Below are 118,500 nucleotides of genomic sequence, written 5' to 3'. Positions count from 1 at the left end.
ATCCACTATCATCTTCAACCCAAGTATAGTGCACTTGATCCAGGGACTCATAGGTTTTGGGTAGTGCAGAAAACCGTTAAGAAACGGATTCTAATTTCAGAAAGGATGTAGGGAACTCGAAACTCCATTTTTAAGCCTTTTTTAATAAAATCGAAACAAAAAATCAACAAAGTCTATATAAATGTCATAGCGCTATGAGTAACCTTTCCGATAAAAACCCATAATAGTGATTATCATCTACGAGCTAAAAGTTATGCATGTGTTGAAGGTACAATGCTCAAAATCACCTCATCAACCACCTAACTCTCAGTATCAGGGAAAGTATAGTCAAGCACTTTGGTAATGCCCTCTATGGTGACCTCACTTGCATAGAATCCACAGATTTTAAAATTACCTTTGCAACTTTACAAGTCCCAATCAATCTTTGAAACCCACCATTAATGACTTGTTCTTTGAAAAATCAAAATTACCAATGGCCATCAAGCCTACATTAAATAATATGGAAAGAATTTTGAAAGAAGAAAATCAAATAATCTAATAATTGGAAAATTAAAGAGAAAAACTATAAGCCAAGCTTGGATGGTTCATCGCACACTAAAGCATAAATAAGATATCATAACTCAACTCCATATGAAAAACCCTAATAAAATGTCTACTTACAATAAAAGACACGTTAGAACTCAAGAAATTTTAATTCTAATTAAAATAGAAGTCCTAATTAAAATAACATTTATTATAACATTTTTATATCTGACAAAGTAAATAATTCTATAAGAAATCTAAGTACTCCAAAACCAACTTCTAAAATTTAAAAAACCTTAAAATCCCTAGAATCGCTAAAAACACTTTAAAAGTAAACCCTAAAAATCCAAAATAAAAAATCCTTAAAATTTAAATAGAAGAAATTAAAAAATAATAAGCTTCTTGTCTTGCATCACTCCTTCCACGTCAGCATTGGACAAGAGTTGTCATAATACTCAGTTGAATCGAGTTGCCATTTACTCCACTATGTTATTAAAAAATAGTCGAAGTATTGAGTAGAACATGTCATCGGTACTTGAGGTGTCATCCGCTTCATTTTGAGGTATTGCAATAGAATAAGGGGTTAAAGGAATTTCAACTGAATTTGATATGGAGTGGCTATCATCTTTCAAAGTTTGTCAGACAGTCGAGATTGTTTAATATTATTTGAATTTTAATATTTTTTTATATATATGATTGATCTGAAATTTTTTGAGTGTGCACGCCTTAGTTAGGGACATCTAAATAAAATATTGAAAAACCAAATAATAAAAATGAAAAAATTACCCCCAATGAATATTTTACATGTATTTTTGTTATTTTATTTTTTGAGAATTATCTTTTCAATATTTTATTTAGGTGCGCGTTTGTTAGATATACACACGATCCAAATTTCACATAAACCTTATTTATAGAAAATTAGTAAAATTCACACACACTATCAAACAACCATGATCGTACAATAGGCTTTGGATGGTGATGAGTCATGAGCGAAATACTATAGAAATTCGCTCATGAGTTATAGATGAGATAATTTACCTTTGTTACAAGGAGGTCACATTTACTTGTAGCCATTAGATATCAAATTGGATAGATAGGGGGTTTATATAACAAAGTTTAAAATAAAAAAAAAAAAAAAATTCTTTGAACTTTGAGTCCGGTCAAAGATATGCGACCACCCAATTTGAAATTTGAGAGATAAAGTGTAATTGTGACATCCTCGTACTAAAAGTAACGAGAGAACGACTATCAGAAAACATTATCTTAAATGTTTATTCAAACCGTCCATTCTCAACATCATATTGAGATTAAGGGTTTAAAAAAGCATTGTTCAATTGGAGGACTGGCCTGAGGTTCCCCTCTCTGAATCGGGCTAATCGGACCATGTTTTGTATTTTTACAAATTGAATGTTTAAGAAGCATTGATTTCTCTCGCATTTCTTCATAAAACATATCTCAAATTTGTCCCAACTTGTTGCTGTCTCTTTCATCTACAATAAGTCTAAACAATTATTGCAGTCAAAATCCAAAACAATAAAATCTCATTATGAATTTTTTGGGTTTTATGTTTCTACAATTTTTTGAGATCCAATGCACCTTCCCTTTGATTCACCCTTCAATTTTCTACCAAATTATTGGAAATTTGTTTCAAAAAGATCCTTTTGGATCGCTTTAACACATCCATATCCTCTGTTGTTGAATCGAAGCCCTTGTTCAAAGAGATCTATAATAAATATTTCAAGAATTTTTTAACTGGAAATTGAAAATATTCAATTTGTCACTACCTGTTTCACCAAATTGGTTCAAATTTGTCACGTCACATTTATCTACAATGTCCCAGCAAACTTTTTTTTGTATCAAAAACAAAAGTCCCTAAGATAAAAAACATTGGTTTTTTTTTTTTTGGCCTTTTTGTCTTTTGTCCACCATTTCCTTCCTGAAATGTTTTTTATCCTAACTTTTTGTTTTGATTTGTATTTAAAATTCCTATTAAGTGAAATCAATATTTCGTTTTGATTTTAAAATTGTACTCTTTTCCTTTATATTTTTAATACTTTTCTCTATTTTATTTATTTTAATTTTTTGGTAAAAAGTATTGGTATAATCGGTCTAGCTGTCTTGGCAATTTCGCTTCGACTATGGGCCTGAAAATTTATTTTCATCTTTAACTATAAAATTTGGAGCTTTAAAAATAAAGTAGATTGAGCATATCTATGAATACTTGAAAATCGTAAAAATTGACGATCTAAAAAATGTATTACAAGATGCACTATTTCAAGACTTGAAATCCATGTTTTTCATGTCCTTACACTTGAAGATTTTTCTGCATTAAAACAACCTCTTACATATTTATGATGTGAGTCTTAATTGTTTAGGGCCTCAGCCTTGTATAACCTTTTGCCCTATTTCTATGCTACGAATAGTAGGCTATTCAAAAGAATCCAAGAAACAAACCAATTCTTCTTCTTTAGAAGGCGACACTTCCTAAATCCATTGGAAGATGTAAGTCTCATAAGTGGCTGGCATCATGTTCATGGCAACCAATGTATGTGCTAACATGTAACATGCATGCGTAGTATTTTCAATTACAAAAGGATAAAAACAAAGCGTAAAAACATTTACAAATAGAAAGAGTTTATAAAAGGTTGCAACCTACCTCTACAGCTACGGATACACCTCAAAAATCCATCGGAAAATATAGTTTTAATGTTGAAAAACCCTTTGATTGATCATCTCGACATCGAGATGTATGACCATAAAAAATACAAAGATTTTAAGTCTAAAAAATAGTGCATTTTACAACATATTATCTACACCGTCTATTTTCAAGATTTTCATATGTTTATAGATCTACTTGATTTTAACTATTTTTAAAATTTAAAATTTTATAATTAGATATAAAAATAGATTTTGAGATAATCCTAAGAACATTTTACATCAAAATTATATACCATGATAAATTTTGAAAGTGCACCTTACCTCTACAGCTACGGATGCAACCATATGCCAACTGCACCCTTTAACCACACACACACGCACATACACACACACACACACACACACATATATATATATATATATATATATTAGGTTTGGAACCCAAAGAAAGCTATAGATTTTGGGTTTTATGGCTCGAGTAACTTACGTGGCCAAATTACCAAAAACCCCCATGGACTTAACTTTGTTTACATTATCTTGCCAGCCAATTTTTTGTTTGCAACTTTTACCCAAAGACTAAGTTTTATAGCAAAGGCCAGACTGAACGGCAAATATGCTGGACCGCATGGCACATCTGTCGGACCGAATGGCAATAGAGAGGCATTTTAACTAATGTGAGGGTATTTTGGTCTTTATTGACATTTTGTTTTTACTTGGGGGGTATTTACTATAAAACATGATTTTCAGGTAAAAGTTGCAAAAAAATATGTTATTGGGGGGAGATTGTCTAGAAAGTATCCTTTGAAGGGGGTATATGTAATTTTCCCTAAATTATAGTTCTTTTTTTTGGTCGTGTGTGAGTTTTATATTTGGGGTGAATTAGTATATATTTTTATTTGGGGTGAACAAGTATATATTTAAATAATTAGCTGGGAAAGACGATGAGTTACCCAACAAAATTTTGTACTTCACTATCAAAAGAGTCTCATTTGCTCCAGCTTTTGTTTGTACTCCACTGTCAAAAGAGTCTCATTTGCTCCAGCTTGGATTACAATAGAGTATAAAATGAAAGCCAAAAGCAGGTCCTCTTAATTTGTCTAATGGATCAAATTCCTATCCTTGACCTTATTAGGAACCTCTTCCAATTTGTACAATAACAAATGCTACAATTTAAAAATCAAGTTAGGTCAGCTTGGTTATTATTTCGAAGAAAGGTCAAACCCTTGACTTCTTCATACAAATACAACTATTTGACATTAAATTAAGGCCTCAAGATATTGCCATCATTGCATTAAATAAAAATTAAGTGGAAGTCCCTTCATTTACTTCTAGGAAAATATAAGTGGGAATAAGGCGTTTGGGCTTAGCCGTTGATACTAATTGTGCTACCTCTCAAATACGATTCCTATGCTGAACTATCCCAAAAAAAATTGAATTTATGATTAGAAACAGTGAAAAAAATTGAATTTATGATTAGAAACATTGAAAAGAGATAGGGAAAAATGTCATTTTTATTTTTAATAATAAAAATAAAATAAGGAGATCATTTCTTTTATGTAATCATCTCATAAAAAGAGCCCGGCCTTAATTAATTAGTGTTGATGATTTGCAATGCTACATCCTAAGCTCAACTCCTACCAAGGTAGGTGCCCTCTCCCCACTAACTCACCCAAAAAAAATTTCATAAAAAAGTAAATGATACCCTTCCCTTAAAAATCAGTTGATCTTAATTTTCATATGCATGGCTTCATTTTCTTTTTAATGAATCTAGGTCTGGAGGATGACAGAATGTTGTAAGAAATTTTCCGGTCTCTCTTACACCCGAAATGTGAATTTTCAAGTCGCCCTAATGCGGCCGAGACACACTGTCTCTTCCCTTTAAAAAGAACCACATGCACAGATATATTGAACCAAAATTGCTCATATTCCTTGTGTTTTCATCAACAACTAATATTGAAATTGAAAATGAGATGTATGAAAACCTCATAAGATTCAACCATGAAACAACTCTCTCTCACACATTTCCCCCATTTTTCTGTATTCTTTTTCTTCTTCATTCTTCTACCTAACTCCCAATTATATCCATTACTTTGGAGTTTTCTTCAGTAAGAAAGCAAGGAGCTCACCTATATGACTTCTTTTTTAACATTGTCACCCTCATATGACTTAGTTATTAAAATATATATTAGTAACACTTTTAATCTTTATGATGAAAATGGTCAAAGTAAATGTTAAAAACCTAACCCTAGAAGTCCAAAAGAACTTTGCAGAGTAGGGAGTCAATAGAACTATAAATCTAAAGGCCATTTATTCAAACAAAATGCATAATTTCAAACACCCAAGGTTTCCAAGAATATTTATGGAAGTTGTGGAGGAATCCAATAAGGTAATTGCTCAGAGAGAGAGAGAGAGAGGAAGTTACGGAGGAAGCCAATAAGGTAATTGCTGACAGAAAGAGAGAGAGAGATTTGCACTTCCATGTATGGTTAAGCGAATTTGAAAAGAGGCTCAAGTTGTGGTGGTAGCATTTATATACTTTAATTATCACGTTGTGGTTTTTATTCTCATTGACACTGTTTTTTTTTTTATTATTATTAATACTTTAAAAAAATTAGCTCTAATACCTTAAAAAAACTAACTCTTAAACTCTTTGAAAAAATGGGTATGGACATTATCTTTCCTCTTGAATTATCCAAAAAAAAAAAACCAAAAATAATATGCACCAATGGGTATGCTCTATTGTCATCTGAAAAATAACACCCTAAACATGAAAAGAGACATATAACTTTTGCGCAACAAAGTTTTTAAACTTATTTGTTTTTTCAAAATACTCATTGGTGATCTCAAAGTGGATCTCAAAATTTTAGGTAAAAAAGTGCTTCTAAACAAGTCCTTTCTCTGAGTGAGTAAGTGTACACTAAACTCCCATGAGAACACTGTTAAAATTAAGATCGGGGTTGAAGCCCAAGTTTAAAATTGAATTGGATAAGTAATTTTTAGGAAAATTTACGCCCTTACATATTTAAATATGGTTAATACGTCGCAGGTCCAAAAATTTTAAATATTTACAAGGTGGTACATTAGTCCAATGTTTCAACGGGCAGACTGATATTTTTTTACCGTTATGCATTTTCTTTATTTTTGCCCCTCTGTCTAATGTTCCAAACAACATTTTGCTTTTTTATTTTTATTTTTCTAATTTTTTTAAGTCTAGATACCAGTTTGATTTTATTGAACCATGGACCGTTTGGCTTGCATAAATATTGTGGAAGCCAACTGTTCAAAGATCTCCAACTAATCCTTGGATTGTGAAGTTCATAGTCTAGGTACTAGCCTGAGGTTTAGATTTTCGGATTGCTTGACTTGCACAATGTTCATGCAATTAAAGCAGTCTGAGGATCCAGAACTTGGATTGATCTCTACACTTTAAAAAATTTATAATAAAAATTAAGAAAATTATATAATGAGACTATTTACTTTTGATACAAGGTGGTAACAATTAATCTTGATCTTTTTTTTTTTTTTTTTGAACAATAAATTAATCTTGACCATTGAGTGTGAAATGTGATAACTATATTTATTTCATCGACCAAGTTCAAACTTCAAAAAACGTTTTCTTGAACGTTGTGACACACCCTATCTTCCAGATTTTATATCGGATGGTGATAAGTAATTGTGACCTCTTTGTATCAAATATAAATAGTATCATTGCATACATTCTTTAAAAACATTATATGATATTTTGGAATTTAGTCCTGACAAATATAATTGAAAAAAAAAAAACCAAATTTTTTATAATTTTTTTATTTTTTTTAAAAAATATATTTTTATATCTCTTATTTTTAAGTTTCATTTCACAATAGACTCAAAGCTTTAAAAGATATCTTAAAGCATAATAATTGTAGATTTTATTTCTTTTGACGCTTTAAACTAATCTAAACATATTTTTTTAGGCTAAATAAATATAAAAAGATGCATCTTTCTTAAAAAGTCATCATTCCAAACTTTAAAAAAGAGAGGGCAGCATTATGGAGGTAAAAAGTTATTGGGGGGAGAGAGATGTTTGAAAATTTACAAGAGGAGAGAAAGTCGGAAGAGAGATAAAAAGAGAAATATGAGATATATAAATGAATAGAGAGTATTGAGTTTAAAAATAAAGTATTTTTTTAACATTTGTTTAAGTTAAAAAAAAAATTTAAAATGATTAGGGATAAAAAAAAAAAATCTTAAATGAAACTTAAAACTAGAAAATATTAAAATATTTTACTTTTTACATAATTTATCCAAACTTAGTTTACCACGTCATCGTAACGTACGGTTTGACAGTCTCCCGCTATATGCGAAACGTACGTTAAGCGATAAGGGAGGGCAATCTGGCCTTTTGTTCACATGAGAAGACCTTTTATTATCTGACTATTTAGGCGGCGCCGACCTTTTCGCTTGTATATTTTTATCATCAACGATAAATCAGATATTTACCAAAAAACACCCTCACATCTAACGTTATACCAAATCCATATATATTGTCATCAAGGCCCCCGGACTTTTTTGAGTTTTTTTATGGGAAAATTATATACAGGGTGTGGGTTGCAACCTTAACCCATCCAATTAAGACGTACTTTTAAATTTTTTTTTGGTAATTTTAGTGTAAAATTTTTTAGGATTATTTAAAAATTTATTTTCATATCTAATTATAAAATTTTAAATTTTAAAAATAATTAAAATTTAATAAATCTTGAAAATAGACAGTCTAGATAATGTGTTGCGAAATGCACTATTTATAAGACTCAAAATCTTTTTTTTATCATATTTCTACATCTCGATGTTGAGTTGATCAATTCGAGGGTTTTTCAATTTTAAAACAACCTTTTCCGATAGATTTTTTAGGTGAATATGTAATTCTACATTTTTAGGTTACAACCTTATATACACTTTTTTTTTATATAAATATCCGTTATATTTCTTGTTATTACAAAAAAAATCTAAAACTTTTCATTATTACACATATATCTGTTTTTTTAACTTTATAACACTTTGTTTTTTACAAGACCAAACTGCCCATTTTTTGTTTTTGAAAAATAGATTTTGTTTTTGTTTTTTGGTTTTTGAAACACTCTCTTTACCCTTCTTCTTCCTCTTCGCCAACTTTCTCGGCAAATTATCCTTCTTCTTTTTTAGGTTAAGGTCTTTTTTGTTGACCCGATCAAAAGCACACCTTTGAATTTCATTTTATTTGGGTTTATGAATGTAGATAGAAAAAATTCAGATTTGGTGAATGGAGTTTTCTTGAGAGGTTTGGAAGACAGAAACAGGAGATTTGAAAACTTCAATTATTTCCTCTCTTTCTCTGCAACACCACAATTATGCTCAATTATTTCCTCTCTTTCTCTGCAACACCACAATTATGCCCCTGTTAGATGAAAGCAAACAATCTTACAACTTGTATGCCCGTTTTCCCTCGCCCCCCCATTCTTTCTATCTCTATTACGCGCGCACACAATGTTAGCACAACCATTAAAGAGAATTTTGTGAAACCAACCCATTAAAAATCATCTAGCAACATATAATTTGCTTTTATACGAGAGCTTAAGTAAATTTTCGGCTGGGCAGGATAGATAGAGTTAAAAAAAATAAAAAAAAATAAAAAAAAGAAGAAGAAGAAAGAAGCAGCAGTTTTCAAAATTACAATGGGTTTTGAAAATTAAAAAATTTTGATTTTTCAAAAATCGAAAATAAACAGTTCTGTCTTTTAAAAAAAGTGTTACGAAGTTGAAAAAATGGATATATATGTAATAACAAAAATTTTCATGTATTTTCGTAATAACGAATATTTATGTAATTTTTCCTAAATTTTTTTAAATGGGTGTGATTTATATTAGGTTGCAACTTTAAACAATCAAATTAAGACGCGCCTTTAAATTTTATCATTAATATAATTTTGATTTAAAAAATTCTTAGGATGGTTTGAGAATCTATTTTTATCTCTAATTATAAATTTTTAAACTCCAGAAGTAGTTCAAATCAACTACATCTATAATTACTTGAAAATGGACGGTTCAAATAATGTGTTGCAAGGGATAATATTTTTAAGACTCGAAATCTTCTTGTTCTTTTTTTTTTTCCATATTCATTCATCTCGATGTGGAGATGTCAATTAGAGGGGTTTCCAACATCAAAACAACCTTTTATGGATTTTCGAGGTACATCTTAATTATACATTTTAAGGTTGCAACCTTAAATAAATTTTTTCTTTTTTACATATACGGTAACATTTTAATCATGCCTAGTGTTAACCATGGTTAGCATGCCTCAATTTAAAAAGAAAGTTTTCTAAATTTTCGAATTTTTTAAAATCCATTGAAAACACTTTAACTGTTTCAAGAAATCTTCAAAAAATCATGTTTTTCATTTGGAGGTGTATTTTATCTTTCTTTTTTTAAGAAGTTTTTTTTATGAAAAGTTATTTGTTTTTATCTCAACTGAATATTTTCACATCTTAGAATTCTAGGTTTTTACTAATGGACCTGGTTTCTATTCGGCCAACCAAGTCTGCATATGTAGAAATGTAGGCCTCTTAATAAATATATTTTTGAGATGGATTTTAAGACTTAATTTTTAAGGACATGTAATCTCTAACATGGAGATTATGAACATTAATAAAATTTAAAAACTAAAAATAATAATTCTAGTAAGAAAACATTTGGACTGTTAGTTTCTATTATTTTTAGATGGATCACTACTTGCATCCATCTTTGAGATGGATGCTTCACATTTTCTAGACCGCATATGTAGAAACGCGGTCCAGCCTGCATGAAACAATTTTTCTTTGTAAAATGCAATCCTATATTAAGGTTCTTTTTTTTTTTTCCTAACAAATATCCTGTATCTAGTGTTGTTGTTTTTGTTATTTGATATAATTCTTTTGTTTAGTTATGTTGCTTCATTATACGCTCTGAACAATATATGGAGCATATAATGCTTGTTCAATGAAAATTTTGACAAAAAATTATTGCATTATGTCAATTTGATGTGTCACTGGGTAGATCTAAACCCACCACACACATATCCGAGTCTAATAAATCTGGACCAATCTGAAGCTCACCCTCATTGACCATAACAAAGTTCTAGGACTTCTCAGGCATTCTAGATTAAATCTAGGGATCTAGGGCTCTACTCTACAGTTATTTTCCTCTAACAAATATCTCACAAATTTGCAAATTTGGGGGCAACCTCAATTTCAAAAAAATGTAAAGGAAAATGTTTATACAAAGCCGAGGTCTTAAACAATCAAATTAGAGCCTACCTAAAATATTTCACTAGAAGAGGTTGTTTTGATGCTCAAATTCTTCAAATTGATCATCTTGACATCAAAATGCATGGGCGTGAGAAAAAAAATAGATTTCAAGTTTTAAAAATAATGCATCTTGTAACGCATTTTTGGACCATCGATTGTTAAGAATTTCAAGTTTTCATAGATCCGCTCAATCTACACTAATTTTTAAGTTTTAAATTTTATAATTAAAAATAAAAATATATTTTAAAAGCCATCACAAAGATTTTCAATATTAAAACCATATTTCTGGATACTATTTGAATGTGCACTCAACTTTGATTGTTTAGAGCCTCGGCTCGATACAAACCGCACCCGTATGTATGTAAGGGACATTTGGTTTATGGGTGTAGTTGTCATTTTTATTGTTTATAAAAGGGCAATTTAGCTCCCTAAAGTGAAGCGCAAAAAGAGGCGCAGTAAATCTTGAACTTTTTTTTAGAAGACTCCTTGTCAAGTAGTTGAAAAAGGAATCAATGAGGGAAATGAGGGTTTGAAAGAAGAAAATTTAGGGTTTCTTTCCACGAAGTTTCAGACACTCTTTCAGATATTTTGGACCAAGGAATTAGGGTTTCGAGATCTTTGTCTCTGCATAGGCTGCTGAAGAGAGTCTGTTTGGTTTGACAGGTTCTCTTTTCATTTCCCTCTTACTTTCAGGATTTCAGCTCCCATTTCGCTCGATTTTGTTCATCTATGAAAATTTTGGTGATGGTTTTGAAAATTTTAATTTATCTTGATTTTTTATTACTTCTGTTGAATTGGAGAATGTTTGAGACATTTTAGAGTTTGAAATTTAAAATAAATTTGAGCTCTGTACTTTTCTGTGTTATTTAGTCAGATTTCTTTGTTTAGTATGATTCATCGGATCAATAAGAAGTTGGTTAAGGCTTCAAAGGAGTGATATTTAAGTGTTTTGCTTTGAATTTGGTAGATTTAGCGGTGTATTGTATTTTTAAGTTAAATTTGGCCTTTTGTGTTTAATTGGGTGCATTTTAGCTTGATAGTACCTTTTTTTATTTGTTTTAGGGTCTTGTGTGTAATTTTCATGTCGATATTATTGTGTTTCTGAAATTCCTCTTATATTATGTGAAGATTTTCTTTATCTTTTATTCTAAATGAAATATTGTGTGCTTCATCCTTTATCTTTTTCTAAAACTATTTGGTGAAAGATAGGTTTTAATTTGGGGATCTTTCAAAGGTTAAGCCAATTTTTTTGTTCTAATTTTGTTTCTTTTTGTTCTATCATCCACTTAATAGATTTTGTGTTTTAAATGTTAAGGTTTTTGCTTGATTTTTAACTCTGGTATGAAGTCTGAACCATCTATGAGAAATAACTCTTTCAATCCATTATGTATTGAGCTTTGAGGGCAAACACAAGCTCTTGAAAGGAAGAAAGTGAGCCATTTGAAAGAGTGGAAAGTCCTAGATTGGTTTCTGAATTTGTTTCAATTGCATCCCGGCTTTGGGGAATTACCTTGTTAAACCAGTTGGCTGTTTATCCTGTTCTTTCTGACCTGAATTCTAACCCTTTCATACCAATCCTCTTAGAGGATAATTTGGGCTTTGAAAATAGGCAATTGGAGCTATCGGTGATCTGGATATTGGGTTGGTTTGAAGTTTCAGTCATAATTGTTGGGCCCTTTACCCATTGGCTGTGCTCTATTTTAATTCTGAATTCCTTGGCATCCCTGTCTGCCTCTCTCTCTCTCCCCCCCCCCACACCCGCGTGTGTGTGTTTGCGCGCCCCTGCACATACACATCTGTGTGTGTAAAGTGAAAAACAATGGCTGCAAGCACAGGAGACAAACAGGTGATATCCACTCCAAAATCTGTGGTCAAGACTATGGATGCATATCAGAGGATGGCAAATGGCATGAAGATGTTGTCTAGTTTCGATGGTCATTTATCCACCATGACCCAAAGGCTAGATAGCAAGAGAGAGATCGATGAATTGGAAGAGACACTTGAAGTCATAGAAGAAAAAATAATGGGTTTTGAAAGTGGTCCTTCTGAGAGTGTTGGATCATCCATGATATGGGATCGAGACCCTGAAGAAGCTTTCCAGTATTTGCAAGCAGTAGATCAAGTTCGAGAATTGGTAGATCAGTTAGAGAAATCATCCTTGATTACAGATGAGAGAGTGAAAGAGATTCTGGATCGAGCTCATAGTCTTCTCCAGATAGCTATGGCTAAGCTTGAGGAAGAATTCATTTATGTATTGGTTCAATGTAGGCAACCATTGGAGCCTGATTTCACCTCGTTTCGCTCTAGCGAAGATGACTTGGCAGACAGGGATTCAATAAGCTCTTCTGATTTTCAAGTTGATGAATGTAAATCGAAGTTGGGTGATAATTCCAATGCCATCGAACAATTTCAGATGGATTTAATTGTCCCTGAGATGATTCCCGAACTAAAAAGGATAGCCAAGCTCATGTACTCGTCAAATTATGATAGGGAGTGTTTCCAAGCCTACACTAGTATAAGAAGAGATGCTTTGGATGAGTTCCTCTTTATCCTCAAAGTGGAGAAGCTGAGTATTGAGGAAGTTCAAAGGATGGATTGGAAATACTTGGAGTCCATGATAAGGAGGTGGATTCGAGCCATCAAATTGTTTGTTCGGTTTATTCTTGTGAGTGAAAAATATCTATGTGATCAAATATTTGGGGATCTTGGGTCAACTAGTGAGGCTTGTTTTGTTGAGATAACGAAGGGCCCAATTATGCAGCTTCTAAATTTTGGGGAAGCGGTGGCCATAACCCATCGTTCTACAGATAGACTGTATTGTGTAATCGACATGTATGAACGTTTGGCTGATCTTCTCCCTGATATTAACTCGTTGTTCCCTGAAGATATGGGTTTTAGTGTTCGAGGAGAAGCTCGTGAAGTTTTAGCAAGATTGGGTGAATATGTAAAGAGAACTCTTGTTGATTTTGAGGAAGCCATTCGAAAAGAAACATCTGCTAATCCTTTTGCGGGAGGTGGGGTTCACCATCTCACAAGGTATGTCATGAACTACATAAGGACCCTTGCTACTTATAGCGATATTCTCAATCCTCTTCTCGATAGCAGGGGGCCATTACACAGTTCATTGACCCAACATGAAGAGGAAGAAAATGATGGGTATTTAACAGATTCGGTCCGAGCTTCTCCTATGGCTCAGTGCTTACTCTCTCTAACCCATGATTTAGAATCCAATCTTGACGCCAAGTCCCAATTGTACAGGGATGAGTCTCTCAGGCACTTCTTCCTGATGAACAATATCCATTACATGTTTCAGAAGGTTAGGGAGTCAGAGGGGCTCAGTGCTCTTCTTGGTGATGATTGGGTAAGAGCCCATAGCCGTGTTTTTCGAAAGCACGAGATGAGCTATGAGAGAGCTTCATGGAATGAGGTTCTCCACTGTTTGAGAGATGAAGGTTTAGGGGGTTCAAGCTCCTCTTCCAATGCTCTTCTCAAGGAGAGGTTCAAGAGTTTCAACCTTGCTTTTGAGGAGCTTTATAGGAACCAAACAGGTTGGCATGTTCGAGACCCACAACTTCGAGAAGACCTGCAAATCTCCATTTCGATGAAGATTTTGCAAGCTTATCGTATGTTCATAGGGAGGTATAGGAACCAATTGGAGGGAGTGAGGCATTCAGAGAGATACATGAAATATTCAGCAGAGGATTTGGAAACATACCTTCTGGATTTGTTTGAGGGTTCGCCGAGACTATTACATAATCCTCGGCGAAGATGAAATTCGCATCATCCTATGGTACACAAGAGGGTTGCCCTTCTCGTCCTCCTTCCTATTTATCAATTGAATCATGAGCCATACCATGCCTCTAAGTTAGCTAGTCTTTTCTTTGCTTTTTGACCTATTAAATTCATGAACTATTGTACCTGTCAGCTGCCAAAGTTATTTAAAGCAGGTTTTTGTGTTCTTTCTTCATTAAATTCATGAAAAGTTCATACATAAGAATTATATAGAGATTTCTCTTCTCATTTCATTCCATTAAAACATCAACAGTATTAGTCCCCTAAGTTCCAAGGAGATTTTCTTTACTCTTTTTGTTCTTTCAAATCCAAGAACAATGGTACCTCCTTTGAGTTATGTAGAGAGGTTTTGTGTTCTTTTATAATGTTGTTTGTAGATTTACATATTCTCTTGCCTCATTTGATGAGCAAGAGATAATTTGTCTGTTTGATGATATTCTATATCCAAATTTAAGAAATCTAAACAAAATACCCAACTTGGTAAACACAGTCATTTTCCATGGAAATTTAGTGTAGTCAGGCTATTTGGATGCTAGTCTTTAAACCCCATTTCTGGAATTTCTTGTGGGGACCAAACTAGAAATTATAAAGTTTTACCTTTCATTCTTATATTACATAATGTCTTTTTGAGTTAAACTAGCGTTTAAAGAAATGCATTGGTGGGTAGATCATTAACCTCTGATCCCGATCTAGATCAGCTGCATCAATGATCCGGATTGTTTTTAGATAAGTAGGATTAGTGATCTAGGCAGAATAGCGGATCACAATTGGTGTAGTCGATTTCAATTAATTGGAAAAAAGCTTTGATGATGACAATGATGATGTGGATCAGCGATCTCATATGAGTTGGGGATTTAAAGGGGGAACAAAAACAACATTAGATAAGGTTAAAGAAAAAAAGGGAAAAAAAAAAATTGAAACGAGGGGTTTTAAGGAGAAATCGAGCCGGGGCCTATATTATCCTGGAACCAGTTCGCTTGCGACATATCCTACGTCCATATCGGTGATCTGAATAAAAAATCAGCAGGTTTTAAAATACTGTAAAGTTGTTAGTTGCTAAAGTTCGTAGTAGATGACAAGGCAAAGAAACAACCATGAAAGTTTTTTGAGCATTCCTTAATACGAAAGTTCATATAGAGCAGAGGCTCTAAACAATCAAATTGGAGTCTACCATAAAAATTTCATTAAAAGAGGTTGTTTTGATGTTCAAATATCATTAAATTGATCATCTTGACATCAAATATGTATGATCATGACAAAAAAAATAGATTTTAAATTTTAAAAATAATGTATGTTGTAACATATTTTTTGGACCGCCAATTTTTAAGATTTTTGTAGATCTATATATATATATTATTTTTTAAGCTTCAAACTTTATAAATAAAAATAAAAATACATTTTAAAGCTGACAAAGATTTTCAGTATTGGAATTTGAAACCACGTTTCCCAATACCATGTGAAGATGGACTCTAATTTAATTATTTAAAACCTAAGATCTATGCAAAACCGCACCATTCATTAAATATACTGCAAACTCTCATTAATTGTGTCTCTCTCTCTCCACGTGAAACATTTATTATTCCTCTCTCTCTCTGTACCTTGTGGATGATAATTCCATATCTCACTCCTACCCACACAGTTGAGATCATGTAAAGTAACTAGCATCTCTTTTTCTCTGTGTATTGCATTTATTTCTCCACAGCCTTGGGGTGAATTCAAGCATTTAGACAAGGCGCGAGCTTATTCTTCATCCCTACCCACATATATTTTATCAATATCTCTCACCTCAAAGCCGATTTTAATTGAGATAGCTTCATCAATCATTATATTATGCGTGAGTCATTAACTGTTTGATCGCCTCATGGTATCTTAATTTTAAATTTTTTCACAAACTACATAAATATGAAATTTGGTGTGTCATCATCTCTATAGAATACACCTAAAAATAATATTTTAAAAAATATTCATGATCAAAATACTTTTAAAATTTTTTAAAATATTTTAATCATTTTATTTTATCAAGAACATTTTTTTTTATATATTTTTAGTTGTACAAGTTTAAGAGAGAATTAGATGCCCCAAATTTCGGTCAATATCAGTTATAGAAAAAATCATTTATAAAAAAAATTAGCAAGTAAAACAGTATTTTGACATGACATTGTGATTGGGGTCATCTCAACCATCTATACAAATTGGACAACTAGGAAACGAAAAATATAAGTAAAATATATACAAGTGGAGAGTGTAAATGTATAGTTATCTTTTCCAATATTTCTCTAAAATTCAAGAGGATATAACTTAATAATTGACGTGTATTAATCAAATTATTGGTGATACCTGAATGGAAAATTTAAATTAATTCAAATTTTCCACATGCTTCAAGAAGCAATTGCTTAATAACTGACTTTTTCCATTTGAAATTATTGGTGACATAATGCTCCACCAAATTTAGAGGACAACCAAATTTAGAGGATTTCTATCTTTGTGGATGCAAAACTCTCACATGAGAGAGATGTAAATCTACTGGTTCAACTTTGCTCATAATGGGATCATCGAAGCTCGCAGATTTCTCTCTCTACAACCCCACTTCCTCTCAAAATGAAAGTGTCCCATATTTTTCTCTCTAAAGTCTAAACTTCCACTCTTTAGAGAGAGAGATGATATACTTTTTGATGAGTTCAAAATCGTCAAATTCAAAGCTCCTGACTTTTCTTCAAATCAAATGGCTGAGATTTATTTAGGAGTTACTTCTTTGAAGCGTCTCTTTTGCTTTGTTACGTTAGAGAGAGAGAGAGAGATTTCTTACCATGAAAGGTTTCTAATTTTCCATGAATTTAACGTAACTTCTGAATTTTTACTGTGCAGTGAAGTCAAGACTTTCATCAAATTCTGACCCACATAATTACTGAAGCTTAAAACAGAAACAAGAGAGAGAATGGTTATGAATCGGATGAGGGAAGGTTCTGAGAACTTTCATGGCGGCAGAAAAGCATGGCCAACGCCTCCTTGCATCGAAAGGGACCACTGTCTCTCTCTCTGTCTCTCTCCTATATATATATATATCTATATATTCCATCTCTTTCTCTCTGTCCCCTATTTGTTGTACCAATTATTTGAGGTAAGTGGTCGATATTCTCTCTCTATCCATTTACTGCTTCTATCTGTTGGGTGACAAGCTTATGTAATCTTCACTTCTTCAGTGATAATTACTGTATTTTAGAATTCAGATTTCAATTGAAAATTTGTGGAAAGGTGTTTATAAGAATAGACAATTCATGGGGAGATTCCTCACTTGGGTTTCAGAGTGTTCTGAAGAATTGTTGTTTGTGAATGTTGGATGCATTTTAGCTTTTGAAGAAATAAGTTTTCTGAATGGGGTTTTGAGTATTTGGGGCCTTCTCTCTCTCTTGTCTTTTGATTTTTCTGGAATATCAAGAAATTGTTCACGAAAGGCTTTACTATGTGGTTCAACTTGGTTGTCAAATAAGAAACAACTTATTGGGTTCTTATGCATCGAAGAAAGAGGGGATTAAATTAATTAGCGTCGTGAACCGTTTCTTTCTGTTTGGTTTTGCCTATTCCACTGAGATTTTCAAAAAGTTCAAGTAAGTTGTTTACTGGTTGTGTATTCTTTCGTTGTATGATACTTTGGGTAGAATTTCTAACAGTGGAAGTAGGACGCGATTTTGTTTCATTTTCTGGTAATTGATGGGAGATAGTTCGTTTCTCTCTCTTGGGTTTTACAGATTAGAGATTCCATTAACAAAGGATCAAAGTTGCTATAACGTTGGGATGATGGATTGGAGAAGGAAAACTCTTGCTTCTTGATTTTCTCGGACCGCAGTATTGTTCTGCTCGGGTTAAGCAGCTTGTTCGTAACGTTCAGACTTTGCCCACCGAATAACAAGAACTACAATAATTAGAAGTGGAAGTGGAAGGAGAGAGAGGAATCATTGCTTCTGGATTAGTGCTTCTCATCTTGGTTTGAGCTTTTATATATTTGAATGGACTTTTAGAGTTGCAGTTTACATGTGACTGTTCATTAAGGCCCCAAGACATTTGTTTGCTATATGAGTGCTCCTCTAGGAATGGAGGTATGGGGATGGTAATCTTTCTCTGATGTTTGTTTCTATATCTTGGCTGCTCGAATTTAGAACAATCACATGAATTTTGAAATGTGCAAGATAAGATACTTTTTGAAATTCTCTAGAGGAAACTATGGCTGGGCTTAGAGATCCTTTTATTCCTCCCAGTTATTCGGTTCGTTCTAAGTCAGTAAACCAATTATTTGGTGGCGGGAGGCCAGTGCTTTCGGGATTGGACTTCTCGGTAGTGAAGAAGAGAGGCCAAGGGAGCCGGTCATGGATACGTATAGATGTAGATGGACAGTCTGAAGTTTTAGAGTTGGACAAGGCTTCATTGATGAGAAGATGTAATCTACCAGCTAGAGATCTCCGTCTCTTGGATCCATTGTTTGTGTATCCCACCACTATATTAGGGCGAGAAAAGGCGATCATTGTCAATTTAGAACAAATACGATGCATAATAACAGCCGATGAGGTTCTCTTGATGAATTCCCTGGACAGTTGTGTTCGTCAATATGAATTAGAACTGCTCAGGCGTCTTGACATGAATAAAAATTTGAGTGGTAAGGCATTTAACTTTTGATAATTTGGGGAAACAACCTTTGGAATGCGGGTAGGCATTGCCTGCTTCGTATTTGTTTTCCATTCATTTTCTCTCTCTCTCTCTCTCTCTCTCTCTCTCTCTCTCTCTCACACACTAATTTTGTGCCTTATGAAACTGAAGTTTGTTATAAAATTGCAGCAGATGACTTACCCTTTGAATTTCGAGCATTGGAGGTAGCTTTGGAGCTAGCATGCGCCCTTCTGGATGCTCAGGTATGTTGCCTTTCTACAAAATCACTAATTTATGGCTAACCTTTTTGTTGCTTGGTTTGGTAACAGATCTCATGATTAAAATATTGTGTTTAAGCATCCATTGCCGAGGGCTGTGGCTCTAGTAAAAGTGTAAAACTACCACAATCTATGGGAATACTCGAGTTTTCAACACAAGTATTGCTTCTAGTCAACCAAATAGGTCTATTTCTGATTGTTGTGGATTAGAATATAATGGATTTGACACCCTTTTCGTAATGCTTTTTGCAATAATGGTGGCAAGAGAGGTGCTGAAAAGAAGAGATTTGATTTTGAACACATTTTAGTCACCCAAGTGAGACTATAGTCTTTTTTCTTAACATCTCGTTCTTGTTCCCTAATGAATGTCACACTTTTCTTTTTATTGGATTTGGTATCTTAGTGTGGTCTTCCTCAGGACTTTCCTTTATGGTAGGAAATAACATCTTACAATGCTCAAAATCACCTTTTTGGGCCACTCAACCTTCAAATGTTGGGCCAACTACCTTACGATTGTATTCATCAACGTAGAAATCCCATTTGCTTCTTATTTTCATTTTCCATCATTTGTAGCTTTGGTCTCTGCCTTCAAGGATGATGGCCTTCTGTTGCCTGGTGATGTTCGGAAAGATAATGATATAGGATGATCTTTTGGTGTTGTGGTTTCCAAACCAATGCTAATTGACCATGTATAATCTTATACACTGTAAGTTTACAATAATGATTGACTTTTGACTTTTCCAATGTTGGGCCTTTGTCATATAATGTGATGCTTTGGATGTTTTGTGTGTCTAACTAAGCATTACACTCAAACCAGTACATAATGGAAGTGCCTGAGTACATTTATCTGTTTTAGCTGGTATGAAATAATTTTCAACGAGAACCATTTCAGTGTGGAGATTTTCAGGCCAGTCTCTGACAGTCCCAGCCAAATTTAGAGTTCTTTTGGAACATGCTTCTCTCATCATTATTATCCATTAATCTGTTATGGAATTATCATTTAAGCTAATGTAGTATGATCACTGTCCCGTAACGCAACAAGCAGTGTCTTTACTTACTAAACAAAATGCAAAATGGAAAAAACTGGGATTGATAGTGTTTTTGTTGTGCTGACAGAGATAGCAGGGTTTGGAACCCACCTGGCCACAAAATCCTCGCCCTCTCCCCCCATGCTATCCAAAATAAATAAAATTGGAAAAATACAACTCCCTGCAATCTTCTATTGTAGCACAGGAATATAACTTTAGAGCATTGTTTTCCTCAAAATGGTTCTGTTGTGATTCTAAACCAACTACCTGCACTTCCTCCAGGTGACGGAATTAGAAATCGAAATTTACCCAGTGCTTGATGAGCTTGCCTCATCAATCAGCACTCTGAATCTAGAACGAGTCCGAAGAATGAAAAGCCATATTTTAGCCTTGACTCGGAGGGTACAGAAGGTACTTAATAAACCAATCCTTTGTTTACTGTACATTCCAATGAACTATGGGAAAGCATATTTATGAGCCATGACCTCTAATGAAGTAATGGGTGGTGATGGAGAGAGATGGGAACCTCACAGAGCAGTACCTAGGCCCAGTTGTGGGTCCCACTCTCTGGTGATGACCCCATTTCCATGGTCCACAGGACTACACTACATTATCATTTTTGACAATTGCATATAAATCCATCATCCTAACTCCCAACATAAATATTTGCATTCCCTTTTTCTCTTTTTATTTTCCTTGAGCCCTAAATGAATGAGCTGTTCATTCCCCAGGTTCGCGATGAAATAGAGCATCTTATGGATGATGATGGTGACATGGCTGAGATGTATCTTACTGAGAAGAAAGAAAGAAACAAGGCTTATGCTTCTAGTGAACTCTATATCTCAAACTTCGCTGGTTTTCCAAGAGCATCAATGTCTGCACCAGTATCACCACTTTCTCATAGTGGTTCAGGCAAGATAGAGAAAGCTTTGAGTAGTGCTATGAGTCGAAGTAGGATTGATGGGGAGCACGTGGAGGAGCTCGAAATGTTACTCGAAGCATATTTCGTTGTGATAGATGGCACTCTCAACAAACTATTGTCGGTAAGAATATGTATGTTTAAAATTAGAGGGAGAATGTATCATAGTCCGCTGGACTGTTGTATATAAGGTACTCCAAGCAACATTTTTGCTTATTCCTACTCATGAAGTGTTGACATTAATTGTACCTGGGTGACTGTTTCTGTGTGCCCTGCTCCAGTTAATCTCCAACTTTTTGTAAGTGGATGGAGACTTCGAGCACCATAGAGCATATTCCTTTGGACTATGCATACATTCTGAAGTTTTAAATGGCATATGATTTGAGTTCGGTTGTTTCTTGGGGAAAGATTTGTTTTTCTTTCAACTTTGTTGTTTACCTACCTTTCGGAAATGAAAATCTTTGGCTTTGCCTTCTGATATACCCAATCCGTAACGCATTGATGAATCTGTAATGCATTGATCAAAATACCCTCAACCTCTTATTTCTCATACTTGCATGTGAAAATAGGGACTTCTTTTACTGTTCAATTATTATAGTAATTTGGTTGATTTGGTAAATGTACCAAAATACCCCCTCTTATTTCCTTTTTAATAGGTAAGATCCATTTGGGAATACAACCTCATGGCTGAAACATTCTCATCTTCCCATTGAGCTATGACTTCTAATCATTGGAACATTAACATTTTTTTGTGATTGGTTATTCTCATGCATTACTTTCTCAGAGCTGAGATTCAAAAGCAACCAAGTGTGTATTACTATTGTTTTATATGTGAAAATTACCAACATTTCTTTGACAAGAGGTAATACCTTCTTGGAATTTCCTAGAGACTAAGATTCAAGAGCCCAACTCATATTTCATATATGCTTGGACATGTAGATTTTATGATATTTGTTTCACCTTGTTTCATTCACACAGGAGACTTGCACCATACTAGAACAAGTCATGCATAAGCACACAACTTTCAGGCTTGTGGTACTTACTGTTTCAAATTTAAAACAGTGTTTAAGAATAGGAATACAACTTCCATGTTGTTCTTTATACACATCTTTTCAATCGAATACTTCACACCCTTCTATGATATATTGTATGCGTAAATATTTTAGGGTACATTTGATGCATGTAAAAGTATTTTCACATGAAAGAACTCCCTAACGTGATTAGATGTGAGAGTTTTTTTGCACCAATTGGTTCCAACGCCTTTTTTTACACTAATTGGCAGTCAATTGTTGTGAAAAAACTCCCACATCTAATTACATGGAGTTGTTCTTTCATGTGAAAATACTTTGATGAAGTTATTTCACGCGTACCAAACATGCCCTTAGTATTTAAATATCTTTAGAAAATCATCTTTTGAAAGATAAAATAAACAGTAATGTTTTTATGTCCCGACAAATAAATACCATATTATTTCTCTTAATTTTTATCTTAGTTTTCATAAAAAAAAAAATTGGGTCTTAGTTACAAAATTGAAATTTTGTCACGTATTGTTTAGAGTTTTTTTTTTTAATAACATTTTGATCATAGTAACCAAAAATGTCCCCATTTCTTTTGTGAAATAGTTGTTATTTCAAGAGGAGTATCCCCCTTTCTCACCCAAACTTAGAAATCAAAATCATTTTGGTGCACTTTGAACTATGCATTGTCAATAGGCTGTCCACAGGGAAGAACAGAAACATGAATTTGTATCAGTAGTTTTGGAATATGCCACAGGTTTACATGGGGCTCATGTAGTGATGTATGCAGTTTACAAATAGTGAACTACATGTGACCTTAGCCAATCATTTCCCAAAGCTGGCTAATACCAAGCAAAGAGTTTCTACTATTTGTAAAGAACAATGCACACAATCTTTCTTGCATTTAGTTTTTCATTCATGAAGTGTTTTGCTCAGAAAAGTCTAATATTTTTTTCTTGAATTTGCAGCTCAAAGAGTATATCGATGATACTGAGATTTTCATTAACATTAAACTGGTGAGCATACCTTCTAATATAACTGTCTGAGAGAGAGAGAGAGAGAGAGAGAGAGAGATGTCTTTTGCTGTTTCTGCTGTCCCTTGAGCCACAGCTTACTTGTAGACAACCCGGTTTGGTTAGCCGGATATCAAGAGTTGGAACGTTGAAGTCTGTCCCATAAAACCCTACAAGTTAAAGCTATTCTTTTAGTCTAGCCAAAAAAATTAAAAGAAAAAAAGAAATTTTTTTTTCGTTTTTCTAAATCTATCTTACTTTATCTTTTATAGGATAACATTCGCAACCAGTTGATCCAGTTTGAACTGTTGCTAACAACGGGCACATTCGTCGTTACTATTTTCGCAGCGGTGGCAGGGGTGTTCGGAATGAATATTGTGATTAGTTTTTTCCATTATGCACCTGCCTTTGTTTGGGTTATGATTATAACCGCTATCTTCGGTGGGTTGATATTCATTTCTTTTTTGTGGTATTACAAGCACAAGAAATTGATTCCCTAGTGAAATGTGTTTATGATTATAACCGGTATCTTCGGTGGGTTGATATTCATTTCTCTTTTGTGGTATTACAAGCACAAGAAATTGATTCCCTTGTGAATTGTGTTTATGCTGATCCCAATTTATGACTTCTATCATTATAATAAAGAATCATGTATATTATATTCATTTCGCCAATTGGATTCTGTTTCAAACCACCTATTACTGCAAGAAAACCAATTTTGTGGCAATTTCGATAGCATCTGTATGGTTTTGGAATGCTTGAGTGCTTTCCGGTACTTGAATTGAATTGCCTTGAACTTTTTGAGTTATTTCTTAATAAGATAGTGAAATGCATGAACCTCCGCCATATGTGGTCTCTCTCCCTCTCTCTCTCTTTCTTTCTCTCTCTCGGCAAAAAATGAACTCTTTTTGGCACGTTCTTACTTTTTCATTTATGGAAGTGTATGACCATTTATTTTTTAATATAAAAAGATCACAATTATTATTGAAAGTTGCATGTGAAATGGGGTTGTTGGATCGTGTTATAGAGCACAATGTCCAAAATAAAATTTTTCGAATGTTAGATTTCACATACTAAGCAAAGAATGAGCCAGGTACTTAAAACAATGAGATTCTGAGCAAGACCGGTCATTTATGTGATTCATTGCTGACCAATGCCTTATTTTCGATGCACATCTTGGAAATCTTGTTATCCAAACAGAGTAGTATTATCCCTGATAATTGGTATATCATCTGAAGTCATTTTACATTATGCTCTTTCAAACCGACACCTTTATAATGTGTAGTAACAAAACAATTTCAACATATTTTTGAAGACCAATTCACATAAAGAAAAAAGAACAAAACAGAGAGAGAGAGAGAGTGGAAGTGCAATGCTTAGTAGTATACACCCTGAATAAGATGCTCAACCCCACACAGTTAGGGCCATTGGTGCCCTAGTGATAAGATGACTGCAAAATCGAAGATTTGAAATGTACTTAACATCGAAGATTTGAAAATTACTTAGCATATAATGAAAGTTAAATATTATACAATTGAAAATTACTTAGCATCTAATGAAAATTAAATATTATACAATTTGGATCCCCCAATACAAAATACCAAACCTTCACCACAAAAGAGAATCAAGGTGAAGCCTACAGATGCAGGTCCTTATATAGTAGACTTAATGGTATATGAACTATAACTGAGAAGGATCAAAGCTGACAAAAGAAATGGAAGAAGTATGAAATTTTCTCAAGAAAAAAGAAAAAAGAAAAAAGAAAAAAGAAAAAAGAAATCAACCAAAGTTGATGACCAAAATCAAAGTACTGCAAACCTTTCTTGAGCATATATAGATACTCATACTAACGCTTAATTGGTTTATGAGGTTTAAATCATGAATTAGAATTATGATTTGGTAATAGAATGCGTAATCATGACATAATTAAAAGTAGTGAGAAAAAATATAGAGAGGTATGGCCTCGCTGAGAACATGGTCATTGATAAGAGCAGAATGACAGACCAGAATTTGTGTAGCCGACCTTGAATGGTAGGAAAAAGGCTTTTGGTGATGAATGCGTGTAATCATAGAGAGATTTGTATAGCCGACCCTGAATAGTTGGGAAAAAGCTTTTGATGATGATGAATGTGTGTAATCATAAAGCGAGATTCGTATATCATGAGACATCTGCAAGAGCCCATGCAAGCACATTGCACATTCTCCAAGTTTAATGTATATCTTTTCTTATTCTTTGGACCAGATATCCAAGTTTAATGTATTGCGTACAGGAGTAAAGCCTTGATGCAATTTTAAGATTCAATGTTCTCCAAATCATTAATGGAACAAAAGAAGCCCTTGAATATAATCTTCAACATATAGTTTTTTCCTGCTTAGCTAAACAGAGAAGTACAAAAATAGAACCTTTAGCATATCAGCCCACAACATTCAGCAAAATCTCTTAGTAGCAGTGACTGAAAATTCAAAGGCTGAAGACTTAGAATCAATCTAGTTGAGAGAAATGACAAGTACATCAAAGATCAGTGAAGCCAAACATTGATCGAAGCTTTACGAGGGACCTTCAGAAAATGGAATGAGATATAGCTAAATTTGTTATGACAAAAGCAAAACGTCCTTTGATTGATTAAACTGACCTCCTGATTTATTGAATTCACAACTAGTTCCCCAAGTATAAAGCACAATTCTAGAAACCATTGAAGCAATGGAACTCAGAGAGATCAACCATGTAGAAAACTGGGTTATGCCTCATGAGTACCCTATGGCAGCAATGGTAAAGTAGGAAACCTAGGGGTAGATTTAGATATTGACCTAGTTTGTAGAAGTCGTCAATCAAAATGAAAAGAAAAAGAAGACAGGAAATACTCATCATGGAAAGTCATAAGATTCGTGGAATTTATGTGAGAAACATCCACTCAACAAAGTTTTCCTTGAAATCACAAGATCAAACATACCTCAAACTATAGAAAAAATAATAATCTTCAGAAACCTTTAAGAGGTCATCAAAAGTGTTGAAGATAATAGAGGAGCTCATTAAGGGTCATCAAATGAGACCTGTACGAAAAATTGCAAACTCTTGAAGAGAGAAAGCAATATGTTGACAGAGGGTGCATGGATTGAGGCTGGAATTGGAATACACAAATTCTTTCATGTATTGACTACCCATCTGGGGTGAGGACAAGACACATGATTTTTGCAAAGATGGACATTGGGTCAAGGAGACAGGAAGAAGCAATCAAACTATTGTTAAAGCACTTTAACTCCTTGAATCATAATAGTACTGATGTACTGCACCCTGTGAATTTCATTTTCATTCTATCCCTATCAATCAAGTATGAATGCATCTGAGGAGGTAATTATCACTATTTTAACTCTTCGGAACCCAATAGTGCTAATGTGTGCATCCCATGAATTTCAAGCGCATACTATCAATCAAGCATGGACTGCATCCAAGAAGGTAATCATCAGTTATTTCTGTTAAGGATTTAGGGCTGATCTCCCTCATGCTTTTCAGACTTTTAACCCATTACTCTTTTGTAATCTTTCCCCATTAGTGACACGATGACATGACATCATTCCCCTTTACAATATTATATCGAACACATTGCAGCTCCGTTTGGCAGAGAGTGTAAGTTGGTCACAGCAAGCAAAAGAATATGATGAAAGAATTTGAAACTAATGCAAAAGAAAGATCAATTGCTGAAACAAGCAAAGTCTTCCATCACAATGAATGACACATAAGGAACCATTCTCTTTCCATATCTAAAAAATTATCAGATTCAGTGAACATTGAACGACAAAGCCTTCCAAAAGGAGGCGAGTCAAGAAATAGAACACAATACCGAGCAATATAGACACTGGGAGAGCTGGCAATGCTTTTTGGTAGAAAGCCAAGAGCATGAGAGTTACACCAAGCCCAGCAATAATTGCAAGGTAGCAAGCATACATAGCCATGAAATCATACATGGCTGCCCTCCCAACAAGCACACTATAGAAAATGAAGTCACCCAGACCAAGCTTGATACCCCTCGAAGAACCAATCTCCATTGCCTCATTTTGCTGAACTTCTGTTAAATTTGGCCTCCTCTCTACATGAATTTCCATTGTTTCTGATCCTCTATTAGAAGAGAATCCAATTCTTCGATCAATTAAAGGGCGAGATTCCTCAGACCCAATTTCAGTAACTGAATTACCAGTAAACTCTACATGAGTTTCCATTGTTTCTAGATATCTAGAGGAAGAATCCTGGATTGTTGGAGACCCAGTTTCTGTAACCGAATCACCAGTAGATCGACCATCTTCGACGGAAATCAAGCTCAAATCCATCTCTGGTTCAGAACCCAAATTCAGTTCCGAAACATTAGCCCTTCTGTTTTCTAAAGCTAGAAGTTTTCCTAGAGTTGATTTTATACTAGAACCAGAACCACCAATAAGTTGAGTCTCTTCGGCCACAACCAACTTTGTCTCTCTCTGTGATTCAATACCCATATGCGATTGCAAATTCAAAATATTAACCCCATGGTCACTCGAAGCCACCAAGTTCCCTAGAGCTGAACCCAAACCATTACTGGTAGAACCAGAGTCAGAACCGGAACCAAGAATTTCTCTCTCCCTCCACAATCGTCTACGGCCATTGACCTGATCAGGACCAGGAAACTCAACAGGCCTAGCCTCATAAAGAAGAGCAGGGATTTCCTCATCTCTTGACACAGAAAGCTCAACTAAAAGCCTTAAAGGACCTCCGGGTACCAAAACAGCAAAAAGATCGTAGACAGCCATGGCAATTAACAAGACCCAAGTGGTCCATTCAGGTAAAAGACAGAACCAGTAAGCCACAATAATCCCAATAAAAACAAGGTAACTTTGTGTAATAAAAATTGGGTTTTTCTCCATTGAGAAACTTAACACCCCCACTATGGAGAAATTGAACCAGAGAACCCCAAATGTGATGCAATCTATGGGAAAAGATAGGGTTTGAATAAGAAACAACGAAATCCCACCACCCATAAAGAACAAAACAACAAAAGCGGAGAAAACCATATAATATTTGAGGAATTTTATGCATCTGCAATAGAAAAGGAGGACTAATAGAAATGTAACGACTGTTACAAATGCTACAAAAACCAGAGCATTTAAGAGAGCACCAGTGAGTTTGGTCCAATCTGAATCAGAGGTTTTCTCATCATAGATTATTGTGGCTATGGTTGTGATTGAAGAGGAATCATCAGAAGAAGAAGATGGGTTAATGATACAGACCAGTAAGACTACAAGGAACATGCAGATAGAAACAGGGGTCACTATTCTGATTATTTCTTCCCCCAAGCCATCAATGATGCTGGCTCTGGTTCTTTGAGATGGGTTCTCCATGTTGGGGTTTTGGGTTCTCTCTCTCTCGGATTATACCCTTTGCCCAGTTCCCTTAAGCTTGTGTCTCCCAATCGAATGCAGGTGTTTTGCGACTTTGGACGAGCATTTTCTGGTCCATGCTTCATGCCCTATAAGGACCTTTTCTCACTTCCATAACCATGGCTCCTCACTCTCTCTCTCTACATGGTCAAGTGACTTTTGTTCATGGCCTCTGTTTCTCTCTCCTCACGGTTGCGTGTCCATGCCTCTCCTCTCATGTAATTGCCCTGACATCAATAAATTTTGGGTGGGGTTTGCATAAGGTTTCGACCTTAAACAATCACATCAAGGCGTATTTCCAAATTTTATCATATATATAAACGATTGTATACCGTGTACCGTTTATCTTACGAGGTCACAATTATGCATAGCCATCGGATGTAAAATTTGATAGCATAGATGTGTTATAAACTTATAATAGAATAAATGCAGCCATCTAATTTTATTTATAATGGACAAAATTAATTGTGACCATCTTATACCAAAAAAATTGTCTCATTTTATACTTTTCCTAAATATAATTAAATTTATTTTTCTAAATTATGGATAATTGGGTGACATTTGTATAGAGCTGAGGCTCTAAACAATCAAAATAAAGTCCACCTTCAAATAGTATCGAAAAATGTAGTTTCAATAATGGAAATCTTTGTGATAGCCTTAAAATATATTTTCATCTATAATTATAAAATTTAAAACTTTAAAAATAGTTTAAAATGAGTAGATCTATAAAACCTTGAAATTTTTTTAAAATTAACAGTTCAAAAATGCGTTACAAGGTGCATTTTTTTCAAAACTTGAAATCCATTTTTTTTCATGTTCATGCATCTTAATATCGAGAAGATCAATTTGACGATATTTGGACATCAAATGAACATCTTCTAGTGAAAATTTTGAAGTGGGCACTAATTTGATTGTCTAGAGCTATATAAACATTTTCCAATATAACTTTGGTATAAAAAATTATAAAGATGGCTTGAGAATCTATTTTCATTTTTAATTATGAATTGAAATTTTAAACTCCAAAAATGGTTCAAATCAAGTACATCTATAGACACTTGAAAATCTTCAAAATGGACGATCCAAATACTGTGTTATACAATACACTATTTTTAGGACTCAAAATCTATTTTTCTTTTCATATTTATATATTTTTTATGTCGAGATGATCAATTAAAGGATTTTCGAACATCAAAACAACCTTTATAATGGATTTTAGATGCGCACCTTAATCCAACATTTTAAGGTTGCAACTTTATATAGATTTTTTCAATAAATTTTTTAACAAAAAAAAAAAAGAGTGTGTATACAATGATCACTTAGGAGCATAGTTCAATTCTACTTCTTCGGTCACATAACCTATTTGGGAGGATTTTTTCAATATGAAATTTTGCGAACCACTTAAGAGTTACTAAATGATTATTTAAAAAAAAAAAATTGAAATTTAAGTTTTCAACCATTTAGATCCGACCTTCTTAAAATTGGACACAATCTTGTGACATAAATTTGTCCAGTGCCTAGAAGGTGCATTTAAAAGAAAAAAAAAAATATTGACATTAACCCATGTGTTAAAGAGGTTATGTCTCCAAAATTTAAGGGCCTAAAATTAATCTAAGTGGAGCATTATGTGACGGAGTAAATGGACAGTATATATTCCCAAGGGAGTAGAATAACTTTTGGGGGAAAAGAAAAAAGGAAACCATACTATACCTATAGAAGAACATTTTCCCTTCGTTTATTTTAGTGAAATGTGATCAAAGAACTGAAGGTGCTTATTCCAATAACTTTCGCATCCCTTATTTGTGGACGACAGCCAAGTCATTAACAAGTCCTTGTAATCTCAAAGGTCCATCCACCAGCAAAATTCAGGTTTTTATTAAAAATTTTAAATGTTAAATTGGAAAAAGTTTATATAAGAGCGAGACCCTAAACAAATAAATTAAAGTGCACTTCAAAAATCCTCAAATGGATCCATCTCAACCTCAAGACGAACGGATATGAAAAGAAAATGGATTTTAAGTCTCTAAAATAATGTATTTTATAATGCATTTTTGGACTGCTAATTTTTAAAATTTTTCAAGTATTTATAGATCTGCTCAATCTACACTATTTTTTGAGATTTAAATTTTATAATTAGATATAAAACTAAATTTTCAGACCATCACAAAGATTTTCAGTATTGAAACATCTTTCGATACTATTTAAAAGCGTGCCTCACTTTGATGGTTCAGGGCCTCCACTTATACAAACCACATCCAAATCCAAATATCACCAATCTAATTGACCAGAGATTATGAGTTGAGTAGCTCACACTTCTAATTTCCCATGTCTAAATATCACTAATGCTTGGAGTTTTGCTAGATTTCAGTCAAATTTTTGCTTTTCTTCACATAAATATTGGTTATTTTTCACACAAGGAAAATCACATCTTTATTATTTGTGCGCGTGAGCGTGTATTAATTGAATTATTCCCCACGGGATCGCACTAAACTCTACAAGAGTTGCTTTTAAATTTTCTTTTTCCTTTTTTAGTAAAATTTGTGAAGCCCACTTTATAGTCACAAGATAATTATTATTTATTTAAAAAGTGGATTTTGAGTTTTTAAAATTCTGGTCCAGTATTTCAAATCTATTGGTTGGGATCAGGAATAGCTGATTCGAATTGAGAATCAATAGTTACCAAGCTAATTTTATGAGAATTGGTCCGACACCACTATAAAATCACCCTTTATTATGTTTTTTTTTTTGTGCATTGTCATCATCATTATTAGAGTTTTTTTTCTAACTATTTAGGGTCGACTACACGAAACTCAATCCGCCATTCTGCTATATCAAGAGTTATACCTTCAATGAGTATAAGTACCCATGTATTTTCTCTCTACTTCCAACCATGTCCTTTTGAGCATAACCTTTACAATTTTTTAGCCATCCACTTAGACCAACTCGTACCTCTTAACAAATGTTGTATTACACATGGCCAACCTACCTAAGTCTACTTTCTCTCATCCTATTGCCTATGAAGCAATCAACATCGTTATTATTGTTATTAATATTTTTTAAGCATTTTCAACCCTAAAAAGCCTTTTCCTCAATTAGTTTCAATCTTGTTGGATTGGTAATTCGTCCAATCTAGATAGAGATCGGTGGTTGGACGATCCATTCCATCGATCCATGTTTTAAAAGACTACTTTGATGTGACCATTCAAATATTAGATTGTCTATTCAATCTTGGGACATTATTTTTTTTGGCACATAGTATGCATACAATTTTTGTTATTATTATTATTAGTTTTTGAGATCGACTATATTGATAATTTGTACAGGACAAATACTACGGGTTATTGTCATGACATAACTTTCAAAATCATAGTTCTGTAAACCTAGTTTTTTGTCTCATTGCTGAGAGACCAAATGTGGGTTTAGGCTCAAATTGAAGAACTAAACTGAGAATCAAGTACATGTAGATAAACACCATCTACTCTTCTGTAGGACTGGCAACCAGCTGGACTTGGCCAGGCCAGGGCTACCTATCCCTAGCCATGGCACGGGTTCGCAACTTGGACCCCAAAGGGCCGGAGGGCATTGCACCAAGCATACCTTCCACTTAGGGGTGGCAATGGATCCAAACCCGAGTCTTGAGGGGTAGACCCGATTTGTGTCTGAATATGGGTCCAAAAATTGGACCGGTCTGGTCGGGTCTAGGTCCATATCTTGGACCTAAACACTATTCAGGTCTAGATCCGATAATATTTTTAAGGTCTCAATTTATGAAGTATATTTAAATATAGTTAAATACATAGATATTTTAATTTTGGATCGGGTCTAGGTCCAGGTTCGATGAATTCGGGTTAGGTCGGGTAAGATTCCCATATCATTGTTTTTGGGTCCAGGCCTGGACCCAAACCCAACCCCACCCGTTGCCACCCCACCCCTACCGAGCCCTACTCACAACCACGTGGCCCAATGGCTTACCTGTTGGAGCGCATTGGCCCGCGCTTAGTCCTACTCGTATTTAGGTGGTCTGGTCCGGCCCCCAGTTACAATCTTCTTCTTAAAATCCAATCCCTCTTCTAACCCAATCTTATTAGAATCCAAGGACACTGCGCGTGGTGGAAAATATGCTCTATAAAACTAAAATTTGGAATCCAAGTGTTAGGAATTAGGAACGCAGACCAATCACAGGAAGACTAGAGAAAGGTGCTTATAGATTTGGGGTGAAATTAGGTGTCTTTTTTTTTAAATTTGAAAAGAGTTTATACAATTTTGGATATTTAGAAAATTATCACAAATATACTTTAATTTTTATCAATTTAGAAAAAAAATATTTAACTTTCAGAAACATCGCCCACAACCAAAATAGTCTTCAATAACCTTTACGATAGTCGTATTACCGTGAAACACAATTACAGTACTTGATGTACTGTAAAAACTAAAATGTTATATGACATTTTTAGTTCCGTAAAAACTAACTCATGTTTTACGACATTTGAAGTACCGTGAAAACTAACCCATGTAATAGGTACTATAAAAACTAACCGATGTTATATGGCACTTTCATATCCTGTTTATATTTATCTCTTTCATCGGAATCAGATTTGTATCACGTTGGAATCGTGTTTGTTGAGTTGATGAAATAGAGAGAGAAAGATCGTTAATAAGAGAAGATTTAGAGAGAGAAAGAATAGATAAATATTAAAAAAAATTTAGAGAGGAAAAGAAGATAAAAATATATAATAATAATAATAATAATAATAATAATAATAATAGAGAGATGACAAAAATAAATATGAACAGGAGAAAAAGGTTTACCACCTTTTGAGAATCATATAACATAGGTTAATTTTTACGCTATTTAAAATGCCGGATAACATAGGTTAATTTTTATAATACTTAAAATACCGTATAACATGAATTAATTTTTATGGTACTTACAATACCATATAACATGGATTGGTTTTTACGGTGCCTTCATGGTAATACAACTACTATGAAGGTTATTTTAGTAAAAAAACACTGAAAATTGAAAAAAAATGATGCAAATGAGGTTTACGAAAGTTAAAAGTTATTTTTTCTAAAGAGACAAAAATTAAAATATATTTATGATAATTTCCCTAGAATTAAAGATGCACCTAAAAAACCCATCATAAAAAGTTATTTGGATGTTGAAAAACCCTCTAATTGATCATCTAGACATTGAGATGTTTGAATATATAAAAAAAAAAAAATTTGGAGCCCACAAAATAGTGTATCTTACCACACATTATCCAAACCGTCTATTTTCAAGATTTGCATGTGTTTATAGATCTACTTGATTTGAACTATTTTTAGGGTTTAAAATTTTATAATTAGAAATGAAAATAGATTCACAAGCCATCCTAATAATTTTTTATATCAAAAGCACATTTATGATAATGATAAAATTTAGAGTTGCACGTTAATTGGATCGTTTAAGGTTGCAACCTTATGAAAACCACACCATTTGGATTTTGATGGGCAAATTAGTAACATGTTTTGAGCGAAAATATCAAACTCATCTTCTCCGAACTTGGGGTTCAAGTTTTGCCATTAGTTTGCCCTATATTTTGGTAAAATTGAAATGGTTCTGGGTGAAATTTGTTCCATAGATTAAATTGTTAAGGGTTGGAACATGAATGCGGGATGAAAGTACTCTCGATTACTGTAAAATTGTGCAGGCTGGGGAGTACCAATATTTGAGCTGGACATCATTTCCTATTGTTTTCGCATGAACAAAGCAAAACATTAGAGGACGCATCACTGTACAACAGAGAGAGAGCAAATTTTGAGAAAGCCAAATAACCTGGATTAGAGACACAGAGCATGGACTATAGAGGAGCAGAGAGAGTACAAATTTGGTTTTTCCGAGCAGAGTAGAGACATAATAAGTGGAAAAACTGGATTGGCAAAGAGAGAGAACACAAAGACTGGTTTTACAGAGAAGCACAGATAGTAACTGGTATATAAAACTTGCAAGCTAAATAAAAAACATAGTATAAAAAATAATCAAAAGAATGATACAGTCACAAATCCAAAATGATCACAGCATAACACAGAAGAAAACAATTAATCTCTAAACTTAGCAAAATAATAAAAGATATTGCAGAAAATACAGGGTTGGGAAGAGAAGACAGAGTTCATGAAAGGGATCACGCTTTTGTTACAGCAGATGATACCCAGGCTGGACAAAACAAAAAAGAAAAAGAAAAAGTTAGTCAAACTTGAAGTTGCAGAGAGGCATGGCAGAGAGCCAAGTAACACCAGGTATTTATAATTAGAATATGCCCCTCAATCGAAAAATAAACTATTTTATAGGGTTTAATTGTTATTTTCCATGGATTAGGATTTTGAAGCTTCATGGTTCATACCTTGAAGTGAAGAAACTTAGAATTTAGCAGCCGTTTAGAGAGTAGGAAAGAGGGAGCAAGAGAGTGATACGGTTAGGGTTTCAAAGAGAGACGACAGGATTGAGCCAGAGTACCTGGCGAGCTGGCATGTGGAAGGAGGGAGAAGCATGGAGATGGGCTGCGAGGTGCCAGGGCACTGAGGTCTTTCTTTCGGGCGAACTGCAAATAAAAACTTCCCTTTTCAAGTTCCATGGTTTTCCACGGAACTTTTTTTATAAGTAAAGGTGGGAACATGAACAGTAAAACGAAGTTTGTTTTTTTTTCTTACCATTTTTTATCAAATACAAAACATGAATTACTATAGGTAAGTTCCATCTTTTTCTCCCTAACTTCATGTTATCAAAGCGCCCTTAGGGACTGTTTGATAACTTGAAAGTAAATGTTCTCTGGAAATTGGAAGTTCTTCTTTGCTGGGAAGAAAGAAGTTCCTCTAAAAAGTTCCAGGTTTCTGTGTTTGATAACCCGCTGGAATGTTAAAGAAGATCTAAGTACTTGTGTTTGATAATGTGCTGGAAGATTAGGAAATTCAAGAAAAAAAAATTACGCATTATTCATTACTCAAGTATACACATATTTTCATAATTTCCCCAAAAACAATCTGATTTCATCAATTATGCATTTAAAGCATCTAATTGACTATTCGCATATATTTTCATAATTTCCCCAAAAACAATCAGACAAGAGTTGACATGAAATCATGATGGAGACAAAATAGAAGTGATTGTTAGGATGAGAATGAAATTCATAACACCAATTTAAACATAAACAAATAAGAGATAATGATGGGAAACTATACAATGAGTGCACTAAACTTTCCAACATAAACTCACGTCTTAACCATCAGATCGGGAAAGTGATGGCTGAGCTGTGTCATTCTTTCCTCTGCTTGAAGCCGATCAAGAATTTTGAAAACTTTTGTGGGGAGAAAAGACACATCTCATCCATTACTTTCCACAACCAACGGATAGAGAGGGTGTGCGCATTGATTTAAAAATGTTGCGCACATATTGCATACTTTCTCATTAGAGATACAACATTGCATCTTAAGTAATAAATTTCCTTATCCACAGAAACAATAGGAATTTCTTAACAGGTATAAAGCCCAAAACTTGTGGAATATGCATGTGTGTATACAAGTACGCCTCCACACACATTAGACGCATACATGTAACTATATGCATATTTATGCAAATTCGTACACAGGTATTCAGCTGCGAGAACACATTGCCTGGAACTCCTATCGCATTTTGACCCAAATTATGGGACATAACAACATTTTCATGGGCAAGTTAGGCAATACTAATTAATGAAAGTTTTGATAGGGTACTCCCATACAAATCTGAGAATTCTCAAAAGAACCACTGTTGACATGGTTTGAAGGGCTTGTTAGAGGTTGGGAGTTTCATAAGGCAGGGCAACCTACTATCGAAGGATTGTTTTGTGGATGAAGGACAAAAGTAGGATGAGAAGGATCTACAGTAAAAGTAGTCCCAGGATTGAAGGGATTTTTAGGACATTGTGGTATTTGATTAGCAACACAAGCGCTAACATGTAGTTGGTTTTGTAGCCCATTCGGATTAACAAACTGAACTGGGTAACTTATGGCAGTAGATAAAAGCATTAGGCATATGATTAGAAGGTAATGTCAGAGGTCTATTTGGAATCATCATCAAGGGTTATGGGCAAACGGGTTCTGGAATTTAGGGTTTTGATTATTGAGTGGGTCATGAAAATTAAGGTTTGGAGCATTGAAGTTCGCTGGAAATTGATGATTCAGGAAATTATTTTGGATGGGAAGATTCTGTATATTAGGTTTCAAGCTACTGAAAGCTAAATTATTAAGTATTGGAACATTAATGAGGGATGAAATTACTGTCTCGATTACTGTAAAATTGTGCAGCCTGGGGATTACCAATATTTGAGCCGGGCATCATTTCCCATTGTTTTTGCATGAACAAAGCAAAACATTAGGGTATATGCATCATTGTACAGCTGAGGGAAAGAGAGCAAATTTGAGAAAGCCAAACAACCTAGATTACAGCAAGAGGGAGAGAGAGAATGACTACAGAGGAGCAGAGAGAGTACAAATTTGGTTTTTCAGAGTAGAGAAATAACAAGTGGAAAAACTGGATTTGCAAAGAGAGAGAGAATGAGAGAAACTACAAAGAGTGGTTTTACAGAGAAGCAAAGACTGGATTTACAGAGAAGCACAGATAGTAACAAGCAGTGATTTAAATAAGGGTTCGGTGCCCTGGATCGGGCACTTCAAAAACCCATCCGGATCGGTGAATCGACGATCCGGATGGGGAATCGTCCGACTCGATTGGATTAAGCCCTAAAAAATCCAAAAAAATTATTACAATTAATTATAAATATCATATTTTAGGACTCCAATAAGAAATGAGGGTACTCCATTGTTAACTTTCACTTGTTTCATCAATTTGTGAATATTGATATGCTTTTTCTCTGTATAAACTTATGTTAACCATTAAATTTACATCACACTTAAGAAAAATCATATAATCATCATGGATAAAATATATAATCATACATGGACTACTATAAATAGTAGATTTCATCAATAAAAAATTGCCATCAAAATCTCAAATTGACGGAAAAAATTGACGGAAAGCCCTAATCCCCTAAAAAAACCCAAATTATTACAAGCTAACTAACTATAATCCAAATTTATTACAACCTAACTAACTATAATGTTATATGCTGAAATTAAAATTGTTGGTTTAAATTTTCTAATTATTTTATTATACATATAATAACAAATCTAAAATATTTTGTAATACGATCTAATTTAAAATGTATTATTGAGAACTGTAAGAAAGATAATAAATTACATGATTTATAAGGCAAAAATTAATAAATAAAATAAAAATTTGGTTAAAAATTATTAGAATGCATACCAATTTTCGAAAGAATACTTTAATTTTTCAAAATTTTAATTTTTTAGATTTCTAGAAAAAATTTAGTAAAAGAGATTGTTAATAGAAAGAGAGAGATTGCAAATGGAATAAATTTCTTTAAAAAAAATAATTTTTTAGATTTATAGAATAAATTTAGTAAAAACGATTGCTAATAGAAAGAGAAATTTCAAAAAAAATAAATTTTTTTTTTTAAAATTTATTTTCTGCTTATTTTTGTTGTCAACAAAAATAAAATAAAATGTGTCCAAGGCGGAATCGAACTAGAAATGTGAAGGCTCTACCTTGGAAGTGATAACCACTCCGCCACATCAGCGCAAGTGTAATTGTTTTCTACATTAATAGTATTTATCCAAATTCCGTCGTAATTTAACGCACCGTGGGAATTATCCCACAACCAACAACAAGTTTTAGTTTTGCATCTATAAATTGGTTTGTAAGTTTCTAAAGGTTTGTGCGCGTGTGCCCGAGGCTGCCATCCACGCGCGGCCGGTGGGTGATGGTAGTCTTGCGCAAGTGGACTATGGAGAATTGGTGTTTTGGCACGTGTTAACTCGCTATGTGACGTCATACCGGTGATTTTCACCCGTGTATGACATCATACAAGCGGTTCACTGTGCAGAACCGGCCGGTTCGTTCTAGAACCGGGTGGTTTCCAGTTTTACACTGGAATCGGCACGTGGTAACCGATTCCCGTGCCGACTCGGGCGAGTCCGCTGCGACTCAAGCTAAATGAAAATCCTAGTATCAAAAATAGTCAAAGGAATGATAATCATATATCCAAAATGATAATAATAATAATAATAAATAAATAAACACAGCATTACACAAAAGAAAACAATTAATCTCTAAACTTGGCAAAACAATAAAAGATATAGCAGAAAATACCCGGTTGGGAAGAGAAGACTAAGGGTTCATGAAAGGGATCATGCTTTTGTTACAGCAGATGATACCCTAGCTGCACAAAACCAAAAAAAAGTGAAGAAGCTTAGAAACCATGAAGGTTTTAGCAGCCACTTATAGAGTATGAAAGGGGAGCAAGAGAGTGATACGGTTAGGGTTTTAGGGAGAGACGACAGGAGAGAGAGAGAACCTGGTCCAGTTAGCGATAGGGGCAAGCTGGTCTATAGAAGGATGGAGGAGTGTGGTGAGATGAGGGATGGGCAGCGAGGTGCCAAGGCAATAAGGTCTTTCTTTCAGACAAACTACAAATAAAAACTTCCCTTTTCAAGTTCTGTGGTTTTCCACGGAACCTTTTTTTTTGAGTAAAGGTGGAAACATGAACAGTAAAATGAAGTTCTTTTTGTATCACACCATTTCACAAAACATGAATAGTATTCTTCTCCCTAACTTCCTATTATCAAACGCACCCCTAGGGCCTGTTTGATAACTAGAAGGTAAATGTTCCCTGAAAATTGGAAGTTCTTCTTTGCTGGGAAGAAAGAAATTACTGTAAAAAGTTGGGTTTCCGTATTTGATAACTTGCTGAAATGTTAAAGAAGATCCAAGTATTTGTGTTTGATAATGCATTGGAAGATTAGGAAATCCAAAAAAAAAAAAATACACATCATTCATTACTCAAGTATACACATATATTTTCATAATTTCCCCAAGAACAATCTGATTTCATCAATTATACATTCAAAGCATCTAATTGACTATTCACACATATTTTCATAATTTCCCCTAAAACTATAGAACAAGAGTTGACAGGAAATCATGATGGAGGCAGAATGAAAGTGATTGTTAGGATGAGCATGAAATTCATAACACAAATTTTAATATAAACAAATAGGAGTTAATGATGGGAAACTATAAAACGAGTGCACTAAAATTTCCTGCATAAACTCATGTCTTGGCCATCAGATGGGGAAAGTGATGGCTGGGCTGTGTCATTCTTTCCTCTGTTTGAAGTCCATCAAAAATTTTGACAAACTTTGTGTGGAGAAAAGAAACATCTCATCCATTACATCCACAACTAAAGGATTGAGTGGGTGTGAGCATTGATTTAAAAATGTTGTGCACAGATTGCATACTTTCTCATTAGAGATACAAAATTGCATCCTAAGGATTAAATTCCCTCATCCACACTCATAAAACCCAAAACCTGTGGAATGTGCTTGTGTGAATAAATGCACACGTCCACACACTCTAGACGGATACATGTAAATATATGCATATTTATGCAAATTCGTACATAGGTATTCAGGTGCAAGAACACATTGCTTGGAACTCCTATCACATTTTGACCAAGATTATGGGGCATAATGACATTACTTTACATGGGCAAGTTAGGCAATACTAATTGATGGAAGTTTTGATAGGGTATTCCCATACAAAGCTGAGAATTCTCAAAAGAAACTGTTGACATGGTTTGAAGAGCTTGCGAGGGGTTGGAAGTTTCCCAAGGCAGGGCAACCCAGTAACGAAGGATTGTTTTGTGGATGAGGGACAAATGTAGGATCTATAGTAAAAGTTGTCCCAGGATTAATGGGATTTTGAGGATATTGTGGATTTGATTAGCAGCACAAGCGCTAACTTGTGGTTGGTTATGAAACCCATTCGGATTAGCAAACAGAATTGGGTAAATTATGCCATTAGCAAAAGCATATGATTAGAAGGTACTGTCTGAGCTCTATTTAGAATCATCACGACGGGGTCGTTTGGATACCTGGATATATATTGTCTGTAAAATATATTACTGGCATAATACATTACTATGTAATACATTACCTGCATATAGATTGTTACTGTTTGGGTAGTATTTAGATGCAACCTGGGAAATACATTGCTACTGTTTGGCCATGTTTGGAAGAAATATGGGAAATGCATTACCAACATTTTACCAGCACTTGCCTGTAAACTATCATTTCTTTCTTTTTTGTCACAAAATTCCATTGAAATGTGGAATTAAAGTCATCATCACACCATTCCAAAAGGATTTTCTAATAATAACATCATCACCATCCTAGAGAGAGAGAGAGAGAGAGAGAGAGAAATAAAGGTATTAATAATCACCATTCTAAAGATAAAGAGAGTGCAAACTATTGATCTTAATCATCACCATTTTAAAGAGAGAATGAGAACGTGAAATAAAATAGTCATTGTTCCAACAAGATTTACTAATGTTATCATAGATATAGAAATTGATAGAGAAATTCATTATCATCCACCAAAAGATAGAGAGAATGTATTTGTGTGTGTTAGAGAGTAAGTATAGCAATTCGAAAACAAAAATTCCTCAACATAAAGTAAGCTCTTTTACTCATTCTAATCTGGTTTCGACAGTCCACCTCAGTGGAGGTAATTATCGTTTTATAGTACTTTGTACCAATTGAATTATGCTTTGGTGCAGATGATTATGCACATAGGTCGCTAGAATAGCACCTGATATAGCTAAAGTACTACCAGCTGCAACAAGTGATCCGGCTATTTTCATCTTTACTTCACGCTTGAGGTTTTGATTGTTACTCACCATGGGAAAAGATTGATCACTCTATAAGACCTAAAGAAAATCCCAATAGCAATCACAAAACAGATACATATATATAAACTAGTCATTTTTCAACGAAGTGGTTATGAATGAGGGCCACGAAGAGACAATCCGGTTATTTTAAATACTTGAATGCATTGGAGTTAATGTAACGACGATGCTAATGGCTAATAAATTTAACAGCCATGATGGGTGATCAAGAGCAAACATAAGTAAGAATAATTTAACATTTTTATCCTACAACAGGAGCTAACAAAGATTTTTATCTATGAAATCTGGTAAGTGGAGAAGAGACAACAAATACACAAAAAAAAATACCCAAAAAAAATTCTATCTTTGCCACAGATTGCTGATTGTTGACATACATTTAGGGCATCAAACAATAGAAACTTTTATAGAGAAATTCACTGATCCAAACAATACGAATTTGTTGCTCTCGTTACAAGATGTTCAAATCACCAATATTCACTATAGCTAATAACTCTTGACCTTATGAAATAAATATTGGTAAACTACTATGTGATAACCCCATGATCAAAATTTTTGAAACCTTTCATAATTACTGATTTTATATAAACTAAAATTACAAGAACGAGCCAAATCAACTTATAACTTTACTGATTTTATGGCAACTAGAATAACAAAGAACGAACCAGATCAACCTAATCTTACCTGCTCAAATCAACCCCTTTGGCCTGTAAAATGTTTACTGTTGCAAGAATCTTTTACCCACTAAAACCTATTTTTGTAAGGCATCAGAAAAAATTAAAGCCCTAAATTTTTTAGGGCAGATTTATGACAAAAAAAAGAAGGTAAAACCCTAATTTTTTAACAGAGAGAGAGATAGTGAGAGAGAGAAATTGCTCCTACTTGGACACGGTAAAAGAGACAAATGCTGACTTCGAATAGGGTTAGAGAGGTTGCTCCAAGTTAGTTGCTCCAAGAGAGAGAAAGGCAACAATTTTGCTTGAGGTTGCTCCAAGTTTGTTGCTCCGATAGAGAGGTAGCAGATTTGCTCGTAGAGGTTCCCTGCACGGCTTGCTTGTAGAGAGAGAGAGCATAGAGAAGGGAGGCTCGAAGAGGGACAGAGAAGATAGGCAGAGTTAAGAGTGAAGGGATTTGGCGAAATGACGCGTAAACAATTACCCGTCGTGCCCGTAATTGATTTCTTAGCTATCCCACGCGTAATAGTTTTCACGGTATTTGAGGAAATGGCGTGTAATCGATTTTCATTTTGAATACCTGAAAATCCATTACAAAGAAACAGATAACAAGGAAACCTAGCATTTTCAGTGTTTGGGTACACCTAAACAGTAAGGAAATGAAATTAGATTACGCACCATTTTCTCAAATACCATGAAAACTATTACGCGCGAGATAGCTAAAACATCAATTACGGGGCACGACGGGTAATTGGTTAAGTGCCATTTCCCCAAATCCCTTCGCTGCTCGCTCAGCCTCTGTTCTCTGTCCCTCTTCAAGCCTCCCTTCTCTGTGCTCTCTCTCTATAAGAGAGCCATGCGGGTGACCTCTGCGAGCAAATCTTTTACCTCTCTCACATAGCAACAAATTTGGAAAAACCTCAAGCAAAGTAGCTGCCTTTCTCTCTATCTCTTGGAGCAACCTCTCTCACCCTATTCGAAGTCAACATCTCTCTCTTATCGTGTCCAAGTAAGAGCAATTTGTCTCTCTTTCTCTCTGTTAAAAAATTAGGGTTTTACCTATTTTTCTATGACATAAGTCTGCCCTAAAAAATTTAGGGCTTTCATTTTTAATGCCCTATAAAAGTAGGATTTTGTGGTAAAAGATTCTTACAACAGTAAATATTTTACAGGCCAAAGGGGTTAATTTGAGCAGGTAAGATTAGGTTGATTTGGTTCGTTCTTTGTTACTCTAGTTTCCATAAAATAAGTAAAATTATAGGTTGATTTGGCTTGTTCTTGTTGTTTTAGTTTACATAAAATCAATAATTTATGAAAGGTTTAAGAAATCTTGATCATGGGGTTATCACACAGTAGTTACCAATATTTATTTCATAAGGTCAATCGTTTTTTTTTTTCGGTTTTGGTTATATGATAATTGTTTTTTGTGTGGGTATCTCTCTGTGGAATTTCTTTTGAGAGTTTTGTATGATTCATTATTTGGTAATCTCTCTCTTGAGTTTTTCGAGCTTTTTTTTTGAATCCTGATATGGGCTCTCTCTCTCTACAATTTAGGAAATTTCTTTGGAGTTTAGGCTATATTTGATATGAACAACAGTGAATTATTTTGATACTCTCTTATATGAATTTCGGTGCATTCTTTTTATCAAGGTGAGCTACATGCTGCTGAAATTATCAGAGTATGATACATGATACTGCTAAAATTAAACAGAGTATGATAACATTAGTATATCTTGTTGGAACAATGACAATTTTATTTCACGTTCTCATTCTCTCTTTAAAATGACGATGATTAAGATCAATACTTTGCACTCTCTCTATCTTTGGAATGGTGATTATTAATACCTTTATTTCTCTCTCTCTCTCTCTCTCTCTCTCTCTCTCTCTGGAATGGTGATGATGTTATTATTAGAAAATCTTTTTGGAATGGGATGATGACTTTAATTCTGCATTTCAATAGAATTTTGTGACAAAAAAGAAGAAATGATAGTTTATAGTCAATTGCTTGTAAAATGTTGGTAATGCATTTCCCATATTTCTTCTAAACAGCCAAACAGTAGCAATGTATTTCCCAGGTTGCATCTAAATACTACCCAAACAGTAACAATCCATTTGCACGTAATGTATTACGCCAGTAATATATTTCAGAGACTATATTTCCAGGTATCCAAACGACACCTACAGGGTTATGGGCAAGCGGGTTCTGGAAATTAGGGTTTTGATTATTGAGTGGGTTATGAAAATTAAGGTTTGGAGCACTGAAGTTCGCTGGAAATTGATCGTTCAGGACATGATTTTGGATGGGAAGATTCTGTATATTTGGTTGCAAGCTAGTGTAAGCTAAATTATTAGAGGTTGGAACATGAATTAGGGATGAAATTACTCTCTCGATTGTTGTAAAATTGTGCAGGCTGGGTATTACCAATATTTGAGCTGGGCATCATTTCCTATTGTTGTCGCATAAACAAAGCAAAACATTAGAGAAAGAGAGCAAATGTTCAGAAAGTCAAAAAACCTCGATTACAGAGAGAGAGAGAGAGAGAGAGAGAGAGAGAGAGAAACTACAAAGACTGGTTTACAGAGAAGCAAAAACTGGTTTTACAGAGAACCACAGATAGTAATTGGTATATAAAACTTGCAATCGAAATGAAAATCTAAAGTATCGAAAATAATAAAAAGAACAATACAATCATACATCCAAGATGATAAAAATTAAAAAAATCACAGCATAACACAGAAGAAAACAATTAATCTCTAAACTTAGAAAAATAATATAAGATATCGCAGAAAATACCTGGTTGGAAAGAGAAGTCTGAGGCTTCATGAAAGGGATCATGCTTTTGTTACAGCAGATGATACCCTAGCTGCCAAAAAACAAAAAACGGGGTTTTCATACTTGAAGCAGCAGTTGCAGAGAGCCATGGCAGAGAGCTAACTAACACCAGGTATTTATAATTAGAATATGCACCTCATTTGAAAAAGAAACTATTTTATACGGTTTAATTGCTATTCTCCATGTATTAGGGTTTTGAAGCTTCATACCTTGAACTGAAGAAGCTCAGAAACCATGAAGGGTTTAGCAGCCGCTTTGAGAGTAGGAAAGAGGGAGCAAGAGAGTGATATGGTTAGGGTTTAAGAGAGAAAGAGAAAGAGAGAGAGGGAGTACCTGGTCCAGTTAGTGGTAGGGGCGAGCTGGTGTGCAGGAGGAGGGAGGAGCCTGGTGAGACAAGGGATGGGCAGCGAGGTGCCAGTGCAGCGAGGTCTTTCTTTCGCTTGAACTACAAATAAAAATTTTCCTTTTCAAGTTCTGTGGTTTTCCACGGAACTTTTTTTATGAGTAAAGGTGGGAACATGAATAGTAAAATGAAGTTCTTTTTTTATCTTACCATTTTTTATCAAATACAAAACATGAATAGTAACAGTAAGTTCCATCTTCTTCTCCCTAACTTCCTGTTCTCAAATGCACCCCTAGGCCATGTTTGATAACTGAAAGGTAAATGTTCCCTGGAAATTGGAAGTTCTTCTAAATACCTGTGTTTTATAAAATGCTAGAAGATTAGGAAATTCTAAAAAAAAAATTTACGCATTATTCATTACTCAAGTATACACATATATTTTTGTAATTTCCCCAAAAACAATATGATTTCTTCAATTATGCATTCAAAGCATCTAATTGACTATTCACATATATTTTCATAATTCCCCCAAAAACAATCAAACAAGAGTTGGTATGAAAACATGATGGAGGCAGAATGAAAGTGATTGTCAGGATGAGAATGAAATTCATGACACCATTTTCAATATAAACAAATAGGAGTTAATGATGGGAAACTATACAATGAGTGCACTAAACTTTCCTACATAAACTACGTCTTAGCCATCAGATGCGGAAAGTGATGGCTGGGCTGTGTCATTCTTTCCTCTGCTTGAAGTTGATCAAAAATTTTGAAGAACTTTGTGCGGAGAAAAGGCACATCTCATCCATTTTTAAAGGATTGAGAGAGTGTGAGAATTGATTTAAAAATGTTGTGAACATATTGCATACTTTCTCAGTAGAGACACAACATTGCATCTAAAGGAATAAATTTCCTCATCCACACAAACAATAGGAATTTCTTAACAGGTAGAAAACCCAAAACCTGTGGAATGTGCATGTGTATACATGCACACCTCACACACACTAGACACATACATATAACTATATACATATTTATGCAAATTCGTACACAGGTATTCAGCTGCGAGAACACAATGCCAGGAACTCCTATCGCATTTTGACCCAGATTATGGGGCATACATTACTTTGCAAGGGCAAGTTAGGCAATATTAATTGATGGAAGTTTTGATAGGGTATTCTCATTCAAAGCTGAGAATCTCAAAAGAACCACTGTTCACATGGTTTGAAGAGCTTGTTAGAGGTTGGAAGTTTCCTAATGCAGGGCAACCCACTATCAAAGGATTGTTTTGTGGATGAGGACAAAAAGGGCAACCCACTATCAAAGGATTGTTTTGTGGATGAGGACAAAAAAAAGGATGAGAAGGATCTACAGTAAAAGTAGTCCCAGGATTAATGGATTTTGAGGACATTGTGGGATTTGATTAGCAGCATAAGCGCTAACTTGTGGTTGGTTATGAAACCCATTCGGATTAGCAAACTGAACTGGGTAACTTATGCCATTAGCAAATGCATTAGGCATATGATTAGAAGGTAATGTCTGAGCTCTATTTGGAATCATCACTAAATGGTTATGGGCAAGCGGGTTCACGAAATTAGGGTTTTGATTATTGAGTGGGTTATGAAAATTAAGGCTTGGCGCGATGAAGTTCGCTGGAAATTTATGGCTCAGGACATGATTTTGGATGGGAAGATTCTGTATAATTGGTTGCAAGCTAGTGAAAGCTAAATTATTAAGGGTTGGATCATGAATGAGAGATGAAACTACTGTCCTGATTACTGTAAAATTGTGCAGGTTGGGGATTACCAATATTTGAGCCAGGGCATCATTTCCTACTGTTTTCGCTTGAACAAAGCAAAACATTAGAGGATGTATCATTGTACAACAGAGAGAAAGAGAGCAAATTTTGAGAAAGCCAAAAAACCAGGATTACAGCGAGAAAGAGAGAGAGAGAGAGTCAACTACAGAGGAGCAGAGAGTACAAATTTGGTTTTTCAGAGTAGAGAGAAATAATAAGTGGAAATACTGGATTTGCAGTGTAAAGAGCGAGAGAGAGAGAGAGAGAGAGATAAAGAGAGAAACTACAAAGACTGGCTTTACAGAGAAGTAAAGACTAGTTTTACAGAGAAGCACAGATAGTAACTGGTATATAAAACTTGCAAGCTAAATGAAAATCCTAGTATAAAAAATAATCAAAAGAATGATACAGTCATATATCCAAAATGATAAAAATTAAAAAAAAAATCACAGCAGAACACAGAAGAAAACAATTAATCTCTAAACTTGCAAAATAACAAAAGATATCGCAGAAAATACCTTGTTGGGAAGAGAAGACTGAGGGTTCATGAAAGGGACCATGCTTTTGTTACAGCAGATGATACCCTAGCTGCACAAAACCAAAAGAAAAACAGGGTTTCAAACTTGAAGAAGCAGTAGCAGAGAGCCATGGCAGAGAGCTAAGTAACACCAGGTATTTATAATTAGTATATTCACCTCATTTGAAAATAAAACTATTTTATACACATTGCTATTTTCCATGGATTAGGGTTTTGAAGCTTCATATATTGAAGTGAAGAAGCTCAGAAACCATGAAGGTTTTAGCAGCCGCTTAGAGAGTAGGAAAGAGGGAGCGAGAGAGTGATATGGTTAGGGTTTCAGAGAGAGTCAAGAGGATTGAGAGAGAGTACCTGGTCCGGTTAGCGGTAGGGATGAGCTTGTGTGCAGGAGGGAGGAGAGCGGTGAGACGAGGGATGGGCAGCGAGGTCTTTCTTTCGGACGAACTACAAATAAAACTTCCCTTTTCAAGTTCCGTGGTTTTCTACGGAACTTTTTTTATGAGTAAAGGTGGGAACATGAACAATAAAATGCAGTTCTTTTTTTTTATCTTATCATTTGTTAACAAACACAAAACATGAATAGCAACAGGTAAGTTCCATCTTCTTCTCAATAACTTCATGTTATCCAACGGGTCCCTAAACCATTTAAAGATAAAAAAGGTAGGGCCCTATCTTCCATACTGAATTACCCCAAAAAAAAAAAAAACACGAAATGTCTACGTTCTAATGGATAAGGATTCAATTCACATATTTTTCGACAACATATTAATTAGAAAAATGAAAAGCCCTCTGTTAGAACCAAATGAAAACACTGAGAAGAGTAGGCATGTATGCCCTATGTGACAAAATTGAAATTACATAGAGCAAAGTACACAATAGCAAAAGTGAGCCCACCTTCCATTCTTTACTTATGGCCATTGGGATATGAGCTGCCTTTGTATGGGCAAATGGAAAAGAAAAAGGGGAAAAGGAAAAAGGAAAAGACAAAAGACAATTGTGATTATCATCGATTGTTAGGGAAATGAAAAGCATGCAATGAAAGATTACATGGACATTAGCAAAAGTTATCACGTTAACATATAGAGCCCACCATGGGTTCCATTGATGAGATTGCTGACGAATGAAGCAATAGTCAGAAATTTTGGGGATCCAAGAACAAAAAGAATGTAATTCAATATTAGGGCCGTAAATGTCTGGGTCAATCCCGACCCAAACTCAACCGAATGGGGTCCAAGTGAGACTGGATTGGCAGGTCGGATGGTATGGATCGAGACATAAAAGACTATTAAATAATTATAACAGTATATACAAAATATGCTATGTACATTTTCAATAAGTAAGCTACGTACTTGTATATCGAGTTTGGCCAGGTCGACCAGCGCCTCACCCAGGTTGGCAGTGAAGATGGCATCTCATTTTTTTGGTATATATGTAGGGGTCCGAACCCAGACAAGGCTGAGTCAGCCCATTCGGTAGGTGGGTCAACCCACCCATTTCCCACCCCAAGCCATCTCATTTTTTGGGTATATATGTAGGGGTCCGAACCAGACAAGGCTGAGTCGGCCCATTCGGTAGGTGGGTGGACCCACCCATTTCCCACCAAAAGCCAATATTGTCCCTGGTGTGAACTTGCTCTTCTGCAAGGACAATGGCTTTACTACATGACAAATAAAATCCAAATTACTTCCAGTGAACTGAAGAAGATGACGATCCTAATCAATGCTCGATAACTTGGGAGCAACTAATCAATTAATGGATAAGACAGGTTTATTAGGAAGGATCATGGACCAAGCCATGATGAAGAAAAGAACTACATTAAATGTAAGTAATAGTGATACTAAAATCTACTGTTCACAATTTTCTTACTTTCTAAATCCTTACCTGCCAAGTGCTTGTTCTCGAGTAACAGATGCATCATGAGTATGGAATTCTGGAGCAAAAAATAAAAACGAAAATGTTGTTTTCAATTCCAAAATGCACACAATTTTCGCATTTTAGAGGAGCTTCAAAATAGTGAAACTGTTTACAGCTGACTCCTTAGCATCTGGAGCAGATCTCACTAAAATTTAAATAGCAAAAACTCACTCCCCTTTAAGCTGATCCATCATCCTACTACTGTCGTTTCTACTAAACATCAAATAAGCCTTAAATTGTAAACTTTAATCTCACTTAGATTCTGAATTAAATGACAACCTCAAATCGATTTAATCTCTTTTTCAATAAGCCATATCATTTGTTTTCTTTAATTTTTATATTTTAAATTCTCTACAAACTTAAGAAAGGCTTAGACCTTGAGCTTCATTTTTTACGCCTCAGCTTAACACGCCTTTCAACACTAATATACTTTAGAACACCATATATTAGTATCATACTATTTACTTCCATTCTTTACAAACAAATAATCATCGTTATGAATGAAAATCCAACACACAAACTAATACTTACCACTTCTGCCATTTATGAACTAAAATCCCTAGGAACCAAGTAATTTCAAAGAAAAGCATCCCATTAATTTTGAATTCTTTATCAAGCAACTGATAAGAAAACATAATTTAATGCTTTGGGTATTTTTTATGACTTATCCCTGAAGTGTAATAACTGATCAGGAAGAGGACTTCCAATTTTGCCTCTCCACCGGAAACCATTTAGATTTTATGATAAGTAATATTGACAAGACAACGTTATTTAAAATACTGATATTTACAATTTTCATTTTCTACATCCATGAGATAATGGTGTTCCAACACCAGTATTTCCAAAGAGTTCTTTTTATTTATAAAGAATTATGACATCATATTTATATTGCTTTATAGTTTAAACCAATGGTTTAAAAACCGGATCGGTGACCCGGATCGGGCTTTTCAAAAACCGATCCGGATCGGTGAATCGGCGATCCGGATCGGCGAATCGGCGGTCCGGATCGGAATCGGGTGAATCGGTCAGAATAAAGCTTCAAAAAAATCCGAAAAAATTATTAAAATTCATTATAAATATTGTTTTTTAGGAATTCAATAAAAAATGAGGGTACTCCATTAAGAATTTTCATGTTTTTGGATGAATATGCGAATATTGATATGTTCTTTCCCTGCATGAACCGCCATTCAACATTTAATTTACATCACACAAAAGGATAAACATAGAATTATCATGGAATAAGTATATCAACATACATGGACTACAATAAAGCATAAAATTAATAACATACGATCTAAAAATAAAATGATAGACGACGTTGTTGTTCTTCTTGGTCACGCTGGTGCCATTGATTGAATTCGTTTGACAATTCATTGATTCGATCTAAAAACGAATCATCGATATTAGCGGGCGTCTGACTATTCCCAAATCCCTGAGTGTTAGTGTTTTGTTGTGTTCCCAGTCCAAAATCCCCGAAGCTTGTCCATCCTTCATGCTCACCTGCACTGTCGTGCTCATCCCTACACTGTTGCTGTTGGGACTCGATATGTGAATAATATGGCTGGGATAGGGTGGCCTCAGAATCATCATCTCTCTCATTTTCTCTTAGACCCCCTTCCCACTCTCCCTCATTAGGTGCAATATCATCGACATATTGTGGATACATTGGCTGGCTGCTTCCTCTTTCATGCCGCTCATCAGTTTCTTCAATATCTTCATCACCGATAGCCTCAAGGAACGCTCTCTTGTGCAACACTGGCTCCTCCTCTTCGACTACCCATCGGTCTGCTGTGTCTGTGACAAATATTGTGTCTAAGTCTATCGGCCCATAGTCTTCAAGCTTCCTTCTTATTTGTCGCTCTCTGAGGTTTAAATTATAATGAACGTAGACTAGTTTATGAAGCTTCTCAGAAGCGAGTCGATTCCTTCTAGTAGTGTGCAACCATTGGAACGTACTCCAGTTGCGCTCACAGCCAGTAGCAGAACATGTTTGGGAGAGCACCTTAATTGCTATCCTCTTTAGGTGAGGTGCATCAGTACCATATATCTCCCACCATTCAGCTGGATTAAAATGTAAAAAGCATTGTAAGGGCAAGAACAATTCATAAGATTAAATATATGAATAAACAAAATATTAGCGAGGGGATAACCTGGATCCATCATAGTTCGAGAATTTCTGGCAAGTCTAGTTCCGAAGGATCCTATAGCATCCCTATACATAGCAAGCTAAAACAAATATATTACGTTTTAGTGCATTATTCCTCACAAATATAACAACTCAATGAAGTTCTTACCCGAACATTAAATAATACCTCTTGTATTGCTGCTACTTGGTTTCGATGGCTTCTCTCCAACCTTGCAATAATGTATCTGACCCCTTCCATAATCTTGTGGGGTTGTTCAGGTGTCAAATAGAAAAATTTTGGGTTGAAGTAGTAACCTAAAAAATATATAGGTAGAAAAATGTCATTTACAATTTCATAAAAAAATGATTTAAACTGAAACATTGTAATGATATAAATATATATTTACCAGCATAATGAATTGGACGTCCGAATTTGGTGTTCCACCTCTTTTCTATAATCTCGATCACTTTGCTAGCAAAATTACACTTCTCCCCAATAGCTGATTTCGCCCTCTCAATACCTTCATAAAGGATACCCATGGTAGCTTTCTTATCAGCATCCACCATTCTTAACACCGTGACCAAAGGGGCAGTGGCCTCTACAACACTGGAACATCGAGACCAGAACAACCTATTTGAGATTATGTTGTCCACTTTTATACCGGTACTGGACTTCGAGAGGCGGTCATTTAACCACTCTTCACAAGTAAACAATCTCTTTAATGCACCTTCAGATTGTCGAATGGAGTCCACAGCTAAGTAATCGGTCGCAAAGCGGGTTATGGCAGGCCTGATTATCTCTTTTTTCTTAGAGTGTTCTCTAAACAGAAATAATATTTTCGAGTGGTTGTATATAAATCTCGACACCAACCTTGCTTCATCTAGAGTCTCCTTCACAATTTTGATCTCACCGATTTCCTCTAACATAAGATCGATGCTGTGTGCAGCACACGGGGTCCATACTAGATGCTTCCTCTTATCCATCAACTTGCTGCCTGCAGAAACACATGCACGCGCATTGTCCGTAATAAACTGGACTACATGCTTATCCCCCACCTCCTCCACTATCTGATCATATAGTCGTACGTAGAAATTTGCATCCTTCTTCGTCCCTGATACGTCTTTGCTAGACAAAAAAGCTGTACCTTTTGGGGAATAGGCCAAGAAGTTTAAAAACTCCTTTTTGCTAACTTTATTCAACCAACCATCACTCATGAGAGTAATTCCTGTCCTTGGCCAACTCTGTTTATATTCTTCAATCCACTTTTTAACTTCCTCTACCTCTTCGTCTAATATTGGCCCACTGAGCTCATATGCCGTGGGGGGTTTTACCCCGGGCCCGGCTCTCTGGATTGCACTAACCATAGGTGGAAAATATGGGCTATTGGCTGCATCAAAGGGAATCCCTTTATCGTAGAACCATTTACCAACATATCTCCCTAACATGTTTCTTGTACCTTTAACCATGCCTTTTAAGGTCATCTGTTGTGACTTAGGCTTTGAGAGAAATGGGTCTTTACGACCATGACCTGCAATACTGGCACTCCTAGGTAACTTAGAAACAATTTCTTCAACAACTGATTCTTGTTGATACATATTGCCACCAACCTCTCCATACATATTTGAGCTGGGCCCGCCATACATGCTCGAGCTGGACCCGCCATGCATATCTGAACTAGGCCCACCATGCATATCGGAGCTAGGCCCACCATGCATGTCTGAGCTAGACCCACCAGGCATTCTAAACCCACATTCCCTCTGATATTGTTCATATAAACTCAATCTTGTGGCCATGTCCAGCTCATTATTATATTGCTCTTTTAGGTCATAATTATATTGCTCTTCTGTATCATTCCTGCTTGATGGTGTATATAAACTAGCTATCTCCTCATTCATCCTATGTTTGGCAATTTTTTTACCTTTGCTAGCATTAAGAATTGCCACCATCTGTTTTTTTACATTACTAGGGACACTAGTGCATGCAGAAACTTCTCCCTTAACCCCTGCCAAGTGTTGCTTGAACCTATGTACCCCACTACTTATCACTCTTTGACAGTAATTACAAATAATTTTGTCTTTCTTGTTGAGATCAAGTCTGACCCCATGTTGCCATGCAGGGTCTTCTATAGATCTTGACATGATTCAACTGTTTTAAGATGTAAAAAGTTTAAATTAACCTGACAGTTCAAAAAGAAAAATAATCACAATATGTAGTGATAATATGTTGCGGTAGTTCATGTAGTCATATTCGTTGTTATTTGTTATTGCAAAATACCTTTTTTGACAATAATATTTCGTACATATCAATTACAAACATTTAGAATAATACAAAATGCAAGCTCCAAACATGGCTACAACTCAATTATCAAGAACATACATTTTTTGCATTAAAAAATTAATAATAAAAACAATTCTTCAAAGAGCCGGCTAACATCAGTCATTCCAACTTAAAAATCCATGAACAACAAATAAAAAAAATACAGTTTTGTATTGAAAATATAATAACATGCATTTTTTTGCATAAATAATCCATCAACATACAATTTTTTCAACAAAAACTTTAACAATAAAAATTTAAAATATGGTTTAATACCTCATGATAATTAAAACCTTGTCACGATTTTCACATCTTTTCGGAAAATCATCAATTTTCAAAAAATTCGATCATGAAAAAAAAAAAAAAAAAAATTACAGCAAACTCAAACAATAAAAATTAAAAATTAGGTTTAAATGTTTAATACATCATGATAATCAAAACTTTATCACGATTTTCACATCTTTTCGAAAAATCATCATTTTTCAAAAAATTCGATCATGGATAAAAAGAAATAAAAAAAAAAAGTACAGCAAATTTTCAAAAAATTCGATCATGGATTAAAAAAAAAATTAACAAATTTTCAAAAAGTTCGATCATGGATTAAAAAAAAAAATTCATAAATTTTCTAAAAATTCGATCATGGATTACAAAAAATTCGATCATGGATTACATAAAATTCGATCATGGATTACATAAAATTCGATCATGGATTACATAAAATTCGATCATGGATTACAAAAAAAAAAAAAAACATAAAAAAACAAAAAATTCGATCGTGGATTACAAGAACAAAAAAAAACAATTCCATCATGGATTACAAAAAATTCAATCATGGGTTACAAAAAAAAAAAAAACACAAAAAATTCGATCAAGGATTACAAGTAAAAAAAACAAACATTTTGATCATGGATTACAAAAAAGTTGATCATGGATTACAGAAAATTCTATCATGGATTACAAAAAATTCGATCATGGATTACATAAAATTCGATCATGGATTACAAAAAAGTCGATCATGGATTACAGAAAATTCTATCATGGATTACAAGAAATTCGTTCATGGATTACATAAAATTCGATCATGCATTACAAAAAAAAAAAACAAAAAAAAACAAAAAATTCGATCGTGGATTACTAAAAAAGAAAAAAACAAATACATCATGGATAACAAAAAATTCAATCATAGATTACAAAAAACTCTATCATGGGTTACATAAAAAACAAAAAACAAAAAATTCGATCATGGATTACAAAAAAAAACAAACATTTCGATCATGGATTACAAAACATTCGATCATGGATTACAAAAAATTCTATCATGGGTTACAAAAATAAAAAATAAAAAATAAAATTCGATCATGGATTACAAGAAAAAAAAACAAACATTTTGATCATGGATTACAAAAAATTCGATCATAGATTACAAAAAATTCTATCATGGGCTACAAAAAAAAAAAAAAAAAAAAAAAAAAAAAAAAAAAAAAAAAAAAAAAAGAAAAAAAAAAAAATTTGTTCTTCACAGAGTCGTTTTACATAAGCGATTTTAACTCAAAAATTCACCTCCAAGTGAATAAATTACATCCAATTGACTATATTTTCTGATAAACAACAATATAAGGAATCAAAAACCTAAATTTTTAACACATTATTTCTAATATATCATGAAAACAAAATCAAAAGGCGGAAAAAAAAAAAAAAAAACAGCGGAATTTTTTTCCCCTGACATCTCACTGTTCATATCAAATTTCTTGCTGTAATTGACCAGATTACGTAAAATTAAAAATTTTAAATCATACTAGACACAATAAAGATTAAAAACCCTAATTATTGAACTCATTTTGTTCAAAATATGCCATGAAATAAATCAAATGGCGGAAAAACAAAAAAACCCAAAGTTCTTACCTGTTTTTGTGAACCGAAGCCTTCAATCTCCAAAAAAGTCTGTTTTTCTCAACGATTTTCACAAATTAGTAACAAAATCTTTTGATTCACAGCTTTAAGATCAATATGCCTACAAATTTTGAAAGATTCATGCCCTATTTGGCATGAAATTTCAAAAATGGCGGAAACCCTAAACCCCGAATTTTTCTTGATCCAAAAACAACCAATTTTTCCACCATTAAATCGTTAAAAAAGCTGAATAAAGCTGTTTACAGCCTGAAAAACAGATCACATGCCGAAAAAAACAAAAAAAATGGTCAAAAAATGACAAATTTGAAAAAAATCCGTGAAGAACACTGTGCAACCCGTGTTCTTCACGGACTCGCCGATTCCGCACAGTGAATCGGGCGAGTCACTGTGCGGAATCGTCCGGTTCTCTCTAGAACCGGACGATTCCCGGTTTTTGAACCGATCCGGTCCCTTTTTCGTGAATTCCGAGTCGAACCGGGCGAGTCCGGTTCGACTCGGCGATTTTTAAAACGCTGGTTTAAACATAGAGATAGAAAAGGTAAAGTCAAGTTACTACTATTATTATTTAACACAAACCACAGTGAACTAGGCTTAATCAGTGATTAAATTAGTCATGCACTCCTTGTTTCTATTATGCACTACATTCTTCAGATGACTACCCCATTACATATCTAATGCAATGCCCTATGGAGAGATCAGGTACTCCTTTGCACTATCTTACTCACACCTTGCTCTGTTATCTGAATCTGATGCAGACAACTCCATGATAAACCAAGTTCTGCAACTTCCTTTCTCCCTCACAATCAAAAGAAAAAGACGAAAAGAAAGGAAAGATGACTCTTTGATGGAAATCATAAATCACTCATCCTAGTAGCCACCATTCTAAAAATATAATACCCTATCAGTGAACTTGTCTTACATCTTAATGGGTCGTTTGGGATTGGATATAAAAATCCTGTGTTTTTTCTCAATACACTCAATACGTGGTTTTGTTGATTCTAGTATGTATAAGCACAATGCTGTTTGGCTGGCTGCTGAAAGAACCCAGCATATATAAAAACTGGTATTTTACCCTGTTTGGCACCATGAAGATGAAAACCGGGTTTTGGTTGTCTGCTGTTAATGCAGTTTAGCCGTTGATTCTATAAGTTAATGATTCTGTAATAATACATGGCCAATAAAAATATTTTTGGGGAACAAGTTATTCATAATATAAGAAATATATTAGACTGTTCGGATCATATTTTCCGGTATTTTTATAGGTCGAATTATGATTCAATCTCGCTCTCACTCTCTCTACATATACGACCTAGATATAAAACAACTATCATTATAATAATACTCCTATTCGTTTCAACACAAAATCAGCAAGAATATATGATAATGGCACGATTTTCTATCATTATTTTTTACCTAAAATTGACCAATGTCTTGTGCAAAAGTTAGTCCATTGCATACACAAATGTAACGCATGTTTACATGACAAAAATTGAATAATAAACATCAAATTTGTTAGTGGTTCTCTGGTGTAAAAAAATGCATCAGTCAATGTACTCCAATTGTTCAATACAATCAATAAATAATGTTACGATAATTTATGAACATGTAGAGCTCAAGCATGATAAATTTCATGCATAAAATTGGTAAGAACAATGCATTGAAGATCCATTCACATGTTGTCATTCCTAAAATGCAACAGCAGCATAAAAGTCTCATCGAGAAATTTGGCTCAGGAATATGACAATTCCCAGCACGCATTGTTTTTTCAATCACAGAGCAAATATAAGAAGACAAAACAAACAAAAAAATTGGAACACTCAGCAGCTGTGACAATATGACATGTAGCATATAAAAGTAGAAACTTAGCCAAACACATCAATGAAGAATTTCACACACGATTTGAGTATAGAAACAAACCAACACCCTTATGCTTATGTCTCACTGAGGTCATATCCAAAGAGAGGAGTAAGTTCAATTTAACATTCTCATATTCTTTTTATTGGTAAAAAGAATCCCGTATTGAGTTTGTTTTGACCCATTTCTATGTTTTATTTCAACAGAAATTTCTCTTTCTAGTAAGGGAATTGACCAAAATGACAAAACCCATGGAACAAACAAATCACAATGAGAAGAACAGCATCACAAAAATACCCAAAGTTAATTAACAGATCAATAGAAGAGATGGCATAAGGAAAAAAAAAAACACATGATCAACAGAAGATCCAGCCAAACAATAAACCTGTCAAAACAATTGGAAGCCCTATTTTTACTAGTTCTAACCTTGTAAATTTGCCTAATCAGCCTAGAAAGTAACCAAGGTCCAAAATTCAAATCAAGTCAAGCGCTACTTATCTCACACAATTCATAAAATGAACTACACGCATAGAAAAATGGATAGTTTCCAGAACTACAAATTCCATCCAAAATGGATAAATGAAAACAAATACCTCTCAAGTCAAAACAGCATGACTGGAGCAAGGGTTACTCACTGAGAAGTTCGTTAAAGCTCAAATTTGTGTTATCTTTAGCCCTATGTTATTCTGGAAATACAGCGAGTAAGCATAACTCAAATTTAAAGTTTGGATTTCACAGAGCTTGAGAAGGCTACAAGCAATACTGCAAATATTTTTGAAGGATGGAGAACATAAATTTTGTGGGAGATATTAATGGATTCACTAGTTATGGAGTAGAATTTTTAGGGTTTGGAGAGTGGAAAATGAAAGAAAGAGGAAATGGATAGAGTAAGTAGAGAGAAGGTACTAACCCAAAGCGAGGAGTGAGTTCAATTTTTCAAAGTCCTCAGAAATCCTACCTCGAGCTCTGGTTTTAATGGCTGAAGGGAGGTTGGCGAATCTGAACAAAACCCAGCAAAAATGGAGTTCAAACTGTTGATGATGCTACAAGCAAGGGATTCTTGTAGTTCTTGGCTTTTGTTATTGTGAAAAATAGGGAGGACAAGCTCGTTGCAAAGGGCCTGCAATGGCAGAGAGAGAGCCTTGCATACGAGTAATAAAATAGTGACAATAAGGGAGGTTGGCGAATCTGAACAAAACCCAGCAAAAATGGAGTTCAAACTGTTGATGATGCTACAAGCAAGGGATTCTTGTAGTTCTTGGCTTTTGTTATTGTGAAAAATAGGGAGGACAAGCTCGTTGCAAAGGGCCTGCAATGGCAGAGAGAGAGCCTTGCATACGAGTAATAAAATAGTGACAATAAGGGAGGTTGGCGAATCTGAACAAAACCCAGCAAAAATGGAATTCAAACTGTTGATGATGCTACAAGCAAGGGATTCTTGTAGTTCTTGGCTTTTGTTATTGTGAAAAATAGGGAGGACAAGCTCGTTGCAAAGGGCCTGCAATGGCAGAGAGAGAGCCTTGCATACGAGTAATAAAACAGTGACAATAAGGGCAGCGTGATGTTTGCGTAAAACTTGAATGAAAATATGCATACTCCAAGTTTTTTTAGGAATACGTGTATCTTCATTTTAGGCCTTCTTGGGGATGACGCAATACTGGGTTTGAGCCCTTGTATTGAGCCAAACGGCTCACATGCCTGAAAACCTGGTTATGTAAAAACTGATTTTGTATATCCAGGGTCCCCAAACGACCCATGACCCTCTTCAGTCATCAATCTTGCTGGCATCATTCAACTTAATTATAGATTATCATGCATTTACATATTGCAGAGCCTTGGATTCCTAAGCTGTGATCTTCCCTAAAAAGTTACCGGCTGATTCCAGTATTTCATCAAACTCAAAAGGACAGAAAACCATCTCCTTCTCTCCGCCTCAGAAATCAAAACAAATGTTCAATCATAGTCTTATTACCAGATTGACTCCCACATCCAAATGAAGGCTATAGATGAAAACCAGCTTTATTCGGCCGATGACATAATTTTAAAGGATCCAAATGTAGTTAAATACATTTTACATTTCCAGGCAATCCCATTGATCCCTATGTGCATTTGAAGCTCCGATAAGGAGTAACTATTAGAAGAAATATCTTTTGGACAAGGTCATCAAAGACATCTCTATACATAACACTAAACCACTTTGACATGGCCCTATGATCTACTCGATCGTGTTGAAATGTACATTTATTAGTCAAAAAAAATAGAACAAAAATTGATCTGTATTTTTGCTGTTTTGCTTTCCAAAACATGGGTTGAATGACAAACTTCAATAAGTTTAACATTAAAATGTTCTTCTTTTTTATTAATATGCATAAAATAACATTTGAATAAGTTTGACATTAAAATGTTAGCTTCAGAAATTCGAATTACTCAAGCAAGTATGCAAGCATACATGCAAACGCACAACATATACAAACACTTTGGATGAATCATGTATGTGCAGTTCTGCATACACGATAAAAGACAACAATCTTTCTATGAATCTAATGACTAGCATACGATGCATGCACAAATGACATCAAATATGTGAAAATTGGCCCTGAACTCTGCATGACAGTTGCACACAGCACAGACCATAAACCCCATGGCACAAGATGACATCTAGTTCATACCATTTTGCAGTGTGATTAAAGCCAGCCTTGGCTAAGACAAGCCAAAGGGAGAAGTGAAATTACTCAAGCTGACTTGGTGGCTCACCCAATTGACTTAGTTACTTCAAAATCAGGCCCAAGACAGTGCCAATCCAAGTTCCATCATCAAAGCTCCTTTAAGTATCATGAGGCACACCATGTACCAACAATGCTAGATATGGCTTTCTAAGTAAGAACCCAAAGCAATCACTTAGAAATAGGTGTCGGTATTACAAATAAACCAAGTGAAAGAGAAAAATTTTGAGGATTTTAACAAGCCACGTAACAGACTTCCAAATGGATGACAAAACCACAATACTACAGAACATGATTGAACTGAGGAAGCCAATAATGCACTTGAATGATATAGAGAGGTTAGTAAAAGGTTCTTTTTATTTTCAAGTTCAGGAGATTCCAGAAAATTTATGATGGTAAATTGCAAAAGGTCAGTAAAATACCATGAAAAAGAGACTCCGAGTCCAAAGTAATCTAAAAGAGATGACATGGTGATTTACAGCTGCATCTGGCAAGATGATATCTGTTCCAAGTGTAAACCTTTCACCATCATCAATCTCAAATCGATCCAGTTGCTTCACATCATCCACTACCATATTGCCAAACACTGATTGTTGTTATTTGATCTACTTCACTAAAGCAATTGTCAAAATATTACTACAATCAATCTAAGTATCAATACAATCATCTGCACAGCCACAAGAGACATACTTAACAAAGCAACATTGTGATTTCAATCATAGGCTCTCAACTTATCTTCAGCACATTATTGAAAGTTGGTTGAGGACTCTCAACCACATTCAAATGAGAATATAATACTTTGAGACCTTGGTGGATTAGATATTCCATGTATTTAAGCACACTAATGACAAAAAGTTGCACAATATTAGCAGCAAGATAAAGAAACTCACTTCACAATAGAATGAGAAAGAAAAGTAGTTAAAACGGATAGCTTCAAGTAACAATATTTACTCTACTTTAATATTACTCTACCAATTAAAGTATATAATTCCATTTTCGCATGGTAATATTAGGGTTTACGTTTGTAAAAGTAAATCGAATAGAAACACGGTCTCTGCCAACTTAATGCAGCCTAAAAAGTGCAAGTTATTCAAGAATTGAACTCTTAGGGAAAAAATGATCCAGGGCATCCAATGAGATACCCTTCTCCTCTACAAAAACAGCAAGCAAAATTGAGATACAAGATAGAAGAGACAATAAGGCAAGGAAAATGTTGATCATTGTCATCCATTCTCATAATCATATAAAAGAGATTTGGTAGTTCGATCAAGATAGACTCCAAATCATACCCTACACTAGCCATTCTATGCACAATCTCATGAGCATCATTTCTCTTATTCTGAGAACAAAGAATCCTAACTAACCTATTGCACACAAGTGGCATCAATTCAAATTTTTTCTGCCGTGTGGAAAGAAAAACATCAACAGCCATAGCCAGTCTGTCCTCCAAACAAAGGCCATTAATGAGCATCACACAACTAGGAGGTGTGACATCAAAATCAAATTCTCGAAGAATAGAGAAAATCTTAAGAGCTTTATCGAGCTCCCCACCTTTGCAAAACCCTATTAACCAAATGGTATAAGGAGAAGAATCCACAACCTTGAGCTTCAAATCCATCTCTATAAATCCTCTGATAGCTTCTCCCACTTTTCCTCGCTCAAAGTGTTCTCGTATCAATTCAATTGTGATGGCTTCCTTCTTAGAAGTAACGGCCTCTTCGAAAGAAAATTTAACCAAAGACTAAAATCACGAGTGACCCGCCCTTTTCGACACAATGATGTCATAAGGGCCCTGTAAACTACAACATCAGGCATATGCCCGTGGCTTGCCATTTGATCCAAAAGTGAAAATGCTTCCTCTTCTCTGTCAGCTCTTTGAAGGGCATCAATTAGAGTAGTATATGTGACTGCATCAGGAGAATAGCCTTGAAGCAGCAGCTCCTTGAGTAGCTTGAAAGCCCCATTAATATTGCCTGCCTTGCAAAGGCCATTGATCAGTATGTTATATGTTATTACATCAGGTACAACCCCACTTTTAACGAGTTCTTTGAGGAGCTTGTATGCCTTCAGAATGAGCCCAGAGCTGCAGAGCCTTTCGACCATGGATTGAAGGCTCGCGCTATCGAGCACAGGGTCAGAGCCTTGAGAGAGGCGGAGAAAGAGAGATGGGTTACGCCCCATCTCCATTTTATTGAACAGAATGTGGGCTTTCTCCATTGCACCAGCTTTGCAAAATCCATTAATGAGAGAATTGAAGGTCATCACAGTGGGGGAACACCCAAGCCTTTTCATCTCCTCAAAAATCTCTTCGGCCTTATTAACCAGGCCCTCCTTGCATAAACCACATATAAGAATAGTATACGTTGCAGAGTCAGGGAAGCAATCTTTCTTTGAGATCTCTAAACGCAAAGACCGAGCCTCATCTAAGAACCCAACATCACAGAGACCCTTAATCAACGTGTTATAACAGTAAGTATCTGGAACCAACCCTTTATTAGTCATTTCCCTCAAAAACCAAGTGCACCATTAATTTTACCAGCTTCACAGTACCCCTTGATCATCGTGGTATAAAGTACACAATCAGGGACTATGTTTTGTTCTTCCACCATGTTCCTATAATACTAGCAAGCTTCCTCAAACCTCCGAGCTCTAAACAATCCATTGAGCAAAGTAGTATAACCATTTAACCCAAGCATATAGTTCTCTCTCCTAAATGATCTTAAAAGCTCAAAAGCTTCATCTACTTTACCCAATTTGCAAAACCCACTTAGCATACAATTATAAGTGATATCATCAGGAATACACCTGTTATCTCTCATGGTGTGTAGTAATTTATGAGCATCTTTGCACAAACCAGAAATAACAACTGCATAAGTCATGGTGTTAGGAGAAATACCTCTCTCTTCCATTTCATCAAACAATAAAAAGGCATCTTGGGTTTTCCCAGCTCTGCAAAGCCCACTGATCAGAACGTTAAAAGTAGACTGGTTAGGTCGGCAATCCACTTTCAACATCTGGTTATAAACAGCAAGGGCAACCTGGAAAACGTCTTCCTCCATTAAAACATGGAGAATTGTATTATAAGTGAAGGTATTGGGCCAACAATTGAACTCATCCATCTTGCTAAAGCATTCTACTGCATTTTCAGCCATGCCCAACTTCATATAAGCAGAAATCATTACTGTAAACACTTCAGGTGAGATGGGTGTTTGCTTATAGGCACATTACTTTCAGGATTTAATAGAGTTTTTAAAAAAATTCAATGAGTAATGTTTTCTATATAGATATTAAACATAGTGATGGTATAAAATATTTATATATATTTTAGATGGTTATGCAAAAAGAATAAAAAATTAACTTGAACAATTCTCGCCTTGAAATATTTTTTGAGTTTTTCAACTAAAATTCACTTTTCCTTTCATTGAAAAAATCCATTTTGACTCTCACAAGAAATCATATATAACACTAACAGCTAGTAAGGCATGCAATCAAGATTCCCTTGCATGGGTGTTGTTGATAATGCTAACAGCTAGCAAGGCATATGGTCAAGACTAAACATATGTAGCTTATGAACATCTAATAACGTAAAAAACAGCATAAAATTAAATAAAGAAGGTAGACCCTCCTTTTAATTACATAAATCAGCATTAACATTTTTACAATGTTTAAACATCTGCCACAACATTTGGTATTGGTATGAAAAAAAAAATCTATTTCAAGAATTTAGATAGATTTCTAAAAATTAAAAACCAGCATTGCATAACTAAGTTTATGCCCTTCAAATAAGCATTGACAAATGAAGAAATGAAAACAGGGCATCAATATCTAACAAAGATACATAACTGTCACTATCAAACTGCTTATTATGAGATCATAATCAGAAAGCATATCAGCAGAAAAGAAACGGAAAATAATCCATATTCTAATAAAGAGAAAAGCATTCAAAACCTAGCTTCAAAATTCATGAACAAGCCCCACTATAAAAATCACATAATGCCTTATGCCAACTGCACCCTATAATTCCCACACAATCATGTCTCACTATATCTAACTTCCAACTAGATTATGACATTCTGTAATTCTGTAATTTTTGAACAAGCCTCACTATATTTAAACTTCCAACTAGAGTATGGCATTCTGTAATTTTGATTTCAATAGTTGGGTTGCGCATACAAACACCATGATATTTATCTTTTCAAGAGATTGAGGAGGCCAAAAAAATACTCAGGAAGCATCTGAGTAGAATCTACTTCATCACTGTAATAATAATTTCTAAATAATTGAGACGGAATGTGAAAATAATTTCACTACATGAAATGGTGTAGAACAAATTTACACACGAGGTAAGTCAGTCCACCAGCCTGCTTTTTTATTATATTAATAACCATATTAGATTGTGAGAAGAGAATACAGATCAAGTTAGAAGAGTCATTCCATCAGCCACTACATGATCACCATTGTTATATATAAATGTTTCATACTGAAAGAAATGCCCCCTGAAGCAAGTGAACAAACAGTACATTGCCCACTGTATAACCATTAGTCAGGGTTACCCTCACATTGCATCAAGACCCTATAAATCTTAGGAATAACCATACCCATTGAATATAGAGCAAACCTTATAACTCACAAAAAATTGCCCGAATGCATGCAGGAATGCAAATTAACGCTTAAAAATCCAAAGAGTTCTGATCACATCAAGACTGACCTTGTGGATGCAATTAACAACATATTTATCTGAAAGTCAAATTCCATCTAAAAAGCTCATGTATGCAACATGACAACCCAAGCAAAGCATGGTCAAAAGGCATTTCAAGAGAAAATGGAAATATTCAAACAGAAATGCAGACAATATACTGCAGCCATTGGGTTCAAAGGATGGGCAGGCCGCAGCCACCAAGTCCCTATTATCTTTTCCTTTTGTTTTTCCATAGGGGATTGCATAAGGGACAAACAATTTTCTTGAAAGAATTTTTTCTTCCTCTTTGCCGTTCAAGGGTGTACAATGTGCAAAGGGACTGGGGAAGGTGCAATATCAAGTGAAAAATTACACCTAAAAAGGTAGCATTCTTTTGACTAATGAATGTGTATATTGCTATCATGTTCATCATGCGTGTGCATTTGTATGTTGAGGAAGACAGATTTGTATCGTGTGTGAATGGTTTTCATGCCCATTGCCAGAGATGCAAAAAATGAATCTGTAAATTGAACAATATCAAATCACAGATTCACAGGTGATAAATAACAAAACAATCAAGCCCAACCTCAACAAAATCAGTCATTGATCAACATCTAATAACAACTAATCAACAAGAAGTACTTTATGGGAAAGTGTACTATAATCAAATTCACTATAGAAAACCATAGTCCATTCAATCATCAACATCCATTAAAAAAAAAAATCAATAGTTTTAATGGAGACAGATCCCCCATTTTAGCTCAGAGGACTAATACTTGCTGAGGTTGCAGTGACCATTGTTTCAACATGCTAATTTTCATTCATTTCTTCTTGAAAAGAATGAAAAATACATTTTTTACAATAAGTTAGAAAACAAATATAAGCAGCAATTGCCCTAGTTGAAGAAAAATATTCATGGAGACCCTATTATTCGCTATCACCATAGCAAAACAAACCACAGTTCAGAGCACGAATTGAAAAACTTAGAAACCAAGAAGATAAAGTACCCATTCTCTCTCATAGCATAAAGCAATAGAAATTTCAAATAATTCTAGTGAGAGAAGGAAGTGGCTTTACCATTGTTACAACTCCCCATTTACCACGAGAACGAGAAGAGGACAAGAAAGAGGGACCAGCAAAAAAATAAAAGAACACCAGCTAAAAAAAAAAAAACTTACATTGTTGAAGAAGATGAAAGCTTGCAAATGGATCCGCACCTATGGGTCGGGTTGCAGAGGGTTGAGAGAGAGTGGCAAGGGCTTTGAGAGGGGCAGGCCTTTGTGAGAGAGGGGCAAGGATTTGACACAGAGGAGTGAGAGAGGGGCAAGGGTTTCGTGAGAAGGGGGACTTTGAGCGGGGCAAGTGAGGGAGAGGGTTTGACGCAGAGGTTTTTTTCCTTCCGTCATTTTTTGTGCAGTAAACTCAAATGAAACATTACTTCGGGTCCGCGCAAGTAATGGATCCCCAATGACCTACTCCCCACCTTGTAGGCTGGGATTCCTTTTCACATGATTTGCTCCTTGTGGTGGTAAAACCTTTTCCTATGGGACAAGTTTTCATCAACCTTAAGCACAAACGAAATGTGCATACCTATATGTGCCATATGAAAACTGTTCCATACTGCAAGTTTTCATACGAACCAAACGAGCCCTTAAGAAGTGGGAGCCTTGAGAAAAGGTCGTGATGTTGAGCTCTAAGAAAGAGGTGTGTGGGAATGCTAGAGAAAGAAAGTGGAAGATTGAGAGCGAGTGGGAGAATAGGAGATGAGTGTGTGGGGTTGCTAGAGAGAGAAAATGGGAAGATTGCTAGTGTAGAAGCAGAGGAAATGAGTGAGTGGGGTAGGTTGCAAGAGAGAGAAAATGGGAGGTTCTGTATCCACTATCCCCTGATAGAAACTATAAACTTGAAACTAGCTTCATAAAACACTCAACAACCATAAGTACAAATTTGCAACCACAAACTTGAAAGTTACAAAATGCAAACTAAAAGTCAAAGAAGTTTAAAGAGTTCAAAAAGCAAAGCTCTAGAGTCAGTACAATCATCATCATTTCTTAAGTCTTGAGAGTGAGATTCTAAATTTCAAATCCTAATCAGAGACGTTATCTTGAGAGGTTCCATATGCATCATCATCACCATCATCACCGGCAGCCTCCACATATTCTTCTTCCTTGGTCTCATCTGAGTCAGTCTCCTCCTCCTCCTCGACCTTTGGAGCTGACTAGACCCAGCTCTACTCCTTTGTGCTCTAGTGTTAGGCCGTTCTTCTTCATTAATCCCTGTGGGTAGCTCGACATCAAGCCAAGAAAAATCATCACCCTCAAACAAATGCTCTAGTCATGAATCCATAGTCCACTCACTTATGCAATCAACCATAAGGTTCATACAATTGAATACGGTTGAGATCCATGCACTTTTGATACCTCTCCCTAAGCTCCTAAGCTGCTCACTATATAGCACATAAACCAAATCATTCAACTTCTTCTGCTCCAACCTACTTCTTTTTTTGGTACGGGGCTATGGTAGAAAATTGGGAAACAAGCAAAAGCAACAGATGTTTTTTTTAATGAACAACATTTGTTACTTTTGCTTGTTTCCATGTTTTCTACCATAGCAAAAGTAACAGATGTTATTCTTTTACACTTTTTAGATAAGTTGATTTTAGAAAATTGAAATTTGAAATTGAAATGTAAGAAATAAGGATTAAGGACTTACATGCTCAAATGCACTCCAATTGCGTTCGCAACTAGAGTAGCTACATGTGAGACTCAACACTTGAATAACGAGACGTCGTAGATATGGTATCGTGCTTCCATAAAATGTCCACCATGCAGCTGTATAACATAATTAACATTTTATAATTTAGATTTTAGATAAATATTTAATTATGTGTATAAATGGAACTATACATAAACAAGTAAAAAATTGTAAAGCAAACAAAATAGAAATTAGAAAGGGTGCTTTTGGTCTTTACTTGGATCTATAGTGTTCCTATTTCGAGTAGCAATCTCTCTCTCAAAGTTTCCCAAGGCTAACTTGAACTTAATCAATTCTTGGCTCTGGATCTCATCTTGGATATCTTTGTTAGGGACCAACCTCTCAAGCACATCTAAGTACCCACCACTTATTACACGATCAGACACAATAGATGGTTGCTTGTAGTGAAAAGATGGATTTAAAAAAGTAACCGGCTGAATCGAGGTGCCTGTGGAGCTGGTTATCACATCTCCTAACAATAATTCCAAGTATAGCCTTGCATTTATTTTCATCATCCTTTAAAGCCTTTTTTATCTCTCCTCTTGTCCTAGCCATTGCCTCATGTACGCAGGCCATCGCGGGCTTCACATCACCATCGACCAATCAAAGCACACTCATTAAAGGGCCAGCCACCTTCAATGCATGATATATCAGATTCCAAAAAGATGTATTCATAATAATTTGTTCAGCCTTACTCCCATCCCAATGCTTTGACCACATGCTTTGACTCTATTGTTCTGAAGCAAACATGGTCCTCAAGGCATTTTTTTTGCTTGCATTAGCTTTGAAGAGTGAGAAATGATGTGGAAAATCTAGTGACACCCGGTCTCACTAATTCCCTTTTCTTTGTATAACTCCTCATCATACAAAGGACTATGATGTGATTATAAATAAATCCAACAACATAGCTTTTGAAATCACCCCACTAAATATAGATGTAGTACCCATTTCCTTAAGCATGAAATTTACACAATGAGCTGCGCAACTAGTCCAAAACATATGTGTCCTCTTCAAAGTCAATAAATGCCTAGCTGCTGCGTAATTGGCACCATTGTCAGTGACAACATGGACCACATGTTTCTCTCCCAAAAAACTCTATTATCTCATCCATCAAGCCACATAAGTATGTAGCATCATGTGACTTGTCTGATGCATCCACAGACTTAATAAAATAGTACATGTTGGACAGTTAACCAAAAAATTAATGAATGACCTCGACTTCCCATCAGACTATCCATCACACATAATAATTGCTCCATACTTCTCCCACCTTCCCTTTGAGAAATCAAAATTTTGTTAACATCAGAAATAGCATCCTCCAATAAGGGCTCCCAAATCTCATTTAGTCAAGGAGGATTAAGTCTTGGTCCAAATAACCCAATTGTCTGGACCATACACGCAAAACTATCAAGGATTATAATATTGAAAGGAATGTTGGCCATATAAAACCACTTTGCAATGTACTTACATACCTCCTTCCACTCTTCTTTCTTGTATCAATTTTCAATTGCAGTTTGTTTAGTTTTTTCCTCCTCTCCAGAACCATAATTTTGGAGTCAGGGTTGAAAAAATTATCTATTGGCCCCTTGGAGAGAGGTGTTTTTTTCCAACGCTACCACCAATATTTATAACCCTCTCTCTTGACAATGGAGTACCCATTTGCCTCATTACAACTTCTGACATATCCTCCTCCTCAACATCATCATCAAATAATTGCATTTCATCAATTAATTCTTTGGATTTCATTTTTTTCTTCTTTTTTTGTTTTTTCAAGCTATCCATGTATTCTCTGATCTCTTTTTTTATCTCTTTTGTAGCTTGTGGGCATGCTCTTACATTCTCAGAAATACCGGCGAAGTGCTCTTTTTACCGAAAAATACCCCCCATATAAGTATTTCCACAAAGCATACAAATCATACAATTTCGATCTTTCTGATTTTTTTGGTTTGGCATATTTTCAAGCTAGATCCTTATTACTAGAAGATTGGGAAAAAGACATTGCCCCAAAAAAAAGTATTACTGTAGTACGAAAAAGAGTTACTGGTTACTTGAAGCAAGTATCGATTTCTTCTCAGCCCTTGAAACCCTCAATTTGTTGTCAAAACTTCGCCTAAACTTCCTCAAATCAAAACCCAAAAAAAAAAAAAAAATCAACAAACAAGCACCAAAAAAAATTGAAAATCTAAGAAATTTCCACAAGAACTTTTCTGCCACTTTTTTTTTGATCGATTTGATCCAAGAAAAGACACGGATGTGGCTATTTTTTTGTTGTTTGGGGGTTTAATACCCCTTAAACACTTTCCCCCTTTTTTGAGGGTCAAAAGGTCAAAAATACCCCTGCTCGAGGAGTTTATTTTCACGAAATTAGCGTGCTGCATATGCAGTGTATGCGAGATGCAGCCGCATATGCAGTGTATGCGAGATGCAGCCGCATATGCAGAGAGAAGTGGCGCATATGCGGGCCCATCGCTCCATAGTGCATATGCGTGACCATGCGATGCACTACCCAGTGCATAATGCATTATGCGGCAGCATTTTAAAACCATGGGGAAGAGGGGGAAATGATTGGGAGAAAAGATCGTGGGGTGTAAGGGGTAACAAGTGAGAGTATGTTGGTCTTTAAAAAAAAGAAACTTCTACTTGGGGGGTTAAGTGCAGAGAGAAACAGTAATGGGAGGGGGTCATAATTTTCCCTTTCTGTTTTCTAACAACGAGTTATGAGTTCGACACTTGAAATTAAAAAAACAAGTGCTCAAAAGAATTGCTAAGCATATGGGTTCAGTAAATCAAGTGGCAAACCCATATAATTGAAATTTTTAAGTAAGAAAAATGGATCATGCACTTCAAGTGCCAAACCCATCACAAATCAAAACTCCAAAAGTGTCTATACGGGGTCTCTATTGCATGGAAGATGGGGCTGCCATGTAATCTAGAAGTCCCGGTTTCTATTGGTTGGCACAGAAGCCACAGTTTTCAAATCTACGTTACACATCCCGCAAACAAACATAGGAACTGCAACAATGATGTTAGCAATGGCTTCCAATATACAAACGCACCCAAAGAATAGATATCCAACCTACTTGATCCGAACATTGAAAAGGTCTGCCCAAACCCAAAAATAAAAATATTGAAAATGAAAGATTTTAGGCTTTTTTTTTTATCTAGGCCTTGGATCAAAAAGAGGGAGTCAAATAACCCCAATCTTTTCTTTTCTTTTCACACCTCATGAACCCCCAAACAGCTGCGAAATAAAAAAAAGGCCTTTGGTTTTCTAGTTCCCTTTTGTCATTAGAGTATCAAACTCTACAAGTCTATAACATATCAAGTAACTCTCAAAAAATTACATGAGTCCAACACAACCAAGATCTAGGTTTAGAAAGCAATAGGCTCCCCCAACATGATGGGGGTCCTAAGGACTCAACAAGGTGCCAGTTTCAAGTGAATTGGGAGAGTCTTAGTCAACCATGCCGAGTTTTTTTATCATTGGTTCAAATACAGATTAGATAACATTCTTACACATTAAATGCCCAATATCCAGATAAGCCATACGTGCCTTAGATATGGTGAAATAAATATCTCATGTCACATTCCCTTATCCTTAAAAGACACATGCTCAAGTGGTAAATGACATTGGCAGTCAACCTAAAAGTGAATAATCAACCACCTATCTAAACATGCTAGTAGCATAGCTTCGTATGACCAATTTTACTTAATTAGTTTAAGGACAGAAATTCAGCACTAAAAAAGGCTAAATATCAAATAACTACATGATGGACTACTGTCTTACAAGCAAAACTCAGGCCAGCACTTGCTAGGACCCCAAGGCCAAATGAGGCACACCCAACTCAACTAAGTCTAACAGGTCCCAACAAGTTCATGTCAGAAAATGCTTAAATGGGTCCAAAAGTGTAAGACTCAGGCGAGTCCCATGGTATGCCTATAGTACTCACCAGGGTCTCCAGGCGAGTCAACTCGGGCAAGTGCAGAGACCAACTAGTCAACTTTTAAAATAGTGTTACAAACTTAAAAGGCCAAGTAGCTTTAGCCCCTGAAAGTAACCTTGTGTCAGGTCTCTTAAAAAGCATGCACCCAAACTATGTAGTTAGAGAAAAAAATTCAAGAGTACAGATTCAGCTTGAATAGACATAAATTGATAGACAAGTCTCAACTTAGTAACTTACATTAAATAGAAAACAATATGGGTATTTATCACCAAGAAAGGTACGAGTTTCAAATGACAATAGCCAACCTAACAATTCTAAATTCAACTAATATAAAAGTAGATTTATCAACACACCAAATTTTTCAATACTGCCAATGCTGCCAATGCCCGAGTGTAAAGCCTTGTTAATAGAAGTATATAATTAATACAAAGAAACATAATTTGAACTACAACCTTATAATAAGGTTCTTTTTTAGAATATTATAAACATACATTATTTTAAGGGTAATGGTCAAGTAGATCCAATTGTACCTAAACAGGGTAGAGATCAGCCTAACACCATTGATTTGATTGATGGACAGAGCAGGAGAGACAGGGAAACCTACCACTTGGGTCCTTCCAAATTTTGGTCAGCCCCACTATGTTTTAATTACTGTCCATCCAGCAAACTTGATGGTGTTCGGCTGTTCTCTACCATTACTGAGGTAGGAACATTTCTACAGAAGATTCCTCTATAAATAGAGCATTCAACAAGAGGAATAATTGAAAGGCACCTTTTCAGCTATTGTTTTGGTAACCATAATGTGCTCCATCTGTCGGTAAATAAACAAAAAAGAAAAATGATAGTACAATAAAACAGAAGAATACCAAAAAACAAGTTTGAAGGTAGCCATGCTGCTAAGAAATGAAAAAATAACCTTTCAATCAAACCGATCACCAACACAACCTTACGGAAATAAAACCAAAACAAAAAGTAACATTGAAAAATCAATCCGAACGATAAAGAAGCAAACACAGGCCAATTTTTAGACTTTAAGAACAAAAAATACTCTTTTCTCTCTCAATTTCTAATCATTTTCCCCCCCTCTAAAAAGCCTTTCATCTTCTCTTTTCAAAGCTCCACCAGAATAAATTCAACGTCCATCTAAATCCTATGGATCTCCGACTTGTGATCTCATCATAAACCTAAAGTGTAAGATAGACCTTCTGTTGCCTGAACTCTCTCGAGAGCAGCGGTTCTTCTGAGTCCACTCAAACTCAAAAGCCCATTGCCGAGCATAATACTCAGGTAAAACTCAGGGAAATTAAAAATAATAAAAATTTATAAAAAATCATATTAATTTATAAAATCAATGTATAAATATCTTATATACATATAAAATCAATGTATCATATTAATTTATGATGATGTATGATTTTTTCTTGCATTGTGCCCTATTTTGCATATTTCCTTCCCTTTCTGGATTTTTCTGAACTATAAATCAGTTTTCCTCTAAATCCATTTCTTATATGTTTATCCATCTTATTGGGACCTTTTTTTTTTTAGTTTAATTCTTTTTTTCTGTTTTTGTTTTGTTTTGTTTTTAACAATTTTCGTTATTATTTAGGCCTTTTTGGCCCAGTGCACTACCTGGGCCAGTCCAAGTCCTGAGTCCAAGCCCAAGCCGAGTTTTCGAAACTTGATTGGAACCCTGATCCTTTTACACTAACCAGGATCACTTGTTTTTAAGCTTGTATCTACAATTGACAAATTATGGTATAATCAATTAGTTCATGAAACAGGTTTCTCTAACCTTATGTTCTTAAGTCTTCAGAAGTTAATCAATAATCAGAGAGAGAGAGAGAGAGAGAGAGAGAGAGAGATTTCACTTGCAACTGTGAAAAGATGGGCTCTTCATAATTTCTGAAAAGATTGCTCTGAAAGGAAACACTATGCATACAATCCGTCCTGACGTGAGTTAAAGAGAAAATCACCTTGGAACTGTTATTCTTAGCAAACCCAAATCCCCCACCATCACCATTGCTCAACAAAATCTCTGCAATGGAAATCACAAGAACAGTAACATTATTGAAACCTATTCTCCTCAATTTCTCTCTCCCCAAAACTATCCCTCAAAAGATCTTACAAGTATAAAACATATTGATGCAGCTTTCCACCATTTTTACACCATCAGTCCTCCAACTCTTTGTAAATAAAAGGCTCAGAGACACTTGCATAATCATGTATCTTTGTGAAATGAAGAAATAACAATTTGCTATCCATAAAGCGGTCAAATCAAAATATCCAATTTGACATCTAATGAGTGGAAATGATTGTGACCTCCATGTATAAAACATAAAAGGTGTGGTTTCTATGAGGCTGCAACCTTAAACAATCCAATTAAGGCACACCTCTAAATTTTTACATAACAAGTAATTTTGTTATAAAAAATTCTTAGGATAATCTTAAAATCTTTTTACATTTCTAATTATAAAATTTTAAACTCCAACAATGGTTAAAATCAAAGACATTAAAAACATATGAAAATCTTGAAAATAGCTAGATAATGTGTTGCAAGATGCACTATTTTTAACAAAACCTTACCACAGAGTACCAACGAGCATTGCACTCGTGTGATCAACAATAAAGTGCGAAGAAACATCAACTTGGGCCTCACGAGCAGCCCAGAATGAAGACATGAGCTGTTTTAACTGGGAGGTGAGGCTTAAAACCTCATGCTTTAAGAGCGATATCTCTTCGTTGGCCCGCTGGGTGTTACCAACTTCCTGCACTAGCCTAGCACTTAAGTTGTTATTTTCAGACCTAAGACTCTCCTCAGGGGTTAGGTCAAGCCTTTAAGCTTTAGCATGGATGTAGGCTTCTTTAGCGGCAGATTGCTCTACCGCCTTTCGTGAAAAACATGGCCACCACTAAAGGTGCGCCCCGTACATCTACCGAAGCCCTAAAGATCCGACACTGAGGGGTCCAAAAAATTTCTACACTATAGACTGGGAGAGGGGGGTCCTCCTCATTTTCGCTTTCTTTTAGTAAGACATTTTTTAATGATGCTTCATCCAAATTGGGTGGAATTGGGCGGGGTTGGTGTGGTGAGTGTGACCGGCGGCGAGGAGGTGACGGTCCTATGGACAAGGCCACATTCCGAAGATTTTTTATATGTACCTACAAAAAACAAGGGTAAAAAACAAAAGGGTCTATATATAATAATGAACAACTAAAGAATGACAAATGGCCTATGATATAAACATATGCATGCAAATACCTCAGGGGCCACCTCAAGCAAGCTCTGAGATACTTGCAATTGCAATTAAACGTATATATACCAAGGTACAATACACCATGCATGAAACCCAATAACATGCTATCAAACCAAACACATAAACTACTAACAACGAACAAAACATAAAATACTAACAAACCAACATATCAAAGATAGAATTATAAATCAAGGTCTCACACTCTGACTTATTAAGAAACAGTAATAAGCATAGCACATTAAGAAAACAATTCTAGTCCTCAAGTGAAAATTGAGGACTGCATAGTTAAGAGGGGCTGCAAAAACCCTAGTATTGGTAAAAAGAGGAGCGAAGCTCCTCAACTGAATCCTCTAGAACCTCGGCACCACGTACAACAGTCTGCACTTCTACCTCGTTCTTATCAAGCCTCACACTAAGTGCATTTAGACGCCGACTGAGGCGCTCATAGTCCTCGTCAAGACAACGATTGAGGCATTCAAACTCTTCCCAGAGGCACATGAGATTGGCCAAGTAGCGATCAAACCTCAAGATATAGACCTCAGTTTTCTAAATGAGGTCCTCGGCCTTTTTCACCCATGAAGGATGTCCATCATTTGTGGGAATTTCCATATTCTAGTGTTACACAAAAGTCAAAAAAACATCACAAGGAAAAGAATATCATTAAATCGAAAAACAAGGGACTTGTTGCTTATGGTTCTTCATCATAAGGGTGGTTCATCATAAGGGGATGACACTTGCAAACGAGCACTTTCCGAATGGTTCAATCAATCTTCTACAATTATTCCTCTTAAGAGAATTCATGACGCATATACCTAGAGAATGTTATCCTAAGGGCCTGTTTGATAACTGGAAGCAAGTTCAGGAACTGTAAATTGGAAGTTCTTAAGTTCTGTGAACTTAAAAAGTCCTGGTTTCTGTGTTTGATAACCTCCCTGGGAAGTTAAGAAGTCCTTGGGAAGATGAAAGCACAACTTTCCATTCGTAATTGGTTGAAGCACTTACTAGGGCGCCCGACAGCAAGTATTGGACATAATTGGCCCCAGTAAAAATTGAAGTATGAACACGCCTTCTCCTCTTTTGCATAGTGATATACTAACATATAATGCACCACATTATACATGTAAGCTATAATATTACCACCAACCGACGTTGTTGGGGATCCATAACTAGAAATAGAAGAAGACACCCATATTAAATTAAAGCAATATTTTTAATCAAACCATAATATGAAAGAAGCCATCCACATCCATAAGGAAAACCATGAAGCAACCTTTGGCATTAAATTGAAAGAAACCATCCACATACAAATGAAAGAATTTATCCAATACATATTTATAAAATGCAAACCATGAAGTAATATCTATCAAACCATAATATGAAAGAAGCCATCCACATCCATAATGAAAACCATGAAGCAATCTTTGATATTAAAATGAAAGAAGCCATTGAATTACAAATGAAAGAAATCATCCACATACATATTTATAATATAGAAACCATAAAGTAAACATAGTCAATCAAGTATTTAGAGGTGTTTCATCTCTTCATCCAAGTAAGCCTTTCGAATCCTTGGATTCGGTAAGTTTAATAACATCTATGCCTTTGTAGAATCTTAGAAGATCCTTGCTCCCATTACAAAGACATCATCACCAACTTCACCTGCTCTCCACATGTCTTTAACAATCTTTAAGGCGTCTCTCCTAACCTTGGACGGAACATCTACCACAGGTGTACTGCTGTTACCTGCGGTTTCATGTGCTAGCATCTTAATGCTATTGGCCACCTCTATCATGACTTTAGTCATGGAGTCATTGAGGGTGGGTTGCTTTGATCGGCGTTGTGTTCCTATAGGAGTATGGACCGTCGTCTTTTTGATCCAGATGATACTAGGTCATCAGATGAGGATGAGCTAGATTGGACCTAGACTTCTACGGGGGGTCATTAAAGAATGGAGTTTCGGGCCTTTCTGGCTCAATTGTAATGCCACCCCCAATCGATTTGTACGTCTCATCTGCTGTGTTGCCCTCATAGATCTTACTTAGGAGAGAATATTCGGGCAAAGTATTGTTATGATATTTATTTGCCCATTCATTCTCTTACATATAAAAGATCATAAATTATTTTTAGCGATATTCGTATTTAAACATATTCAAAATTTTTAAAGCCTATACAAATGAGTAATTACATACCGTTAAGTAGTCAATCCAAACAGCACTCTCGATGGTTACTATCCTCCTCCTTGCATCCCATCCAAACCCGGATACATTTATAAGTTTTTTTATGTCACTGTACATGGTTTTAAAGAACTTATACTTGCTCTTTAACCTACTTCCGTGTTTAATGGCCCAAATTTAATTGTCATTGCTTCTACCATCCATTTCCAAAAACCTTTTTTAAACCCCCCCCTGCCTTGGATACAGCCCTACTCTCCTTTTCCATAAGTTCAATGAAATGATCATCTTCTGCCTGTGTCCATTGCAAGTTCCTCTTGGATCCTATATTCTCATTCCCTATGCTTGATGATGTGTTTGGATCCATTCTAAAGTAGGGAGACAACAAATCTATTATACTCTATATAATCATATGTTGTGTGCTCTCTCTCTCTCTCTCTCTCTCTCTCTCTCTCTCTCTCTCTCTCTCTCTCGGCAAGATTATAATGGCACACGACATTTGAACATACATAGAATAACCTGTAATAGTTTAAACATACGTAATTAAAAATGCAAAAACTAAGAAATCAGCCCATTCAAACACACATGCACAATGCAAGCAGCAAGAAATCAGCCCATTTAATAATAACCTGTAATAACTTGAGCACTACTTATATTCAGCACTGATGCATTTGTATCAAGCAACATTCACAACTCATACATCCATAAAGAAAACCATGTACAAAACCAACCCATTCAACAATAACCTGTAATAGTTTAAACATACATAATTAAAAATGCAAGAACTACGAAATCAGCCCATTCAAACACACATGCACAATGCACGCAGCAAGATATCAGCCCATTCAACAATAACCTGTAATAACTTGAGCACTACTTATATTCTGCACTGGTGCATCTTTATCAAGCAACATTCACAACTCATGCATCCATAAAAAAAACCATGTACAAAACCAACCCATTCAACAATAACCTGTAATAGTTTAAACATACATAATTAAAAATGTAAGAACTACGAAATCAACCCATTCAAACACACATGCACAATGCAAGCAGCAAGAAATCAGCCCATTTAACAATAACTTGTAATAACTTGAACACTACTTATATTTAGTACTAGTGCATCTGTATCAAAGAACATTCACAACTCATGCATCCATAAAAAAAATCATGTACAAAACTAACGCATTCAACAATAACCCGTAATAATTTAAACATACATAATTAAAAATGCAATAACTAAGAAATCAGCCCATTCAAATACACATGCACAATGAAAGCAGCAAGAAATCAGCCCATTCAACAATAACCTTTAATAATATAAGTATTACTTATATTCAGCGCTGATGCATCTGTATCAAGCAACATTCACAACTCATGCATCCATAAAGAAAACCATGTGCAAAACCAACCCATTCAACAAAAACCTGCAATAGTTTAAACATAAATAATTAAAAATCCAAGAACTAATAAATCAGCTCATTCAAGCACACATGCACAATGCAAACAGCAAGAAATCAGCCCATTCAACAATAACCTGTAATAACTTGAGCACAACTTATATTCAGCACTGGTGCATCTGTACCAAGCAACATTCACAACACATGCATCCATAAAGAAAACCATGTACAAAACCAACCCAATCAACAATAACCTGTAATAGTTTAAACATAAATAATTAAAAATGCAAGAACTAAGAAATCAGCCCATTCAAACACACATGCACAATGCAAGCAGCAAGAAATCAGCCCAATCAACAATAACATGTAATAACTTGAGCACTACTTATATTTAGCACTGGTGCATCTGTATCAAGCGACATTCACAACTCATGCATCCATAAAGAAAACCATGTACAAAACCAACCCATTCAACAATAACCTGTAATAGTTTAAACATACATAATTAAAAATGCAAGAACTAATGAATCATCCCATTCAAACACACATGCACAATATAAGCAGTAAGAAATCAGCCCAAACATACATAATTAAAAATGCAAGAACTAAGAAATCAGCTCATTCAAACACACATGCACAATGCAAGCAGCAAGAAATCAGCCCATTCAACAATAACCTGTAATAACTTGAGCACTACATATATTCAACACTGGTGCATCTGTATCAAGCAACATTCACAACTCATGCATAATTAAAAATGTAAGAACTAATAAATAGTTTAAACATACGTAATTAGTTTTTTAAAAGGGGTTGGGCATCTAACTTAGAGGTAACATCTTTTGAGATGGGCTCTAACTTGATTGTTTAAAGCCTCGGCTCTATATAAACTTTTTTCTTTATAAAATAGTTTAGGAGTTAGTTTTTTTAAAGTGTTAGTAGGGTGGTGTGAGTGGGAACGAAACCACCATGTGGCAACATCTTTGGTTCGTTTTTTTTTTCTTTTTTTTTTTTTTTAAATACTCATTTCATCATTATAAAGTAGATTTCATCTTTTACTCTTTTTTTTTCCTTTTTTTTTTTGAAGTACTCATTTCATCATTATAAAGTAGATTTCAAAATTTCTGATTGAAAAAATCTTCTTAAGTAGGTCTTTGGTCCAACAGAGTAAGTGTATGGTATGCTCCGTTGGGAGCATGTTATTCTCAATCAAAAGAAAATAATCAAACAAGAAATATTAAGCCTAAATAAGAAAAACAAAAAAAAATAATCAAATTAGAAATATTAAGGCTAAATAAGAAAAAAACATCAGCCAATCAATGGGAGAGATCTAAGCCATCGTGGGCCTCGATGGGAGATCTAAGCCATTTGTTTTTCTTTTTTTTAAACATCAGCCAGTCAATGGGAGAGAAAAAACCATCAGCCAGTTTGAACCTCGAATCCTTCCGGTAAGATCTCTAAGCCATCATGGGCCTCGAGGGGCCTCCTAAGGGCCCAAACAAATGGCAGCTTAGAGAGCTCTAGAACATAGGCTATCTCATGCACTTGTTCTATATTTAGCCTACACTCACTCCCAAACCCAACAAACACAACTGACCTCAGGGGCTGGGCATCTAGCCACTCAAAGGCTGTGGACCACTTGTTCTTGATACAAAACTAATAAATAGTTTAAACATTCACAACTCATAAACAAAACCAACCCATTCAACAATAACCTGTAATAGTTTAAACATACATAATTAAAAATGCAAGAACTAATAAATCAGCCCCTTCAAACATACATGCACAATGCAAGCAGTAAGAAATCAGCCCATTAAACATACATAATTAAAACCTATAGTCACAAATTAGCTTGCTCCATCCCATTATTTTTCTTCTTCTTATCTTTTTGCTTTTTGTTTCGCAGTTTTGTTTTTTCCCTAGTTAGTTTGAGTTCAATCTAAAACTCATTTTAACACATTATAAAACAAAAGAAAAAGATAAATTATTCCGTGGAATTGTGAATTATATTCTACTGACAAATTTTGCCATGAACACAAATCATCTGCAGTTACATAATATGGAGCAATTATCATGATATGAGGTATAAATTAAATGAGAAATTATAATGCAATAATGAATAAGAGTCAGTGTAAAACCACTAGAATCATGGATTAAACATGAGTACAAGAAACTAAGAACTAATATCACAACAAGGAAAGCTATTCCACCACAAAAATAGGGAAAACAAAAAACAAAAAAAGCAAAAATATAGCATAAGCTGAGAAACAAGCTTAAATTTCGCGTAGTGACTCGAACAATAAAACCCTAGAGATTTCCAATGTTTTTAATGAAGTTTTTAATGTATTTGTACTCTAATCATAGCTCAAAGATCAGAGCTTAATGAAGTTAATGTATTCATACTTTGATCAGAGCCCAATGCAGTTTTTAATGTATTCGTACTCTTATCAGCGGTCAATGAAGTTAATGTATTCGTACTCTGATCAAAGCTAAATGAAGTTAATCATACTCTGATCAGAGCTCAAAGATCAGAGCTCAATAAAATTTATAACTTATTCGTACTCTGATCAAAGCTCAAAGATCAGAGCTCAATGAAATTTATAATGTATTCGTACTCTGATCAGTGCTCAAATGTCAAAGCTCAAAGATCATAAAAACGTCATAAAAAGCTCAGAAAAAGCCCGAAACTTTTTTTTTTACCAATTTTCGCTCAGAAAAAGCTAAGAAAAAGGTAAAATACCAGAGCTCAAATAAAAAATACTTTTTTTTTACCGATTTTACCAATTTAAAAAAAATAAAAACCTCAGAAAAGCCCTAAACTGTAATGTATTTGTACTCTGATCAGAGCTCAAAGATCAGAGCTCAATGAAATTTATAATGTATTTCACACACCCCAAGAATTTACAATACTGATATTCTTGAGATGTGACAGTCAACATATATACATCTCTTTTTAGGACAATTTTACAATGGCAAATTCTTACAGAGTAACAAAAGAAAGTTTAAGCACAACTACAATATCTTCCAGAGTTGATCCTGACGTGCACTCAAAATGAACCGCAGTTATCCTGAAAAAAAATGTTTACCATAATTTGATGAGTTTGGCTACTCAGTAAGTGATCATCACAATCCTAAAAATAATCATGGTTGAAAGATATCAATATTTTCAAAAAAGAGATCTATTAACAGAAATGCATTAACAGTTTCACTTTCAAAAATGCATAATTAAGTATAATCCGAATAATTGAAATGCATATAACATTTTAACGGCAGTGCATAATTCAAAGGATTTCACAAATTACCCTACTGGCGTCTCAAGTAAGTTACTTATATACCCCATCAGCGTCCTGGTGGGTCCACTTAATCCCTATCAACGTCCAGATAGGTCCCCTTAATCCCTGCAGGTCCACTTATACCTCACCGATGTATCGGATGAGTCCACTTAATTGCTACCGGCGTACCGGATAGATCCACTTATACCTCACCGGCGAATCGGATGAGTCCACTTGCATACTTAAAGTATTTCTAAATCTCTTCATACATTCGAAAGCAGCAATATCATGTACTCAACATATAACTGAAATTATTAATATGAATTTCACTGAAATCATTAATAACAGTCACTTTCAATAATATTTCAAAAATAACAGGTCAAATATTTTGGGCTCAAATTTAGAAAGGTAGCAGTTCGTAAAGACATTCTAGCATAATTGCCAATCTAATATGTATAGAAAAACTCTTATAAAAATTCAAGAATACGGAATTATCACAATTTATGCGATATCAATTCGCAAATAAACATTGCAAATAAAATCTTTATCTAATAATTCTTCCAATTGTTGTTTCAGTTCCTTAAGTTTTGCAGGTGCCATTTTATAAGGTGCCTTAGAAATTGGGGCTACCCCTGGCAATAATTCAATAGAGAATTCAATTTCCTTGTCAAGCGGTAATCTTGACAATTCTTCTGGAAAAACGTCGGAAAATTCTCAGATAACCGGAGTGGTATCCAAATTTATCTGTTCTTTCCTATCTTCTTTGATATAGGCAAGAAAGCCTTGACACCCTTTTCGAAGGAGGCGATTAGCTCGGATACAAGAGATTAAATATGATGGGGAGTCTTCTTTGATACCATTGAAGTAAAATACTGCTTGATTCGGAATACTAAAGGTAACCATTTTCTTGTAACAATCAATACTTGCATGGTATGCAGAAGCCAATCCATGCCTAAGATTACATCAAAATCTTGAATTTTTAGGAGTATTAAATCAACCAACAGTTCTTTTTCTTCTATCTTTATTTCACATGATTTGCACATTATATTGATGTCAATTGAATTTCCCAGCGGTGTGGCTACCTCTAGAATGTATTCTAATTGTTTTGGTTCTACCTTTAAGTGGCATGCAAAATGCGGTAATACAAATGAATGAGTAGATGCAGGACCAATCAAAACATGAGCTACTTTTTAGAAAATAATAAGAGTACCTTGGATCATTGATTTTGAGGCCTGAACGTCTTGCTCGGTTATCGAAAATACTCTTCCCTTCATCTAAGGCTTTTGAGCTATCTCTCCCTGCTTTGGAAGCTGTTGCATCTGTAAGCTAGGATATTGTCTAATCTGGCGCCCCAATTTTTCACATTTAAAACAGGCTCCGGTATTCCAATAACAAGGGCTGAATCCATGGTTTTTCCCACATTTTTTACATGGTTCTATTGGGCTTTGAAGTGGCAAGGGCCCTGGCTTCTTGTTTGCCCTTTCAAACTGTTGTCGATTAGATGGTGTGGGTCGAACATGGCTTTTCTGATTTTTCGTCTTTTGGTAATCTTCGAAATCTTTTTCAACAATTAGGGCTCGATCCACTATTTCAGCATAAGGTCTCAATTTTAAGACTGAAATTCTGCTTTTAATAGCTGGTCTGAGACCCCTTTCAAATTTCTTCACCTTTCTTGCCTCATTGTTAATCATATGTGGTGCAAACCTGGCCAATTCAGTGAACTTGGCCTCGTACTGTGCTACTGTCCAGTTTTCTTGGATTAATTCCAGAAATTCCATTACTTTTTTGTCTCGAATAAAATCTGAGAAATACTTTTAATTAAATGCTTCTATAAATACTTCCTAAGTCAGGGGTTTATTTTCTTTGGCCAATACTCCTTTTGCCATTCCCCACCAATGTTGTGCTTCTCCTTCAAACATAAAAACTGCCAAGGCCACTTTCCTATCATCAGGACATTCTCTTACCTTGAATATTTTCTCCAATTACATAATCTATCCCTCGGCTTCCAGTGGGTTTACAACACCCTTAAAAAAAGGTGGGTTCAATTTCTTAAATTGTTCGATATCACTCCCACCACACGTAACTGACTGCCTGGGTGGATTGTTGTTTTCCATCTGATGTTGCATTAAAGCAACCATATTTTCCAAGGCTTTGTGAATTCCTTCCATAATAGCTTCGACTATTCTGGATCTTGACTTCGTCCCGATCTGTACACGTAAAAAATATTATTTTAAGTACATTCTTTTTAAATTTCCTAAGAATCTTAAACCTATTGCTCTGATACCATAATTGTCACACCCCATGAATTTACAATACAGATATTCCTGAGGTGTGACAGTCAAAACATATATACATCTCTTGATAGGACAAATTTACAGTGGCGAATTCTTACAAAGTAACAAAAGAAAGCTTAGGCACAACTACAACATCTTCCAAAGTTGATCCTGACGAGCATTCAAAATGAAACCACAGTTATCCTGAAAAATGTTTACTATAGTTTGATGAGTTTGGCTACTCAGTAAGTGATCATCATAATCCTAAAAATAATCATCGATGAAAGATATAAATAAACTTTCATAATGGAGGTCAATTAAAAACAATGCGAGCACAAGCATTTATAGATAACAATTTCACTTTCAGAAATACACAATTAAACATAATCCAAATTATTGAAATGCATATAACATTTTAACAGCAGTGCATAATTCAAAAGATTCCACAAAATTACCCTACTGGCGTCCCAAGTAGGTCACCTATATACCCCATCAGCGTCCTGATGGGTCCACTTAATCCCTGCAGGTCCACTTGTACCTCACCGGCATACCGGATGAGTCCACTTAATCCCTACCGGCGTCCTGGATAGGTCCACTTAAACCTCACCGACGAACCGAATGAGTCCACCTGCATACTTAAAGTATTTCTAAATCTCTTTAACATTCGAAAGCAGCAATATCATGTACTCAACATGTCAATAAAATCATTAATATGAATTTCACTGAAACCATTAATAACAGTCACTTTCAATAACATTTCAAAAATAACCAATCAAATATTTTGGGCTCAAATTTAAATAATAAGGCAGTCATTGCACATGAAATTTACAATGTCTAAATATTCAAAAACAGTAGAAAGAAATCTCACAATTTTACTAACAGAAGAAATATCACATTTATTTCTAATAATTTTATTTCTAAAATTTTCTAACAATAGACAAGAAAAATAAGTAAATAAATTTATTTCTAAGAATTTACAGCATTTAAAATTTCTAATATTATAATTTTATTAAAAAGATTATTTTTCAAAATAATGAGATCACTTGCGCATAAAATTTATCGCGCCTAAAATTCATGATAATAAGCAGAAATAATTATTTCATTTCATTTTTTAAAAAGAACGGATTATTTTTCAAAATAATGAAGTCACTTACCTAAAATATTTAAGAGGGAGCTTCCGATAAAAATTCGGCTAGACAGAGAGATCTCAAAATTTCTAGGGTGGGAGTCCTCGCCTCTCGTATTTAAATTCTTAGGATACTATATTATATTCTTTTATTAAGTTACACCTCACACATGAGCTGTAACCGTTAAATTATACTTTAAACGCTCAAAGCCCACGTCCTTTAGTGGACGTGGCAAGAGCAAGGCAGCAAAAGCTTTAAACCAAAAGCTTTTGAAAATAGTGATGGTCCCTAAGGACCATCATGCTCATACAAACCATCACTTATTAAAAGTTTCCCCTTTTTTTTTTTTTTTTTTTTTTTTTTTTTTTTTTTTTTTTTTTTTTTTTTTTTTTTGGAATTTTAGAATTATTACATTGATAATTCAGAGGGAACAATGTTTCCACTGAATTTGTAGAATCCATCATTAGCTGGTTTTCTTCTGCATGTCAATTGTTTGTCAATAGAGCAATTTGTGCCTTTGCAAGTTAGATTGGTTGTGTTCTTGAATGTAAGGAACCGGTCGTAGGGGTTGCGGAGAGAAACCATTCTTCCCCATTTTGGTCTTCCAAGGGGATGATTCTTGTGATGCTTTACGCAGTCTGTCTTTCTCCAAAAATTAAAAAAAAAAAAAACGCTTCTACAGGGACAGGTTGTACGGTGTTCTGAAGTTCTTATGCAGAGATAGAACAAAAAATGAAGTTAGCGTGCTAAATTTTAACATCTGATTTGAGTTAAGATGGACGATTCACACCACTATTTGCGAGGTTCACACCACTATTTGTGGCAGGGTCCAATAGGATCACTACTCTTTTTTTTTATATGAAACACAAAGTTGTTTTCATCTCTATTATCTAGTTTTGTTTTTTCTATTTTTCCTTTATTTTTTTAGGAACCCACTTTCCTTTTTTTCATGGGTCATCTATCTTAACTTTATTCAAAGCTCTGCGTGTATTTGCTCATTTCATTTCATTTCAATAAGCATTTGTTAATGAAATTTTGTAATGAGTTGTCTTGCTCGAAATTTTTTATTTGTACCCACTTTCCTTAATTTTTCATGGGTCTACCATGTATTTACTCAATACATTTTTTGAAATTTTTTTCTTATGTTAATTCTTAGCTACCGTCTCTCTCTACTCTCTCTTTCCCTCATCCCCCACAACTGGTCAATCTCTCTCTACTCTTTCTCCACCCATCACCATTCTCTCTCTCGCTCCCCTGCTATGCCTCTTCCATTTTTTTTTATATCCTCGCTCTCTCTCTCTTAATGGACTTTCTCTCTCTTTTGCTGTCTTGCTTTCATGGAGGGAGAAACTAAAAACATATAAAAAGCAAAGAAACAGATAATAACAATAATAGGTTTCACTCTCATTCTCAAAGTGTCTCGGACCAAACCTCTAATAAATAGAGCCACAAGAACCAAACCTCTAATAAATAAAGTCACAAGAACCACATATACTGGTCCCACCATTTTGGCAAGAACACCAATCATTATGGGGGAACCCAATATCACATTGACAATCACACAGAATTGGGTAAAGGGAAGGCCACCGGTATGCGATAGTGTTCCCTTGCCTTAGTGTGCAGTCCACACATTGGTGAAATACTTGAATGTGGCGATTTGCTTCAACCAGAACTCTACAGGTAAGGATGCATTTATATGCAAACCGCACCCTTATTTTAAAGTTTTGAGTCTTTTGACTTCTGACTTACAATCTCTCGGTGGATTACGTCCCACACTTAATCAAGCATAGTACATTTGATTTTTTATTGGTCAAAAGTTGCGAATAAAATGAGTAAATGAAAATTGCATCCTGTAACTTGTATATAGTCCAACTCCAAAAATTTGATGCTCTGGTGTTGTAGGGACTAGGGACTTCTCCTAAACAAAAAAAATGGTTTCAAAGATAAATGATGTTCTCAAAAATAAAAATTTATTATGAAAAAATCGTAGTGCAAAGCAAACATGCAATGTTATGTGCCCTGTCATAATGAGCGTGAAGATGTGGAATATTTAAGTATGAATTATTATAAAATTCTCATTTACAATCTCTTTGTGGAATACATTTCACATTTATTGAGTAGTCAATGGTTGCGTAAAAGATGAGTAAAAAATATTAGCATCTTGTATCTTGTGGTTAGGTGAAAAAGATCGAGTATAAGATCATTGCTTGGAACATGTGATTAAGTGTCCACCTTTTGCTTTGGTGTAGTAGGGACTGCTTCTCTTCAACAAATAAATAAAAAGGAATTCACATAAAACAGATGTTCTAAACAAAAAATATTAATGAAAAAACTTAGTGCAAAAGTAACAGACTGAGCTATGTGCTTTTTAATGAGGGTAAAGATGTGGAATACTTAATCTTAAGTTCTTAACCCTAAATAACTCTTAATGATCACATGGTCACGTCCTCTTAGTTCCAAAAAATCTAACCTTCAAATGGTCCAATAGTTATTAAGTTATAACCGCCATTGTTACCTGCAAAAGACATCACCGTCATGTTTAGTAGTTAGTACTTTAAAACTCTAAATATTTAAATTTGAAAGTTCATTCTCTTGAAGGAGCGAGTTGGTGATCCAGTGCTAGCTTTGCCGATCACGTTCTCCCTCAGATGATACACTAACAAATGTCGATGCCACCATCTTTCCTTCATGCACAACAGGCAGCCTTGTCGCTGCAACACTGCCTATAGGCCCTATATCACACACTGTCATGGCTTGAGCTTGAGAAAACCCAAAATCCTCTAATGTCTAAAGACTCTCAGCTATCTTCACAGTGACACCTAACACTTCCTAAATGGTATTGCAGTACTCCTAATGTCTAAAAAGGCTACCCAATGAAACCTGACCAACTCACCCCTTCAATACTTCAGAAATTTGATTCCAAATATGTTAGAATCACGATTCTACATAGCAACATATCTACGTACCACATATGTCAGAAACTCGAATCAAGTGATGTCGAAAACTCAATTACGCTATTGTAATTCTCCATCTCAATTCTCAAACCAGTATGGATCTCTTATCCATATACTTCAGAAACTTGATTCCAAATACATTAGAAACAAGATTCCATAGATGATGGAAACTCAATTCCAAATATGTTAGAATCACAATTCCATAAATGATGAAAACTCGATTCCGCATATGTCGGAACTCGATTCCATAGATGACAGAAACTCGATTCCGCATATTAATAAAACTTGACACTTGGAGTGTTGAACCCAGGGGATGGGAATCTCGATTCCAAGGAGGCCGGAATCTCAATTCCATACGTGGATGAACTTTGGACCTATTCCGATCAATAATCGATTCCTGAAAATTAGGAATGCCATTCTCAACGATTCCTATTGTACGGACAACGATTCCTACAACAGGAAACTTCCAGCTAGACGCGATTCCATGATTCCAGTTCCTGAAACGATTCGGGTTCCCAGGCGTTTCCAACAATAATGGTTCAGCCTTTCTTTCATCCAATGCTTTGACCACTTACTTTAACTCCATTGTTTTGAAGCAAACATGGTCCTCAAAGCGTTTTTTTGCTTGTATAGGCCTTGAAAAGTGAGAAATGATGTGGCAAATCTAGTGACACCCGGTCTCACTAATTCTCTTTTCTCTGTAGAACTCCTCATCATGCTATAAGGACTATGGTGTGATTCTAAATAAATCCAACAACATAGCTTTTGAAATCACCCCACTAAATATAGATGTAGTAACCATTTCCTTAAGCATGAGATTGACACAATGAGCTACGCAACTAGTCCAAAACATACATGTCCTCTTCAAAGTCAATAAATGCCTAGCTGCAACGTAATTGGCACCATTATCAGTGACAATTGGTACCACATGTTTCTCTCCAAAAACCTCTATTATCCCATCTATCAAGCCACAAAAGTATGTAGCATCATGTGACTTGTTTGATGCATCAACAAACTTAATAAAAAAAGTACATGTTGGACAGTTAACCAAAAAATTAATGAATGACCTCAACTTCCCATCAGACCATCCATCACACATAATAGTTGCTCCATACTTCTCCCACCCTTCTCTTTGAGAAATCAAAATTTTGTTAACATCACATAAGGCATCCTTCAATAAGGGCTCCCTAGTCTCATTTAGTGATGGAGGATTAAGTCCTTGACCAAATTGCCCAATTGCTTGGCCCATACATGGAGAACTATCGAGGATTATAGTACTGAAAGGAATGTTGGCCATGTAAAACCACTTTGCAATGTACTTACATGCCTTCTTCCTCTCTTCTTTCTTGTATCGATTTTCAATTAAGGTTTGTTTTATTTTTTTCCTCCTCTCCTGAACCATAATTTTGGAGTCAGGGGTGAAAAAATTATATATTGCCCTTTAGAGAGAGGTATTTTTTTCCAACGCTACCACCAATATTTATAACCCTCTCTCTTGATATTGGAGTACCCATTTGCCTCATTACAACTTCTGACATATCCTCCTCCTCATCATCATCATCATCAAATAATTGCATTTCATTAATTAATTCTTTGGGTTTCATTTTTTTCTTCCCTTTTTGTTTTTTCAAGCAATCCATGTAGTCTCTAATCTCTTTGGTAGCTTGTGGGCATGCTCTTACATTCCCAAAAATACCGGCTAATTGCTCTTTTTACCGAAAAATACCCCCCATATAAGTATTTCCACAAAGCATACAAATCATACAATTTCGATCTTTCTGATTTTTTTAGTTTGGCATATGTCCAAGCCAGATCCTTGTTATTAGAAGATTGGGAAGAAGACAGTGCCCCAAAAAAAGTATTACTGTAGTACGAACAAAAAAGTTATTGGTTACTTGAAGCAAGTATCGATTTCTACTCGGCCCTTGAAACCCTCGATTTGTTGTCAAACTTTGCCTAAACTTTCCTCAAATCAAAACCCAAAAAAAAAAAAAAATCAACAAACAAGCATCAAAAAAATTAAAAATCAAAGAACTTCCCACAAAAACTTTTTCGCCACTTTTTTTTTTATCGATTTGATTCAAGTAAAGCCACAGATGTGGCTATTTTTTTGTTGTTTGGGGGGTTTAATACCCCATAAACCCTTTCCCCCTTTTTTGGGGGTAAAAAGGTAAAAAATACCCCAGCTCGAGGAATTTATTTTTATGAAATTACCGGGCTGCATATGCGGTTTATGCGGGATGCAGCCACATATGCAGAGAGCTGCCCAACGCATAATGCATTATGCGACCGCATTTTAAAATCATGGGGAAGAGGGGGAAATGATTGGGAGAAAAGATCGTGGGGTGTAAGGGGTAACAAGTGAGGGTATGTTGGTCTTTAAAAAAAAGAAACTTCTACTTGGGGGGTTAAGTGCAGAGAGAAACAGTAATGGGAGGGGGTCATAATTTTCCCTTTCTGTTTTCTAACAACGAGTTATGAGTTCGACACTTGAAATTCAAAAAACAAGTGCTCAAAAGAATTGCTAAGCATATGGGTTCAGTAAATCAAGTGGCAAACCCATATAATTGAAATTTTTAAGTAAGAAAAATGGATCATGCACTTCAAGTGCCAAACCCATCACAAATCAAAACTCCAAAAGTGTCTATACGGGGTCTCTATTGCATGGAAGATGGGGCTGCCATGTAATCTAGAAGTCCCGGTTTCTATTGGTTGGCACAGAAGCCACGGTTTTCAAATCTACGTTACACATCCCGCAAACAAACATAGGAACTGCAACAATGATGGAAGCGATGGCTTGCAGTAAAAAGAAGCACCCTAAGAATAGATATCCGATCTACTTGATCCAAACAATGAAAAGTTCTGCTCAAACCCAAAACTAAAAATATTGAAAATGAAAGATTTTAGGCTTTTTTTTTTTGATCTAGGCCTTGGATCCAAAAGAGGGAGTCAAAATAACCCCAATCTTTTCTCTCTTTTTTTCACACCTCATGAACCCCCAAACAGTTGAAAAATCGAAAAAAGGCCTTTGGTTTTCTAGTTCCCTTTTGTCATAAGAGCGTCAGACTCTACAAGTCTATAGCATATCAAGTAACTCTCAAAAAACTACATGAGTCCAACACAACCAAGATCTAGGTTTCGAAAGCAATAGGCTCCCCCAACATGATGGGGGTCCTTAGGAATCAACAAGGTGCCAATTTCAAGTGAATTGGGAGAGTCTTAGTCAACCTTGCCGAGTTTTTTTATCATTGGTTCAAATACAGATTAGATAACATTCTTACAAATTATATGCCCAAAATCCAGATAAGTCATTAGTGCCTTAGATATGGTGAAATAAAAATCTCATATCACATTCCCTTATCCTTAAAAGACACACGCTCAAGCGGTAAATGACATTGGTAGTCAACCTAAAAGTGAATAATCAACCACCCTATCTAAACATGCTAGTAGCATAGCTTCATATGACCAATTTTACTTAATTAGTTTAAAGACAGAAATTACTACCCTAAAAAAAGGCTAAATACTAAATAACTACATGACGGATTAATGCCTTACAAGCCAAACTCAGGTCAAGACTCGCTAGGACCCCAAGGCCCAATGAGGCACACCCAACTCAACTAAGTCTAACAGGTCCAAGCAAGTTCATGGCAGAAAAGGCAGAAAAGGATTAAAAGGGTCCAAAAGTGTAAGACTCAGGCGAGTCCCATGGTATGCCTATAGTACTCACCAGGGTCTCCAGGTGAGTCAACTCGGGCAAATGCAGAGACCAATTAGTCAACTTTTAAAATAGTGTTACAAACTTTAAAGGCCAAGTAGCTTTAGCCCTTGAAACCCTTCAAAAGTAACCTAGTGTCAAGTCTCTAAAAAAGCATGCACCCAAACTATGTAGCTAGAGAAAAAATTCAAAAGTACAAATTCAGCTTGAATAGACAAATTGATTGACAAGTCTCAACTTAGTAACTTACATTACATAGGAAACAATATGGGTATTTATCAACAAGAACGGTACGAGTTTCAAATGACAATAGCCAACCTAACCATTCTAAATTCAACTAATATAAAAGTAGATTTATCAACACACCTAATTTTCCAATACCGCCGATGCCGTCGATGCCCGAGTGTAAAGCCTGTTAATAGAAGTATATAATTAACACAAAGAAATATAATTTGAACTACAAACTCTACAACCTTATAATGAGGTTCTTTTTTAGAATATAATAAACATACATTATTTTAAGGGTAGAGACCAGCCTAACACCATTGATTTGATTGATGGACAGTGCAGGAGAGAGAGTGAAACCTACCACTTGGGTCCTTTCAAATTTTGGTCAGCCCCACTATGTTTTCAACACTGACCATCCATCAAACTTGATGGTGTTCGGCTGTTCTCTACCATTACTGAGGTAGAAACAGTTCTACAGAAGATTCCTCTATAAATAGAGCATTCAACAAGCGCAATAATTGTAAGGCACCTTTTCAGCTATTGTTTTGGTAATCATAATGTGCTCCATCTGTCGGCAAATAAACAAAAGGAAAAAATGATAAGTACAATAAAACAGACAAATACCAAAAAACAAGTTGAAGGTAGCCATGCTGCTAAGAAATGAAAAAAAAACCTTTCAATCAAACCGATCACCAACACAACCTAGCTAAGGAAATAAAACCAAAACAAAAGGTAACATTGAAAAATCAATCCAAAGGATAAAGTAGCAAACACAGGCCAATTTTTAGACTTTAAGAACAAAAGATACTCTTTTCTCTCTCAATTTCTAATCATTTCCCCCCCCTCTAAAAGCCTTTCATCTTCTCTTTTCAAAGCTCCACCAGCATAAATTCAACGTCCATCTAAATCATATAGATCTCCAACTTGTGATCTCATCATAAACCTAGAGTGTAAGCTAGACCTTCTGTTGCCTGAACTCTCTCGAGAGAAGTGGTTCTTCTGAGTCCACTCAAACTCAAAGCCCATTGCCGAGCATAATACTCAGGTAAAACTCAGGGAAATTAAAAATAATAAAAATTTATAAAAAATCATATTAATTTATAAAATCAATGTATAAATATCTTATATACATATAAAATCAATGTATCATATTAATTTATGATGATGTATGATTATTTCTTGCATTGTGCCCTATTTTGCATATTTCCTTCCCCTTCTGGATTTTTCTGAACTATAAATCAGTTTTTCTCTAAATCCATCTCTTATATGTTTATCCATCTTATTGGGACCTTTTTTTTTTTTAGTTTAATTCTTTTTTTCTGTTTTTGTTTTGTTTTGTTTTTGACAATTTTCGTTATTATTTAGGCCTTGTTGGCCCAGTGCACAACCTGGGCCAGTCCGAGTCCTGAGTCCAAGCCCGAGCCGAGTTTTTGAATTGTTTTTAAGCTTTTGCAAACAATTTGTTTTAAGATTCTTTTACACTAACCAGGATCATTTGTTTTTAAGCTTGTATCTACAATTGACAAAATATGGTACAAATTTATAAAAACCAATTAGTTCATGAAACAGGTTTCTCTAACCTTATGTTCTGAAGTCTTCAAAAGCTAATCAATAATCAGAGAGAGAGAGAGATTTCACTTGCAACTGAGAAAAGATGGGCACTTAACACTTTCTGAAAAGATTGCTCTGAAAGAAAACACTGCATGCAATCCTTCCTGATGTGATTTAGAGAGAAACTCAACTTGGAACTATTATTCTTAGCGAACCCAAATCCCCCACCACCACCATTGATCAACAAAATCTCTGCATTTGGAAATCACAACAACAGTAACATTACTGAACCCTTTTCTCCTCACTTTCTCTCTCCCCAAAACTATCCCTCGAAAAAACTTACCAGTATAAAGCATATTGATGCAACTTTCCACCATTTTTTCACCAGCAGTCCTCTTCCAACTCTTTGTAAATAAAAGCCTCAGAGACCCTTGCAACTCAAAACCCCGTCGACCCTGAACCTGGATACCCAAAAACCTATTCGCAGTCGCCATGGGTTTATAACCGAGGGACTGAATCTACATTATGCTCCCACGAGCACATATAAGTTTTTGGCTTTTGCTTTTGTGCTCCGCTACGAACCGTGGACACACATGGGTCTGATTGCATATTGACCTCGTAAAAATACATGACACCTCTATGGAGTGCCTAATGGTATTATACCGTTTTTTAACTAATAATATTTTATTTTAAAAATAAAAAATATTTTAGGATAACAAAAGTAGTATAGAATAAAAAATACTTTTATTTATTATGATGTGCAAGCAGTGTAATTATATGATATTAGATGAGCACTTTAGGACCTTATTCAATAGCCATATAATTTTAGATGAGCACTTTCGGACCTTGTTCAATAGCAGCCATGCAACGGGTGTTATATTTTGAATTAATAATTAACTAATGATTTTTAGTTTTTTTCCATTTTGTCATGGTAGAACTGTATATTGGACTATAATAAATTTGTGAAAGGGTCAATAAATTAACTAGATTTCAGGCTGTGAATTGGAGAGACGACGAAAGCACGAAAGAGGATAAAATGATAATCTTTCTTAGAAAATCATATGGCTTGAAATACGAAGTTTTTGTGAACTAGGATCATAATCCTTTTTGTTGAATGCCATAACCAAAAACACATAAATGGATGATTTCTCAAATGACTTGTTTTGTTCAACTTTAGGTAAGAGATATGTCGGTTCAAAAATATAAAGTCAGGAACAATTAGGATTAGGTAAATAAAGTCTTTCAAAACGAGACAATCTACCTATAATAGAGAGCGAAATACAACTGATGACATAAACAAATGTGTATACAACCTCTTCCCAAAATTTTCACATAAAAGAAGAGGAAAGTAACAAGGTACATGCACTCTCAATGATATGATAATATTTACGTTTCACAATACCATTTTGTTATGGTGTCTTAGGATAGAAAAACGTATTTAATGTCCCATTATATTTGGAAGAAATTTTAAAAGATATAAACAAATATTCTTTAAGAGAATCATAACATTAAGTTTTAATAGTTTTTTGAAATTGGGTTTTGATCATAGTCAAAAACTCATCATAAACTTGACAAAAGTTTGATTTATAATGTTATAGGTATTGCCAAAGTGAGACGAGAAAGGTCATCGACAAAAATAACGTAACAATGAGCACACCGCAAGTCAAAATATATGCAATCAGAAAGAGAAGAGGAAATAATTTCACTATTAGGAAATTATAGTGGAGTATGTTTCACCAACTTGCAATTAATACAACAAATAAAATTTGTGGTTTGAACAAAGTCCAATTTGCCAGTTGATACTAAATACTTAGCCCTAGGAAAAAAAACATGTCCTAGTTTGCTATGCCAAATTGAAAAAGAAGGCAATGAACTAGTTGAACCAATTAGTAAAAAATTTCTTATTATATCTTGGAACATGTATGTCCTCCAGAACGAATAGTCTTCCAACCCTATGTCTTATCCGAAGTTGGTTCTACATCAAGCGATCCTATACAACACAGCTAGAGGAGGAGAGTCAAAACCTTGGTCGCACAATTGTCCTACATATATCATATTCATTAACAGTTTGGGTACTAAGATAACATCAGGAAGGGACAGTTGAGAAGTTCAACTGAACCAATATGATGTATAGACGTAATATAACCACAAGCAGTATGAATTAATGGAGGATTTTAACAAAACATGGGAATGCAAGAAAATAGAATCCAAAGATATGTAATTAGAAGCACCAAAGTCAATATACTAATATTTTGTATTTGAGGTTCCTGGCAAAATAGATGCATCAGCAAAATGTATTACCAATACCATAGATAACTTGTCTGATCATTGTGAACGTCTTCTGTAGTAAGATGACTTGGAAATGAGTTGGTCTGACATTGAGGTCTTGTGTAGTGGGTTTATGAGCAAAAAGCTTATTTTTCTGTTTAGCAGGACAATTAAACTTCATGTCCATGTTGTTTGCAATAAGTACATCGAACTTCATGTCCATGTTGTTTGCAATAAGTACATCGAACTTCATGTCCATGTTGTTTGCAATAAGTACATCGAACTATGGATATGGCTGAGTGATTCTTTCCAATCAACATTGAAGTAGAGAGCTTTTGTGTAACAATCTTAAGATGTTGCATTTGAGTCATAAAACCAGACTCATAGCCCATCCATAATTGTGAAATTGTTAATTGATTCTCTCGCATGAAATGTTAGCTCAATTGCTAAATTGATTGTAACACAAATATAATTTCTCATAAATCCTAGTATTCAACTAGCATGGCCAATCCCAACTAACATAACTGGTCGGATCGAAACCACCTGGAACCTAACCAACATAACTGATCGCAACCAACATAATTGACTAGCACAACTGATGGCAGTTAATCCCAACCAACTTAAATGTGTAGCATAATTTATGGAAACTGATCCCAACTCACCTAGCTAAATGACATAGCTAATTTGAGCTAGACCTAACTATATAAGTAATGGATATAGTCGATTAACTAATCTCAGTCACCCTAACTTATCAAACTTAATCCCAGCTCGCATAAGTGATTGGTATAACTAACATAATCAATATAATTGATTGGAGCCACTAATTTAGATTGTGCTTTCAAGTAAGGGCTTGTTTTTTATGCTTCCCATACTGCATAAAACTTATATACTTCTCCTTATCCAACCGTCCATTCTAAATAGACGGTTGAGATGGCCCCAATCACAACTGTCATGTCTCTACATTATTTATTTAATGTTTTTTCCATATAATATTTTTTGGGTGTCCACTCCTTTCTTAAACTCGTACTTGTAAAAAATATGAAACAAATATTCTCAATAAAATAAAGTAACCAAAATACCTCTAAAATGTTTTAGGGGTATTTTGGTCATTATATTTTATAAAAAATAATATTTCTTTTAGGTACACCCCCATTGAGATGATGGCACATACAAATTTCATAGTCATTCAATTTGTAGAATATACTATGAGATGTTGGATCTAGATCAAAGAGTATCTAAATACATTGGGCAAAGGTAGGGGAAGTATAGAAACCTTTCCCTCCAAATAATGGCCCATATTACTAGTCTTTCTAATGCACCAGCAGTCACTCATTCCAACAGTTATACTAGGAAAAAAGTTATCCATTTCAAAAGTTGACTACATCATTGAGGGGAGCACCCCATTTTTTTTAAGGGACCCGGTTCCACTATTGGTGCTTTTGAAGAGCAGCCATCGTGGATAACGTTATGTGAGAAATTATTGGCATTCAGTATTACCAAAACTAAAAAGAAAAGCATTTTTTTGGGTATTTCAGTAGGGAATGGATCATCTACCAGTGATAAGAATAGAACCCACAACGTTATGTTGTGGCACCCGCCACCTTGACCACCTAGACGTGAGCGCCCATTCCAAAAAACAAAAAAAAAAATAGAAATACAAAATTATCAATGACATATGAAACATTTAGATCTATTCACTTGATGGATCTAGCTATTTTGGCAGCTATTTATGTTTTTTGATTTCTCACATGTTATCATTTTAACTTTTATATAATTAGACACAAGTATTCACTAGCACAATTTTTTTTTATAGTGATTTTTGTTATCCCACCTGTCATAAAAATGCAAGGCCAAATGTTTTACCCAATGGTTTGAAAAGCGGATCGGTGACCAGGATCGGGTACCCCAAAAATCGATCTGGATCGGCGAATCGACGATCCGGATCTGGAATCAACTGAATCGGTCAGAATAAAGCTTCAAAAAAATCCGAAAAAATTATTCAAATTCATTATAAATATTGTTTTTTAGGAATTCAATAAGAAATGAGGGTACTCCATTAAGAATTTTCATGTTTTTGCATGAATATGTGAATATTGATATGTTATTTCCATGTATGAACTACTATTCCGCATTTAATTTACATCACACAAAAGGATAAACATAGAATTATCATGGAATAAGTATATCAACATACATGGACTACAATAAAGCATACAATTAGTAACATACGATCTAAAAATAAAATGACAGACGACGTTGTTGTTCTTCTTGGTCACGCTGGTGCCATTGATTGAATTCGTTTGACAATTCATTGATTCGATCTAAAAACGAATCATCGATATTAGCAGGCGTCTGACTATACCCAAATCCCTGAGTGTTAGTGTTTTGTTGTGTTCCCAATCCAAAATCCCCGAAGCTTTTCCATCCTTCATGCTCACCTACACTGTCGTACTCATCCCTACACTGTTGCTGTTGGGACTCGATATGTGAATAATGTGGCTGGGAAAGGGTGGCCTCAGAATCATCATCTCTCTCATTTTCTCTTAGACCCCCTTCCCACTCTCCCTCATTAGGTGCAATATCACTGACATCTCCGACGAATTGTGGATACGTTGGCTGGCTGCTTCCTCTTTCATGCTGCTCAGCACTTTCTTCAAGATCTTCATCACCGGTAGCCTCAAGGAACGCTCTCTTGTGCAACACTGACTCCTTCTTTTCTACTACCCATCGGTCTGCTGTGTCTGTGACAAATATTGTGTCTAAGTCTATTGGCCCATAGTCTTCAAGCTTCTTTCTTATTTGTCGCTCTCGGACGTTTAAATTATAATGAACGTAGACTAGTTTACGAAGCTTCTCAAAAGCGAGTGGATTCCTCCTAGTAGTGTGCAGCCATTGAAACGTACTCCAGTTGCGCTCACAGCCAATAGCAGAACATGTTTCGGAGAGCACCTTGATTGCTATCCTCTTTAGATGAGGTGCATCAATACTATATATCTCCCACCATTCAGCTGGATTAAAATGCATTGTAAGGGCAAGAACAATTCATAAGATTAAATATATGAATGAACAAAATATTAGCCAGGGGATAACCTGGATCCATCATAGTTTGAAAATTCCTGGCAAGTCTAATTTCTAAGGATCCTATAGCATCCCTATACATAGCAAGCTAAAACTAATATATTACATTTTAGTGCATTATTCCTCACAAATATAACAACTCAATGAATTTCTTACCCAAACATTAAATAATACCTCTTGTATTGCTGCTACTTGGTTGCAATAATGTATCTGACCCCTTCCATAATCTTGTGGTGATGTTCAGGTGTCAAATAGAAAATTTTTGGGTTGAAATCGTAACCTACAAAATATATAGATAGAAAAGTCATTTACAATTTCATAAAAAAATGATTTAAAATGAAACATTGTAATGATATAAATATATATTTACCAGTATAATGAATTGGACGTCCAAATTTGGTGTTCCACCTCTTTTCTATAATCTCGATCACTTTGCTAGCAAAATTACACTTCTCCCCAATAGCTGATTTCGCCTTCTCAATACCTTCATAAAGGATACCCATAGTAGCTTTCTTGTCAGCATCCACCATTCTTAACACCGTGACCAAAAGGGCAGTGGCCTCTACAACACTGGAACATCGAGACCAGAACCGTCTATTTGAGACTATGTTGTCCACTTTTATACCGGTACTGGACTTCGAGAGGCGATCATTTAACCACTCTTCACAAGTAAATAATCTCTTTAATGCACCTTCATATTCTTGAATGAAGTCCACAGCTAAGTAATCGGTCACAAAACGGGTTATGGCAGGCCTGATTATCTCTTTTTTCTTAGAGTGTTATCTAAACAGAAATAAAATTTTAGAGTGGTTGTCTATAAATCTCGACACCAACCTTGCTTCCTCTAGAGTCTCCTTCACAATTTTGATCTCACTGATCTCCTCTAACATAAAATCGATGCTGTGTGCAGCACACGAGGTCCATATTAGATGATTCCTCTTATCCATCAACTTGCGGCCCGCAGAAACACATGCATGTGCATTGTCCGTAATAAACTGGACTACATGCTTATCTCCCACCTCCTCCACTATCTGATCATATAGTCGTACGTAGAAGTTTGCATCCTTCTTCGTCCCTGATACGTCTTTGCTAGACAAGAAAGCTGTACGTTTTGGGGAATAGGCCAAGAAGTTTAAAAACTCCTTTTTGCTAATTTTATTCAACCAACCATCACTCATGAGAGTAATGCCTGTCCTTGGCCAACTCTATTTATATTCTTCAATCCACTTTGTAACTTCCTCCACCTCTTCATCTAATATTGGCCCACTGAGCTCATACGTCGTCGGGGGTTTTACCAGGGCCCGACTCTCTGGATTGCACTGACCATAGGTAGAAAATATAGGCTATTGGCTGTATCAAAGGGAATCCCTTTATCGTAGAACCATTTACCAACATATCTCCCCAACATGTTTTTTGTACCTTTAACCATGCCTTTTAAGGTCATCTGTTGTGACTTAGGCTTTGAGAGAAATGGGTCTGTACGACCATGACCTGTAATACTGACACTCCTAGATAACCTAGAAATAATTTCTTCAACATCTGATTCTCCTTGATACATATTGCCACCAACCCCTCCATACATATTTGAGCTGGGCCCGCCATACATGCTCGAGCTGGGTCCGCCATGCATGTCTGAGCTATGCCCACCATGCATGTCTGAGTTAGACCCACCGAACATTCTAAACTCACGTTCCCTCTGATATTGTTCATGTAAACTCAATCTTGTGGTCATGTCTAGGTCATTATTATATTGCTCTTCTAGGTCATTATTAAATTGCTCTTCTGTATCATTCCTGCTTGATGGCGTCTATAAACTAGCTATCTCCTCATTCATCCTATGTTTGACAATTTTTTTACCTTTGATTGCATTAAGAATTGCCGCCATCTGTTTTTTTACAATACTAGGGACACTAGTGCATGCAGAAACATCTCCCTTAACCCCTGCCAAGTGTTGCTTGAACCTATGTACCCTACTACTTATCACTCTTTGACAGTACTTACAAATAATTTTGTCTTTTTTGTTGGGTTCAAGTCCGACCCCATATTGCCATGCAGGGTCTTCTGTAGATCTTGACATGATTCAATTGTTTTAAGATGTAAAAAGTTAAAAATTAATCTGACAGTTCAACAAAAAAAATAATCACCATGTGTAGTGATAATATGTTGGGGTAGTTCATGTAGTCATATTTGTTGTTATTTGTTATTGCAAAATACCTCTATTGACAATAATATTTTCGTACATATCAATTACAAATATTCAGGATAATATAATACAAAATGAAAGCTCCAAACATGGCTACAACTCAATTATCAAGAACATACATTTTTTGCATTAAAAAATTAATAATAAAAACAATTCTTCACAGAGCTACCTAACATCAGTCATTCCAACTAAAAAATACATTAACAACAGATTAAAAAAATACAGTTTTGCATTAAAAATATAATAACATGCATTTTTTTGCATAAATAATCTATCAACATACAATTTTTTCAACAAAAACTTTAACAATAACATTTTAAAATATGGTTTAATACCTCATGATAATTAAAACCTTGTCATGATTTTCACATCTTTTCGGAAAATCATCATTTTTCAAAAAATTCGATCATGGAAAAATAAAAAAAGTACAGCAAACTCAAACAATAAAAATTTAAAATTGGGTTTAATACATCATGATAATCAAAACCTTATCACGATTTTCACATCTTTTCGAAAAATCATCATTTTTCAAAAAATTCGATCATGGATAAAAAAAAAAAAAGTATAGCAAATTTTCAAAAAATTCGATCATGGATTAAAAAAAAAATTAACAAATTTTCAAAAATTTGATCATTGATTAAAAAAAAAATCACAAATTTAAAAAAAATTCGATCATGGATTACAAAAAAGAAATCGATCATGGATTAAAAAAACAAATTACAAATTTTCAAAAAATTCAATCGTGGATTACAAAAAATTCGATCGTGGATTACAAAAAATTCGATCATGGATTACAAAAAATTCGATCATGGATTACAAAAAATCTGATCATGGATTACATAAAATTCGATCATGGATTAAAAACAAAAAAAAAACAAAAAAAAACAAAACAAAACAAAAAATTCGATCATGGATTACAAAGAAAGAAAAAAACAATTCGATCATGGATTACAAAAAATTCGATCATGGATTACAAAAAACTCTATCATGGGTTACAAAAAAAACAAAAAACAAAAAATTCGATCATGGATTACAAAAAAAAAAAACAAACATTTCGATCATGGATTTCAAAAAATTCGATCATGGATTACAAAAAATTCTATCATGGGTTACAAAAAAAAAAAAAAAACAAAAAATTCGATCATGGATTATAAAAAAAAATAAAAAAATAATTCGATCATGGATTACAAAAAAATCGATCATGTATTACAAAAAATTCGATCATGGATTACAAAAAATAAAAAAATAAAAAAAAATAAAAAATAAAAAATAAAAATCTGTTCTTCACAGAGCTATCTTACATAAGCCATTTTAACTCAAAAATCCACCTCTAAGCGAATAAATTACATCCAATTGAGTACATTTTCTGATAAACAACAATATAAGGAATCAAAACCCTAAATTTTGAACACATTATCATCAATAAATCAGATCGAATAGATTAAATTGAGCAAAAAAAAAAAACGCAGTTCTTCACAGACAACAGTCATTGAATCTAAAAAATGAAGCTCAAATTGAATAAATCCGATCAAATTGAATACATCTAATTATAAACAACACTATAACGATTAAAAACGCTAGAAATCTAACACATTATTTGTAATATATCATGAACAAAAAATCGAAAGGCGGAAAAAAAAAAAAACAGCATAAATGTTTTTTCACAGATATCACTGTGGTCATCTAAAAAATCATGCTGTAATTGATCGAATTAAATAAAATTGAATATGTTAAATCATAATAGACACAATAAAGATTAAAAACCCTACAAATTGAACTCATTATCTTCAAAATATGCAGTGAAATCCAAACTTCTTACCTGGTTTTGTGAACCCGAGTTTTCAATCTCCAAATAACTCTGTTTTTCTCAACGATTATCACAAATTCGTAACAGAAAGTTTTGATGAACAACTTTACGATCAAAATGCCTACACTTTTTGATAGATTCATGCCCTATTTGGCATGAAACACAAGGAAAGGTGGAAACCCTAAAAATGCAACTTTCGTGATCCAAAAACACAAAATTTCTCAACCATTTAACATGAAAAAGCTGAATAATGCTGTTTAAAGCCTACATATTCGATCACATGCCAAAAAAAACAAGAAAAATGATAAAAAAATGACAAATTTTGAAGAATCCCGTGAAGAACACTGTGCAACCTGTGTTCTTCACGGGACTCGTCGATTCCGTACAGTGAATCGGCGAGTCACTGTACAGAATTGTCCATTTCTCTCTAGAACTGGGCGATTCCCGATTTTTTGAGTGATTCGAGACGTCTATGGTTGATTCCCGAGTCGAACCGGGTGAGTCCAGTTCGACTCGGCGTTTTTTTAAACATTGGTTTTACCAAATGTATATTGACGTTCATTATCATTATAATAAAGACATGAATGAGCTAATCTAAATAAATTACTTTTAAAAGCCTAAATAATATGTACTAAATTATTGTGAATTGCTCTATGTTACCCAAAATTACTATAGACCGAATATAATTATTTTGAATTACTATAGTTTACAATAAATTTATGTGAATCATTGAAAATTACAGTAAACAAAATTGCAGCAACTCTAATTACAATCAACCAAGTTTACAGTAACTAGAGTCAATGGGGTTGTTGTAAATTAAAGTTTCAAAAACACTAACTACACTATCCAAAGATTAAGTTCAATCACGGTATAGACGCTTGTACCAAATCAAGTCAATCAAAGCTGTTGTGACCATGGGTTAATAATTACAACAATTGGAATTCAAGTTCACTAACATTACTCTAATTAGCTTTTGAAAACCTCAATTAGAGTGATCCTAATTTATCGTAAATTAGGGTTTTACAATATATGGTTGGAACCATAATTAAATTACACCTAATTTAGAGTAAACCTAGTTATAATGTATTAAGATCACTATAAATAAGGTTTTTGAAAACATTAATTGGTGTTCGGTGTTTGTAGTACTAGGATTAATGTACATGACAGTTATCTAATTAGAAATCCTATTTTGTTATTAGAGTTAATGTAGATAACATTTCGATTCCAAAAATCCAAATTAGGGTTTCAGATATTGTAATTTGTATTTTAGTATGATATATAGATAAGGGTTTTGATATTTGCAATACAATAATCTAAATGTGTAAAAGGGTATCAAAAAATGAATCAAATATTACTTTACAAAGAGAGAGAGGGAGAGAGACGAGAGGTTGTAGGACACGGGTAAATAGACCTTGCAGAGAAAGGTGAAAAATAATGCGGGGGACATAGAGGATCATTTGATGGTATCTATATCTATATATGTACTACATTATTAAGACAAAGGTAAGGGGTGGGCATGTGTTGTGAAAATAAAAAGTGGTCCTAATTCTATAAATATTTTAGGATATATTTCTATCTTCGAGAAATACAGTACGTGCCTATTTTAGAAGGGAGAGAGTGGGAGTATACACCTATATCAATATAGGAGAATGATATTTGAGAGAGAGAGATACTTATCATATTTAAGGAAGATAGAGAGTTTGTGAGGGAAATTGAGAAAGAGAATCTGGGGGATAGATCGCTTTCCATCTTTAAGGGGACAGAAAGCGAAACTCGTGGTGTCAAATCCCTATCTTTGAGGGAGAAAGGGAAGTGGAGAGGATATGGAAACATAGAGTGCATGGGAGAAAGAGAAATGCATGGGAGAAAGAGAAATAGAAAGAAAATCAAGGAGATGGATAGATTAAAGGAGAGAGAAGTATGTGCCAGAAGAAATGGAGAGAAAATCAATGAGAAGGATCATTGAAGTGTGTTTTGTATTTTGCTTTATCTCATGTATATCATTAAATATAGTGAATTACTCAAAAAGAATACAAGTGTAGAGAGAGAAGAATACCCACGCAGATAGCAAATTTAAGGAAAATATTCTTAAAATTTACAATTGTGTCTCCAAGGAAATAAAATAATTTTCTTTTTTATAACATATGAAACTCATGGGGTCAGTAGCTTTGCCTTTCATTATGTGTCTCCCATCACCCATATATACAGGGTAGATTTACATACGGTTTAACTGTTGACATGTATGGCTATGAGGCCTTACGTGTCTTAGCTTACATTTGTGGGAAATTCAATATATTCAATGATCATATCGTAACCCTTCGTTCAACGGTCATATCCATAGGAACGTAATCCTTTAGAAACCCGTTGGAGGTCAGGGAACCCTTTTGTTTCTCAAAGACCCGTTGGAGAAATACAACGGCTACCCCTTCTTCTCCCTATAAAATAGGAAGCTAGAGAGAGGATGAGTACAACAATGAATAGGCGTACATCTCTCTAAAAGGCAAAGGGATAAAAATCCGGGCTCCACGATCACCAGCCTCATGACACCCCTTCTCTGATCTCGGGTTTGATCTTATACACGCTTCATCAAAATTTGCTAACAATGGTATTCGAGCCATCAGGTTCCATCTTCCATATTGCTTTATCTTATACTGCTCACACTTATCTTGTACTGGATTCGCATACATTAAAGTATATCTTTAATGGTGAGGCATACGTGAAATATATATTTTATCTTATTCACATCTTTTCAAAACAATAAACCTCTATTGGTATTATTGCAGTGAATTTCAGTGAATACCGCTGATTGTCACTGAATATCATGTATTGTTTAAAGGATGGATAAGTACGTATTGTTTAAAAGATTGGCATGTATATATTTGTTTAAGGGATTGCTTGAAATTACAAAGTGATGTGGAAGGATAGATATTTTAGATTTCATATGGTAGAATTTTGTGTCACATAAATATAATCGCCTTTGTGAATAAAATAATCTGTGCAGCTGATTTCTTTTTTTTTAATATCAGTGGCTACAATTTTATTTTATTTTTTGTTATTTTGTTGCCTTATATATTGTTGATATTTCTATTTTTTTAAAAAAAAAGAAAAAGAAAAGAGAGAGACAACTGTGAGACGTGCTCCTATCTCAAGTTTCAAAAGCCACTGTCAAATTTCAAAACAAAGTGCCCCTATCTCAAGTTTTAGGAAAAGGCATCTTTTGCTGTAACGACATACATAGGAGAAGGCCTCCCTTTCTTTGGGACGTGCCCCTTCGCTTGAGAGATGTGTGCCTATCACGTGCTCCTTGGTGTGAGAGAGTTCTCTTTTTCTGAAAAATGAATGAGAGTGAGAGAGATTCTCCCTTTTATCCATGCATGCACAAACAACATTAGGGTTGGCAACTGGCCGAACCAATCCAAGCCCTAGACCGGCCTTATTCTCCTGAGGGCTCGCCCTAGCCCAAGTCCAGACACAGGCCCAAGCCCGGCCCTAGCCACAATAAAAAAAAAGGATAATAAAAAATAAAGGCCCGGTCAGGCCTGTTTAGGTGTCCAAGTCCCAAGCTGATCAACGTAAAGGACAAACTAACTGCACCTGCGATGGTTAGATTTGTAGACCGGTGCCCATATCACTCTTCCATAGTTTTGATCAGCATGAAATACCAGCAATATTGAAATTATCACTGAGGAAGCAGGTTATTACAATTAGCTGCTCTGAATCAAAGACCACCAATGATTCAAGAGGTATAATTTTGGCATGTTGATTGATTTATTCGCATATTTCGTTTAATTTCGGATGTCACATACCTCATCACTATGGGATTTGATTGTTTAACAAGTGCTGCTGAATGAAGAGCTCGATTCTATTAAGCTAAGGCAAGAGTTGTTTGTTTTTTGCTGTCGTGCAAATAATTATATGCTTCATGTTTGTCTGAAACTGTTTTAAGATAAACTAAACGGTTGATTACAATGCTATTTTTCATAAATTACATTCGCTTATCATATCAATGTTGGCTTTCGGTATTTTTTTAAAAGGATTCAATGGATGTTGTTAGCATGTAACTTGTTTATATAAGCAAACATTAATACTGGTAGGAAATCTTCATTGTTTGGCATGGCGGTTTAAAATCTGTAGCTTCAATGGTAGGAATTTGCTCAAGCCCTTAAATTTTAGACAATTATAAGGAACATCAGTGTGACCAAAAATTCCAAAAAAAAAAAAATATGTTCATTCGTGATGGGTCGTTTTTTTTTAGGGCTTCTGTTGAGCTGCCAAAGAGAGAGAGAGACGGGGGCTTAGAGAGAGAAAGTCTAGACTTTAGAGAGAATGCAGCTTGCTTAGAGAGAGGAAGTAAATTTAAGGGAGATGCTTTCTAATAGCGGTACAAAGATGAAAGGTTCATTTTTTTTCTTTGAGGATTTCCTTTTGTAGAGATATAAAGGATTTTTTTTTTTTTTTTTTTTAGAGAGAAAAAAAATCAAGCTGGAATTACATACCTTGGTTCTCTAGGAAGATACCCCACATAGGTGAAGTTGCACTCAGACTGTCACCTGCCCCCTAAGATGCACATGGTGGTTAATATTTTGGAAATAGTAGTTTATGTGGGAGAATACCTACATTCCTCCTTATATAATATGATTATCTGTGGCCTATGGAAGGAGGGCTTAAAAAATGAAGCCTGTGATTTCTTGTATAGGATGGTGGAAAAGGCATACGTCACAGATGTGGCCACTCATTCTTTACTTATTATAAATGCTTCCCAAGAAGACTTGAAGGGTTTTATGGAAACAACTGAGAATTCTCTCATGGATGATATGGTTAGCAATTCACTAGTGTGGATATATCATACACCATAGATAGTCAGGGAGATCCACCATCCATTTGCAGCCGCATATGGTTGAGACGAGATCTTAGTCCTAATATGGAAATTCTTGTAAATTTCAAGTCCCTATATGTTGTCCATTCTTGAGAATGGCAATGGATGCCCTGCCCATTAAAAAAATAAAAAATAAAATAAAATAAAATAAAAATAAAAAAATGGACTCTTTTGCAACATCCCATTTGAAGGGATGCTGAGTTGTGAGTCATTTTTTGATGGTCCAATACCGTACGAGATGGCCCTGCCAAAAATAAGCATATGCCTTTTAAGTGGCGAGCAATGGTAGTCATTATATGGTTTAAAACATTCTTCACAACAATGATACTTAACATTTCATGATGTCATCTTACAGTTGGAATGAGAAGAGATATGAAGCAAATAAATTGAACCATTGTGTGCGTCTGGAAGAGTGGGAGTAAATTACAATACTCTCATTATTTGTAGATGATATCTTAATAGCTAGAAATAACTTAGAAATGATTGATAAGACTAAGTTATGACTTTTTTTTGAAGAAGCATCTTATGTCCTAGGCATAAAAATAACTAGAGATAGAAAATAAAAAATTATTGTGCTTGAGCCAAGAGAGATATCTTGACTTTGTTCTTAAAAGATTTAAAATGGAAAATTGTAAACCATTGTCTACTCCTGATGAAAAGGGAGTAAAGTTGTCTAAGAATGATTTTCCAGTAGAAGGACAAGAAAAGTTTAACATTCCATTTACACAAGCTATTGGTAGTTTGGTATATGCAGTAAGATGTACAATACCATATTTGAGTAATTTGAAAGCAATAAAAAGAATTCTAAGGTACAATAGGGAACAAAGCATCCAAAATTGTGTTTTCAAGCAGAAAAGCTTGAAGTTGTAGGATATATAAATGCAGATTTTGCTGGGAAAATGATGATAGTAAATCCACCTCAGGACATATTTTCCTCTTTAAAGGGGTAGTTGTTCTTAGTTTAACAAGAAACAAGGGTATATAGCAAGGTACACACAAGAAGCAGAATACTTTGTATGTAGCACTGCTTGTATTTTTACCGTCTGGATAAAGTACTTCATAGATAACTTGAAGCTGCAAATAATCGACAGACCGATCCAAATTTTTTGTGATAGTCAAGCCGCAATTAAGACATATAAATGTCCAATATCACTGCATTCAGGATGTAGTTGAGAAATGTGAAATAATTGTTAGTTACTTGCCCTCATCATATATGATCGATGATCATGCCGTCTGGATAAAGCGCTTCATAAATAACTTGAAGCTGCAAATAATCGACAGACCGATCCAAATTTTTTATGATAATCAAGCCACAATTAAGACATATAAGTGTCTCATATTGCTACATTCAGGATGTAGTTGAGAAATGTGAAGTAAATGTTAAATACTTGCCCTCATTAGATATGATTGTTGATCCATTAACAAAAGATCTAAGTGTTGAACTACTGTCTAAGCACATTAGCTTAATAGGACTTAAATATATATATATATATATATATATATATATATATTAAGTCAGACAGCTTTCATGAGTGAGAAATCCACATTAGTATGAAATGCTCATGATAGACTAGCTTAATGAGACTTAAAAATGTTTAAGTCAGAGAAAATTTTCATGAGTGAGAATTTCGCATTAGCTTGAAAATCCTTATGATTGACATTTGTTCAGTTATCATGAGTGATAAATCCTTATTAACGTGAAAATCCTCATGATGGACATTTGTGAGCTTAATGGGATTAAGTAAATCATTTTTCCTGAGTGACAAATCCACATTAGCGTGAAAATCCTCATGATAAACGTTTGTTATGAGAGGCATATCCGTAAAAGCATGAGAAATACCTCACGACAAGATATTTTCTTAAAGGTCATACTCAAAAGTGGGAGTATGCATGTGATTTATTAAGGTCATACTCAAAAGTAAGAGTATGCATGTGACTTATTAAGGTCATATTCAAAAGCGGGAGAATGCATGTGACTTATTATGCTCCGCCCTCATAGCCAAGTGGGAGATATTGACATGTTTGGCTATGAGGCCTCACGTGTCTTATCCTACATTTGTGAGAAATTTAATATATTCAACGATCATATCCATATGATCTTAACCCTTCGTCCAACGATCATATCCATAGGAACGTAACCCTTCAGAAACCCATTGGAGATCAGGGAACCCTTTCGTTTCTCAGAGACCCATTGGATAAATACAACAGTTACCCCTTCTTCTCCTTATAAAATAGGAAGTCGGAGAGATAATGAGTACAACAATGAATAGGCGTACATCTCTCTAAAAGGCAAAGGCATAAAAATCCAGCATCTGCTATCACCAGCCTCACGGCACCCCTTCTCTGATCTCGGGTTTGATCTTATGCACGCTTTGTCAAATTTTGCTAACATTAACCATTGCCTGAAAGTTCCTCCGTTGATATTTTCTACTTATTTTATTATTTTATATTATTCAAATATAGTCTCTTGTAATTTTTTGTATTAATTTTTATTTTATGTTGTTATTAATTATTTCATCTTTTGAGATAAGTCGTATTTTTCATTAAAATTTGAAATGCTACTACTTCGTGTGCATAGTAGCACAAGATTTAGAGTGAGGTTGCACTAGAAAAACCTTGCTATGTGAAGGTTTGTAGTTGTTTTATTTGAATATCACAATCACCTACTCTATATATTTTTTTGGTTCACAATCTTATTGCGAGAATATTTTTTTTAAAGTATATGATACGACAACTCATAATTACTAATAAATTTTATGTCCAATAAATATTTATTATTTTTTACATTTGAATTGATGAAATTCCGTACTTTTAATTTGATGCTTAATGTTGTTATGACATGTAAAAATCCTATAAAAGTAATATAATTTTGAAGAAACTGTAAAAATACTATTGTTTCATCAAGAACGATGGTGATTTGGTAACTCTTTTTTTTTTTTTTGTAGGTATTTTTCATTTAATTATGAATCTCAAATCTTTTATAAATATTTTATCAGTACATTTCATATCCTTTTTTTCAGTACATTTCATAAAAAATTTAAATACTAATTTTATTCTTTTTTTTCAATTTTTTGAAAATTAAAAATTTTAAGTGCATATTTTTAGCCTTAAAAGTAGTTTATAACTAATTTTATTATTATTTATATTTTCTATTCCCATTCTACTTTTACTTTCCCATATTTTAAAAAATTTAAAACTTTCCTGTCAAATCATAAGTTCTAAAATAAAAAATTAGTCTTACAATCTTTCAGATTTTTAATTTATGAATTATAAATTGTTTCAATTTTCCATTGCACATTAACATATTTCTTAAGGATTTTTCACAATATAAAATAGGATATTCTTGGAGAAGTTTTGTTCCCATAAGAGTAGTCTTTGAACTTTTTTTATCATACAGTTCTATATTTATAAAGTTTTCATACATCCATATAAACCACATTTTGCTTTTTGATAAACAAAACAAAAATCAATTTCATATTAAAGTTTCTTTTAACGCAAAAATAAAAAAAGTTCTACTGCTGGTTTTAAAAGTTTGTAACAAATAATAATTAAGAAGAGTAATTTTTGTATTTTTTATTATCTAATATCAAACTGTTGCTTAATAGATCTCCAACATCAAACTATTGCTTAATAGATCTCTTTGGTAGTTGAATATTTGGTCATTTTTGTACCAATCAATTTTACGTGCAATGCTCATAATTCAACTACTAGTATTAGATGATGTCAAATCCGAAATTTCAAAAGAGGGCGTTTGGAAAATAGAAATTATAAATTTCGTCGCTAAAAGTTGAAATTTCCAAGGCAACGTAGAAGTTCCACATTTTGCAACCTTGACTATTGGACTTCTCATTTCTTGAGAAGTGGGCACTTCTTATTTGAGTAGTCATCATACTCGGCTGCACAGAAACATAATTTTAGTTTGTCTTATTGAAGTCAGATTGAGATAAATTTTGAAGGTGTGTGGGCCTCAGTGAGGCGCGTCCGTAAAAATATTAAAAATAATTATTAAAAATATGAAAATGCCCCTAAAGTTTCAACGGTAATTTGATTTCTTATTTAGTATTTTTAAATAATTTTTCGGTATATGAGAATGAGAAGTATAGATGCTCACAATTTTAACTTAATCCAGTCTGTAAAACGAGAATGAAAATTGAAATACTTAAACACGAGCATTCGGAAGGTTTAGGTCGGCAACATCTCACTTGTAAACTATGTCTGCATTGGGTGAACTATCCCGTCCATTTTGTTAGACCTACTATGAATCAACTATGATTTGGAAATCTCATACATTTAACAAATATCATTCTCTCATCAATGAAAATTACAATGAATGGCTAAAAATAGCTAATTTTTGGATCTTTAAGTCTACAAAATCCGCAGTTCAACCAATCACTACTTTCCAAATTTCCAAACAAGATATCAAACGCAATATTTTTTTATCACCAGTAATCAACATCACCAGTGTCCAAATCTCAAAATTGGCAACTCCCAACTTCCAAATACCAGACTTACCCAACATTAGTGAATTCTACCCCAAATTCATTTATTCCTATTTTTTCTATATAAAGAAGGAAAACGTTTATATAGGGTTGCAACCTTAAAATGTAGAATTAAGGTGCACATAAAAAATCTATCGAAAAAGGTTGTTGTAACATTAAAAGCCCTCTAGTTGATCATCTCCACATCAAGATAAATGGATATGAAAAAAGAAAAAGATTTCGAATCCCAAAGATAGTGCATCTTGCAACATATTATCTAGACTGTCCATTTTCAAGATTTTCATATATTCATCGATCTACTTAATTTAACTCTTTTTTTAGTACAAAATTTTATAATTAGAGATAAAAATAAAATTTCAGGCTATCCTAAGAATTTTTGACACCAAAATTACATGTTATGATAAAATTTGAAGGTGCGCCTTAATTTGATTGTTTAAAATTGCAACCTTATGCAAACAGCACCCAAAAAAAAAATATAATTCTCAATTACTTTGGAGTGTTCACTATCCTCATTGTCAAACATGGCTTTGTCTTTGGGCTATTCCCTTTACCAAAACATTCATATGTAAGGAGGGCAGAGTTTAAGAGAGAGAGAGATGATGTGTAGAATGTAGTTTTAGCGAGAGAGATCAAATATTAAGAGAGACTCTGAGTGATAAGAGAGAGTGATTAAATATTAACACACAGAGAATGATAAAGTGTAATTTTAGAGAGAGATCAAATACTATGGGATACGGTTAGCATGCGGCTAGCTCACATATTGTAAAAATAAGGGCTTCGCAATGATTATATATCTTTAAATATAATTTGATCCTAATTTTTGGAGAATATATAATCTTTAACATACGATCATGAATATAAAAAAATTAAAAATAATAATTATATTGAGAAAACATTTGGAATGTTATCTTTAAGATGGATGCTTTATAGCTCTGAACCGCATAAATGAGTTTGCAGTCCAACGCCAAATGAAACAATTGTTCAATACTATGACAAAGCGACCGAGTGATGAGGGAGAATGATGATATGCTAAAGAGAGAGAGTGATCAAATATAAAGTTCCTACAAATGCCACGACGAATAGATAAGTTTATATAAGGTTGCAACCTTAAAATGTAGAACTACCGATGCACTTCAAAATCCATCGAAAAAGGTTGTTTTAATATTGAAAAGCCCTTTAATTGATTATCTCAATATCGAGATATATGACTATGAAAAGAAAGGATTTTGAGTTTCAGAAATGGTGCATCTAACACCACATTATCGAAACCGTCTATTTTAAATATTTTCATATGTTTATAGATCTACTTGATTTTAATCATTTTTTAAGTTTACAATTTTATAATTAAATATGAAAATAGATTTTGAGATAGTCCTAAGAATATTTTATATCAAAATTATATATCATGATAAAATTTGAAGGTGGATTGTTTAAGGTTACAACCTTATGAAAACCACACCCATAGATAATAGGGAAATTATCGGTAATATACCTATATTTTACTATAATCGAAAAAAAACCCTATATTTTTCAAAACCTCACCTACACCCTTTTTCACAATTTTTGATTTTTTTGGACAAAAATTATACCTATGTGATCTTTTATCAGGCAATACATTTTTGTTTTTTTTTTCACCCCTTTCTTTTGGCAAAAGATCACTTACTGATAGTCTTTATTATAATAAGATAAATTTCAAAATAAAATCAACATAATAATAAAACCAAGGTCTTGACAACTTGATGACATTGAAACAACTATGCACTATGCTTGAGAATAAAAGATAAGATTGCAAGAAACAAAAAAGAAGAGTATCGGAGATTACCTCAACCGGGCTTATTACACCCCACACCGAGTCACCACCATCCGATGGCGCGGGATCAACAGTCCAGCTTCAATCTCGAACCAGAAAAGAAAATTTTGGCCAAGCCACACCAATAGAACAGGAACCCCTTTGATCACAAACTCAAACCCTAGGTGAATTCTTTTAACAAACCAATTTGAGAGAGATGGATTCTCTTTTTGCTAAACCCTAAAACCCTTAGCCATAAATCCATATTTGAGAGATAGGAGAGAAGAACTCCATGACCTAAACCTTTGGGTTCTTCACAATATGGGAGAGAGATCAAACATGAGAGAGTAGTGCGTGCCCCCTTTTTGGGATATGAGAGAGAAATATGGGAATTAAGTACAACATATAAGGTGTAGAGATGTTTGGGTAGAGACAACCCTTTTTTATAAGCTTTGAATAAGATTATGGTTTCTTAGGGTTTTTTTTAGCTTGCCTCTTCTTGTGAGATTTAACATAGACCGACGATTACAGGTGACTTGTGGGGTGAGAGATTTGAGTCATCCATTTCATAGATGGATCATCAACATTATGGAAGGTGCATGGACCATTATCCCATTTTCCTAAACCATTTCCCATCAATATATTTAAATAAAATAAATATCATACATTTTATAAAATTGAACGATCCATGTCACATATTTCATAAGGATATGTCAAATAATATCAAGTAGATAAACACTACTAAATATAAATAAGATAAGATCCATATCAATTCATATTGACTGTATCTCATTAAAACAAACTTGCTATATAATAGATAAAGCCATTGTTAATATATTCCTTCCAAGATTTGACCACATGCCACAAATCAAACTAACCTTATCTTAAAAGCAAATAAGAGAATCTAAAGAGGGTGGGGCGTGCCACCCTTTTGTAGCACATGTGGGCCCCCACCCACATGTCACATGGTGGGCCCATGTGCACTATGGGCCCCCATGGAATATTATAAAAAAAAATATTATTTTTAAAATTGAATAAAACAATTTAAAATATATATGTGAATTTTTATAACTTTGTAAGAACAATAACTATATTTTTATAAGTCCAAAAATCACAAATAAAATATTGAGAGATTCATAAAATTCAAATAATAAAACAAAAATCATTTCAATAATAAAATAAACACAATTAAGTTAATATGATGGGAAAAGGATCCATATGGTTTTAGGAATCAAATATGTAATAATGGGGTACTCCACCTTCAACTGTGGACTACAGGCCACACTAGCTTTATCGAACCGACCCAATGTTTCTCATGACCCACAGTCCAAGGAGGGGCTCATTAGCGGGTCACCAAAGTCAGGTCGATGAATCAAGAAGTTGCAATCCCAGTCAGTGGATTACAGATCCTCTCTTAGAGACGAGTCAAGGTCACCACGACCTGATGCGACCACAGCTCTATGACGCATAAGGGTATCTCTCGCACATGCATACGCTTCACCCAAATGTGGATATCTGGCTTTCTCGAACGATCTATCAATATGCATACCGTGTGATGGAACATGGATGAGGTTTTGGCTCTCGTCTCAGTAGGCCACTATCACACACAAGGGTCACGCAATCCCTCAACTCACTCATTCGAGCATGTTCTCCGACCTCATCAAGGGCTAACCTCATCAAGGCCCTCATCGATTTGTTCTTCATGCTCAAGTAACATGGGTTTTTTCCAACCGACTGCCCTAGATCGTTAAACACGGATCGGTATCAGCAAACCATCGTTTGCTTAATATGGTCAACAAGGGACCACACTCCCACTGAGTTCATGTTCTACTGTATCATTTCATTAAAGGCCACATAAACCCAACAAAACTAACCTTCACGGTAGTCTTTTTACCGTAAAGAACATTATGGTAATTTAAATACTGTAATAAGTTGAAGGAGTATTATAGTAATTAAAATACCGTAATACTTTAATGTGTATCATTTTATACGGTATTTAAAATAAAATACCGCAGGGACTTCAATTAGCATTGCGGTACTTTAAGTACCCGTGAAGCCAATTACGGTAGTTTAAGTACGGTAAAAACTAAAACCAATTTTACAACATGTTAAATACCGTAAAAACTAACCATGTTATACGTCACGTAAAATGTCGTAAAACCCTTTCTCCTTATTATATTTATCTCGTTCATCTTTATTTTTTTTATGTTTATCTCTTATTTCTCTAATTCTTTTTAATATTTATCTTTTCTTTCTCTCTCTAAGTCTTTTTTCTCTCGTGTTTATCTCTTATTTCTCTCTCTAAATCTTTTCTCTCCCTATCTGGGATATTTGGCCGTGTCCAAATTAGCTTGTAGACTTAGATGATAGAGAGAAAGAAGAGACAAAAAAGAATGAGAGAAAAAAAAGGGAAAAAATGAAAAATAATTAGAAAATGAAAGAATAGATAAATATAAAACGAATTAGAGATGAAATAGATAAATATAAACAGAGAGAAAGAATATATCCACATAAAAGAAATTAGAGATGAAATAGATAAATATAAAAAAAGTTTGCCATATAATATGGTAAAACCCTCTCTCCTTATTACATTTATCTTTTTTTTTTATATATATTTATCTCTTACTTCTCTCTCATTTTTTTTAATATTTATATATTCTTTCTCTCTCTAAATCTTTTCATCTTTTCTCTTCCTAATTGGGATATTTGGCAATGTCCAAAATTGAAGGCGTGCCTTAATTTGATTGTTTAAAATTGCAACCTCATGCAAACCGCACCCACAAAAGAAATATAATTCTCAATTACTTTGGAGTGTTCAGTATCCTCATTGTCAAACATGGCTTTGTCTTTGGGCTATTCCTTTTACCAAAATATTCACATGTAAGGAGGACAGAGTTTAAGAGAGAGAGATGATGTGTAGAATGTAGTTTTACCGAGAGAGATCAAATATTAAGAGACACTCTGAGTGATGAGTGAGAGTGATTAAATATTAACACAGAGAGAAGGGTCATTGTTCGCAAAACCGGAAGATCCAAACCAGAACAGGCCGGTTAGATCGGCATCGGCAAGATACCGATTCTGGTTAAGGCCGGTTTTGCGATACTACTCAATAGACGTTCATCTTAAAAAAAAATTGGTAAAAAAACCGACCGATTCGATATCGACTCGGCGATATTTTCTAAAACCCGGCCGATTTTCAGCTTACTGAACTGGTTTGTCGTTATAACAGCGTTTTAGGGTAAATAACAATAACTTATAAATAACGTCGTTATTTTAAAATTCAAACCGTTATTTGTAGAAGGAAAACTATGAATCGAAAATTTACCATTTTTTATTCGGTTTGCGGCAATATTTGGTTTTGTTTTTTCGTGTTTTAATGGTTTAAATCACTATATAATGAATCTAAAACAATAAATTTGGATTTAAACATTGAAAAAAACGAGTTTCTTGGATTGAAATGGCGGATTTTTTAGGTTTTTGAAAACTTCCGCCATTCTTTCAATAATCTCCTCAATACCTAATGATTCTTCAAGAAGTTGAGGGGTTTGATTGTTATTCAAAGTATTTACTAGATTCAACTTTAATTTGATCATAAAATAAAAAAATAAAGGGTTTATTTTAACCCGAATGGTTGCTGCTCCAAGAACCTGTGTTCTACCCAAAAACACGGATTTTTTGTCCATTTATTGCTTGTTTTTTTATCAAATTAAGTTGTGCATTTCAATAATTGAGGTTTTATAGCTCAAATAAAATTATTATGCTTATTTATTATTGAGTATATTTTTTTATATCAATTTTTTTGTTGCATCATATAATGAAAATTTCATAGATCTCGAATTTCCGCATTTTCTTCAATTAAATAAAAAATAGCGAATATTTTTTGATGATATTGGGTGCGTTTGAAAGATGATCGAAGCCTTTGCAATACATGTAGGTTTATTTTTTCGATTATCCAACCATTGAGGGCTGTTTCTTGCTCGAAATGTTGCTTCATTTTTTGGGTTTTTGAAAAGTTGATTTTTCTAAAAATGATATTTTGTTGAAGAAAATTATGTCTTTTGATAAAATTGAGAAGTGTTTTTCTATTTTTCTTAATAAATTATTTTTAATAGAATTATGATTTTTTAATAAAATTACGTTTTTTTGATGAATATGGGAAGCGTTTTTTTATTTTGCTTAATAAAATTATTCCTTTGATAAATTATTTTTTGATGAAATTGATTCTTCTTTTTGAT

The 118,500-nt window shown here is 34.6% G+C and overlaps 5 protein-coding genes and 1 pseudogene across 13 annotated transcripts; 2 read left to right on the top strand and 4 right to left on the bottom strand.

The window, feature by feature from the left end:
* The first annotated feature begins 11,047 nt into the window (after positions 1 to 11,047).
* LOC18435736 (exocyst complex component EXO70E2) lies at positions 11,048 to 14,446 on the top strand. Its single transcript, XM_006845781.4, has one exon. The coding sequence runs from the start codon at positions 12,294 to 12,296 to the stop codon at positions 14,244 to 14,246; it is 1,953 nt and encodes a 650-aa protein (XP_006845844.1). The 5' UTR covers positions 11,048 to 12,293; the 3' UTR covers positions 14,247 to 14,446.
* A 3,714-nt stretch (positions 14,447 to 18,160) lies between these two features.
* On the top strand, positions 18,161 to 23,832 carry LOC18435735 (magnesium transporter MRS2-1). 2 transcript variants are annotated; one of them, XM_020668184.2, is made up of 6 exons: positions 18,161 to 18,914; positions 19,097 to 19,167; positions 20,493 to 20,621; positions 20,942 to 21,253; positions 23,114 to 23,161; positions 23,431 to 23,832. In XM_020668184.2, the coding sequence occupies exons 1-6, from the start codon at positions 18,485 to 18,487 to the stop codon at positions 23,656 to 23,658; spliced, it is 1,218 nt and encodes a 405-aa protein (XP_020523843.2). In that variant the 5' UTR covers positions 18,161 to 18,484; the 3' UTR covers positions 23,659 to 23,832. The 2 variants fall into 2 exon arrangements, with proteins under 2 accessions (XP_020523843.2, XP_020523840.2); XM_020668181.2 differs by having other exon boundaries at positions 19,094 to 19,167.
* Positions 23,833 to 26,886: 3,054 nt separating this feature from the next.
* PS2 (Presenilin-2) lies at positions 26,887 to 28,624 on the bottom strand. The gene has a single exon (XM_006845779.4). The coding sequence runs from the start codon at positions 28,520 to 28,522 to the stop codon at positions 26,918 to 26,920; it is 1,605 nt and encodes a 534-aa protein (XP_006845842.2). The 5' UTR covers positions 28,523 to 28,624; the 3' UTR covers positions 26,887 to 26,917.
* A 5,827-nt stretch (positions 28,625 to 34,451) lies between these two features.
* Positions 34,452 to 94,325, bottom strand: LOC110007385 (uncharacterized). Of its 8 annotated transcripts, XM_088849416.1 has the most exons (19): positions 94,089 to 94,325; positions 93,775 to 93,997; positions 92,556 to 92,762; positions 92,333 to 92,378; positions 84,626 to 84,798; positions 84,290 to 84,374; positions 83,108 to 84,104; positions 73,672 to 73,838; positions 72,576 to 72,614; positions 63,324 to 63,465; positions 60,850 to 60,995; positions 47,935 to 48,065; positions 47,564 to 47,633; positions 45,458 to 45,602; positions 45,238 to 45,349; positions 44,866 to 44,935; positions 38,805 to 38,874; positions 34,942 to 35,139; positions 34,452 to 34,754 (listed from the first exon to the last, which is right to left on the bottom strand). In XM_088849416.1, the coding sequence occupies exons 7-13, from the start codon at positions 83,169 to 83,171 to the stop codon at positions 47,630 to 47,632; spliced, it is 693 nt and encodes a 230-aa protein (XP_088705542.1). In that variant the 5' UTR covers positions 83,172 to 84,104; positions 84,290 to 84,374; positions 84,626 to 84,798; positions 92,333 to 92,378; positions 92,556 to 92,762; positions 93,775 to 93,997; positions 94,089 to 94,325; the 3' UTR covers positions 34,452 to 34,754; positions 34,942 to 35,139; positions 38,805 to 38,874; positions 44,866 to 44,935; positions 45,238 to 45,349; positions 45,458 to 45,602; positions 47,564 to 47,629. The 8 variants fall into 8 exon arrangements, 5 of the variants coding, with proteins under 5 accessions (XP_088705542.1, XP_088705543.1, XP_088705544.1 ...); XM_088849417.1 differs by lacking the exons at positions 34,452 to 34,754; positions 34,942 to 35,139; positions 38,805 to 38,874; ... (5 more) ...; positions 60,850 to 60,995; positions 63,324 to 63,465 and adding exons at positions 67,024 to 67,381; positions 67,818 to 67,936 and having other exon boundaries at positions 73,777 to 73,838; XM_088849418.1 differs by lacking the exons at positions 34,452 to 34,754; positions 34,942 to 35,139; positions 38,805 to 38,874; ... (8 more) ...; positions 73,672 to 73,838; positions 84,626 to 84,798 and adding an exon at positions 81,455 to 81,693 and having other exon boundaries at positions 93,937 to 93,997; positions 94,089 to 94,315.
* On the bottom strand, positions 50,696 to 55,441 carry LOC148780023 (uncharacterized). The gene is made up of 4 exons (XM_088849415.1): positions 52,030 to 55,441; positions 51,810 to 51,937; positions 51,648 to 51,723; positions 50,696 to 51,558 (listed from the first exon to the last, which is right to left on the bottom strand). The coding sequence occupies exons 1-4, from the start codon at positions 53,759 to 53,761 to the stop codon at positions 50,792 to 50,794; spliced, it is 2,703 nt and encodes a 900-aa protein (XP_088705541.1). The 5' UTR covers positions 53,762 to 55,441; the 3' UTR covers positions 50,696 to 50,791.
* On the bottom strand, positions 60,991 to 63,130 carry LOC148780022 (uncharacterized; annotated as a pseudogene).
* Positions 94,326 to 118,500: the final 24,175 nt, after the last annotated feature.

This window comes from Amborella trichopoda, chromosome 10 (genome assembly GCF_054954075.1).
Source record: "Amborella trichopoda isolate Santa Cruz 75 chromosome 10, AtrichopodaSantaCruz75HAP2 v2.0, whole genome shotgun sequence".
Taxonomy (NCBI): Eukaryota; Viridiplantae; Streptophyta; class Magnoliopsida; order Amborellales; family Amborellaceae; genus Amborella; species Amborella trichopoda.
Note: the sequence above shows the minus strand (reverse complement) of the source record. Positions and strands in the feature narration are given on the sequence as shown.

What these genes read in the sequence shown, in the direction of transcription:
- PS2 (XM_006845779.4), bottom strand. Translation starts at nt 28,522, where the DNA reads ATGGAGAACCCATCTCAAAGAACCAGAGCCAGCATCATTGATGGCTTG.
- LOC110007385 (XM_088849416.1), bottom strand. Translation starts at nt 83,171, where the DNA reads ATGAAGGGAAGAGTATTTTCGATAACCGAGCAAGACGTTCAGGCCTCA. An exon ending in CTCAAAATCAATGATCCAAG is followed by an intron (nt 73,839 to 83,107) that starts GTACTCTTATTA and finishes TTTCCATTGCAG; the next exon opens with AGATTTTGTTGAGCAATGGT. An exon ending in CCAAAACAATAGCTGAAAAG is followed by an intron (nt 63,466 to 72,575) that starts GTGCCTTTCAAT and finishes GACGTTTTCCAG; the next exon opens with GTTGCCCTTGCTGTTTATAA.
- LOC148780023 (XM_088849415.1), bottom strand. Translation starts at nt 53,761, where the DNA reads ATGTCAAGATCTATAGAAGACCCTGCATGGCAACATGGGGTCAGACTT. An exon ending in ACGTCCAATTCATTATGCTG is followed by an intron (nt 51,938 to 52,029) that starts GTAAATATATAT and finishes TATATTTTTTAG; the next exon opens with GTTACTACTTCAACCCAAAA. An exon ending in AAGTAGCAGCAATACAAGAG is followed by an intron (nt 51,724 to 51,809) that starts GTATTATTTAAT and finishes TATTTGTTTTAG; the next exon opens with CTTGCTATGTATAGGGATGC.
- LOC18435736 (XM_006845781.4), top strand. Translation starts at nt 12,294, where the DNA reads ATGGCTGCAAGCACAGGAGACAAACAGGTGATATCCACTCCAAAATCT.
- LOC18435735 (XM_020668181.2), top strand. Translation starts at nt 18,485, where the DNA reads ATGGCTGGGCTTAGAGATCCTTTTATTCCTCCCAGTTATTCGGTTCGT. An exon ending in TGACTCGGAGGGTACAGAAG is followed by an intron (nt 20,622 to 20,941) that starts GTACTTAATAAA and finishes TTCATTCCCCAG; the next exon opens with GTTCGCGATGAAATAGAGCA. An exon ending in TTTTCATTAACATTAAACTG is followed by an intron (nt 23,162 to 23,430) that starts GTGAGCATACCT and finishes TATCTTTTATAG; the next exon opens with GATAACATTCGCAACCAGTT.